This window comes from Oncorhynchus mykiss, chromosome 17 (assembly GCF_057628025.1).
Source record: "Oncorhynchus mykiss isolate SJ-2025 chromosome 17, ASM5762802v1, whole genome shotgun sequence".
Lineage (NCBI taxonomy): Eukaryota > Metazoa > Chordata > Actinopteri > Salmoniformes > Salmonidae > Oncorhynchus > Oncorhynchus mykiss.
The window spans coordinates 57,431,673-57,559,869 of NC_143038.1; the positions used below are offsets into that span (position 1 = coordinate 57,431,673).

Sequence of the window (128,197 nt, forward strand, 5' to 3'; positions counted from 1 at the left end):
AGATTCTAGCCTTTCGATACAGGTAAGACACTTGTATTTTCATGAATGTTTAATATGACTATTTATGTAGCGACCACCGTATGTTGTGGAATTTCAGCCCACTAGCGGGTTCCGTGCGCAGAGGGGTTAACAAACAGCTCACTGACCATTTAGAATCCCACCGTATCTTCTTTGCTGTGCAATCCGGTTTCCGAGCTGGTCATGGGTGCACCTCAGCCACTCTCAAGGTCCTAAACGATATCATAACCACTATTGATAAAAGACAGTACTGTGCAGCCATATTCATCGACCTGGCCAAGTCTTTCGACTTTGTCAATCCCCGTATTATTATCGGCAGACTCAACAGCCTTGGTTTCTCAAATGACTGCCTCGCCTGGTTGACTAACGACTTCTCAGATAGAGTTCAGTGTGTCAAATCGGAGGGCCTGTTGTCCAGATCTCTGGCAGTCTCTATGGGGGTACCACAGGGTTCAATTCTCGGGCAGACTCTTTTCTCTGTATATATCAACGATGTTGCTCTTGCTGCACAGCCCATCTGTAAATAGCCCATCCAACTAACAACCTCATCCCCGTATTGTTTTTATTTACTTTTCTGCTCTTCTGCACACCAGTATTTCTACTTGCACATCATCATCTGCACATCTATCACTCCAGTGTTAATTTGCTAAATTGTAATTACTCCGCTACTATTGCCTATTTGTTGCCTTACCTCCTTAGTCCATTTGAACACACTGTATATAATTTTTCTATTGTGTTATTGACCGTACTTTTGTTTATCCCATGTGTAACTCTGTGTTGTTGTTTTTTGTCGCACTGCTTTGCTTTATCTTGGCCAGATTGCTGTTGTAAATGATAACTTGTTCTCAACTGACGTAACTGGTTAAATAAAGGTGAAATAAAAATACATTTAAAAAACATGTTTGTATCGGTTACCTGTACAGCACATTGTATTGTGCATGTTTTTTTCCATTACATTTTACAGATTGTGTGTGAAATGTGCAATCATGCTAACCAACAACTAACCAATACATAATGTACAGATTACAAAACATTTAGATTTTGTCATTTTCATAAATGCAATCATAACAAACACAGAAAAACAAGACAGCACCAGTGTGGCACATATCTAGAAATCCATCATCTGTGAAATTACGGTTTCAGAGACATCTGCACCATCTCAATGAGACAAGTAGGGAAAACTGTCTCTGAATAAATCACTTCTCCGCTGATGCAGAAACAGCAAAGGGGCCTATGTTTAGGCTTCCTGTTTATGTGTGTGATGCACTGTGCCTTCACCTAAAAATTATATTTTAGCACCCCTTTAGGTATAAAAAAATTATACAAAAAATGTATTTGATGAAACATTGAGTTTGGCCTTACTGCTATTAGCCCATAGAAACACATTGAACAGATTCATACATGGAAATATATATAGTAAAAAAAAATCTAAAGGAAGTTTGTTTTGAAGTGTCTGTCCTATATCTGAGAGATATAAGAAAGATCCAGAAATGATTTAGTTCAGCATGGAATCATTCATCATTCCCTGCTCTGGCAGAGGGGAGCTTAAGTCTGCAAGTCACAATGGGGTTACAGAGAGAAAAGCCTGCAATAAGCAAAAGCCGTGGCTTGCATTCTGCTCCACTGTGGGAAATATAGAATCTGATCAAATCAAATCAAATAGCTGTTCTCTCCCATTTTTAAACACTACTGAATCTAAAGCCCAGCTGTATCAACTAGCCTGTTATTAATTACCATGTTATTGCCTCAGTGACAGAGTACCACCAATCACTCCTCTCACTTTGATGGTATCACAGATATAGTGAATCCCCTGATAGAAACACACGTTATTTTGAATGTGAGAACGAAGCTATGGGGGGTGAGACTGAGATGAGTGTAACAGTGAAATATCAATGAAATATCCTAATAGTCTGATGCAGGGACATCTCCTGGGCTGTGAATTCTTTATTTAATCACCTCTCAGAGGCTTCTATAACTCCACTGAGCCAGAACCGCTCCAGGCATGACACATTTCAACACAAGGGGTGGAGGAGGAGGAGGGTTCACTAATTCAGAAAGCAGGACTGAGTGTACAGTATATGTTTAAGTATAAAGTATCAAAGGGTCTATCACAATGCTTTGCTAAAGATTAATTTCCAAGTATTTATTTTCATAATATTTCAACATAATGTATACTCAGCAATCACCTTAACTTGTGGAATTTGAAATAGGGCAGTTGGTTTCACTGCTATGAATGCAAAGTGTAACAAGCAGAATCTATAAGATCCATGATGCATACAGCTGCACAACCAATCGGAACAAAGGACCATCCAATGTGAAGTCACATCCACACTTTTTAATTCGGGGCAGATGCTGTGGGCATCTGTGTCGACAAAATACTGTTTACCAGACTGATAAAGAGTGCAACCCACAAAGAGTATCAGACGTTTTCTGACATTTAGTCACCTATTTAAATGTTCGGTATTTTATCAAATGTTTTGACAATAACATGCCACCCGCGAGTCAACCATGAAGCTTTAAATAGCATAAACCAAGCTATCAAATAGGTTACAGAATTATAGTTTCTAAGTGTGTTCTATATTTTTCATTGTTTGGCATGTTTTTAGTCAATTGGCTTGTTAATGGAAAACAGTGAAACTGGAGCTTTCTTTTTTCTGCAGGTAGGAAGGCTCCACTAGGATGTTGAGTGATGGTGTCTTACAGGTAGATCTTTGATTCAGATGTCTCTGGGTATTGTGGTAGGGGAGAAAACAAGAAAACTGCACGACTAGTTTAACGCTGAGGTGGATGGCGTTGCAGAGCTGGCAAATCCATTATTAGCTGGGTGGTTTCATGCAGAAGAAGTTTACGTTTCTTGTTCATAGAGTATAGGCCCTGCCTGACAGTTGTGAGTAATTTGTTGTTTTATTCATGTACTGCCATGACACTGAGCCTTTGTGTGGTGTTTTATAACACTACTTTATTGTTCATTTTTTTCATTTAACCTTTTTTAAACTAGGCAAGTCAGGTAAGAACAAATTCTTATTTACAATGATGCCCTAATTGGGAATAGTGGGTGAACTGCCTTGTTCAGGGGCAGAACGATAGATAAAAAAAATAATAATAATAATAATGTTTTTACCTTGTCAGCTCAGCGATTCGATCCAGCAACACTTTGGTTACTGGACCAATGCTCTAACCACTAGGCTACCTGCCGCCCCAGACCATTTGAGTAACTGTCTTGTTATAAAACACAACACAAAGGATTGAAATAGGAAGCAAATTTTACCCAATGTTATGGGGTAAAATGGATTGATTTGTAAACTCCATGAACCAAGAAACATTTATATATTTGTAACAGAGGTTGAATAATCATGATGTTCGGCAGAACCATCAGTACAACATCCCACTTGGCAAATATGTAATTTCAAGGTCTAGTTTTGATTTACATTTGGTTGAGTTGTCAACAAATGTGAATTCAACATGAAATCATCAAAAATGTTTACTATGTCATTGGATTTGGGTTAAAAAAATTGTTAAAAAAATACATTTTCGTTACGTTTATTACTTTTTTCAAATCCATTAAGTTTTCCACATTGATTCAAATTCATCACATTAAATTGTTCTGTTGAAATGATGTGGAAACAACGTTGATTCAACCAATTTTTGCCCAGTGGGATGATCCTTTTAATCTCTGAATAGTAATCTCAAAGAATAAATTGGTCAACTCCTTAGGTTATTATTCCTTAGCAAACTCCATCTCTGTTCGGTCTTAGCTGTTAATCTCTCATCATTTTGTTTTAGTATGAAAACATTTAATATTAGCCTTGGTAACAAACTTCTGTCTACATGTTTTTTCTCCAAGTGAAGTAATTGATGCATGATATGCTAATGCAGACGTGCACTCTGTGGGTACAGTGTACGCAGTCGCATCTGGCATAACAAATAGATGCAGATAAGCAGAGAGCTTTGATGATTAATGCCAAGCAGTGTTGTTGTTGATGTTGTTGATGTAAACTTCTTCTTCCTGCTCAGTAGAGCAGGCAGGAAGCGGACACCAGAATGTAAATATAATTTCATATCTGTGGGGGAACAAGCTAAGCAAGGGGCTGGAGACCTGTTGTTGTATTCTAATCAGTCTCTGTGGCTGTTCTGTTCTGAATAATCTTATCAGTTATTCATCTGTACATTCAATTATTTAAAAAACCTTGATTGAGTTCTGATTGATATCAAAAGCGGGAAACATCTTTGCACAATAGTACACTATATAAGTAATATCTTGTTTAAAACGGAAATCACATATTATTTCCTAAACCTAAACTTGCACTACAGGAACTAGCTACTGTGGTTGAAGTTGTGACACCAGAGGCAGTATGTGCAGACATGCCTATACTAAAGCCAGTTAACCACATAGGACTGGGCAAGACACGTGTGAACAAGTGAGAGAAAGACAAGGAAATGCCAATGTTATTGGTCAGCAGTGTACTGTAAATGATTGAAGACTTTACTGTATCAATGTACACATCTATTTCATAGTAAAATGCACCTCTTTTCTAGTTCCATCTTTTCTCTTTTTTAGTGGATGGTGGCATTTAAATGAGTGTGAAAGGATGATGTGACATCAAAAGTGATATTGTTTTGTCTTTGTTGTCACCCCCCCCCCCCCATTCCCAAAGTGCTATTGCTAATGAGCATCGGCCTGTGAAAAACGAAGCCATCATAACATAGCATAGCAGCGACTACAGCCAGGATGAATAGGGAGCCTGACAGTTTACAGTGAGAGGCTGGAGAGAGAGAGATAAATGGAATGAAACATAACTGCAGTATGCTGAATAATTTAGTGCGCAGTCCCCAGTAAAGATCTGACTACTCCCTCGTTTAAAAAGATTAACAGAGTCGACAAATCACTCTGCTGTCAATCTTTTTCAACTTTTCTGTGAACTAAAACTGTGAACAATTCTTCTTTCATATCTCCCACTGCAGTTACTATTTAGGTGGGTCCCCCTCTCCTCATCCCTCTGCTTTCTTTTTCAATTTTTTTTAAAAGAGCGAGATGCATTTGTTATCCTTGGGAATGAGTGCATGTGGTTTAATGAATGTTATCTCTGTGAACTGTCCTTATCTCTCTCATTCAAATTCTGCCAGAGCAGCAAGTGTTTAAACAGATTTAGTTAAAGAGCATAATTTGTACTGGCCTCAGAACTACAAAATGATAAAACATAGTGCTCATGATCATGTAATACAGAAAGGCGAGTCCTACTTTGTCAGCGTTGAGTTCATTAGGACAAAGCTCAGTCACCTCCTCTGTGGTAAAGATACTAAACTCAAACAGTGCTACTATTTGTTCATCGTTGACCAAAATCTAACATGTAACAAAGATAGCATCCAAACACTTATTTTATTAATCCAGACACAACAAAGAGGGAATAGGAATGACACTGACAATACATGGCCATCCCTATGTGTGTTTGTTAATCCTGTACACTTGCAGTATGCACCCCACCACTCTATTTTGGTTTTCATGTAGACCTTTCCCAAACCCCCCTGTTGCCTTAATGATGAGCAACATCCCCTATCTACATACAGTAACACATTGGTCTGCTTCAACCATTTCCCTAGATATGATCCTCCAACTCTGCGATGCATTATTACCCTGACGGGGCTTATGCCGGTTTTTCATGTCACCCCTGTAATTATAATACCTACTCTACTGTATATAGGAACCTTGTTAATCTAACTGCACTGTCCAATTTACAGTAGCTATTACAGTGAAAGAATACCATGCTATTGTTTGCGGAGAGCGCACAATTGTGAACTTGAAAATGTATCAATAAACCAATTAGGCACATTTGGGCGGATTTGATACCACATTTTGAACATACATGCAATGGTGCATTGAATCAGTCTAAAACTTTGCACATACACTGCTGCCATCTAGTGACAAATCTGAATTGCACCTAACCTGGAAGAATACATTATAGCCTTTCTCTTGCATTTCAAGATGATGGAACAAAACAAATAAAAAATTAAAATACAATTATTTGTATTATCTTTTACCAGATCTACTGTAATATGTTATATTCTCCTACATTAATTTCACATTTCCACAAACTTCCAAGTGTTTCCTTTCAAATGGTATCAAGAACATGCATATCCTTGCTTCAGGTCCTGAGCTACAGGCAGTTATATTTGGGTATGCCATTTTGGGCGAAAATTGAAAAACAAAAGGGTCAGATCCTTATTAATCTCCCATTGGCCACACAAACATCCAAGGCCAAATCTGAAAGTTTCCCTCATAACAATATTCATGATACGGCTGTTGTTTATGATTCATTCCCCCCATCTTTTCCCATTCTCTGCAGAGATGTGAGACGTGGGGCTGCTGTGCTGAATTCTGTGTGCTGAGGCTGGCTAATTGCGGAGCAGTGGACCTGAGGAGGTGAGGGATATACAGCAAGCCCTCTCATTTCACCTCCTCAGCGTGTGTCCATGTATGCTCTCCCACAGGATAGAGGAATGCGTGCAGAATGATTTGCTTGGAAGCCTTGTTTTTATCCCTGCTTATCAGCAGCAGTAGAAACACGCCCTGTACAATCGTAAAGGAAAAGGGGGATACCTAGTCAGTTGTGCATTTAACCCAACCCCTTAAGTCTGTACACTTGTGGTAGGATCTTCATTTCACCAGTTTCTCACAGCAGGAAAATCATCAGGAAATGTGTATTAATGTATGGATTATAAATGTACATTTTTGCAGAGGTTGATACATTTTTTCGTTAGGGCAAATCAAATCTGACATTTTTAAGTGGAAATTACAACATTTAGAAGCCTTTTTAAACTTCCTGCATCAAACCGTCAGTTCAAGCTCTGTACTAAATGTAATGTCCAATTGAAAATAACTTTAGAACACAATAAGTAAAAATGACACCCAATTTAAAGGGACAACAACAGGGTAATCAAATTAAGATCCTACACCTGTAGCTCAAATGTTCCATTATCTGAAATGCTTTGTTAATGTTCAGAGTAAATATTTATATTAATGCCTTTAGCAAATTAATGGCATACCTGTTTCTATTCACATAGTATATTTGTTATTATTTTACAGAAAAGTAGCACTGTTGAAACAGTTAATAACAAAATACTCATTCCAAAATGTCCTAAATTGCTGTAATATTTAAAAATCTGTTCCATATGATAGAATATTATGACACAGCAATTGGTGATATTATTGCTTAGGATAAGTTAACTCAGTTGTCAGCTTGAGATTATTCCTCTCATACAATTTCTCAATCAACAAAATATCTGCGTCACAGCTTATGCACCATGGGCACATTGTTTACAGAGTAATTCTTACTCTCTTTGGATTAGCCAAACCCAAGTGATATTTTTGAGTGATTGAATAGCTGCTTCTGATTGAAGGAGACATCCTCCCAGTAAAAACACTACTGCATGCTGCTATACAGAAACACCACATTGGCTGGAAATTAAAACTAATGAGCAATTAGCCCACCAATGAACTTGTGCTAACATCTGTTTTTTCCTAGCTCTCCTCTCTTCCTGAATCCTGATGTTTTTCATTTAATCAGTCTGAATAAGTACAAGTCAACATTTATTTGGAGTTCATTAATATTTCAGGTTTTCTCTTTCCTTCATAAAGAGCCTGATGGCAATTAGATAAGACGTCTTTCCCTGATGTTGTATGACTGGGTTTTGTAAATCAACCGTAACTCATACTGCATATAGGTAACTCTGAGAGTTATAGATTACGGTGAAATAAAGACTGAAATCCACAGATCACAGTATACAGTCTGAGTCATCTATAATATCAATAATTCATAGATATTTAACAAATAACCAACGGAGCATGTTTCTGAGCCACATCCAAATGCAGATGTACTTTGAAGCCTCTTGGCCAAGCCATCAATGTAGTGAGAACATATTCCCAGTTGACAGGCCTGGTTATAGAAAGGTTGCATAAATTACATAATCAGTTGGACATATAATATGTTGTAATATCCCGCTATGGAGTTTGTCTACTTGTAAATACTTAAGTATGTGTACACAAGGCATGCGTTGTGTAAGCAGCAAATGGATATTCCTCCATAAACAAAGCATTACCGTTCTCATTGGCTCAATTTGTTTGTGTTTTCATGTGGAGTTTATTTGCATGCTGCCTCTTTAACACGACTCTGCCTTTTGCAATATTAAAGCCCTCAAACGTCTAACCCTGAGAAAGAATCATGGTGCACTCTAGTTGAACCTCTGTTTCCCATTCCCTCTCATTAAATCCCCAATATCACCCAGTTCTATAAAAGCCTTCAATGTAGAGCAGGCGTCACAGGGCTGACTGTGGAGAACAGGGTTCTTTCTCTGTAATCACAAAGTGACATCAAGCAATACAATCCATTATGCACCTTCTCTTTAAGCCACTCCAGATCTACTGTGTTACATAAAAACAACAAGCAAGACACAAGACAGTCCTTTGATACAATAGCAATAGAATCAGAGAGTGTTAAATATTGAGTTGTTTGGTTGGATATTTCCTGCAGTCTCAAGCCCCTTTTATAGCTGCCTCTAACATGCGTTCTTTGTTCTGATCTTGTACTTGTCCTTGTCCTGATTTTGTCTGTTGACACTTATAAGATCTGATCACAATCAAATCACAATGTGTCTTTTAAATGTCTACAACTGTCTAAAAAAATGTGGGCACAATCAGAATATGGACACATTGTCACAATCGTGTGTATAGGTGGCAGGGACGTCAGGCACAGGATAATTAAATTGGTAAAATGGAGTAATTTAATAAATCAAAACATAAATACAAAACCATAAATACAAATGAAACAAATTGGGTACGAGGACCCGTCGCGCACCAAATACAAAACAACACGAATTTAACATAAAACAATCTCTGACAAAGACATGATGGGAAACAAAGGGTAAAATACACAACAGGTAATGAATGGGATTGAAACCAGGTGTGTTGGAAGACAAGACAAAACCAATGGAAAATGAGAAATTGATCAATGATGGCTAGAAGACAGGTGACGTCTACCACCGAGCACCACCCGAAGAAGGAGAGGCATCGACTTCGGCAGAAGTCGTGACACACATGATAGCACCAGGTATAAACATGGATAAATAGGACCAATAGGATCCACTGTCTTCTGGACCATTTTGGAGTGTGGTGGTAATGATGTCTAGGCTGTGTATCAGCACCCAATTTCCCTTGTTACAATAAATATGCATTTGTACAAGTTTTAACACTAACTTGATGGCAGACCGATGAAGCATTTATGCCTGGCTGAGATGTGTAACCTTATAAAACATTATTGGGAACAGAATAATGGTATGATGTGATGTGCACCAGAGACCGAGTAATCAGCCCCACCTGAGGTGTTGAAGGCCATGATGTATTATAAGAAGAACACACCATGCAGTGGCAAATCTGACATTAAACCTAGTCATTCAATAACGATCAGTGTGATCTCTCTGACTCTCACTCACTGGACGGGATACTCAGTAACAAAACAAGCACACAGTCTTCATGCAAAGTTGTGTCTTTGAGTAATGTTAAGGCACTCCTACTGAATGACAACCTAATTTTGACTCATCATTACCCTTTTGATCTTTCCATTACCCTTCTGTTATTTTAAGGCATTTGTTCACTGGCCCATGTAAATATGTGCCATCCCTTTGAGCTAACAGCCATGAACACAGACAGCAATGAATGTGAGGAGGCACCAGATGCAGAAAAAAAAATTGTATTGGTTACATGCTTCATAGACAACATGTATTGACTAACCGCGAATGGCTTACTTATGGGTCCTTTTTCAACAATGCAGAGTTAAATATAAGATAAAAATGTGATTAAAAGATATAAATAGTGACACAAGGAATAGGAGTGAACACCAACTTAACACGTCACTGACAATTTAACAGGTCACTGACAGTTTAACAGGTCACTGACAGTTTAACAGGTCACTGACAGTTTAACAGGTCACTGACAGTTTAACAGGTCACTGACAATTTAACAGGTCACTGACTAAATAAAGGAACCACTAATTAAGCAATTAACATCCCATCATGCTTAGGATCATGTATAAAAAGACAGGCCATGATTTTGGCCATTATTTTGACTACCATGGCTATTCCCCCATAGGATGACAGTGCCCCCATCCACAGGGCATGAGTGTTCACTGAATGGTTTGATGAGCATGAAAACAATGTTAACCATATGCCGTTGCTATCTCAATCACCTGATCTAAACCCAATTGAACACTTATGGGAGATACTGGAGCGGCTCCTGAGACAGCGTTTTCCACCACCATCAACAAAACACCAAATTATTTAATTTCTCGTGGAAGAACGGTATCCCTCCAATAGAGTTCCAGACACTTGTAGAATCTATGCCAGGGTACACTGAAGCTGTTCTGGCTCGTGGTGACCCAACTCCCTATTAAGACACTTTATGTTGGTGTTTCCTTTATTTTGGGCAGTTACCTGCATCTGCAATATTAACTGAGTCATTATGTAAATTAGCTAATTGCTTTCATCAGTTACAAAACACTTATCATGTTATGCCACACACAGATGCAGATATATTGATCTTCCTTTCTCATTGTTTAGCCTGGCATATTCTGTTTGTTTGCAAATATCTACCTAAATTTGTGTTAAATAAATAAATAATTGATTCAGAGGCACTCTGAAAGCTTGATTGAATTGTAAATCTTTAACTCCAGTTAATTTATTAATGAATGACACTGCCTCGTACCCATTCACATCAAATGATCAGCAGCGACCTTTCACTGTGTATTTATTACTGTTGCAGTCGTTGTCTGCTCTAAACAATCACATTACTGAAAATGAATTCAGTTGTATAATTTTGGTGTTAAAAGTTTGTAATTGCACACCTAATTGTAACAGTAGTTTATGTCATGCAATCACCATAACAAGCCTATAATCATGAAATTACATTAACAATACACACTTGGGTTTAGCGCCGCGGCCAGCGCATTAGTAATGTCTGGTCAATGCACAACAGAGTTAAACTCTCTAGGGTCAAAGGTTCACATTTCACACTTTATTTAATTAATTATGTTATATCTCAGTTTTGGGAAAACCAACAGGAATTAGAGGGGAGCAGAAAGTGGGGGATCCCATTGGGAACTAGATTAAAGCATCTCGGTTGATGTAGTGTTACCTGTATTGCTCTGTAAGATTCGTGTAGAATAATTTACTTCAACCTCCATCTCCTTGTCCACGGTACAGAACATTTCTGAACGCAGCACTGTACCATTGACAGACATAATCTTGATCTTTAGACCAATGTTGCCCTCTAGTGTTAGAAATATGAACAAGCAAAGGTTAATTTGGTATTTAGGCCTAGATTCAATAGAGCCCCACACCGTAGGTGTCATAACACTGCTTAGTTACAAGCCCTTAACCAACAATGCAGCTCAAGAAGTAGAGTTTAAAAAATATTAACTAAATAAACTTAAGTTTAAAAAATATATTAATTTTAAAAAGTAACAGTAAAATAACAATAATGAGGCTATATACAGGGGTACAGGTTAGTTGAGGTGATTTGTACATGTAGGTACAGTAGTGGTAAAGTGACAATGCATAGATAATAAACACAGAGTAGCAGCAGTGTAAAAACAAAAGGGGGGGGGGGGTCAATGTAAAAAGTCCAGGTGGCCATTTGATTAATTGTTCACCAGTCTTTTGGCTTGGGGCTAGAAGCTGTTATAAGGAGCCTTTTTGTCCTAGACTTGGCACTCCGGTACCGCTTGCTGTGCGGTAGCAAAGAGAACAGTCTATAAATAGGGTGACTGGAGTCTTTGACAATTTTGTGGGCCTTCCTTTGACACCGCCTAGAATATAGGTCCTGGATGGCAGGAGGCTTGGCCCCAGTGATGTACTGGGCTGTATGCATTACCCTCTGTAGCAACTTTCTGTCAGATGCCGAGCAGTTGTCATACCAGGCAGTGATGCAACTGGTCAGGATGCTCTTGATGGTGCAGTTGTATAACTTTTTGAGGATCTGGGGACCCATTCCAAATCTTTTCAGTCTCCTGGGGGGGAAAAGGTGTTGTTGTGCCATCTTCATAACTGTCTTGGTGTGTTTAGACCATGATAGTTTGTTGGTGATGTGGACACCAAGGAACTTGAAACTCTCCACTACAGCTCCGTCGATAATAATGGGGGCCTGTTCGGCCTGCCTTTTCATGTAGTCCACGATCAGCTCCTTTGTCTTTCTCACATTGAGGGAGAGGTTTTTGTCCTGGCACCACACTTCGTGGGTGAACAGGGAGTACAGGACTAAGCACGCACCCCTGAGGGGCCCCAGTGTTGAGGATCAGTGTGGCATATATGTTGTTGCCTACCCTTACCATCTGGGGATGGCCCATCGGGAAGTCCAAGATCCAGTTGCAGAGGGAGGTGTTTAGTCCGAGGGTCGTTAGCTTAGTGATGAGCTTTGTGGGCACTATGTTGATGAACTCTGAGGTGTAGTCAATGAACAGCATTCTCACATAGGTGTTCCTTTTGTCCAGGTGAGAGCAGTGTGGAGTGTGATTGAGTTTGCCTCATCTGTGGACCTGTTGGGGCGATATGCGAATTAGAGTGGGACTAGGTTTTCCGGGATGATGGTGTTGATGTGAGCCATGACCAGCCTTTCAAAGCACTTCATGGCTACCGACATGAGTGCTACGAGGCAGTAATCATTTAGGCAGGTTACCTTCGCTTTCTTGGTTACAGGGACTATGGTAGTCTGCTTGAAACATGTAGGTATTCGGTCAGGGAGAGGTTGAAAATGTAATTGAAGACACTTGCCAGTTGGTCCGTGCATGCTTTGCGTACATGTCATGGTAAACTGTCTGGCCCCCCGGATTTGTGAATGTTGACCTGTTTAAAGGTTTTGCTCACACCAGCCAAAGAGAGCGTCATCACACGCTAGAACAGCTGGTGCTCTCAGTGTTCCTTGCCGCGATGCGAGCACAAGACACATTTAGCTCGTCTGGTAGGCTCGCATCACTGGGCAGCTCGCGGCTAGGTTTCCCTTTGTGGTCGACAGAATTGTCAATTGAAAGAAATTTAGCAACCCAGATTGCACCATTTTCTTGTTTTTTTAATTAACGGATAGCATGCGGAACACTCCAACACTTAGACATAATTTACAAATGAAGCTTTTGTGTTTAGTGAGTCCGCTATATCAGAGGCAGTAGGGATGTTCTCTTGATAGGTGTGTGAATTGGACCCTTGTCCTGTCCTGTAAACATTCTAAATGTAACGAGTACTTTCGAGTGTCATGGAAAATGTATGGAGTAAAAAGTACATTATTTTCTTTAGGAATGTAGTGAAGTATAGAGAAAATATGTCAAAAATGTAAATAGTAAAGTGCAGATACACAAAAAAAGACTTAAGTAGTACTTTAAAGAATTTTTACATAAGTACTTTACACCACTGCTAACATTAGATAGTTAATCCAGATATTCTTACCTTCGCCTAGATTTGGAAGTCTCATCCAGATCATCATGTCAATTGTAGTACTTTATGAAGCCACATTAGCAGCTAATTTGCATTTGATTTTGGGGGTGTGTGTAAGGGGTGCGTAACTGGTGTCAGGGAAGTCAGACGCAGGAAAGCAGAACTAGGTAATAGCCAGAACAGTTTAATACCAAAACCAACGGCATCAAGAAAATAACAAACATGGGTACAAAACCCAGCGCGCACCAGTCAAGATGTGCACAAGCACTTACAACAAACAATACCACACAAGACATGGGGGGAACAGAGGGTTAAATACACAACATGCTAAACATGTTAAAAGTCACCTTGCCCTAGAGAGATTTACACGGTTATCAAAACGTCATGCCATAGTAAGCCTACACCAAACTCAACCCTTTTTTTAGGTGTTTCTAAAATCTCCTATGAATAGTGGAAAAATTACTGGAAACATTTACTTGTTTGACCACTAGGTTTTATGGGTATTATGACTCATATGGGGGTACTCTATCAGCTCCAATGTTAAGGCAGCCTCATACATAGGTTCGGTTTGCTCCTAGCTAAACTCGGATAGGCGAAGTGACCATCTGTGCTCTCATACTTCCTAAAGCAGCCTTTCTTAAAGTATAGGTTGCAACGGACCTGTTAATGGTGGGTTGTGAAGTGTAAATGCATAATAAACTAATTCATTACTGGAATTGATTTGGACAAGTGCAACTGCGCTCACTGTTTAGCAGCGGTATCTCAGCTCAGTTTGGCAGCAGCGAGAGTGGGAGAAAGGTGCCTGTGTTAGTGATGGGTCGGTCACAAACGAGTCGGCTCTAAGAGCCATGTCTTGCCCACACAATCAACCTGATTGTAAGAGATGCTCTGAAGGTGATGAAGCCCACCGTGGACAAAGTGAAAGCAGCTGTGGAATATTTCCACAGGAGCACAGAAGGTGCCGCAAAACTAGTCTACACAACGCCAGATGGGGATGGCTGAGCTGAGGCCTAAACAAGACTCCACTACAAGGTGGAATTCAGCATTTTATATGTTGAAGTGGTTTCTTGAGTCAAAGGATGCCATCATGTCTACCCTGGCCATTGTCAATGCCCCTGTTGATGCTCTGACCCAAGAGGAATGGGAGGTGGTGGAGGAGGTGTGCAGAGTCCAGATCAGTGGAGAGAGGTACAGTAAGCAGTTATTACTACATCATTATTTAATCCAGTATTATATATGTATATGAGCAGTATATTAGAATGTAGTGTCAGTAGACAAAACATGAAACTGGACTAATAAGTTACTGTTCTCTCTTTTCAGCTATGTTACAGCCTCAAAAATGATACTCCTGTGTAAGGGTCTGCAGCGAATCACAGCCAGCTGCCAGAGAGAAGCAAATGTAACCACAGGACATGTGACAGAGTTGATGGACACCCTATGCTCCCTCTGCTGGACGTGCCAGGTCTCGACGGGCTCTTCAGCCAGGACTAATTTATCTGAACACAGAAAGTCCTCCTAAGATCTGCATATCCTCTGAGCTGTTGGAAGAACAAGGACTCTGTCTACCCACGGCTTACTAAAGTCATGACAGGGAGACTCTGAATAGTGGCCAAATCTGTTCCCTCTGAGAGGGTCTTCTCGAAAACGGGACAAATAATTACTGAGAGACGAAACCGCATCAGCCCCTCGAAAGTGAGGCAGCTTGCATTTCTGAATGCAAATCTCTCATAAAAGCAAAATATGGTCAGCATTTCTGTATGCTGCTGGTTATAACATGACAATAAAGAAGAGAGAGAAAAGAGGGACCAGTTTAATGTTTTAAGTGGGATGCTGCAGTTTTGCATATTATTTATTTTTATTTGATATGGTGCAATATTCTATTATGCTGTTCAGATTATATTCGTTTTGAGTGTGTTAGATTTATATGCACTTTGTTTATATACATTAAAAAGTTATACTTTAAATGCAAATGTTTAATAGCATTATTTTTCATAACAAACCCATGCATTTTTAAATACATTGTGGTTAAGGTAGAGTATGATTTCATTTAATAATTTAATTGGAATTGTTTTAACACCAATCATAGTCAAACTATCGCAAACTGTTTGACTTTAAAAGACACAAAACACATATATTTTAAAGAGTCGTTTGAGAGCCAAAAGAGCCGTCTCTTTTTGGTGAGCTGAGCACCTGGGGGTAGCCTGTCAGAAAGTCCAGGACCCAAATGCACAGGGTGGGGTTGAGACTCAGAGCCTCCAGCTTGATGATGAGCTTGGAGGGAACTATGGTGTTGAATGCTGAGCTGTAGTCAATGAACAGAATTCTTATATAGGTTTTCCTTTTGTCCAGATGGGATAGGGCAGTGTGATGCCGATTGTGTCTGTGGACCCGTTGGGGCGGTATGCCTAGGGTGGGTCTAGGGTGGCCGGTGAGGTGGAGGTGATATGATCCTTGACTCGTCTCTCAAAGCACTTCATGATGACAGAAGTGAGTGCTATGGGGAAGTAGTCATTTAGTTCAGTTATCTATGCCTTCTTGGGTACAGGAACAATGGTAGCCATCTTGAAGCATGTGGGGACAACAGACCGGGATAGGGTGCGATTGAATATGTCCATAAACACACCAGCCAGATGGTCTGTGCGTGCTCTTAAGGACACGGCTAGGGATGCCATCTCGGCCAGCAGCAAGTCAGCCACGGAGAAGGAGAGGGGGGGGACGTGGCCTGCTAACCAGGACCGCAACGGTGGGTGGCACTTTATTATCCTCAAAGCAGGCAATGATGGTGTTTAGTTTGTCTGGAAGCGTGGTGTCCGTGGAAGCGTGACGATGGTATCCCGGTGGAGGTCTCTCTTCCCTTTTTGTTATTTAAATAAACACCCTTGAAACCGAGCTAATCCAACTCTGTCCATGTCTGATCTGTGTAAACGTCTTGACCATACCCCCTGATCTGCAACACTAACTAAGATGTTGGGTGCAGTATACTGTGTCTCAAGTGAAAAAATGTGCATGTAAACTGGTCATCTCTCCTTGAATACCAACAAACACTTCATGTTCCCACTCCCACTGGGAGTAGTACTGATGACCAATCACTAATGAAGGGGTGTAGACTTTGGCTGCCGAACTTCGACTTGCCTGAAGAAAAAATTGTGTGCACGAACAGCCAGGGGGAAAAAAATAAGAAGATCAAAACTAACCAAAACATTGCAGAATGTTGTCATATGTGCAAACTGTTTAGACTGGGAAGCATACAGTAAGCTTTAACCGGTGATAGCCGATACCCTCATACTGTAGCTAATGTTTTGGCGGTGTCAGAGGTGTAACTGCGTTGGAGCTGTCAAATCGGTGAGCAGCTACCCTTGATCATTGCCACAAAACCACACCCATCCCAGTCGCGGAAGTTCAGAACGAGAAAGTAGAAATAATTATTCTCAAATTGAAATCAAATGAAATCATTTGTATTTCTATGATTTATGACTCATTCTGATCTCCGTTAGCTGTTGAAGCAGCAGTGATTCTTCCTGCGGTCCACACAAAACAGAACAAGACAAAGTACAGAACACTAATGGACAAGAACAGTAACACAAATTTTACACTATGACTACATAACAATAGGACTAAGCAACCTAATCGAGGTGTAGATTACATCTCACATTCCAGCCAATGGCAATGGCCAATTTAGGTATAATGCCAGGACTCATTTGACAGCTCTATCACAGTTCCACCTCCAACACCACCAAAACAACTGTGGATGTCGGCTAAAGGCCCTTAAAGCCTGCTGCCACTAGAGGCCCTGTGATCATCTCATGAATCTGCACTAGTTGGAGCAGAAACTATGGCCATTTGTTTTGAGGAAAGGGATCTTATCAGCATACTTAATGTGTTGTGGCAGTTATTTGTGTTCAAATGTAGTTGGTATAGTTGGTCAGAGATGCAAGAGAGTCAATATAGAAATAATCAGTCAGTTTTCACATCTCAGCTTCCTCCCACTATTCCTCTCCAGCACATTTTCCACTGCAGAGAGCTGGGGATGGACACGTTACCAAGTGAATCAGCCTAAGCTGAGAGTGCAAATCAGCTGATGATAACAGACTGGAAATAAGCTGCAGGCCACAGGTGACATCATAGAGGAATGTCTGAGACGTTCAGTGGGCCCACCTGTGTCTGTCTCTCTCTCTCTCTCTCCCTCGTTAGTTTCCTATCCTCATGATGTGGTCTATACCTAGAGTTCCAAAACTATGGGGATGAAATGTACAGATGGTGATAAGTCTATTCATACAAAACTTAAAGATTTGTTTTATGATTTACATGCAATGTAAGCTATTGCTTAATAGCAAATGATTGCAGGTCTGTGGGGCATAAGTTTTCCTCTTGTATGGAAAACATTTCCTCCATCATAATGCCCATATTTTAAACATTTGTGCATTCGTCAAGAAATCATATACTACAAGCGGTGAGCTTCTTTAGAGAAAAGAAACAGTTTGACGATGTAGTACATTTTATTTCATATTTAACCTTTATTTAACTAGGCAAGTCAGTTAAGAACAAATTCTTATTTACAATGACGGCCTTCCCTGGGCAAACCCGGACGACGCTGGGCCAATTGTGTGCCACCCTATATGACTCCCAATCACGGCCTGATGTGATACAGCCTGGAATCGAACCAGTACCTTAGACCACTATACCTGAGTAAATAATTGATTTATCTGTGTCATAGAAAACAATGCAATTAAAAAATATAATGCAGAATAGGATATCCGTAAAAGCTACATATTGACTGGGAAAAAATTAACAAACTACATGGTCAAAAGAATGTGGACACCTGTTCGTCAAACATCTCATTCCAAAATCATGGGCATTAATATGGAGTTGGTCTCCCCGTTGCTGCTATAACAGCCTTCAATCTTCTAGGAAGGCTTTCCACTAGATGTTGAAACATTGCTGCGGGGACTTGCTTCCATTCAGCCACAAGATAATTAGTGAGGTCGGGCACTGATGTTGGGCAATTAGGCCTGGCTCACAGTCGGTGTTCCAATTCATCCCAAAGGTCAGGGCTCTGTGCAAGCCAGTCAAGTTCTTCCACACCGATCTCGACAAACCATTTCTGTATGGACCTTGCTTTGTGCATGGGGGCATTGTCATACTGAAATAGGAAAGGGCCTTCCACAAACTGTTGTTACAAAATTGGAAGCACAGAATTGTCTAGAATATCATTGTATGCTGAAGCATTAAGATTTCACTTCACTGGAACTAAGGGGCCTAGCCCAAACCATAAAAAACAGCCCCAGACAATTATTCCACCAAACTTTACAGTTGTTATTATGCATTGGGTTGCGTTCTCCTAGCATCCTCCAAACCCAGATTCTTCCATCGGACTGCCAGATGGTGAAGCGCGATTAATCACTCCAGAGAATGTGTTTCCACTGCTCCTGAGTCCAATAGCGGAAAGCTTTACACCACTCCAGCCGATGCTTGGCGTTGCGCATGGTGATCTTAGGCATGTGTGCAGCTGCTCGGACATGGAAACCCATTTCATGAAGCTTCCAACAAACAGTTATTGTGCTGCAATCAAGGACAGGCGATTTTTACCCTCTACAGTGGTTCCTCCGTTAAAAGTTGCGTCACACTGCAGCACTCCTTGCAGGCTGCTGCAGCATTCTGTGGCACGTTATCAAATTGTAAGCCATTTGTTGTGTTAATGCAAGTTAGTGCTAGTTTGACCACCAGAAGGCATCTTTGAGAAGCATTTGATAGTCTTCCATATTGGCATTACCAGAGAATTTAAAACCTTTTTTGTAAAAGCATAGTATATGGGATTGATTTTAAGAAATTTGTCTTAATTAATCTGATTAATATTATGGTGTTTATATTCGGAGAAAAACGAAAAACGAAACTGTACAACGTGACGTCGGCAGTACAGTACTGGGCTATTTTGCTAAAGAAACCCTGTGTGGTGTGGGAAGAGCACGCGGGAGACCGGGGTTCAATTCCCCAACAGGGAGGAAGGGGTAGGCTGTCCTTGTAAATAAGAATTTGTTCTTAACTGATTCCACATGTGTTATTTCATAGTTGTGGTGTCTTCACTATTATTCTACAATGTAATGAGTGCTCTAACTCCCCCTTGCGGTGGTCTGGAGCAGTGAAGCCGTGACGCAGGGTACCTCTAAGTCCCGCGGTACAAACTTTTAAAGGAGGAACCACTGCATGCGTTTCAACACTGCAGTCCCTTTTTGTGAGCCTGTGTGGCTTACCACTCCACGGCTGAACCGTTGTTGCTACTAGATGTTTCCACTTCACTATAACAGCACTTACAGTTGACCAGGGCAGCTCTAGCAAGGCAGAAATTTGACAAACTGACTTGTTGGAAAGGTGGCATCCTATTACGGTGCCATGTTCAAGGCACTGAGCTCTTCAGTAAGACCATTCTACTGCCAGTGTTTGTCTATGGAGAATGCATGGGTGTGTGCTCGTTTTTATACACCTGTCAGCAACAGGTATTGCTGAAATAGTTGAATCCACTTATTTGAAGGGATGTCCACATACTTTGTATATATAGTGCAGAAGCACAACCTAAAATATGTAAAGGTGACCTTCTTGGGAAAGCATACACAATTTGTTCCACCTGCAGAGAATCAGAGTAACATCTCTGGCTGTAGTGTAGATAAGAACAAAGACCACTTTAGTTCAGAGTGAGTCCCAACAATCCAAGCAGCTATATTGACTTCCTCCGTGTGTGAAGGCTGCTCATCCCCAGAAAAAGGGCATCGCTGCTGGGGAAGGACTGGGTTGAGGTGCCCCTGGAGCTGCAGGAGGCTCCATCCACCCTGTAGGAGATGGAGTTGTAGAAGACAGGGTTGCTGTGGCAGCCTGAGTGCTCACAGTGGGCCGGAGAGGGGCTGTCACAGGCAACCAACCTGAAGCACATACAGGAGCAGAGGGCGCTGATGCGGGACTCAGGATGCTTAGCAGAGTCCCTGACCCCAGGGGTCTCTCTACGCTCCTCAGATGGAGAGGAGATGAGATTGGTACGACTGGTGCCTCCCTCCATGGGCAGGGAGAGGTTACAGCGGCTACTGTTCCCATCCTCAGCTCCAAACCGTTCTATCCCATCAGCTCTGTCCCACACTGATGCTTCCACATCTGCCTCCACCTCCCCACCCCCTGTCGTCTTAAGCGCTGCTGGCTTTTGCTCCTCCCACTCCACCTCCAGGCTCCTGGTTGCCTCCTCTGTGCTGTAGGTGAGGAAGCGTAGCACCACCAGGTTCAGGAAAGCCCCGATCACTGCCAGCCCCACCAGGATGTACATGAAGCTAAAGGCCACATAGGGAGTCCTCCTCTGGAGGGCCTCCTTCTTCTGCAGGGCCACAAAGTCCCCAAAGCCGATGGTGGTGAGCGTGATGAAACAGTAGTAGTAGGCATTGAAGAAAGTCCAGCCCTCAAAGTGGGAGAAGGCTGCTGCCCCGACACAGAGGGTGCTCATGCAGGACAGGAGGCCCACCAGCACCATGTTCCCCATGGACACATCAGTCTTCCGTAAGCCCATGCATCGCTTGAGCCTGCAGAGGAGGTAGCGGACGAACGTGTTGATCCTTTCCCCCATGCTCTGGAACATGACCAGTGTCAGAGGGATACCCAGAACTGCATAGAACATGCAGAATACCTTTCCAGCATCAGTGCTTGGAGCAGCGTGACCATAACCTGCAGAACAGAATCATATCAAAGTTATAGACACATCATATGTGTACATTAACACACACACAGTACATTTTTTTAAATAACCCAAAGAACAGTAGTCTCCTTAACACAATTCCCATAACTGCATTATCATTACTGCCGGTTTCACTAATAATTTCAACAAGAATTCAGCTTCAGCACCATGGTAAGCGCCATAAGAGTAGAGGACATGTTCAAACAGATTTGTTGTATGGATGATTTCACTTGCAGAGCAAAGAAACCACATAAACAAAGAGTCCAAGACTTGCTTGGGACATATTTCTAAAGGGCATAGCAAAATTAGTCACCTATCGTTGTGAGGACGGTGATAGCAAAGTAAAAGGATCCCGCGAATTTCCACTGTCTCCCCGCGCGATGGGGCTCCGACTGAAGAACCACTCTCTCGATCTCCCGGTAGTCGTCATCGGTAAACCTGTACTTCTTCTTCAGCTCATTGCGTTTCTGTTCCAGGATCTTCTTCCTCGAGTTCTCGGTCTCTGATTCGAGGGCGTCGAACACCGCGGCTCCCACAAGCAGGTAGGATAGCATACACAGGATGAGAGAAAGGGTCCGAATGTTCTGCGCCTTCATCCTCACTCCGAGAGAACTCGAGTGGGCACTGAGAGGTGGGAGGGTGTGTGTTAAGGAAGAGAGACAGCAGGTGTTCGCGCAAGTTATGTCATGCAAGCCTTGACCAACACAGCCTTGCTAATTATATGAAGAACGATCCTACACCTGTTTTGCTGCTTGTTGTCCCTCTGTTATTATCTTAGGCTACTTGAAGAAAAGTGCTAGGCCCTTCAGGTGATTAAACAGACACCGTTTTTTTTTTTGCATAATTTTCCCCTATTTGAACAAAGCGCGCACATTCACCCCATTCACATAACAGTTATGGGGCCTGGCCTACATAGTTGATTGATATAACTCATCAGTGTCCTATGCCTATATAGTATTACGGTGTAGGTAATTGTACCTGTCGTATATTTTACACTGGCACTGCACGCACATTCCATAGGCTTTGGGGTATGTGTTCTCATTACAGTATGCGTTCCGGTGTGCAGGCATAGCTTATAGTCTGAATGGCCATTATTTACTGGTGTTCATCCGAGTCTTTAATGATGATACTCTATCACACATTGGAACTAAAGCATATTGCGGTCAAATTACCGTTTATGGATAGGACCAGACTAGGAGAATTTCCTGACCTGGCCATGGCTAGCCAAACTGTTTTTTCATGGTACACACTGGGTTAAACCTCAGCTCTAATGATGGCCGGTAGTTTAGACAGTTTTTACAACGAATGGCCAAGAAGGACACACTTGGACTTTTTTGTCTGTAGCCTTTTTGATCCTCTAGCCATTGCTCTCATCCATCTTTAACCGATCCAACTTCTTATGTCAGCCCGATGTAGATCATTTCAAATAAACATTTATTTTAATCTAAATGGGTGAAATAAACTGGTGGCCTTGATCAAAAGTCATACCCCACTGTGTGCAGCGAGCTGGACCTGTCCATGGTGCTGAACACTGGTTTGTAATCAGTGAGAGATGGTCAATTGTACGGCTTCAGTTGGTGAAAGAGACTATTGTTCTTTTGGTTTTTTGGAGAGAGAGGGGTGCACTGTAGAAACAGCTGGCCTCTTCAAAATCGACTCTTGATTACTTTGCTTTGCGAAGCGTACATGTGTGAAGTATTCACAAAACGCTTGGGTAATGTATTACTCTGACTGATGAAGCATGGGCTGGTAGTGGAGTTGACCTTTATAAAGCACACTTTGTCCCAGAGGGATCAATAGAGCCTTCATCATTAACTAAATCAGAGAGAGAGAGAAAATAAAGGTAGCCAACCACGTGAGTATTTTATTACACCCAAAGCATCAAGTCTTAAATGTCATGATTGCGCTCAAATACTCAAAGACTAGGACATGAGGTACATTTACATGGGTCTGATTAGACACAGAGACCAGTGATACAAATGTCAATTGGTCATTTTGTAACAAGTTTAGTATTATTGTATTGATTTTGTGCATACCATGTTACATTTCCATATTAAATTATATTAATATAAACATCATTAATAATAAAGTTAATGAATCATTGCTAAAGGCTGTATCATGTGTGTGTGTGTGTGTGTGTGTGTGTGTGTGTGTGTGTGTGTGTGTGTGTGTGTGTGTGTGTGTGTGTGTGTGTGTGTGTGTGTGTGTGTGTGAGAGAGAGAGAGAGAGAGAGAGAGAGAGAAAGCAAGAGCAAAGAGGGAGAGATACAGACAGAGACAGAGGGAGGGGAGAGTCCCTCTAAATGCTGAAGGTTTATTACCTCTTCTCCACCGAGAGCATGATCATCTGTTATTACAATCTACGTGTATTGTTTGTCTCCTTTCAAGCCTATTCGGGGCTATTATGTCCTATATGAAGTACAGTAAATACCATATTGTGCTTTACTCAGTGCCAACAAAATCCATTACCACCCAGATGGTAAGATTGCAGAGAGTGAGAGTGGCTGTTTTCTCTACTGAAAAAATAGAATAAGAACAATCATTACTATTTAAATGGATTATATCCCTGAAAGATAAGTTAATAGGCAATGTCCAAAGTCCTTTCCAGTCAATATGCATGGTTGTTAGGGCAGAGCAGTTATACAACAGAAGCTTTAAAGTCAGACACAAATAATGCAATCAAACAAAGGTTTTTGAAGTTTCACAAGAATAATATGCATTGAGAAATATATTGGTTTGTGATTCTCTATAAAAACAGAAAAAGGATCTTTGAGCATTAGTCCCCAACCCTCCTAATAGCTTTGTGGCTGATGATGCCGAAGGAGTATTTATAGTGTTTATCTGATTTGCTAAGCTCCTATCCCGCTCTGGTTCGGCTTGACTCAGCCTCTAAGCTAACTCTCACAGGAAGACATTAAGACCAGGATATCAAGCACCAGGCCAGTCATCTGCCTATGTTCCATCCTTCGATGGAAGATGAGCCATGATATAACCAATAACATGATGCTGTCTTTACACTGATAACAGAGACTACTAAATGTCAGCATAGAAAATGATTAAGATAGAAGTCACTGCACAGTAGCAGAACTGATGCGTTGTTAGTTGAGTGTACCGAGACTTTCATGTTCACATAATACAACTTTTATGATGAATTATTAAGAGTAAAGTGGGATGCATAAGATGTAGGGGTTTGGATGATGGTAAAAAAGTACCCACTGATCCAGATCACTGTGAATGGTGGATTTCAGCTGTCTACTTGTGCTTATGTCGGCAGGGTAGCCTAGGGCGGCAGGGTAGCCTAGGGCGGCAGGGTAGCCTAGGGCGGCAGGGTAGCCTAGGGCGGCAGGGTAGCCTAGGGCGGCAGGGTAGCCTAGGGCGGCAGGGGCGTTGGACTAGTAACCGGAAGGTTGCAAGTTCAAACCCCCAAGCTGACAAGGTACAAAACTGTAGTTCTGCCCCTGGACAGGCAGTTAACCCACTCTTCCTAGGCCATCATTGAAAATAAGAATTTGTTCTTAACTGACTTGCCTAGTTAAATAAAGGTAAAATGTTTTCCCCAGAGGGATACACTGACTTGAACTTTACAGCTAATGTGAGTAGTGCTTTGAGGCTTATTAACCAAAAGGGCAGAATGACAGACCTTTCAAACCTTTCAGCATCTTTAGGGAGGCCTGACGGACCTTTCAATCCTCCTTTCCAGTCCATGTGGCGTCAATATGCATGGTTGTTAGGGCAGAGCAGTTATAGGGAGGCCTGGTGGAACTTTCAATCCTCTGGGACAGCACCTTTTGGGAGCCCTGACGGACCTTTCAATCCTCTGGCACAGCACCTGATGACTGTGACAAGGTATGACTGTGACCAAGTATTCAACAACAAAAAAATCACACCACAAAATCATTTATCTGGTCTAAATTATGAATAGACATGAAACAAGCAGTGAATATGGAATGTAGGTTATATTTTAAATGCTATTAATTTATATTATAGTTTTTAATATGCCCCATTTCTTTCCTTGGGGACTGCAGATGGAATTTAGATAGAATTCTAAATAAAATAAATGTATTAACAAGTGCCCTATAAAGTCAGCCCTTGAACTCCACAACTCCCTACCAGTGCAACTGCAAGCTGCCTGTGCAGATGCCCTGAGTCATGGCTGCTAATTGTTACTTATCATTGGAGTGCACTTCCTATGATTCTATGGGAGGAAGGGTGGGGAAGGCTATGGCTGAAATTAGAAAAGTGTTTTGTAAGATATTTGGCAATAGCAAGGAACATAAGAATAAGAACACTTATTGCCACACAATCATTCAATTCTATCATTCAAATAAAGCATACATTTCCTGTAAACATGCAACTTATTGAATTTAAATCTCACTCTAAATTGTGTTCTTTTGATTTTGGCAACAAATCAGCATTCCCTCCTCTTTAATCTGGTCTCTTGTAAATGTACATTTCCTCCACAAATAGCCTCACCAAAGGACTGTCTGTGTGTGGCCTATAATGAACCATGGATGGAGCTGGAGCCAGAGGGAGTCTTTCTGTACCCAGGCCTACCTGCTCTCTGCCAGCCAACCAGCCAGCCAGCCACCAGAGGGAGTTTTAGGCTCTGATGTTGCCTGGAGAAGATGTACTGTAGGTGACGTTAACCTGGTTCAGGTCTGCAGCTGGTTGCCCTGGAAACCAGGGTAAAGGTCTTAATATATCAGATGAGACTTATGTAAAGATGAAAGGGGTCTGGCTATTAAAAAAAAATATATATGTATATACTGAAATACTTTTAACTGTACTACAGTATTTGTAGGCCTACTGATAATTTAGGTTAACTCTTGTATCATGTACGTCTCTGTTTAATGTCTATGCAAACTATGTCAACAGAATGACGTAGGGGAAACAACACCCGAATGTGTTATCATTACATACTTATAGTGGGAGAAGGCAGCTGGATGTGTACCCCGGTGGAAGTGTGGACTCACTCAAATCATTTTAAATATACTACCATAATGACATATTTTCACTTTTCTGTTGAAAAGTAACTTAGATGGCCTATAGATGGAGCTGATGTTCAACACAGAGCAATAATCATATACAGTACCAGTCAAACGTTTGGACACACCTACTCATTACAGGGGTTTTCTTTATTTTTACTATTTTCTACATTGCAGAATAATAGTGAGACATCAAAACTATGATATAACACATATGGAATCATGTAGTAACAAAAAAAAGTGTTAAACAAATCAAAACATATTTTAAATTTGACATTCTTCAAAGTAGCCACCTGTCACGACTTCCTCTCCTTGTTCGGGCAGTGCTCGGTGGTCGGTGTAGCAGGTCTACTAGCCATCACTGATCCATTTTTATTTTTCTGTTTGTTTTGTCTTTGGTTTGTTCACACCTGGTTTTCATTTGATTTCATTTCTATGTGTATATTTACCCCTGTCTCCTGCTTAGGTTTGTGTGGGATTATTTTCATGTTGCTCGTTGAGGTTTTCCTCAGTTTATTTCACTTGTGTACAGTGTTGTAGGATAAGTAAGGGCCGTTGTTTTTCTCCTTCTGTTAGTGACTGTGTGTTCCATTTGTCTTGGGCGTTTATTGGTATTGTACCTGAACCACTTTTGAACTTGCCTATTAAAGACGCTAAATTAACATCTCTGCTCTACTGCGCTTGACTACCTTAACTACCTCAAGTACAAAGTCGCAACTCCACCCTTTGCCTTGATGACAGCTTTGCACACTCTTGGCATTCTCTCAATCAGCTTCATGAGGTAGTCACCTGGAATTCATTTTAATTAACTGGAGTGCCTTGTTAAAAGTTAATTTGTGGAATTTATTTCCTTCGTAATGCGTTTGAGCCTATCAGTTGTGTTCTGACACGGTAGGTGTGGTATACAGAAGATAGTTCTATTTGGTAAAAGACAAAGTCCATATATGGCAAGAACAGCTCAAATAAGCAAAGAGATGACAGTCCATCATTACTATAAGACATGAAGGTCAGTCAATCCGAACAATTTCAAGAACTTTGAAAGTTTCTTCAAGTGCAGTTGCAAAAACCATCAAGCGCTATGATGAAACTGGCTCTTATGAGGACTGCGACAGGAAAGGAAGACCAGAGCTACCTCTGCTGTAGAGGATAAGTTCATTAGAGTTAAATGCTTCACGGAGTTCAAGTACACAGACACATCTCAACATCAACTGTTCAGAGGAGACTGCATGAATCAGGACTTCATTGTTGAATTGCTGCAAAGAAACCACTACTAACGGAAACCAATAAGACTTGTTTGGGCCAAGAAACACGAGCAATGGACATTAGACCGGTGTATTAGACCGGTCTGATGAGTCCAAATTTGAGATTTTTGGTTCCAAACGCCATGTCTTTTTGAGACACAGAGTAGGTGAACAGATCTCTGCATGTGTGGTCCCACTGTGAAGCATAAAGGAGGATGTGCGATGGTGTGGGGTGTGGTGTATTTATAATTCAAGGCATACTTAACCAGTATGGCTACCACAGCATTCTGCAGTGATATGCCATCCCATCTGGTTTGCGCTTAGTGGGACTATCATTTGTTTTTCTTCAACAGGACAATGACCCAAAACACACCTCCAAACACAAGAAGGAGAGTGATGGAGTGCTTCATCAGATTACCTGGCCTCCACAATCACCCAACCTCAACCCAATTGACATGGTTTGGGATGAGTTGGACCTCAGAGTGAAGGAACAGCAGCCAACAAGTGCTCAGCATGTGTGGGAACTCCTTCAAGACAGTTGGAAAAGCATTCCAGGTGAAGCTGTTTGAGAGAATGCCAAGAGTGTGCAAAGTTGTCATCAAGGCAAAGGGTGTGTCACGTTCGTCGTAAGGATCGGACCAAGGCGCAGCGTGGTATGCGTACATTCTAATTTATTAAAAGAATGAACACTGAACAAACTAACAAAACGTGCCACTAATATGAATAGTGCAGACAGGCAACTAAACATAGAACAAGAACCCACAAACACCAAAGGGAAATGGCTACCTAAATATGATCCCCAATCTGAGACAACGATTAACAGCTGCCTCTGATTGGGAACCATATCAGGCCACCATAAGCATACAAATACCTAGACCTACAAAACCCTAGACGTACAAAACCCCTAGACAATACAAAAACTAGCGTATCCACCTTAGTCACACCCTGACCTAACCAAAAAATAAAGAAAACAAAGAAATCAAAGGTCAGGGCGTGACAGGGTGGCTACTTTGAAGAATCTCAAATATAAAATATCTTTTGATTTGTTTACTACTTTTATGGTTACTACATGATGCCATATGTGTTATTTCAAAGTTTGGATGTCATCAGTCAGGATGTGGCCCAGAAGTTAATTGACAGCATGCCAGTGCGGATTGTCAGTGCGGATTGCAGAGGTCTTGAAAAAGAAGGGTCAACACTTCAAATATCGATTATTTTCATCAACTTCATGTAATTGTCAATAAAAGCCTTTGACACTTATGAAATGCTTGTAATTATACTAAAGTATTCCATAGTAACATCTGACAAAAATATTTAAAGACACTGAAGCAGCAAACGTTGTGGAAATTAATATTTGTGTCATTCTCAAATCTTTTGTCCACGACTGTACACACAAGTAAACATGGATTTTGTGTTGTAGATACAGTATGTGGTAGTGGAGTAGGGGCCTGAGGGCACACACTTAATGTGTTGTTAAGTCTGTTGTGAATGTATTGTTATGTTTTAAAAATGGTATAACTGCCTTAATTTTGTTCCTGAGTCCAGTGGAGGCAAGCTTTACAGCACTCCAGCCGACGCTTAGCATTACTCATGGTGATCTTATAATTTAGCCCAAACAACTGCCGCTTTCCCTACTGTATTTATTTTATTTATTTTGCTCCTTTTTTACCCCATTATTTTAAATTCTACTTTGCACATTCTTCCACTGCAAATCTACCATTCCAGTGTTTTACTTGCTATATTGTATTTAATTTGCCACCATGGCCTTTTTTTTTGCATTTACCTCTCTTATCTCACCTCATTTGCTCACATCGTATATAGACTTGTTTATACTGTATGATTGACTATATGTTTGTTGTACTCCATGTGTAACTCTGTGTCATTGTATGTGTCGAACTGCTTTGCTTTATCTTGGCCAGGTGGCAATTGTAAATGAGAACTTGTTCTCAACTTGCCTACCTGGTTAAATAAAGGTGAAATAAATAATATAAATAAAAAATGTGTTTTGGTTGTGTTAGGGGATTATGTTTTTCCCATTAGGAACTGAATGTTCATTTTGGAATGTTCATCCCTTTCATTGTAAGTAAAAATAGATGTTTCTTAATAGGTCTACATTAAAGGGTTGCTAAACTTCCTGATTTACCCTCGGTTTCAATTCTCCTCATTAGGAAACGTGACTGAGAACGTGATTTGGTGTGGGTGCCTCTTGTGTGTGTGTTCAAACGTGGGAAGCATTTGTCCTTTCATTCTGCCAAAACATTACACAGTTACAGTCACTCAACCTTCTAGATAACTTGAAACAGTCTAACCAGGTATTGAATTGATGAGTAATTGGGTGCTGCCACCTGTGGGCATGTGGGCAGATTGAAATAAACCAAACCAAAGATGGTCTATTATATGGACAAGATAGATGTGACCGCTCTAACAATGGAAATGCATGTCCTCAAAGATGGAAGGTGGGTGGTAGGAGGTGAGATCAGGTTGGACCCTTCTAGCCAATGAGAGGGAGGATACCCGTGTGAACAACAGGCCATAGAGATAGAGGACTCATCTTTGTATCTGTGCGTTACAGTGTCTGTGACAGCATTGGCAGTGCCATTGAGGCTATTTCCATTTTAAAGTAGAACACTTTCTTCTTCTTCATTGGATGATTGGGCCCAACTCATAGGAATCTCCGCCCAGTTGACAACTATAAATGCTTGAAGCCAGATTTGGCGTCAATTCTATTTAAATTCCAGTCAATTCAAAAAGTGAATCCAATTCAAATCTAAATTGTTCCTAATTAAATAAGCATTGAGGATCATTTGAATTTGAATTGTAGTGTACTTCCTAAATTGACTGGAATTTAAATGGAATTGAACCCAACCCTGGTGGAAGCGGTCAATGGCAATGTTCATGCTAAAACTGGTTAGCATGATGAGTCCTCTATCTATCTCTATGACAACAGGTACAACTCCGATATAAAGTAGGGTTTTTTTCAGTCTTTTTTTCCAAAAAATGTTTAGTCCCCAGGGTTTAGACTTTTAAAGTTTAGTGCCAAAAGTAGAAGAGAACTAGCACACTGTACTCTCTGAGAACTGGATTTGCCTAACCCTGCTCTACTGTAGACACACGTGTGGATTTTAAATAACAAGATGTGTAATCAATGTGGTGAAAATGACATGATGGATATTGGTAATATAAATCGGTTTAGACACACAATTTAGAATTCAGTCAATATCTATTCCTCTATCTTGTTCCAAGTGGTGTCTTTTATCCCACAGGGGGGGAGGGGTGTGTGTTTGGGACAGATGGGGTATGGGTGCCCATCTGCTCCCTCAAACCCCCCTTCTTTAGAGAGCAATGCCCAGCTCTGGCAGTAAAACCCAAACGGTTCTTCATCCAGGCCTGCCAAGAGACCAGCTACCAGGTAGAGACAGTAATTAACTCCTCAGTACAGAGGGAGGTGCAGGGAGAGGGGCGTTACGAAGCAGGCGGTGGCACCATTGAGTCCATCCTCTCGGAAGCTGATTTCCTGGTCGGTACGGCAACAGTGGACGATTGCAGGTCATTCAGGCACAATCGTGAAGGTACTACACAGCTGCACACAGCTGTGTACCTGTGTGCAGATGTATATTTTGTTTTTCTATGCAGTGAGAATGACATCCAGTCAGTGTTGTCACTTGTGAATGGTGAGGTCAGAAAAAAGTATTTGACAGCCGCAAACAGTCTGAGTTTGATTCCACCCTCTGAAAAACATTCTAAACAGTCATTCTAAGGGAACCTGCTGAGAAAATGTAATTGGATGCATTTGTTTCAAAGTTGTTGTTTTTGTGGGTGGCGACCACTCATTCAGGGCAGGTTTTTGAGCCCCACCTGTTTTTAGCCCCACATTTTTGGGGGGGCTTGACTGTTTTGCATGTTATTTTGGCATTAATACATGTCACATATCAGTTTGAAAACAATGTAAAAAATATATATATATCATTGAGTTAATAAAGCTGCATACAAACATGGTCTATGTTTTGTTTTCTTGAGTAAAGCAGCTCCAAAACGCAGGTGTTTCAGTCTAGCTCAGTGCTTTCTGTGGTGGTGGGGGAAGCCATCAGAAAATACTGAGCTTTGCGCCGTGATTGGCTCAGTGTTCTGTCACTACGTCACCGCCAAGTCTAAGGGTAGAGCTAGAAAATGCCATAGAGTTACATTAGAAGCGCCCATCCAAGAAGGCTCAAGGTCTTTGGCGATAGATAAAATGACATCAAATCACGTTATATCTACAGTAGCTTTGATTGGACTGATCATACTTTCAAAATCTTAGCTAGCAGTCATCATCATGAATCAAGTCGACAATCTACTGGCAAATCCTTTTTAATCCTTGTCATATGAAGAGAAATTATAGATAAAATGTATCGGTGCTCATAGGCCATTGGACATAAACATTACACAACAAGTTGGAAATTGCAAATTCAACTATGAGTGGTTTGAAAGGAATCAGTGGCTAACTGCAAGCATTGCAAAGCAATCATTAGCCTGCTATTCATTGGCTGTGTGGTCCCAAGTCTAAATTAAGGGTCTCTTTTCCTAGTTTAAAATTAAACATTGTTTAAAATTAAACACAATTCAACATTGGCCATGCTGTCAATGAAGCATGATTTGTGCTGCATTCAAAACAACTGTTAACACTGAACTGCAAAATCTGACTTTAGTGAGTTCAAGACAACTGGGAACTCAGGAAAAACGAGCTACGACTGGGAACATAAGTTTTGAACTTTCATTCAACTCGGAATTGTAAATCCGGAACTCGGGCCTCTTTCTAGAGCTACGACCTGACGATCACTGCCGTCTAGATGATTCAACCTTTTTTTTAAGAGAGTTTCCAGTTGTCTTGAAAGCACCATAAATCCAGAGAATTCCAGACTTCTATTTATTTATTTTTATTTTCACCTTTATTTAACCAGGTAGGCTAGTTGAGAACAAGTTCTCATTTGCAACTGCCACCTGGCCAAGATAATTCATAGCAATTTGACACATACAACAACACAGAGTTACACATGGAATAAACAAAACATACAGTCAATAATACAGTAGAAAAAAAGAAAATAAAAAGTCTATATACAGTGAGTGCAAATGAGGTAAGATAAGGGAGTTAAGGCAATAAATAGGCCATGGTGGCGAAGTAATTACAATATAGCAATTAAACACTGGAATGGTAGATGTGCAGAAGATGAATGTGCAAGTAGAGATACTGGGGTGCAAAGGAGCAAGATAAATAAATTAATACAGTAAGGGGATGAGATAGATAGATGGGCTGTTTACAGTTGGGCTATGTACAGGTGCAGTCATCTGTGTGCTGCTCTGACAGCTGGTGCTAAAAACTAGTGAGGGATATATGAGTCTCCAGCTTCAGTGATTTTTGTAGTTCGTTCCAGTCATTGGCAGCAGAGAACTGTAAGGAAAGGCAACCAAAGGAGGAATTGGCTTTGGGGGTGACCAGTGAGATATACCTGCTGGAGCGCGTGCTACGAGTGGGTGCTGCTATGGTGACCAGTGAGCTGAGATGATGCGGGGCTTTACCTAGCAGAGACTTGTAGATGACCTGTAGCCAGTGAGTTTGGTGACGAGTATGAAGCGAGGGCCAACCAATGAAAGTGTACAGGTCGCAGTGGTGAGTAGTGTATGGGGCTTTGGTGACAAAACGGATGGCACTGTGATAGACTGCATCCAATTTGTTGAGTAGAGTGTTGGAGGCTATTTTATAGATGACATCGCCGAAGTCGAGGATTTACGAGGGTATGTTTGGCAGCAGGATGCTTTGTTGCGATATAGGAAGTCAATTCTAGATTTAAATTTGGATTGGAGATGCTTAATCTGAGTCTGGAAGGAGAGTTTACAGTCTAACCAGACACCTAGGTATTTGTAGTTGTCCATGTATTCTAAGTCAGAGCCGTCCAGAGTAGTGATGCTGGACAGCGGGCAGGTGCGGGCAGTGATCGATTGAATAGCATGCATTTAGTTTTACTTGCATTTAAGAGCAGTTGGAGGCCATGAAAGGAGTGTTGTATGGCATTGAAGCTCGTCTGGAGGTTAGTTAACACAGTGATGACAAAGTTTGATAACAGAATTTGCCCACGAAGGACTGCTGCGCCACCTTCCTGTTCAAGTGAGCAAAGCACAACAAGGTGAGTCCAAAAATTTCTATCTTATATGCTACTGCATAAATGATGTAATATGCCAGGAAGATATGTAGAAATCAGCTTAGAAAGTAATACTAAGTGTATGTTGTGTAGTAAGCTGTTAATAGCCCATGTGCCTCACCCTATTAATTTGGTATATTTTCACCTCTTAATTTCGCCTACTGTTCTGATTTGGTGGTGCACATGTAGCCTACAGTATAACCTGTTTTTGATAAATGTAATCATTGAATATTTTTTAGAGCTTTCATTGTCTGCTTATATGCCCCCTTTATTTATCCTACAGTTCTGACTTGGTGTACAGGGAGAACACTGTAAGAACGGCCCATGTTCTGAATTCTGTCGCTGTACATTTGAAAAGTGCTGAACAAAAAGTTATATTGAAAACATCCGTCCTAGCTCGCTCATTGATGTCATAATCGAAATTACGGATTGCCTCTTATCCGCTTGTCGTCCACTTATGCCATAGTTGTACATCTCAAATGTCAGTAGAAACCTCAAGTCAGCCATATCAGCTATGTTTTTTTTAAAGGCAGTAAATGAGGCTGAATGAACTGTTTCGCTGCCAGACAGCTTTGTGTAGGCCCTAACAGTTTGTGGGCACTGTTTGTCTCCGTTATAGTGCAATTAATGTATTGTTTAATGTTGTGTTGTGGATTTGCACATGAATTTACTTTTTGCCCTACCAAGATTTACATGCCAAAATCGCCACTGGGGTGGTCCAATCTCTGATGGTATGTATCCACATTTTACAGAATTAATTCTTTTTCAGTATTTTCATTGCAATCAATGTTATTTTGGCATAGAGCTTCATGTAATCTCCAGTTCATATTGGTTTAAGAAATTAGCTAACCGTGTGTGAGTGAATTTGTTGACAGACTCAAATTCTAATTGATTGTCATTTTATATTTTTTAAATGACACACAGTAGAGAGCAAGAGATCATAGGCCCATAGCAGGTGCATAAAGTCACTCTATCCTACAGTTATTGACCTATTGCCAACCATAAAAGCCCACAAAAAAGCCTAATCATAGGATTAATGAGGAAAAAAACTAAACAGTCCCCAATAAATTATTATTTCGATTATGGTCACTTCAGCCTACTGTCTCCAATGCCTGCTAAATAACTCAGTGTGCTGGATATGACGTGTTTTAAAAACTAGTGGCACACATGATGTAAAATGTAAAAAACGAAACTGAAAGTGTACAGATATTCTCCGAATGCAAGATATCGTGGTGGCATGCTCAACTCGTCTTGATTTCATTCATCTTAACGATTGTTAACATTTGTAACGTTTTTAATAGCTTTTTAAATAGCATATTATCTTATTACGCCATGGTGTGCGCCTGGTTAGGGCTATGCCCATAGAATATAATCCATTCTATGTCTATGGCTATTCAAACAGGGAGAACGCTGCCAGCGATAGTCAAATTGTTTGCTGAGCTGAGACGAAAATGTAGGATGTGTCCCAGGATTGAACGGTTTTGGTTATGGCTAAACGGATTCTATTGCTATACTCTGCTTAAACGCGCCTTCTGGCGTTTAATTATACTCCCCATACATGCTTGGAGATTGATCATCCCAAATTGTCCTCCTGATCATCCAGAACTCATTCAGGACACCAACGAGTACTACTGCGAGTACGACTCAACATGGGAGGATCCAACAAGTGAAGAAACAAGTCGTAAGAGAACCAACAATGTAAGTATTCAGGCCCCTTGGCCCTCACGATACGATACGTTGGTGCATGTGGTCTCAGCTGAAGAGTTTGTAAAATTTCAGAGAATGATGATGATACAGTAGGCCTAGGTTCCACCATAAAATACAGCTAATATTAAATAAATGTAATATTCCAAAGAAACATTTACATATGAAATATTTGTTAAATGTAAATAACCATAATGACATGATGAGTATGCGAATTAGGCTGTAGATTGGAATTTAGGATCATTGGTTTTCTGTGATGTTGAAGATCTGTGTGTGTTTATTGAATTAGGCCAATATGAAATGCTTGATCCAAGGCTCCACCTCTTGTACCCTCTCATAGCCCCAAGTATGTAGAGCATTGTTATACATATGTATCATTATGTTTCAATACTGTCATTTTGCTCCACTTCACATTGTTTGAAGGGGCTAGCAGCAGTTGCTACATTCACATTTGTACTTATAAATTAATGATATATACCCATTGATTCTTGAAGAATATAATTTATAAATGATTTGTGAGCTTAGTTAAACTGTCGTACCCAACCAGAACCTCAAAATATAAGCTTGTTTTACTCCAATGTTTGTAAACAAAGTAAATGTAAACACACATGGTTAAAACTGGAATGTTGATATAATGGATGGTCAGCTCATCCATAGCTCTGTCTTTGAATTTGAAAGTGGTTACATTTCTCCCTCCCCATCCCTCAGCTCTTTACCGAAACAGGGTGGGGAGAGCGCTTTGCTGTTGTTTCTACTGCTGATTGCCCCATTAAGAATGTTCCTTTTTTGTATTTACTCAGTACACCATTCGGTCAACAAGGCAACGAGTAAGTATGTTCTCATTTCTTATATACTACTATGTTTAAAAACAGGTTTATTGAGGGACATTCATCAATATTTAACTATTATTAGATGCCATTTAGTAAACGTTGCATTTGTACGGCATCATTGGATGTCACATGTTGAGGAGTTGTATTGAGTTGGTAGGCAGGAATACTGATTATATCCTATATTTCATACCTTCATATAAATGTAGGGCATTATTTGATATGGCTCATAAAGTCTGGTAGAGTAAGATTATGTCAGTGGTAGAATGGTATCCAGCCTATGAAGCTAGTGAAACAGTTCCCTTCCAGTTCCCTTCCAAACAGTTCCCTTTACATATTGAGCTAAGACTCGTGGGCCTATCAGTATTGTTCAGGTCAGGTATTTCCAGTATCTGCCATTTTCTCAAATCATGGAGTGAGTTCAGAAAATGTGTTTTCAGTCAAACAGGTTTAACAATTTCAGAAATGCAGCAAGGGATATGCAAAGTCCTCATTCTCTTCACAAAATCTCTGATATGAATCCTGTACTGTTGAAATTCAGGCATCTAACGAAGAAATGTCCCTATTCTGAATTTGCATTGCATCATCTTTTCAGGATGATAGGCGTATGCCTAATTTACAGTTCTACCTTGGACAGAGGGCCTCCTCCCCTGATGGTAATCTACAGTGTCAGACCCCTTGACTTTTTCCACATTTTGTTAGGTTACAGTCATATTATAAAATGGGTTAAATAAATATAAATCCTCTGAAATATATACACAGTACCCCATAATGACAAAGCGAAAACAGAAATACCTTATTTACAGTGCCTTGCGAAAGTATTCGGCCCCCTTGAACTTTGCGACCTTTTGCCACATTTCAGGCTTCAAACATAAAGATATAAAACTGTATTTTTTTGTGATGAATCAACAACAAGTGGGACACAATCATGAAGTGGAACGACATTTATTGGATATTTCAAACTTTTTTAACAAATCAAAAACTGAAAAATTGGGCGTGCAAAATTATTCAGCCCCCTTTACTTTCAGTGCAGCAAACTCTCTCCAGAAGTTCAGTGAGGATCTCTGAATGATCCAATGTTGACCTAAATGACTAATGATGATAAATACAATCCACCTGTGTGTAATCAAGTCTCCGTATAAATGCACCTGCACTGTGATAGTCTCAGAGGTCCGTTAAAAGCGCAGAGAGCATCATGAAGAACAAGGAACACACCAGGCAGGTCCGAGATACTGTTGTGAAGAAGTTTAAAGCCGGATTTGGATACAAAAAGATTTCCCAAGCTTTAAACATCCCAAGGAGCACTGTGCAAGCGATAATATTGAAATGGAAGGAGTATCAGACCACTGCAAATCTACCAAGACCTGGCCGTCCCTCTAAACTTTCAGCTCATACAAGGAGAAGACTGATCAGAGATGCAGCCAAGAGGCCCATGATCACTCTGGATGAACTGCAGAGATCTACAGCTGAGGTGGGAGACTCTGTCCATAGGACAACAATCAGTCGTATATTGCACAAATCTGGCCTTTATGGAAGAGTGGCAAGAAGAAAGACATTTCTTAAAGATATCCATAAAAAGTGTTGTTTAAAGTTTGCCACAAGCCACCTGGGAGACACACCAAACATGTGGAAGAAGATGCTCTGGTCAGATGAAACCAAAATTGAACTTTTTGGCAACAATGCAAAACGTTAAGTTTGGCGTAAAAGCAACACAGCTCATCACCCTGAACACACCATCCCCACTGTCAAACATGGTGGTGGCAGCATCATGGTTTGGGCCTGCTTTTCTTCAGCAGGGACAGGGAAGATGGTTAAAATTGATGGGAAGATGGATGGAGCCAAATACAGGACCATTCTGGAAGAAAACCTGATGGAGTCTGCAAAAGACCTGAGACTGGGACGGAGATTTGTCTTCCAACAAGACAATGATCCAAAACATAAAGCAAAATCTACAATGGAATGGTTCAAAAATAAACATATCCAGGTGTTAGAATGGCCAAGTCAAAGTCCAGACCTGAATCCAATCGAGAATCTGTGGAAAGAACTGAAAACTGCTTTTCACAAATGCTCTCCATCCAACCTCACTGAGCTCGAGCTGTTTTGCAAGGAGGAATGGGAAAACATTTCAGTCTCTCGATGTGCAAAACTGATAGAGACATACCCCAAGCGACTTAAAGCTGTAATCGCAGCAAAAGGTGGCGCTACAAAGTATTAACTTAAGGGGGCTGAATAATTTTGCACGCCCAATTTTTCAGTTTTTGATTTGTTAAAAAAGTTTGAAATATCCCACTTGTTGTTGATTCTTCACAAAAAAATACAGTTTTATATCTTTATGTTTGAAGCCTGAAATGTGGCAAAAGGTCGCAAAGTTCAAGGGGGCCGAATACTTTCGCAAGGCACTGTACATAAGTATTCAGACCCTTTGCTATGAGACTCGAAATTGAGCTCAGGTGCATCCTGTTTCCATTGATCATCATTGAGATGTTTCTACGACTTGATTGGAGTCCACCTGTGGTAAATTCAAATGATTGGACATGATTTGGAAAGGCATATACCTGTCTGTCTATCTAAGGCCCCACAGTTGACAGTGCATGTCTAAGCAAAAACCAAGCCATGAGGTTGAAGGAATTGACCGTATAGCTTCGAGACAGGAATGTGTCGAGGTACAGATCTGTGGAAGGGTACCAAAAAAATGTCTGCAGCATTGAAGGTCCCCAAGAACACAGTGCCTTCCATCATTTTTAAATGGAAGAAGTTTGGAACCACCAAGACTCTTCCTAGAGCGGGCCGCCCGGCCAAACTGAGCAATCAAGGGCCTTGGTCAGCGAGGTGAACTTTAACAGAGCTTTAGAGTTCCTCTGTGGAGATGGGAGAACCTTCCAGAAGGACAACCATCTCTGCAGCACTCCACCAATCAGGCATTAATGGTAGAGTGGCCAGACAGAAACCACTACTGAGTAAAAGGCACATGACAGCCTGCTTGGAGTTTGCCAAAAAGGCGCCGAAAGAGTCTCATACCATGAGAAACAAGATTCTTTGGTCTGATGAAACCAAGATTGAACTCTTTGGCCTGAATGCCAAGCGTCACTTCTGGAGGAAACCTGACACCATCCCTACGGGGAATCATGGTGGTGGCAGCATCATGCTGTGGGGATGTTTTTCGGCGGCAGGGACTGGGAGACTAGTCAGTCTTTGAGGGAAAGATGAACGGAGCAAAGTACAGAGATGAAAACCTGCTCGAGAGCGCTCTGGACCTCAGACTGGGGTGAAGGTTTACCTTCCAACAGGACAACGACCCTAAGCACACAGCCAAGACAATGCAGGAGTGGCTTCGGGACAAGTCTCTGAATGTCGTTGAGTGGCTAGCCAGAGTCCGGACTTGAACCCAAACAAACATCTCTGGAGAGATCTGAAAATAGCTGTACGGCTAACGATCCCCATCCAGCCTGACAGAGCTTGAGAGTATCTGTAGAGAAGAATGGGAGAAACTCCTCAAATACAGTTGTGCCAAGCTTGTAGCGTAATACCCAAGAAGACTCTTGGCTGTAACCGCTGCCAAAGGTGCTTCAACAAAGTACTGAGTAAAGGGACTGAATGCTTATGTAAATGTAATATTTACGTTTTTTTAATTGTATAAATTAGCATACATTTATAAAATCCTGTTTTCGCTTTGGTAATTATTAGTATTGTGTGTAGATTGAGGGGGAAAAACAATTGAATCAATTCTAGAATAAGTCTGTAAAAAAGTCAAGGGGTCTGAATACTTTCTGGATGCACTGTATACTAATTTATTGAATGCAGTGTAGATTTGATAAGACTCCAATTCATGGGCATTTGTAACTGCAACCTTTTCTCTGATAAGGAATCTACATTGAGGACTTTCACAATAACTGGTATGGGAAATATTCAAAACTGGAAAGAGTTCACTCATACATACAATGGTCAGTTTCCTTAACATTTATATGGGCTTTTAATTATTTTTTAATAATTGTTATAATTCAATTAATTTCTTTAAAATATAGATATTTTTTAAACAAACATTTGATTTAGGTTGTTCCCTCTTCAAGAACGAGGAATGAATTATCAAGCCAAAGAACTCACCAAGAAGGAAATTGAGGTACTTTGTTGCATAGGCAAAAAATATAGTAGTTTCTTTGAGGAAAGAAAGTGTTCTCTACATTTACATAAGTCTTATCTATTGACATTCATAGAAATGAATGAAAATATATTGTGTCCATTATTGTCCTGACTGACAATACGCTTCCTTCTCAGGCTTTCCTTCAAGATGAAACTGCGAAGAAGAGGCTGGTCAAGTCGTACAAGCTCATGCTGGACTTCTACGGCATCCAGCTGTCAAATGACACAACAGGGGAAGTACGACGTGCTAATAACTGGCGTGACAGATTTGACAACCTGGACAGGTTAGCAAGTTCTATATTTGGTCATTTAACTGTTATTATTTTCTAATCATTGTAGCAGTCTAAGGCACTGCATCTCAGTGCAAGAGGCGTAACTACAGTCCCAGGTTTTAATCCAGGCTGAATCACATCCGGCCGTGATTTGGAGTAGGGCCATAGGGCGGCGCACAATTGGCCCAGCGTCGTCCGCGTTTGGCCGGGGTAGGCCGTCATTGTAAATAAGAATTTGTTCTTAACTGACTTGCCTAGTTAAATGAAGGTTAAAAAAAATGAATACCTTTTTTTTTTAAATACTACAATTTCAGTTTTAAAATGAACCTTCTGTGAATAACAGTGCTGAGGTTAACAATACCCTTGTATTTGTGTTGGCCTTGTGTTTTTGTGCATTGTAGACATACACACAACAACCTGCGCATCACCCGCATCCTGAAGTGCCTGGGCACTCTGGGGTTCCCCCACTACCAGGCCCCACTCGTCCGCTTCTTCCTGGAGGAAACTCTTGTCAAAGGCAACCTGTACAATGTGAAGGAGAGCGTGCTCAACTACTTCATTTCCGCTGTCATTGTTCAGCAAAAACGCAAGGAATTAGTTGAGTATGCCTATAAGCTCTATGAGGTCAAACATCAGTTTGTCGTGCCCTAAGAAGATCAAGTGTAAATTTAGGGAAGGGACATTCCCACATAATAAGAACCCAATTGATCTGTAACCAGATCCAAAACAGAATGGCATATACTCAGATGACAGTGATGACAACACTACCAGTCATTAGTCTGTCTCACTATGTTAACAAGTGTAAGCCAACGGATAGAAGTGTAATGGGAAATTATGTTAGTGACTTAGTGCGATTGGGGACGCCAAACAATGTGTGGTTGACACGGGTATCCATACCTCATGATAGCTTGCGTGGTCTAGCGACTAGTTACACTTAGAGAAACAAAGGTACCAGTCAGGCCTCAATGACTACTAGTGGAAGGAATCAAAACACCAGTGCTGATTCATCCTCTGAGAGTCTACCAATTATGCAAAATGATACTGCTCAGTCCAGTTATGGGGTTTTTGGTAACGGGAGCTCTTTAACTATCCACCTACTCTAGCGCCCCACTACTGATTCTCTGAAAATAATAGCTGCAGCTATTAAGCAATCTGAATGTGGACCTAGTGGTGTAGTTTCAGAGACAATTACCGATGATCGGAGAAAGCGAGCTAGACATAAGCAAACAGAGCATAACCTTAAACTTAGAAGAGTTTCAGAGGAAAAGACTAATAAAGATGATGATGATAGAAACAATAAGGGAGCTGCAGAAAAGCAAGAAGAGAGTGAATCAAGCAGAGAGGTTTCAGAGGACAATATTAGTACGTCCAGTGAAAGTTAATTGAGTAAGAAACCTGAAGAGAAACTGCCATGCCCAGCAAAGGAAAACTTACTCCAGGGAAAGATTGAGTGTTTGAGATAATGTGAAGATTGATTCGAGTAATCACCCATGCCCTGCACTAATGAAGGGAGAAATAACAAGTATGACATGAACCGGCGGGGGAGTGTGAGCCCGGCGAACCGGCTGGGGCGTGGGAGCCCGACGAGCTGACTTAGGCACCCCCGATTCCATCAGCGGCGGCCCCCGGACCCAACGTCACCACCAACCGGAAAGCCAGCACTCCCCGATGCTTCATATGATGGCTTCAGGATTCTGTAGGACGGACGCTGGAGAAGAGAAGCAGGTACGGGGAGTAGAACATTCAATATGGAACAGACATCAAACAGGACAGAGACAAAAGACAAACCAACATGAATCCTGAAGCAGGGAACAAAGCTTGGGAACATACAGATATAGGGGAGGTAATGACCCAGGTGATTGAGTCCAGGTGAGTCCAATAATTGCTGATGCGTGTGACGGGGAAGGCAGGTGTGCGTACTGATGGTGGCAGGAGTGAGTAATGCTGGGGAGCCTGGCGCTTTTAAGCAGGAGAAGGCATGACAAGAGAATAAATGTTAATTGACTTATTTTTTTTATGTTTCAATGACAATTGTCAACTGCAATTAGCAATACTATAGATACTAGGGTTGGTGTCAATTCCATTTTAATTCCAGTCAACTCGAGAAGTACACTGAAATTCCAATTATTTTCAACGCTTATAAATGAGGAAAATTTGGAATTGGAATTTGGTTTACTTCTGAATAATATTAACTGGAATTAAAATGGAATTGACCCCAACCTGATAGAGACAACCAATCAGTGCTTTACTGCTGAACATACAATCACATACTGTTTCCAATGACTTCATACTATAGCAATCAATGTGTTTAAAATTCTCACAATATCCATTCCAGATATATGGTTTATTATCCCTCTACTTTTTTAAAATTGTGATTAAAAAGATACCAGCGGGTATCAATTTGTATGTACACAAATTCATTCATATTTATGTACCAAGGAAGGTGAAGGAGTTAATCAGTTACTTCCATGTGATGCTTAGACAGAAGAAAAGTATACGTAATATATAAATAACATGGTATCATAAACTCAGTTGAATTTAAATTACCTCAAAATCAGTTTTTTCAAATGTGACAAAAAATCATAAAATATGAAAATGACTACAAAGATGTTCAGAACTTTCAACTACAAGAGCATTGTACTTTCAAATCCTTAATTCCCAATAACATCTATTTGCATACAGTTATGATGCTGAAAGTGAAAGTCACAGTGTGATTAATTTACTACAGTGAAAAGTTGTCCACAAAAGAAAACAGTAGCTAGGTTTCCATCCAATTGGCGACAAATTTTCGTGTGAATATTCTCAAATCTGCATAAAAACAATATGCCCATTTTCCCACCAGATATGTGTTTCCGTCAAATTGACTTGTTGCAGATAAAAGGTTGTGCGTGATGACGTACTGCGCATAAAAAATACATTTTGTGTTTAAATTCCCATGCACCAAATACATTTTGTGTTTAAATTCCCATGCACCAAATACATTTTGTGTTTAAATTCCCATGCACCAAATACATTTTGTGTTTAAATTCCCATGCACCAAATACATTTTGTGTTTAAATTCCCATGCACCAAATACATTTTGTGTTTAAATTCCCATGCACCAAATACATTTTGTGTTTAAATTCCCATGCACCAAATACATTTTGTGTTTAAATTCCCATGCACCAAATACATTTTGTGTTTAAATTCCCATGCACCAAATACATTTTTTTAATGTAAATGAGTTTCCCTCACAATTTCAACTCTACTGATGTTTGATTTATATAGTCTGGTATTGGCACGTGCGCTCTAGCCAACAGTGCTATCTGCGCCTTCTTGACTAGAGTGCACGTATAGCCTACATGATGAGATTATTATTATGGACAAAGGAGCGAGATTATTTGTCAGGTGGCAGCCAAACATCGATTATCATGTCACCAGAATAAGATCCTTGATATTTTGGAAAGGAGGATCAAGCTGTAGGATCTTGCAATTTCACCACCCTGTGAAGTTCATCATAATTGATATCAATATTTGCAGACATAAAAGCATTTCCATCGACATTTCTCGCGTATTTCATTTTACAGACACAAAAAGATCCAACCTTGTGTAGTGTATTTGTTTTGTGGACATTTGAAAAGTTTACACAAAAGTTTACACAAAAATCTTTATTTTTCCATCAGGCGTTTCCATCAGACGTGTTTTATCCGACATTACTTGCATAAAAAGGTTGGACCTGGTTATTGCAATGTATTTTTGTCAGTTTCCACTTATTTTTTGTAAATTCTTTGCTCTTGCTCCTGTCCCAGCGGTCTCTGTGTTTGTCCCCAGTCTTGTGCTGGGACTGAGACAGGGAGAGAGTCAGTAATATTTATTCTATTAGGCTCCCTCTCCCTAGCTTGGCTGACACAAAGACTTTGATTTAGGTGCTAGCCAGACTACTCTCTCCCTGCCTCTGCTCCTGGTTTTGTCCCTTTCCTCTGTCGCTGTCATAGTCTCTCCAGTCAGTGACCATTGTCCCATTGGCTGCATTAGAGATACTAAGCAACCTAAATCATATCCACGCATTATTACAAAGATACATTTTAGAACTTTCAATGAGCAGCATTTCCTGTATGATCTGGGTTGTATGATTGGAAGGCTGTGTCCTCTATCTCTGATTTTTTATTTATTTTACCTTTATTTAACTAGGCAAGTCAGTTAAGAACTAATTCTTATTTTCAATGACAGTTGGTTAACTGCCTGTTCAGGGGCAGAACGACAGATTTGTACCTTGTCAGCTCGGGGGTTTGAACTTGCAACCTTCCGGTAACTAGTCCACCGCTCTAACCACTAGGCTACCCTGCCGCCCCAGGGTAAAGGACAGCTCTAACTCATGGTTCATGCATGAATTAGCTGAAAGATTTCATGAACGAAACTTAGCTTGGGCTAAGGCTAGATTGACTGATTCTACCTCTGACTGGCAGTCCTTTAGGCATTTCAGAAATAGATGTCTTACTCTGGTTAGAAAAGCAAAGTCAACTTACTTCTTGAATTTTGTATCTGAGAATGTTGGAAATCCATCTATATTCTGGAAAGTGGTCAAATCTTTGAAACAAAACTCCACCCCCCCATTTCCCCAGTGGGTTATGACAGCCTCTGGTCCCTTTCCTTCCAGTTCTCTGCTGCCAATGACTGGAACGTATTGCAAAAATCACTGAAGCTGGAGTCGTATATCTCCCTCTCTAACTTTAAGCATCAGCTGTCATAGCAGCTTACTGATCACTGTACCTGTACACAGCCAATCAGTAAATAGCACACCCAACTACCTCATCCCCATATTGTTACTTATCCTCTTGCTCTTTTGCACCCCAGTATCTCCACTTGCACATCATCATCTGCACATCTATCACTCCAGTATTAATGCTAAATTGTAATTATTTCACCTCCATGGCCTATTTATTGCCTTACCTCCCTACTCTTATACATTTGCACACACTGTACAAGATTTTTCTATTGTGTTAATGACTGTATGTTTGTTTATGTGTAACCGTGTTGTTGTTTTTGTCACACTGCTTTGCTTTATCTTGGCCAGGTCGCAGTTGTAAATGAGAACTTGTTCTCAACTGGTCTACCTGGTTAAATAAAGGTGAAAAAAAAGAGTGTCACTTCACTGCCTTTGGTTCCTTCCCCAGGCCTTATTGTTTCTGTTCTAGTGTCATGTTTGTGCGTTGTTCTTCTTGTTTTGTATTATGTCACATTTATTTATTAAAACACTCACTCCCTGAACTTGCTCCCCGACTCTTAGGGCACACGTTACACTGCTATACCTAAGATCTAAAAGGTGGCACATGTCCTCCCCCTTCACAAAGGTGGGGATCCTCCTGACCTAGATAACTACTGCCCAATTTCTAAACTATCTTGCCTTGTAGAAATATTAAAATCACTGGCAAACTTTTGTACTTCAGATTATATTCTTAACTAGTGCGCACCAGTCTGGTTTTAGGCCTGGACTGAGCAACGTTTCAGCAGCTACACTTGTCTTCAATTATGTGTTAAATTGCTTAGATCATAGGAATCACTGTGCTGTCATATTTATAGACCTATCCAGGAAGCAATTGTACATTAAACTTTCCTGCCAGCTCTTGATTATGGTTACATTTATTTATCAATCTCTACTCTAAAACCTTTGGATGCAGTGTACCATAGTGCACTTCACTTTATCATGTGACAGGTTTATTACTGCATCTTTTATCAGAAGGTTGGCTGGACCTTTCTAAATTCACTACATTTCTTCCTTTTTGTTTACAAAGCTTTGCTGCACAAGCTTCCAAAACATCTGACTTCTCTGTTAAAGTTATTGAGAATTTTCCAGACCATGTGTGTCAAATATTTATTTCAGAAGAAGCCAGAAAAACATTAGACAGGCACCTGTCGTGTTGTGATACAGCTTGGATTCAAACCAGAGTGTATCACAACATGCCGTGATTGGGAGTGCCATAGGGCGCCGCACAATTGGCCCAGCGTTGTCCGGGTTTGGCCAGTGGAGGCCGTCATTGTGAATAAGAATTTGTTCTTAACTGACTTGCCTAGTTAAATACAGGTTACATTTTTTATTAGAATCTAAAGACACTACAGCCAAATGAGATGGGAGACCACGACCAGTCCTTCACATTATTATTTTTGATCTTTCCGGTGTCTTTCTGAATTCATAAAGTAGAATCTGAGTTGGCCATTGGTCAACGGTCAATGCGCAAGACTGCTCTCTACACATGAAAACAAAACTGAAACTATAAAAGTGCAAATGAGCCATCGTGAGGCAGTGTGCCCACAAAAGCCTGGGACTTGGCTGGGGTACAGGGTCATATTCATTAGGCACCAAACAGAATGAAAATGGACTGAAACTGCAAGGGACTACCTAGTTTTCCATTGCAAAAGGGAATTTCCGATCCTTCTCGCTTTTCCTCCTCAGAAGAGGAGGACGAGATCCCTTACATTGCTACGTGGCTGCTCCTCACAACAAGCCTCAGGACAATTGTCCTGAGGTGGTTCACACTGACATTATTGATTTGAGTTGCATGTAAATTAAAGAAGTGATCAAAAGATACTACCCATTACTGACAAAGAGAAATGTAGTCAAAGTAGGTTTAATTGGACAAGTTAAATCAGAACATGTTTCAATTGTCAACTGTAATTAACAATACTATAGATACAACCGTTCATACTGTTCAATGGCTTCAGGCTATAGCAATCAAGGTTTTTCCTCAATTCTCACATTATCCATTCCAGATATATGGCCTATAATTTCTCTACTTAGAAAAACTTGATTAAAAACATACAAGTGTATACACAAATACATTCATATCTACATTACAAGGAAGGAAATTAATCAGTTACTTTAATGTGATTATTGTACCGTGTGAAGGTACTTTGACAGAAGAAATGTACACATAATATATAAATTACATGGTATCATAAAGTCAGTTGAATTTAAATGACCTCAAAATGAGTTTCTTCCAATGTGACAAATTCATAAAATATGATGTGGCTAAAGGAATAAGAAAAAAGTAGATTAAAAAATGGTTAGACCTCTACAAGAGCATTTTACCATAAGATCCTTTGTCATTGTCATGTCCTGACCTTAGTTCCTTTTTTATGTCTCTATTTTAGTTTGTTCAGGGCGTGAGGTGGGGTGGGCATTCTATGTTTTGTTCTGTGTGTTAGATTTCTATGTGTTTGGCCTGGTATGGTTCCCAATCAGAGGCAGTTGTCAATTGTTGTCTCTGATTGAGAACCATACTTAGGCAGCCTATTTTCCCACTATGGGTTGTGGGTAGTTTTTTTCTGTGTCTGTGTTTCACCATAAAGAACTGTTTCGATTTTCATTGTTTCACTTTGGTTATTTTGTATTTCAGTGTTCAGTTATATTTCAATAAAATGGACACTTACCACGCTGCGTTTTGGTCTGGTCTTTCATACTCCTCCTCAGATGAAGAAGATCGTTACAGTCACGTTGAAAAACATTCCCAATAACATCTATTTACATTTACAGTTGAAAGTCACAGGGTGATTGAGTTTACTACAGAGAAAAGTGGTCCACAAAAGTAAGACATTATGATATGTTTTAATCACTTTCCACCTCTGCAGGTTTATCATTCGCTACACTCGCATTAACATCTGTCAACCATGTGTATGTGACAAATAAATTTGATTTGATTCTCTGGGACATCAGATTTGTTTATTTATTTTTTCTCTTCTATCTTTTCATTGCTCTTACTCCTGTCCCGGCGGTCTCTGTCTTTGTCCCTCTCTCTGCTCCAGGACCTGTCCCTTCTCCTGTCTCTGTCAGGATCCCCCTGCCTACTACAGTATTTGTAGGCCTTCTGATAATTTAGGACTAAGGTTAACTCTTGTATCATGTTCACATCTGTTTAATGCTGTCTCTGCAGTCCATGTCAACAGAATGACATAGAGGAAACAACACCATAATGTGTTATCATTACATACTTATAGTGTGAGAAGGCAGCTGGATCTGTACCCCTGTAAAAGTGTGCACTAGCTCAAATTATTTTGAATATACTGCTATAATGACATCTTTTCAGTTTTATGTTGCAAAGTAGGTTAGGCCTATAGATGGAGCTGATGTTCAACACAGAGCAATAATCATGTAGGTGGTAGGCCTACAATTTTCCTGAAAATGTTAGGCCTATAATTTAAGTGAGGGGGAAAATAGAACAAAACCAGATCAAGTAAGGTAAAATAGTTACAACTGTTAGGTATGTGTCACTTTACAAATAGCTAGGCTTACATGACTCCAGTGAGTCATTTGACCAAACCAATATCAACAAAAAGGTGTAATGGGTTTGCACTCAAAAAGATGTTGCATTAAGCTTACTTCATTATTGTATTTTTCTTAACTATTTTCATTGTATCAAGGATAGCGTACCAAACCCATATCACTCAACAGTAAACTGGTTTGGCTGGTACCAAACCCATATCACTCAGCTGTAAACTGGATTGGCTGGTGTTTATGACTTCTTGCAAATGCTGGTGGAGGCACATGATGTAGTGAAACAAAAGTGAAACTGTACAGACATTCTCCGAATCCGAATGCAAGATATCGTGGTGGCTCTCGTGGATTAATCAATTATAAACCAATCTTTGTTAAACTTTAGAACATTTTCAATAGGCTACAGAGTACATTATTTTGTTATTAGGGCAAGGGCGCAGCAGAGTTAGTGGGCATCCAATGATAATAGGAAGATAGCTGGCCCGAGCAGTAAGTAGTAAAATGGTTTACTAAATTGAGACGACAACTTTTTAGGATGCGTCGCAGAATTGAACGGCTGTGTCCATTTTTCCTGGTTCCAGTTCTCTCCTACTTACCCTGGAGATCGATCGTGGAAAATTATTTTGCAAGGTTTTTGGAACGCACAGGGAGATGTATCTTGCCAAATTATCCTGACTGTCCAGAATCCCTTTCCGGTGAAGGAGTGGGGAGTCCAGAATCCCTTTCCGGTGAAGGAGTGGGGAGTCCAGAATCCCTTCTAAGTGAAGGAGTGAGGAGTCCAGAATACCTTCCCAGTGAAGGAGTGGGGAGTCCAGAATCCCTTTTTAGTGAAGAAGTGGAGAGTCCAGAATCCCTTCCCAGTGAAGGAGTGGGGAGTCCAGAATCCCTTTTTAGTGAAGAAGTGGAGAGTCCAGAATCCATTCCCAGTGAAGGAGTGGGGAGTCCAGAATCCCTTCCCAGTGAAGGAGTGGGGAGTCCAGAATCCCTTTTTAGTGAAGAAGTGGAGAGTCCAGAATCCCTTCCCAGTGAAGGAGTGGGGAGTCCAGAATCCCTTCCCAGTGAAGGAGTGGGGAGTCCAGAATCCCTTTTTAGTGAAGAAGTGGAGAGTCCAGAATCCCTTCCCAGTGAAGGAGTGGGGAGTCCAGAATCCCTTCCCAGTGGAGGAGTGGGGAGTCCAGAATCCCTTTTTAGTGAAGAAGTGGAGAGTCCAGAATCCCTTCCCAGTGAAGGAGTGGGGAGTCCAGAATCCCTTCCCAGTGGAGGAGTGGGGAGTCCAGAATCCCTTTTTAGTGAAGAAGTGGAGAGTCCAGAATCCCTTTTTAGTGAAAAAATTGAGATTCCAGAATCCTTTCCCAGTGAAGGAGTGGGGAGTCCAGAATCCCTTTTTAGTGAAGAAGTGGAGAATCCAGAATCCCTTCCCAGTAGAGCAGTGGAGAGGCCAGAAACCCTTCTCAGTGGAGAAGTCAAGCTTCGGGTTCTCAGGTCAACTAGGTCATATGATGTTGAAGACACGGATGAGTACTACTGCGAGTACGACTCGACATGGGAGGATCCTCCAAACAAAGAAACCAGTGGTCAAAAGTCCCAACATGTACGTACACAGGCCCCTGGGCCCTGATCACATTTTTTGTGTGGACTCTCAGCAGATGAGTTTTAGAATACTGTAGCCCAGGGGTATTCAACTCTTCTCCTATGAGGTCCGGAACCTGCTGGATTTCTGTTCTACCTGATAATTAACTGCAGCCACCTGGTGTCCCAGGTCTAAGTCAGTCCCTGATTCAAAGGGAACATTGGAAAAATGCAGTGGAACTGGCTTTGAGGTCCAGAGTTGAGGGCTGTAGCCTATCATTAAAAGTATCTTATTGGCACCATAAAATACAGATGAAATATTTAATTTTCCAAAGCAAAATTTACCAATGTAGGCCTAGAATAATGGTAACAGAATATTAATAACTGATCCTTTAGAATTTTCAGACAAAAATCATTTAAAATGCTTGGCTCAATGCCTTATACATGTGCTCTGTCATATGCCCAAATCTTCAGATCATTTTAAGACCTCAGCAGATTATGATTCACTACTGTTGTTCACTGCTGTTCTTTGTACCTCCTTCTCACTGTTGTATTTCCTCAGGAGTGGGTACACCAGTACACCAGTTGGTCGCAACAAGTAAGTGTTATGTTCTGATACATTGAGAATCAGGGTTTTGGGACAACATTTATAATATATTTTAATATACGATATATAATATATTATATTTATTTAACCATTATTGCATTTGTATGACATTGCATCTTATATTGAGTAGCCTAAAGCTATTGCTCACCAATCAAAGCTCCGCCAAGGGGTTAGGAATACTGATGTATTATGTTTGTCTATGTGAAGATCTCTATCTTTAACTTCTAGATACATAAAATGGATATGACTGATAAAGTCTGCTATAGGCCTATGTCAGTAGCCAAGTAGAATGATTGCCGGCCTATCCAGCTAGTGAAATTTTCCTTCCAAGTTTTTGTTTCACTGTACATACTGCATGAGCTCAAACATGTGTTGTTGTCAGGTGTTTCCATAACTGCCATTTTATGAACTCATGAAGTGAATGTGTTTTTAGTCACACAGGTTTAACAGATTCAAAAGTGCAGCAAAGGATATGCAAAAGTACAGGCATGATTATCCAGTAAGTCATTATTCTCTTCACACAATCTTACATAATTTATGCTATTTCATATAAATCCACCTGATAATGATGGTGTGCTGCAGGCTGCATTATCAATCCTAATGCAGTTATATTGCTGTTAATCATACACTCTTAGAAAAAAAGGTGCTGAGTGGAATCACATAGGATTCTTCGGTTTGTCCCCATAGGTAGTGGTGTAGTGCAATTCTTTTAGGTGAGGGAGCACATGATTCATGTTATAAACCAGCTAATTATTAGAATCAGGTGTGCTAGATTAGGGTTAGAATGACCAAGTAGTGAACATAAAACATTACTACGTAGAATTGTAGGACATTTATTTTTAAAAGGTCATAAAATCAAGCTTTTGGTGTGGTGTATTCATACATCTCAATAAACTATAACCTAAATGCATTATTACCTCTAACTTGGCCCAATTCACATTTCCAATTTCCCACCCTAGCATACCAAGCTACAATGGGCCCAGCGTCTCAATAGCCAATAGAGGCTAAATATCCCAAGGAGGGCTAAAGCAACTTCCAGAGTGGGTCAGGCTCCTTGGGCTTTGCGGTGGCCACTCTGGTTGGTGTGTCCTTGGCAGAACAGTGTCGCTGTAACCAAGTGGTCACATATCGTTCTGTGTTCCACTGTGCAAAGGGGGTCCGTGGAGTTTTCTGAACTTCGAGGCTGACACAGCATGAATTTAGATTGTTTTTTTCTACGTTCTGATTGGCCAAAGTGGTCAAGCGTCCGACAGGCCTCCGCAGTCCACACACGTAGCCTGTAGTTCTCCATCATTCTCGCCACTGCCAGAGAGAAGACGGGGAATATGCCACCATTTACCTACATCAAAGCTACTAAATAGTTATACCAAGAAACCTTTTATCATCTGAAGGTTATTCCTAGAGCCTTCAATGAATGGTTCCTCCAGCCGTATTAGGCTTTACAATTAAACTATTTATGACAATCAATACAGTATCACAAGGCCTTTCTTTGAGGGCCTAGTTATACCCTAACACAAGTGGTGTTAGGAAACTCCTGGTTTACCGACCACGTCAGGCTGCAAGTCACATCAGGCTGTCTTGCAAAGTGATATGTAATTCCTATTTGAATCCAGCCAGAGTGAGTATATCTAACAATTTTCACTTTTAATCACCCAAAACATGCTTTCAGAATGATTGCCAGGGTAGGGATGATTGATAGGTGAGACTACTTAAATAATCTAAACTGGAACAACCATCTCAGTAACGGGTGCAATACAGAAAGTATTCAAACCCCTTCACTTTTTACACCCTCAATTTTAAATGGATTAAAATTAGATTTTTTGGTCACTGGCCTACACACAATACCCCATAATGTCAAAGTGGAATTATGTAAAATAATATATATAATTAAAATGAAAAGCTGAGTCAATAGGTTTTCAAACCCTTTCATATGGCAAGTCTAAATAAGTTCAAGAGCAAAAATCTGTCACATAATAAGTTGTATGGACTGTTTGTGCAATAATAGTGTTCAACACGATTTTCATTGACTACCGCATCTCTACCCCACACATGCAATTATCTGTAAGATCCCTCAGTCGAGCAGTGAATTTCAAAATTAGATTCAACCACAAAGACCAGGGAGGTTTTCCAACACCTCACAAAGAAGGGCACCTATTGGTAGATGGGGTAAAATAAAATAAAAAGCAGACATTGAATATCCCTTTGATCATGGTGAAGTTATTAATAGTGCTTTGGATGGTGTATCAATACACCCAGTCACTACAAAGATACAGGTGTCCTCCCTAACTCAGTTGGCGGAGAGGAAGGAAACCGCTCAGGGATTTCACCATGAGGTCAATGGTGACTTTTAAAACAGTTACGGAGTTTAATAGCTGTGATAGGAGAAAACTGAGGATGGATCAACAACGTTTTAGTTACTCCACAATACTAACCTAATTGACAGAAGCCTTCTTGCCTTCCAAGTAACCATCAAAGAACCCTTTCTTCCAAAAACGGTTCTTAGGATGTTAAAGTTTCTAGGTAGAACACAATACCTTACAAAGAACCCTGGTCTTCCTAAAAGGGTTCTTTAGATGAATCAGTTCTTGGTGGAACCCTATCGCTCCGCAAATAACTATTTTTTAACCCGTTTTTCTTAGAGTGTAGTCAGTAGCTGGTACAGTCTTTAGCACTTGGTTCTTGTTTCCACAGGAGCATAGATCAAACTTGTACTTCGGCTGGCAACAACAAGTAAATAAGTTCTCATTCTTTTTTGTGTAATACATGGAAAAACTGAATGATTTAAGTAATCATTTCACTATCTAATCCCTCTATAATTCTTGTAGTGTTTTGATACAACTCTCTGAGAAATATCCCCATTTCTGAATTTGCATTGCTCTTTCCCCCTCAGGAAGATATGCCTAATTTAAAGTTCTACCGTGAACAAATACCCTCCTCCCCTGATGGTAATGTATTTACTGTTTCTTTGAGTGCAGTTTAGATTTGACAATACTTTTTTACTGTAACCTTTGCTCTGATTAGGTGTCTTCATTGAGGACTTTCACAAGAAATGGAACAGGCAATATTTAAAACTGGAAAGAGTTCACTCATACATCCAATGGTTAGTTTCCTTTACATTTACATAGGCTTTCAATTATTTTTATTTAGAATATGAATTGTTATAATACAATTCTTTAAAATGTGTGTGTGTGTGTGTGTGTGTGTGTGTGTGTGTGTGTGTGTGTACTGTATATGTATATATTTTTTAAACAAACATTTAATTTAGGTTGTTCCCTCTTCAAGAACCAGGAATGAATAATCAAGCCAAGGAACTCACCAAAAAGGAAATTGAGGTACTTCTAGTAGTTTCTTTGAGCAAGGAAATGTTCTCTACATACTGCATTTACATAGAGGCAACTACGAAAATAAAGGAAATACAAGAGTAAATGGGGGATACAAAGTATATTGAAAGCAGGTGCTTTCACAAAGGTGTCGTTCCTGGGTTAATTAAGCAATTAACATCCCATCACGATTAGGGTCATGTATAAAAATGCCCAGTTGCCCATCTCGGTATAACCAGGACCGCTCGCGTAGCCCTGCCTCTCTTTCTTTATCGATACGTTGTCCGCGTAGAGAGGTCTTTTGTCTTGTCACTCTCAACGGTCTAGCTCTAGCTGGGATGTGTGAACCCCACGTTTATCCTCTAGAAACTAATGAATCCTTGAGTTGTTATTAAGCCTTCTTCCTACCAGTCTCTATATGATTTCCCTCAGGTTGAGCATTTCCCCTCATCACGTATCTAGTTTAAAGTGTGAGGACCTTTAGTCAACTTAGTCTCACTACTCTGCCCGTCGGCTATGTATCGCTTGGATAATAAAACTTAGATAGATCGATAATACAATTAATGAATCACTACTGGACTCACCTTCCTCCTTGTCTTGTAATGGTAACTCACTTTGTCATAGAGTATTAGTCTCCGTTTCCAGTGTCCCGGTAGAGGGGAGTGTCAGAGTTGTTATCTCCCGTGCCGTTAACTGTCTTGGGAGGGCGTTTTACTCGAGACAAAATAAGACTACCGTTTATTTTTGGAAACACTCTGTTTTTTGTCTTTTACAATCAAACACACTTCAAAATACACAATTTGTTACTTGGTTACACACAGCGTTAATAAAAAACATGCAAATGCCTGAATGCTCTATAAAGCCTGGTACAATGATAACACTTATCTCTATATTTATGCTTATAATAGCTCTTTAATTACCTTTGAGAGATGACGGGGAGACCCACGGTATCAGGAGCAGAGTTTGTCGGTCAGAGTTCTTTTAAGAATTTAGGTAGGTAGCGACTCCCCTCTACTGGCTGAGAGGTTGAATTGGAGTCGGTGCTTTACTAAATTTAGAGATTCAAGTTTGGACTGGATGAGAGAACCCGCTGGTGATTCCCTGCCCCACCGGAATATCGAATAGTCTGTGCCACGCAACAAGGGCGAGGTACTGAGCTCAATCGAGAGGATAAGTTTCTGAGACTTCCTCTGGATGTAATTTGCATCAGTATACACGCACCAAGGCCGCAGGCGACAGAACAGCTGTTCAATAGTTAAACGGTATATCGGAGAGACACTTATCAGATCCAACAAGTTAGAATCTTTAAGTAATTTGAGTCAGGTAGAGGTAAAGTGACTAGGCAACAGGATAGATAATAAACAGTAGCAACAGCATATGTGATTAGTATGGAAGTGTATGTGTGGCGACAGTATGCCTGTGTGTACAGTTGAAGTCGGAAGTTTACATACACCTTAGCCAAATACATTTAAACTCAGTTTATCAGAATTCCTGACATTTAATCCTAGTAAAAAATTCCCTGTCTTAGGTCAGTTAGGATCACCACTTTATTTTAAGAATGTGAAATGTCAAAACAATAGTAGAGAGAATGATTTATTTCAGCTTTTATTTCTTTCATCTCATTCCCAATGGGTCAGAAGTTTACATACACTCAATTAGTATTTGGTAGCATTGCCTTTAAATTGTTTAACTTGGGGCAAACATTTCGGGTAGCCTTCCACAAGCTTCCCACAATAAGTTGGGTGAATTTTGGCCCATTCCTCCTGACAGAGCTGGGGTAACTGAGTCAGGTTTGTAGGCCTCCTTGCTCGCACACACTTTTTCAGTTCTGCCCACAAGTGTTCTATAGGATTGAGGTCAGGGCTTTGTGATGGCCACTCCAATACCTTGACTTTGTTGCCCTTAAGCCATTTTGCTACTTTGGAAGTATGCTTGGGGTCATGGTCCATATGGAAGACCCATTTGAGAGCAAGCTTTAACTTCCTGACTGATGTCTTGAGATGTTGCTTCAATATGACCACATAATTTTCCTTTCTCATGAGCCATCTATTTTGTGAAGTGCACCAGTCCAGCAAAGCACCCCCACAACATGATGCTACCACCCCCGTGCTTCACGGTTGGGATGGTGTTCTTCGGTTTGCAAGCCACCCCCTTTTTCCTCCAAACATAACGATGGTCATTATGGCCAAACAGTTCTATTTTTGTTTCATCAGACCAGAGGACATTTCTTCAAAAAGTACGATCTTTGTCCCTATGTGCAGTTGCAAACCGTAGTCTGGCTTTTATATGGCGGTTTTGGAGCAGTGGCTTCTTCCTTGCTGAGCGGCCTTTCAGGTTATGTCGATATCGGACTGGTTTAACTGTGGATATAGATACTTTTGTACCTGTTTCCTTCAGCATCTTCACAAGGTCTTTTGCTGTTGTTCTGGGATTGATTTGCATTTATCGCACCAAAGTATGCTCATCTCTAGGAGACAGAAAGCGTCTCCTTCCTGAGCGGTTTGACGGCTGCGTGGTCCTATGGTGTTTATACTTGCGTACTATTGTTTGTACAGATGAACGTGGTACCTTCTGGTGTTTGGAAATTGCTCCCAAGGATGAGCCAGATTTGTGGACGTATGCAAAATAAATTTGAGGTCTTGGCTGATTTCTTTTGATTTTCCTATGATGTCAAGCAAAGAGGCACATAGTTTGAAGGTAAGCCTTGAAATATATCCAAAGGTGCACCTCCAATTGGCTAAAATGATGTCAATTAGCCTATCAGAAGCTTCTAAAGCCATGACATAATTTTCTGGAATTTTCCAAGCTGTTTAAAGGCACAGTCAACTTAGTGAATGTAAACTTCTGGAATGTTGATACAGTGAGTTAGTTATAAGTTAAATAATCTGTCTGTAAACAATTGTTGGAAAAATTACTTGTGACATGCACAAAGTAGATGTCCTAACCGACTTGTCAAAACTATAGTTTGTCAGCAAGAAATTTGTGGAGTTGTTGAAAAACAAGTTTTAATGACTCCAACCTAAGTGTATGTAAACTTCTGACTTCAACTGTACATGTTAAATGTGAGTGAGTGTGTGTATGTGTTGGAGTGTCGGTGTAAGTATGTGTGAGTGCAAAAAGGAGTCAATGCCGATAGTCCAGAAGCTATGTGGTTAACTATTTAGCAGTCTTATGGCTTGGGTGCAGAATCTGTTCAGGATCCTGTTGGTTCCAGACTTGGTAAATCGGTACTCCTTGCCATGCGGTAGCAGAGAGAACAGTCTATGAATTGGGTGGCTGGAGTCTTTGACAATTTTTAGGGCCTTCCTCTGACACCGCCTGGTATAGAGGTCCGAGATGGTAGGGAGCTCGGCCCCAGTGATGTTCTTGGCCGTATGCATTACACTCTGTAGCGCCTTGTGGTTGGATGTGTAGCAGTTGCCATACCAAGTGTTGATGTAGCCAGTCAAGATTCTCTCAATGTAGAACTTTTTGATGATCTAAGGGCCCATGCCAAATCTTTTATGTCTTGGGGTGTTTGGACCATGATAGTTCATTGGTGATGTGGACACCAAGGAACTTGAAACTCTCAACCTGCTCCACTACAGCCCCGCCTGTTCGGCCCACCTTTTCCTGTAGTCCATGATCAGCTCCTTTGTCTTTCTCACAATGAGGAAGAGGTTGTTTTCCTGGCACCACACTGCCAGTTCTCTGACCTTCTCCCTATAGGCTGTCTCATCGTTGTCGGTGATCATTGTCAGCAAACTTAATGATGGTGTTGGAGTCGTGTTTGGCCACACAGTCGTGGGTGAACAGGGAGTACAGGAGGGGACTAAGTACACACCCCTGAGGGTCCCCAGAGTTGAGGATCAGCATGGCAGACGTGTTGTTGCCTACCCTTACCACCTGGGGCGGCCATCAAGGAACCAGATGCATACCGCGCAAACAGATCCACAGATGAAAAAATCTCAATCGCACTCCACACTGCCCTTTCCCACCTGGACAAAAGGAACACCTATATGAGAATGCTGTTCATTGACTACAGCTCAGTGTTCAATTGACATTCACAAATACAGTGCCTTGAAAAAGTATTCACCCCCCTTGTTGTTTTTCCTATTTTGTTGCATTACAACATGTAATTTAAATGGAATTTTATTTGGATTTCATGTAATGGACACACACAAAATAGTCCAAATTGGTGAAGTGAAATAAAAAAATACTTGTTCCAAAACAATTAAAAAAATAACAAAAGGAAAAGTGGTGAGTGCATATGTATTCACCCTCTTTGCTATGAAGCCCCTAAATCAGATCTGGTGCAACCAATTTCCTTCAGAAGTCACATAACTAAATAAATAAAGTCCACCTGTGTGCAATCTAAGTTTCACATGATCTGTCACATGATTTCAGTATACATACACCTGTTCTGAAAGGCCCTAGAGTCTGCAACACCACTAAGCAAGGGGCATCACCAAGCAAGCGGCACCATGAAGACCAAGGACCTCTCCAAACAGGTCAGGGACAAAGTTGTGGAGAAGTACAGATCAGGGTTGGGTTCTAAAAAAATATCAGAAACTTTGAACATCCCACGTAGCACAATGAAATGGAAAGAATATGGAACAACAACAAACCTGCCAAGAGAGGGCCGCCCACCAAAACTCACGGACCAGACAAGGAGGGCATTAATCTGAGAGGCAACAAAGAGACCAAAGATAACCCTGAAGGAGCTGCAAAGCTCCACAGCGGAGATTGGAGTATCCGTACCACTTGAAGCCATACACTTCACAGAGCTGTGCTTTACGGAAGAGTGGCCAGAAAAAAAGCCATTGCTTAAAGAAAAAAATAAGCAAACATGTTTGGTGTTCGCCAAAAGGCATGTGGGAGACTCCCCAAACATATGGAAGAAGGTACTCTGGTCAGATGAGACTAAAATGTAGCTTTTTGGCCATCAAGGAAAACGCTATGTCTGGCACAAACCCAACACCTCTTATCAATCCAAGAACACCATCCCCACAGTGAAGTATGGTGGTGGCAGCATAATGCTGTGGAGATGTTTTTCATCAGCAGGGACTGGGAAACTGGTCAGAATTGAGGGAATAATGTTTGGCGCTAAATACAGGGAAATTCTTGAGGGAAACCTGTTTCAGTCTTCCAGAGATTTGAGACTGGAACAGAGGTTCACCTTCCAGCAGGACAATGACCCTAAGCATACTGCTAAAGCAACACTCGAGAGGTTTAAGGGAAACATTTACATGTCTTGGAATGGCCTAGTCAAAGCCCAGACCGCAATCCAATTGGCAATCTGTGGTATGACTTAAATATTGCTGTACACCAGCAAGGAACCCATCCAACTTGAAGGAGCTGGAGCAGTTTTGCCATGAAGAATTGGCAATAATCCCAGTAGCTAGATGTGCCAAGCTTATAGAGACATACCCAAGAGACTTGCAGCTGTAATTGCTGAAAAAGGTGTCTCTACAAAGTATTGACTTTGGGGGGGTAAATAGTTATGCACGCTCAAGTTTTCTGTTTTTTTTTGTCTTATTTTTTGTTTGTTTCACAATAAAAAGTATTTTGCATCTTCAAAGTGATAGGTATGTTATATAAATCAAGTGATACAAACCCCCCCAAAAAATATATTTTAATTCCAGGTTGTAAGGCAACAAAATAGTAAAAATGCCATGGTCGTTGAATACTTTATGTGAGAATGCTGTTCATTTACAACAGCTCAGCGTTCAATGTGAATGTTGACCTGTTTAAAGGTCTTGCTCACATCGGCTACCGAGAGCGTTATCACACAGTCATCCAGAACAGCTGGTGTCTCGTGCATGCTTCAGTGTTGCTTGCCTCGAAGCAACCATAAAAGGAATTTAGCTCGTCTGGTAGGCTCGCGTCACAGGGCAGCTCGCATCTGGGTTTCCCTTTGTCATCCGTAATAGTTTTCAAGCCCTTCCACATCCGACGAGCGTCAGAGCCAGTGTAGTAGGATTCAATCATATTCTTCTATTGTCGCTTTGCTTGTTTGATGGTTTGTCTGAGGACATAGCAGGATTTCTTATAAGCATCTGGATTAGTGTACCGCTCCTTGAAAGAGGCAGCTCTAGCCTTTAGCTTGATGCGGATGTTGGCTGTAATCCATGGCTTCTGGTTGGGATATGTACGTACAGTCACTGTGGGGAAGACATCGTCAATGCGCTTATTGATAAAGCCGATGACTTCATTGGAGCCATTCAATGAATCCCGGCACATATTCCAGTCGGTGCTAGCAAAACAGTCCTGTAGCGTAGCATCCGAGTCATCTGACCACTTCCGTATTGAGCGAGTCACTGGTACTTCCTGCTTATGTTTTTGCTTGTAAGCAGGAATTGGGAGGATAGAATTATGGCCATATTTGCCAAATGGAGGGAGGGGGATAGCTTTGTATGCATCTCTGTGTGTGGAGTAAAGGTGGTCTTGAGTTTTTTTCCCTCTGGTCGCACATGCTGGTAAAAATGTTGTAAAACTGATTTAAGTTTGCCTGCATTAAAGTCACAGCCTGCAAAGCCTGCATTTATTTGCAAATTATGGTGGAAAATAAGTATTTGGTCACCTACAAACAAGCAAGATTTCTGGCTCTCATTTCTGGCTCTCCTGTAACTTCTTCTTTAAGAGGCTCCTCTGTCCTCCACTCGTTACCTGTATTAATGGCACCTGTTTGAACTTGTTATCAGTATAAAAGACACCTGTCCACAACCTCAAACAGTCACACTCCAAACTTCACTATGGCCAAGACCAAAGAGCTGTCAAAGGACACCAGAAACAAAATTGTAGACCTGCACCAGGCTGGGAAGACTGAATCTGCAATAGGTAAGCAGCTTGGTTTGAAGAAATCAACTGTGGGAGCAATTATTAGGAAATGGAAGACATACAAGACCACTGATAATCTCCCTCGATCTGGGGCTCCACGCAAGATCTCACCCCATGGGGTCAAAATGATCACAAGAATGGTGAGCAAAAGTCCCAGAACCACATGGGGGGACCTAGTGAATGACCTGCAGAGAGCTGGGACCATAGTAACAAAGCCTACCATCAGCAAGGGCATTGAAGATGAAACGTGGCTGGGTCTTTCAGCATGACAATGATCCCAAACACACCATCCGGGCAACGAAGAGGTGGCTTCGTAAGAAGCATTTCAAGGTCCTGGAGTGGCCTAGCCAGTCTCCAGATCTCAACCCCATAGAAAATCTTTGGAGGGAGTTGAAAGTCTGTGTTGCCCAGCAACAGCCCAAAAACATCACTGCTCTGGAGGAGATCTGCATGGAGGAATGGGCCAAAATACCAGCAACAGTGTGTGAAAACCTTGTGAAGACTTACAGAAAACGTTTGACCTCTGTCATTGCCAACAAAGGGTATATAACAAAGTATTGAGATAAACTTTTGTTATTGACTAAATACTTATTTTCCACCATCATTTGCAAATAAATTCATTAAAAATCCTACAATGTGATTTTCTGGATTTTTTTTCTCATTTTGTCTGTCATAGTTGAAGTGTACCTATGATGAAAATGACAGGCCTCTCTCATCTTTCTAAGTGGGAGAACTTTCACAATTGGTGGCTGACTAAATACTTTTTTTGCAGCACTGTATATTATCCTTGTCCTCATTCAGCCATAACTCTAAGAAACATAGAATATTACCATTTTCCAGGTCCTGTTGATAGAATAGTCTCGAATGGAGCTTGTCCAGTTTGTTCTCTAGTGACTGTACGTTCACCAATAGAACAGAGAGTACAGGTGGTTTATTAGCTCGTCGATATACTCGTCGACTTCTTCTTTCGAGTTCCGGAGATTAGGGCATAGTCCGGTGGAAGCAGAACATCCAGAGCTGCCGACTCGTTGAATTAGAAATGTTCATCCAAATTGAGGTTAGTGATCGCTGTTCTGATGTCCATAAGCTGTTTTCTGTCATAGGAAATTATGGCAGAGACACTATGTACCAAAAAAACTATGTTGGTATTTGCTTTATTTTGTCAGTTACCTGTATGTCATCTATTGACTGGTGGGCATAGAAATGAATGAAAATATAATTTGTTCATAATTGTTCTGAATGACAATCTACTTCTTCCTCAGGCTTTCCTTCAAGATGAAACTGCGAAGAAGAGGCTGGTCAAGTCGTACAAGCTCATGCTGGACTTCTACGGCATCCAGCTGTCAAATGACACAACAGGGGAAGTACGACGTGCTAATAACTGGCGTGACAGATTTGACAACCTGGACAGGTTAGCAATTTCTTCATTGGGTCATTTAACTGTTATTTTATAGTGATTGCGATACATAATAGCTACAATTTCTGTTTTCAAATGAACCTTCTGAGAATAACAGTATCCTTGTATTTTTGTTGTTCTTGTGTTTTTGTGCATTGTAGACATACACACAACAACCTGCGCATCACCCGCATCCTGAAGTGCCTGGGCACTCTGGGGTTCCCCCACTACCAGGCCCCACTCGTCCGCTTCTTCCTGGAGGAAACTCTTGTCAAAGGCAACCTGTACAATGTGAAGGAGAGCGTGCTCAACTACTTCATCTTTGCTGTCATTGATAAGCAACAACGCAGGGAATTAGTTAAGTATGCCTACAAGCACTATGAGCCCAAACATGAGTTTGTGTGGTGCCCTAAGAAGATCCAGATGATTTTCTCAAATGGAGAAGAATTCTCAGATAGTAGGCAAACAATGGCAGGCCATTACCAGCATGGTAACTACTTAGATGACAGAGATGTCAGTGACAACCTGTCCATTCCTCGCAATGCTATTGTTAGCACAGCTGAATCCATTCAGCACCCTGTTCCAAGATTGGTTTCCCCCAAAAAATATGATTTGGCCCCTGAGCGTGCATCAATTAGGCATTATGAAGATGTTCCAAAGTATGTAGCTACTCACTCTACAGGGCACTCACATACTGCCCAAGGTAATGTAAAGACTCGGTCCCTCACCAAAGATGTTTTAAATAATCAGGGAAATGAGAAAATAGAGAGTGCACCCACTAAAGATTCAGAAGGCAAGAACAATTCAGTGAAAGAGCCACTTAACAAAGAGGTTTCACAGAGTCAGTTAAAGATCGAATGCTCAGCAATTGAGCAATCTACTCAAGACCCATCCCAGAGCCCGGATAAGACCACTGAGGGTCCAGCCATAGACCCATGTCCTAAAGACCCATCCCAGAGCCCGGATAAGACCACTGAGGGTCCAGCCATAGACCCATGTCCTAAAGACCCATCCCAGAGCCAGGTTCAGACCACTGAGGGTCCAACCATAGAGCTATCTCCTCATAAGGTACCCCAGAGCAAGGTTAATATAGCCAGAACCAGAGATGCCCCAAAGAGCTGCCGCGCCAAAAAGCCTAGAATTGGGGAAATTACCAAAACAGTTTCGGAGAGCACCAGTAAAACACCAAATGAGAATCCTCCTTCTACCAGAGAAAAGCAATAGCATCTGTACATTAAACAGGTGTTAAATGTAACAGTGGTGATATAAGATGAGTGTATTCACCCAAATAGGTAGATTGTGAAGCAATCAGAAACCAGAGGGCATAAAAGCAAATGGGAAGGGGAAGATTTTGATATTTTAATAAAGTATAATGAAATAATAATTGACTGTTATGTATACTTAGTATCAGTGATGTTTAGTACTTAAGTAAACAAACTTTAAAGTAATACTTAAGTCGTTTTTTGGAGTATGTGTACTTTATTTTACAATTTATATTTTTACTCCACTACATTCCTAAAGAGAATAATGTACTTTTTACTCCATATATTTTCTATGACACCCAAAAGGACTCGTTACATTTGGAATGCTTAGCCAGACAGGAAAATGGTCCAATTCACGCACTTATCAAGAGAACATCCCTGGTCATCCCTCCTGCCTCTGACTCACTAAACACACATGCTTCGTTTGTGAATTATGTCTGAGTGTTGGAGTGTGCACCTGGCTATCCGTAAATAAAAACTGAAAAAAAAATGTAATGGTTCCGTCTGGTTTGCTTAATATAAGGAATTTGAAAGTATTTGTTATATATTTTTGCAATTACATTTACTTCTGATACTTGAGTATATTTAAAACCAAATACTTTAAGAATTTTACTCAAGTAGTATTTTACTGATTTGACTTTCACTTTTACTTGAGTCATTTTCTATTAAATTATCTTTACCTTTACTCAAGTATGACAATTGGGTACTATATAAACCACTGTTTAGTGTAGGAATAAATAGCATAACCATTTAACAGTTTATAAAAAACGACAGCTAATTTGTTATATAGATATATATTTTATTACGGTAACTATCTTGGTAGAATTGTGTGATCTGGGCCCGGTTTCCCAAAAGCATTTTAAGGCTGAGGCCATAGACCCATGTCCTAAAGACCCATCCCAGGGTAGGACCATCGTTAAATCTCAGAGCTGTTTCCCAAAACCATTGTTATTAATTAATGTTGCACTTAAAAACGGTTGTAATCTAACGTCTGCCTCAGACCACCCGTAGAACAGCTAACGTTAAGTGCGTCGCTAGATGCTTTTTTGCCCTCCCGCGTCAATTTATACAGATATCTCTATAAGTTGACTACAAATACAACGTTGTCAATGTTTTTGCAATTAACACACAAGCAACGTATAAAAAGAGCGCTGCCTTTCTTTCGATTCTATCAGTATCGACACATGCTCCAAAGACCACTAGCGAACGTTCTTTCTGCAAACGTTCTTACTGCATGGGGTTTTGGGAAACGTGTGATGCATCTTTGTCCGTTGTAGGCAAGATACATCATTAAAACACTTGTAAACCTAAATTAAATCGCTATCGGGAAACCAGGCCCTACCCGATGACATGAAAAGTTAAAACATTTTAAAAACTGGTTTTCAAACACTATGACATTAGCGGTGACGTAGGAAGCAAGAAAATACCCTCCCATGGGCTGGAAACTCTATGCAGGTTTTTCAAATCACTTTTTAACTTTTAATCCTACCCTGTGTCAGAAGCCTTTTTTAATGACTTTTTTTTAACCACATACCATAGAAATGCACTGTTTTCAGATATGTAGACGCTGGAGATAAGATTGAAAAGTGTCAGAATTGCCCTTTAAGAGATATCACATATATTCTGTTTAAAATAGGCTGCAGGTGCCTTAAAAAGTATGTGCCTGCCATTTTAGAATTGTGAATGATGTATAAATTGAGCCCATATGTTCGAAATCTCTCTTTTCAGCCTCTGAGGTGAGGTGTAAGTCAGACATCTTCCTGTTCTCAATATTCTGGAAGAATTATACTGGAATCCTCTAAAAATATTTAGGAAAATGTAATAGGCATAATGTACATTCTGTACATTCTCTGTTCACTAAGTCAATCATTGGCCAATCTACATTGCTTTTGGTTACATGCCCCCAGATCACACGTGCATCCAAATGTTGGATTGGATTGGACTCAATTTGGTGTGAGTAGCAGGTAGCAAGCCAAGGCTCAGGGCAATTGTCCTGAAGTGGATGTACCGGACATTGATTTACATGCAACTCAAATCAATAAAATAATCTGTTAGACAATACCCATTAATGACAAAGAGATATGTAGTCAAAGTAGGTTTAATTGGCCAAGTTTAAACAAAATCAGGACATTTCAAATGTTAACTGTAATTTGCAATACTATAGATACAACCCTTCAGTGCTTGACTGATGAACATATAAGCACATACTGTCATATATGTTAGACTATAGCAATCAATGTGTTTCCTCAATTCTCACATTATCCATTCCAGATATATGGCTTATAATTTCTCTACTTAGAAAAATGTGATTAAAAACATACCAGTATATACACAAATACATTCATATCTACATTACAAGGAAGGGAGTTACTTTCATGTGATTATTGTACCCTGTGAAGGTACTTTGACAGGAGAAAGGTAGATGGGATCATACTTAAGACCACACAATTAGTTCCTTTAAATGTGTTAAAATGTATAAAATGGCCAAAGGAATACAAAATGTGTAGACCTTTCAACTACAAGAGCATTCACAATAATGTCTATTTACATGTACAGTTATGATGCTGAAAGTGAAAGTCACACTGTGATTGAGTTACTACAGAGAAAAGTGGTCCACAGAAGTAAGACATTATGATGTGTTTTTATCACTTTCCACCTCTGCAGGTTTATCATTCTCCTTTGGGACATAAGATTTGTTTGATTCTTTTTTGTCTTTGCTCTTGCTCCTGTCCCGGCGGTCTCGGTCTTTGTCCTTTTCTCGGTCCCGTGCTCTGTCTCTGTCGTTTTCTCTCCTGTCAGGCTCTCTCTCCCTGCCTCTGTCCCGGTCTCTGCTCCTGGTCCCGTCTCTTTTCCTTTCTCTGTCTCTCTCTCGGTCTCTGTTCCTGGCTCTCTCTCGGTCGTAGTCTCTCCTGTCAGGCTCTCTCCCCCTAACTCTGTCCCTTTCTCGGTCACGATCTCTCTCCTTGTCCTTCCTCTTGTCTCCCTCTGGAGCCCTGTGCCCGTCTCCCTCTGGAGCCCTGTGCCCGTCTCCCTCTGGAGCCCTGTGCCCGTCTCCCTCTGGAGCCCTGTGCCCGTCTCCCTCTGGAGCCCTGTGCCCGTCTCCCTCTGGAGCCCTGTGCCGCTCTCCCTCTGGAGCCCTGTGCCGCTCTCCCTCTGGAGCCCTGTGCCGCTCTCCCTCTGGAGCCCTGTGCCGCTCTCCCTCTGGAGCCCTGTGCCGCTCTCCCTCTGCAGCCCTGTGCCGCTCTCCCTCTGCAGCCCTGTGCCGCTCTCCCTCTGCAACCCTGTGCCGCTCTCCCTCTGCAGCCCTGTGCCGCTCTCCTTCTGGAACCCTGTGCCGCTCTCCCTCTGGAACCCTGTGCCGCTCTCCCGCCCTCCCTCTGCTGCGGTCTCTCTCCCGGCTACGTTCCCTCTCTCCTCGGTCTCTCTCCCTGCCTCTGTCCCTCTCCCGGCTCCAGCGCTTGCCCTGGCTCCTGTCCCATGGCCTGGCCCCATGGGGCCCCTCACGGTCCCTCTCCCTCCTGCGGTCCTCAGACAGATCCTTCTGCCTTTCCGACAGCCCAGAGGAAACAGGGATTGGCTCCCGGTCTTTGTGGCCACCCTCAAACCGACTGGCACTGTCTCCACCGCGGGGCTCTGAGCCCTCTCTGGTGGAGCTGCTCTTTCTCATGTCAGGCGAGTGTCGTCGCCAGTGGTCATCCCTGTGGGACTCTGGGCTGTGGCCCCTCATGCGGTTTGGTAGAGGTATGGGGCCCTCTGGAGGGGTTGGGAGCAGTGGCCCACTGTGGCGGGTTGGTCTTAAGTCTACTGGATTGTCAAGGCGAAACCGGTCAGGTCCTCCGAAATGCTGAGGTGGGCCCCCCTGGTGGTCTTGTCTCTGGTCATCATAAGATCCCCTGTGTGGTGGTGGGGAGGGTGCTCTAGATCCCCGAAACTGGTTAGGTGGATGGAAATGTTGTTCACCCACATCTCCACTGGGAGGCGCGCCTCTCCGCCCCTCATACTGGTAGTGTGGAGGTCCTCTGTAAGAGGGGCCTGGTGGGGGAGCCTGGTTGTCTTTGTACATGTGTGGAGGGGTCTGACCCTGGTGATGGTCCATGCTCTGCTGGTAGGAACCAACACTGGCATTGTTGTACTGGTCTACAGGGCCTCTTGGTGGGTCGATCATTGGTGCTTGGGACCCATGATCACCAAAATGAGAAAGCGGAGGACCTCTGGGTCCGGGGAAGTGCGATGGAGGGGGTCCTCTGTTGTCAAAGTGGCCTGGGGGAGGACCTGTGAAGGGAGGAGGGGGGCCTCTGGGTCCAGGGAAGTTGAATGGAGGAGGGGGTCCAGTGAACCTTGCTGGAGCTAAACCATTTTGCCCATCATAAGTAGGAGGTGGGGGAAGGCCATGGCCCTCCATGAACTGGCCTGGAGGTGGGCCTTGTTGCCCCATGTGCCGTGGAGCCAGGGAACCCATGGGTGCATTGAACATCTGGGGAGGTGGAGCTCTCTGGCCCATCGGTTGGAATGGAGGGGGTCCTCTGGGTTGCATCATGGTCTGGAGTGGAGGTCCAAGGGGTGCCTCATACTGCTGCTGAGAGCCACCCCACTGGTTCTGATAGGGAGGGTAAGCAGTAGGAGTTGGCCCATACTGAGAGTACTGAGACTGGTCACTCTCCACTTGCATGGGTGAAGGAACCGGTATGGGTAGAGGTCTCTGCATAGGAAGAGAGCCTGACAAGGAAGGAATACTCTGCATGGGTGGTGGCCCAAGCATTGGAGGTGGACCCTGCATCGGTGGGGGTCCAAGGTGGGGTGGGAAGGTGGCTGTTGGAGGAACGTCAGGAGGAGCTCCATAGTCCATGTAGGCTGATGTTTCCATGTGTAACATGTGGGAGGATTGGGTGTCCATCAGGGTGGAGCTATCCTGGGTGACATTCTGAGACAGTACATGAATTGTAGGTGAAGCTGAGGAGCTGTTTGCGGACATCTTGAAGTAGCCAGAGGACGTAGACTCTTGACTGTTCTGCTCAGAATTAGAAATCTCCCCTGTCTTTAAAATGCTGGCTGCATTTGGCCAAATACTGTATTTGTCAAAGTCACTCTTGGTTGGGTCAACTTCCTCCGATTCCACAGTTCGTTTCTCCACGTAATTGACCTCCATATCAGGTTCTACACTCTCACCTAACAGGGGAATGGACTCCCCTGTTGTGTCTGATCCCAGGAAGGGAAGAGATTCTGTTATAACCTCTTCTTGGGACAGTGGTGTTTCTGGTTCTTGGACATCAGTCTGTGGTGGTTGCGTGGTGGCTGTGACAGGAGCAGGAAGAGGTGTCTCTTCTTTTTCTATCGAGTCTGAGGTTAGCCTCCTGGGGTCTCTGCTCGGCCTGGGGTCCCTGCTCTGCCTTGGGTCCCTTCTCTGGTTAATCAAAGGAGCGGCAGTAGAGGATTTCATCAACTCATCAACCTTTTTTCCCAGCTGCAGGAGCTGACTGTTGGCCAGTAGGGATGGCTGAGAGATCAAGCTGTCAATGACTGAGAACGAGGCAGCTGATGTCCCTGTGGTTGACCCTGGTTGGTAGATGGATTCCTCCTGCTCCTCAAGCTGACGTTTCTGCTCCTCAATCTGTTTGTTGAGATCCTCCAGCATTTTCTGCTGTTCGGTCAGACCTCCAGGTGCGGCCCTGGCTTGACCAGGGACATCAGTCCTGACCTCCTCAAAGATGGTGTCATCCTCTGGGTCATAAGCCACATCGTCCAGATCCGTAGCCTCTGGCTGCTTGATGACCTCAGGTTCTTTAACTAACTTCTGGGGTGCTCCATAGCCCATACCTGGGTCATACTCTTCCTCTGGGTCATATGGTCGGTCATCCTCATCCTCCTCCACCTGCTTCTCCTTAGAAATCTGTCCAAACTGCTGAACGATGGGATCAAGCAGAGTAGCGGGGCCAGCTGAGACGTCAACAGCACCATGCTCAGAAGGGGACATGGAGGCCTCAGAGTCATTCATCTTGTTCCCAAACAAAGTCTTCAGGATGGTCTGAAGGGGGGTGGCATTGGTAGCAGAGGATGCAGCAGAGCTGGAGGAAGGTGACTCTCTGCCTGTAGCAGGGGCTTTGACAGAAGACAGGAAGGACAGCACTGATGAGGCTGCCATGGAGGTGGATGAGGTCTCTGAGGAGCTGAGAGGGGGAGGTGTACCTGGGGGGGATGTGTTGAAGGGAAGATCTTGGGTGTACCGCAAGGCTTTCTCTGCTTTCACTTCAGCCTTGATGGCTGAGGTTGGTTTTGGAAGGCCTGTGTCATCTAGGTCTCTGATTTGGGTCACGGAACGCTTCTCTTCAGTCTCAAAGGAGGCTACAGCACGCTTCTTCTCCTTCTGGCAGATCACCAAGCCGAGGAGGAGGTTAGGGCGCGCTGGCTCAAGACCTACAAGACAGAAAGGTAAAATAATGAAAATGGAATAAAAAACATTCTAGAACATATGTATCCACTCACATACTTGTATACTGCATATCTCAACTCAAATCAAGAAACATTTCCAGAGACACAGATGTGTTTGAAGTGAAACGATAGCTTATTTCAAACACCCCCTAATATGACAGCAACATAGGATTTCAAAAACAGATCACAAAAAAGTGTTGATTTAAAGTCAAGCTGTGGTCTTCACTTTCCATTTTGAATTGTTCAAACAATCAATAACATGAGCAAACAATGCCACCTGTATAATCAGGTAAAAGTATAACCATTAAATGTAATATGAATGTGTCAAAAGAATACAAAAAAAGAATTGTAGGACAGACAACCTTTATAAAAGTAGTAAGAATCATCACAATGCTGAGCAGTCAAACTTCCCATCATACTTTGAGAAATGTGACTGTCTGTGCACTGCATTAAACTGCATGTTCCTGTTTGATCAAACAACCTCATCACCCTTCAAAGTTACACAAACACTGACATTCACACGTTTCAAAAAGCTTTTCTTCTTCCTAGATTGTCATTAGTATGCATTCTCATGAAGTCACTTGTAAATAAGTGGACATTTACACATATTCTTTACGATGCCATATAAAAAAGACAAAATATTTGTTGTACAGTGCATTGCACTCAGCTTACGTTTTTAATGACACATATCAACCCAACCTCTGCTGACAAACTAAATGGATGTGTGTTTCTTGATTCTTAAATTCAGTCTGACAAGTGGTTGAAAGCCATAGATTATTCTTGTCCTTAATCTTCTTGAAAACAGCAACATAAGTGGGCCAATCTCTGTCCAAGGCTCACTGAGATGGACCTCTCTCAGGATAACTTACCATGGCTCCCCAGGCATTCAGTTTGTGGTATGGGATGGGCTAGGTGCAGGTCAGGTGCTCCCGCTTCAGTTATGACATGTAAGTACTGGAGATCCACTAATGCAGTACACCAAGTTGCAGTGTAGAACACTTTAAATGTAACATACTGTGGCAGATGTCATTTTCAGAAACAACATCATTACCCAAACATTTTTCCCTGGAGTATCTACAGTGCAGAATAAAAGGTGAGCCTTAAAAACAACAGGCTGAGACTGACATCTAAGGTGGCACCAACCTGTGATGCACAACATCCTTTATTTAAGACAGACATGTGATACAAGATAATATACACAAAGTACAGAGAGCGCACAGAAAAAGTACAGAGGGATGTTCGTGGAGGAAGGCAACAACAAAAGTGCATGATTGCCCCCTACAGTGTATCATAAATCAACTTCATGAAACAAGCTCTCATTTCACATAGAAGAAAACTAACTAACTAAACCCTGAAGATACTTACCACTCAGAAATAAACTATAGACTGACATCTTTACTAACTTAATTATGTTCAGGTATATTGACACATCATATTGGAACCAGTGTGTGGGTTATCAGAGGCCTCTGTGTCTCCCTGCAGATGCTTACCTGGCCCATCGAAGGGTAACAGTTTGGAGGGCAGAGGGTCCTTGGAGCTCAGGGGGATGAGGTATAGGTCTTTGATGCGGCGGTTGTTGTTGGCGACCACTCCAAAGCGCTTCCTGCTACTGAAATAAGAGAAGAGAGAGACATAGGCCACCTCCTCCTCCTCTGTGGCTGGATGGAACCGGATCAGACACAGCTCCTGGGGACAGGGCAAACCCAAAGAGAGAGGTATGACCTTAGGGTCCTCAACCAGGAAGTAGGTTGTTTATAAATATCTCATGGTGAACAGCTTTACCTTGGACAGTGACGTTTTTAGTTTCCCCACATAGTCCCACACGGTGCTGGGGGAGATTCGGCCTCCGATGTGGATGGTGTCAGGTAGATCCTGTACAGGATTAACAATGTCACCTTTGTGTTGAACTCTGAGGACATTATTACCACACCTACTCACAACCAGATGAAACAAGTAATACATGTATTCTGGTCAAAATTGAGTTCAAGTTTCACTATGATTAAAATATAACAGCTGTCATGTTGTCAGTCTCTGAGTTATTAGTTCTACGATGTGTTTTTTCTTAGCTCACGTAAAAAAAACTACCATTGACCTTTTTTTCAAACAAATTAATAACCAACCTCTTTCAGGTGCTCAAAGGTTCCTGAGACCAGGTATGCTTTAGTGACAAACTTAGCCACGGTGTGCATGTTGACGAATCCTTTCCACATCATCTCCTGACTATGGAGGAAGATGGCGGTCTCACCCTCTGGGGGAGGCTCTGACGAGGCAGCTTTTTGCATGACAGGCCTGGGGATGGAGGGTGGAGGAGCCGGGGGCATGGGGAGGGGCCCCTTGGGCACCACCTCCATCACTACAACCGGAGCGGGCTCTGCTGGGATAGGTCTTGAATAGGTATCTGTTGAGATTGGTGCCACCATGGAGGTGTCTGGAGCTGAGTGGGTGACCGTCACTCCAGAGCTGTGTCTTGCCATGCGGGGATCTCTGCGGGTGATGCTGACAGAGGAGACGGCTGGTACAGTGACAGGGGCTGGGGTCTGGGGTGGAGGCAACATGATGCTTGCGTCCTCATGGTAGGGCAGGGGCTCAGGGACTGGTGTCTCACTGCCGGGATAATTGACCGGGGCACCTTCACATGAGGAGGACCTGGGCAAGCGTCTCACCTCTTGCCTCACCTCGGGCTTCTTGGAGAGTTTGGCCTTCTTGGCTGCTGGTTCATCGTCTGCAGACTTCTGGCCTGGAAGAGAGGAGACAGAGGCTGCTTAAACCTTCAAATCCACTAAGTGAAGCATGGAGTAATAGGAATTAAGATATTTCCTCAGATCTTTGAGGGACATATGCCACCGTTTCTTACATACCATCAAAACACTTCACCCTCTCATTCTTTTCATTCATTATTACCTGTACAGATTTTGCAGTTGAGGTCAAAGAGATGGGCCCTGTGCTCAGCCGTGGTGTCCCGCATCATGCTGAAGATATCTGGCAGGGCACTGCCACTCTTCACCCCAGCCTGAACTGAGCCAGAGAAGGGAGTGGAGCCAGCTTCCTCTTGTTCCTGAACACATTGGAAAAGGAGACCAGAGAGACAGTCAAATCTACAAAATGACCTACAATGGATTCTCAAAATAGCACATAAACCATAGCCAAATCTGATGAGGGCCTGAATACCAAAATTATTCTCAACAACTATTTGTTGCATGGCAATAAAGTTCTGATACATGAATCATTAGATCAACTGTAAAACAATAGCTACATTTATGCACAGTGGGTGTGATTTGAGTGATGCAAGGGTGTGGGGCAGATGGCAATGAGCTTCAGTAGGACAAAGGGACAGTTTAAAGAAGGATAGGACAGGTTGGCAAGATAATTCAACTGTAAAACCACAATATATTACCCAAATGTTGGCCACCCAGCATAGCATGTTTTCAGTCTTATGCTGGGAAAATAAAGATGAAAGACAAAACCACCACTTACTGCAGCAGATGCCATGCGAGGAGATGGGGAGGTGCCAGAGATACATACATCTCCATCAGACATTGGAGGAGCATCCTCCATGTCCACATCAGGGTGGCCAGCATCCTGCCTATGGCTCGATTTGGACTGCCCTGTCTGGGATCTAGCGCTGGGAGCCTATGGGATACAACATAGGTCACCAACTTAGTGTCTGTAGCGCATATATGGGAATATAAGGATAATGATATGGTCTCTTTAGTAGTGATATTTAGCTGCACAAACAATGAAATTCCAAGTATTGCTCTGTTCATAGAATTATTGGTTTCCATTATCATGTTCTCTTACCTCAGTAGTGTCAGGCTTCCTCCACTCTGAGATCTCTTTGGAGAGCAGCTCATCTGCACTCAGCCTCACCAACCTGAAGGGGCTGACCTCTCCCCAGACCACCCTGTAGAAAAGGCCCTGAGACAAGCACAACACATTGTCATTCACATAATTCTAGGTCTGGTAGGCTGCGCATCTGGGTTGGAGTGAGCATAACTTCCAATATTCAGCAGATTAATTTAAATCCAATTCATGACTCACGATCAATTCATGTTATAAGTGAATTTACCCACATACCAACAACGCATTACTATAATATAGAAAGACAGTTTGTCATTAAAATGTACATGGCTTTCCAACATTCAGCATAGTTGGTTTAGCATACACAACTTATCACTTGACTAGTCTCTTCTGCAGACACAAAAGAGACTAGTCAGTGTTTCTGTGGACTGACCTTGTTTTTGGGGTCCTTCAGGTTGAACATGAGGCCCCTGTACTTGTTCTTGTACTTGCTGTCCGTGCACAAGCAGAGGTTGAACATCTCTTTCTCAATGTTGACAGCCAGTTTTCCCACCTCGTTCTCAGACATATTCAAATCATCACTGTCACTCACCCTGGTGGGACAATGAGATACAACTCACATTTAGAGCTAAAAAATAAATAAATAAATAAAGATTTCAGGCAAATCCATTTCCCATTGGCCTAAAACAGTCGTATTCTTTTAGAAATATAAACATTCAGATGAATGACCTTAGGTAGCATGAAGTTCACAAAACAATACAAACTATTCTCTCCAATAAACTTATGGGGTACACACCTCTTGTATAGGATGTCTGTGAGCGAGCGGCGGATGTTCTGTCTCATCTGGTTGTTTGGCGGAGCCGTCGGGCACATCATGGAAGGTGCTAAAGTGGCTGGCTCAGGGCGTCGGGAGGAGGGGGCTGGTGAAGACGGGATTCTGGACGGACTACGGCCTAAGGAGTCTCTCTGCTGGGGCTGGGCCTGCTTCTTAGGGATGGTAAAGCTGGACTTGCCGACCCTCAGGGCCCCTGTGACGTGATGGCGTGGGGCGTCTAGAGAGCCAGGGGCAGAAGGGGTCAGGACAGCAGGTGGTGGTGGTGGTTTCTTGGATTTGGTTGTTTTGCTAGGAGTGGGATATGGTTGTTTCTTTGGTGCCTTAGCACTGCTGACTGGAGTTGCTGGTTTATTGCGTCTGGTGTATATCTTTAATACTTTGGGGCCAGGAGACTTCTTTCCTCCTTTGAGCGGTGCTGTGGAAGCAGGAGACTTCTTCTCAGGAGGGGTTGGTTCCTTCTCACTCTGGTCCTCTTCACTCTCCTTTTCAGGAGCTGCGGAGGATAAAACAACTTATTTTAAACTTAAGTAGAAACAGTATGTGAACCATCATAAACATAATGTCAAATAAATAGAATTCAGAATTTAGGACATGTATGAATATTCAATGTGATCTTGGGGTGGTGTAAGATATCCCCACTTAGATTCACTTAATGACCGACTGTCAGACAGCATCTGACCAGAATGCATACAAAAAACACAAAACATTGGTGATTTGAAGACAGGACCTCCTCTCTTTGTTAGAAACAAAATAAACCTGGTTAAATACATCTTTCCACACACTGAAAAAGTCAACAATGTGCACACATACAACAATGGGTTGAATAAATATAAACAGAAAGTTAGAAATTAGAAATCTCCATTATTCTCCGGCAAAAATGTATCGCCATCATGTTGGCGTTGCAATTTCAATCCTCTTAACATCAGTTGAAATGGTGATAATCCTTTTCATGAAGAATGTCGGCAAGACTCAACACTTCAGTCTTATCAGAAAGGATGAGCTGACTAAATCCTCACAGGCCTGACTGTGTACTAAGCAACAGTGCTCTCTGATATGAATGGTGCCTGCATAACCAACATTTTACATCCGTTCCTGAGCTACAACACTGGACCCCAATCAACAACCCATTAGATAAGAACAGATACTAGATGTGTCCAAAGACACCCTGTGTAGAAAGTCACTGGGTACAGAGATTTCTCCACAAAACTAAAATTATATTGGTTTCTCCCTCCTTTATTTGGTCTTTGAAGATCCCACCAGTTGACCCACTCTATCAAGTGGCCCGAAAAAGAAAAAAACAATGTTTCCCAAAAGTTCAACTGAACTTGGAACTTACCATGTCAAGGAAAATAATGCCTGAACATTATATATCTTCATCCTAACCACCTACAATTGGATATGTTCACCACTGAAAGTAGAGCTGTGAAGCTAGCAAACAAAACAGTGTAGTGATATCCTAACACCATCTACCTTCAGGGGTACACACATTTAATGAGAATTCAATAAAGACTAAATATGTATTGTCAAGGAATATTACCAACCTCAACAATTCAATAAAAAACTATTTAAGATCAATGCAACATCTTCAACAGACATGGGTTGTGCATACTAGCTCAAATTACATTTGTATGACCATCTATATTCGTTTTTAGCTTTGTTAAAGCACATTAAGCTTTTCTGCCATGTCTGTGTTGCTCATTACCAAAGTATGAGAATTTGGGATGTACATGCAAAACGGCTATACCCGAGTGCCATCAATAGAAAATGTTACTGCCATCACCAGCTACACAATTGCCCTGTGATACAAAGAGAGGCAATTTCAAGTTGACTGATTTGTACCAAAAAATATAGATCTTGTTGTCAAACAATCAAAATGTCATAATCAGAACTTGTATGTCTGCAAAATAAGATATTACAGATCAGAAGATATAGACATGCGAGCAGGTTGAGTGAATCACATATGACATCCCTGTAGGTCGAGAGTAACAGACAGCTGGTATTATGGTGGATAAGATGATTCCTAAGAGCATGAACTGCCAAATACCTTGCGACTGCCCTCACACTCCAAAAATCCACAACCTGTAATATCTGCCTTCTTAAGTAACCTGGATAAAGCTAGGAACCAAAGCTGAGTTCCTCATAGTGAAAAATATACTCAATTGTCCCTAAATATATCTTTCATATATTTTCATATCAGTAAATCAGAAGTGTGGTATAACTTTTAGGTGACAACAGTCTGCCTCCCTACTCTTTATGTATAGTTTATGACGACTGTGGTCTTCCACTCTTCTTGTGCGGTCATTCTACTACTTCTGTGCTTCTGTGTCTTCAGCTGGTCTTGTCTCAGTAGAAGAAGCTATAGATTTCCTGTCCCAGCTGTTCCCCAGTCTGTCCGCTTCAGACTTGCACTTCCTCCTGGCATGGTGTAGATCTGTGGCACATGCTGTCAGAGCAACTGGCCAGGACATCCCCAGTAATCCAAGACCTCTCCCATAATCAATCAAGGCATCCAAAATCTGTCTTAACACCTTTTATTTTATTGCCAGTGTCGCAGAGGGAGTTTGGATGCATGACATTCAATATGAATAATAATGCAAACTATTTTAAAACCCAGCACATTATTTACAAAACTAATAGTGAATACTTCCTTGGCTGCGCTGAAGAAACGTATGGCTTAATTAAATCAGCAGTGAGCTGTATTTCTGTATAGTCCACTGTATAAATCCAGGGATAAAAAAAATCACAGACCTACCTGCTGGAGAGAAGAAGGAGGGACTGCCTTCAGATGAACAGCAAGAGGAGCACATGGAGATACTCATACGCACCACATGGGTGCCAACACACAAACAGCATACAGTAACCTAGGATTTATATGAATCTAGGATTGAAGTAATCCCCAACCATTGTTTTGTTCATGGTTACTGATTTTCTTTTTAACAATAGAGTTTTCAAAATAAATCTGAAAATACTTACCTTTGTATCCATTCATTGCAATGTGTACTTACCCACTCTGCATACCTGACTAAGTAACCATGCCCTGGCAACATACACAGAATACATTCGGGGCCCCATTGTCATTACAATTTTCCCCACAGATATGGGTCATCCAGCTAAGCCATTACGTCACCATGATAACAACCACATTTATAAATGGGCAAACAACGTGGTTTTTCAAAGAACCCGTAATAGATCAATGCATATCATACATTCAACTGGCTCACTTGACAACCCCTATAGTGTGAGAAGATAAACAGTTAAGAGTGGATTATTAAGACCTTCAAAGAGATACATACACGTTTTGTTTAACACTGTTGGTGGTGCTATGGGTGTAGTCTTTTCTGGCGTTACTGCATTGTAATTATGGTCGCTGGACCAGGACGACATGGCGGGTGGCGGTGGATGCTCTTCGTGTGACTCTTCATCACCATCCTCATCGGCCTCACCGTCAGACTCTTCCTCCTCTGTAGACTTTTTGCTGGTCTTCCTCCCAGTGGTGGAATTCTTCTGGATGGACAGACAGACATTCACTCAAATCAGTAACGTGCACAGGAAGGGTTTCATAGCAAAATATTGAAAGTTATGGTGTTATGTATGTAATTGATGACAGCTTTGCACACTATTGGCATTCTCTCAACCAGCTTCATAAGGTAGTCACCTGGAATGCATTTCAGTTAACAGGTGTGCCTTGTAAAAATTGAATTTGTAAAATTTCTTTCCTTCTTAATGTGTTTCAGCCAATCAGTTGTGTGTGAAAAGGTTGGGTTGGTATTCAGAAGACAACCAAGTCCATATTATGGCAAGAACAGCTCAAATAAGCAAAGACAAACGACAGTCCATCATTACTTTAAGACATGAAGGCCTTAGTCGCAAAAACCATCAAGCGCTATGATGAAACTGGCACTTATGAGGACCGCCACAGGAAGACCTAGAGTTATCTCTGCTGCAGATGATGAAGTTAAAGCTACCATCCTCAGAAATTGCAGCCCCAAAAAATGTTTCACAATTAACAGAAACATGTCAACCGATTAGGATTTTTCAACGCCGATACCGATTATTGGAGGACCAAAAAGAGCCGATACCGATTAATCGGCCAATTTTTAAAAATGTATTTGTTATAATGACAATTACAACAATACTGAATGAACACTTATTTTAACTTAATATAATACATCAATAAAATCAATTTAGCCTCAAATAAAAAATGAAACATGTTCAATTTGGTTTAAATAATGCAAAAACAAAGTGTTGGAGAAGAAAGTAAAAGTGCAATATGTGCCATGCAAGAAAGCTAACGTTTGAGTTCCTTGCTCAGACTATTTCTCTCTATACCATTTGTATTTCATTAACCTTTGACTATTGATGTTCTTATAGGCACTTTAGTATTGCCAGTGCAACAGTATAGCTTCCGTCCCTCTCCTCGCTCCTACCTGGGCTCGAACCAGGAACACAACGACAACAGCCACCCTCGAAGCAGCGTTACCCATCGCTACACAAAAGCCGCGGGGAACAACCACTCCAAGCCAAGGGGAACAACCACTCCAAGTCTCAGAGCGAGTGACATTTGAAACGCTATTAGCGCGCACCCCGCTAACTAGCTAGCCATTTCACATCGGTTACACAAACCTAATCTCGGGAGTTGATAGGCTTGAAGTCATAAACAGCTGCTGGCAAACGCACAAAAGTGCTGTTTGAATGAATGCTTACGAGCCTGCTGCTGCCTACCATCACTCAGTCAGACTGCTCTATCAAATCATAGACTTAGTTATAACATGATAACACACAGAAATACGAGCCTTAGGTCATTAATATGGTCGAATCCGGAAACTATCATCTCGAAAACAAGATGTTTATTCTTTCAGTGAAATACGAAACCGTTCCATATTTTATCTAACGGGTGGCATCCATAAGTCTAAATATCCCTGTTACATTGCACATCCTTCAATGTTATGCCATAATTACGTAAAATTCTGGCAAATTAGGGGGCCCAAACTGTTGCATATACACGGACTCTGCGTGCAATGAACGCAAGAGAAGTGACACAATTTCACCTGGTTAATATTGCCTGCTAACCTGGATTTCTTTTAGCTAAATATGCATGTTTAAAAATATATACTTCTGCGTATTGATTTTAAGAAAGGCATTGATGTTTATGGTTAGGTACACATTGGAGCAACGATACGCACCGCATCGATTATATGCAACGCAAGACATGCTAGATAAACTAGTAATATCATCAACCATGTGTAGTTAACTAGTGATTATGATTGATTGATTGATTGTTTTTTCTAAGATAAGTTTAATGCTAGCTAGCAACTTACCTTGGCTTACTGCATTCGCGTAACAGGCAGGCTCCTCGTGGAGTGCAATGGTTAGAGCGTTGGACTAGTTAACTGTAAGGTTGCAAGATTGAATCCCCCGAGCTGGTAAAAATCTGTCGTTCTGCCCCTGAACGATGCAGTTAACCCACCGTTCCTAGGCCGTCATTGAAAATAAGAATGTGTTCTTAACTGACTTGCCTAGTTAACTAAAGATTAAATAATAAAAAATAAAAAAAGACCAAATCAGTGTCCAAAAATACCGATTTCCGATTGTTGTGAAAACTTGAAATCGGCCTTAATTAATCGGCCATTCCGACTAATCGGCCGACCTCTAATGTCAACATCAACTGTTCAGAGGAGACTGCATGAATAAGGTCTTCGTGGTCAAATTGCTGCAAATAAATCACTACTAAAGGACACCAATAAGAAGAAGAGATGTGCTTGGGCTAAAAAAACACAAGCAATAGACATTAATTAGACTGATGAGTCCAAAGTTTAGATTTTTGGTTCCAACTGTAGTGTCTTTGTGAGACGCAGAGTAGGTGAACCGATGATCTCCGCATGTGTGATGGTGCTTTGCTGGTGACACTGTCTGATTTATTTAGAATTCAAGGCACACTTAACCAGCATGGCTACCACAGCATTCTGCAGCGATATGCCATCCCATCTGGTTTGGGCTTAGTGGGACTATCATTCATTTTTCAACAGGACAATGACCCAAAACACACCTCCAGTCTGTGTAAGGGCTATTTGACCAAGAAGGAGAGTGATGGAATGCTGCATCAGATGACCTGGCCTCCACAATCACCCAACCTCAACCCAATTGACATGGTTTGGGATGAGTTGGACTGCAGAATGAAGGAAAAACAGCCAACAAGTGCCCAGCATATGTGGGAACTCTTTCAAGACTGTTGGAAAAGCATATCAGGTGAATGATATGCTCATGAAGCTGGTTGAAGCTGGTTGAGAAAATGCCAAGCGTGTGCAAAGCTGTCAAGGCAAAGGGTGGCTATTTGAAGAATCTCAAATATAAAATACGCTTGTTTGGTTACTACATGATACCATATGTGTTATTTCACAGTTTTGATGTCTTATTTATTATTCTACAATGTAGAAAACAGTAAAAATAAAGAAAAACCCTTGAATGAATAGGTGTCCAAACTTTTGACTGGTACTGTATATACAATTGTAAACTGCTGCCAATTCATTATGTTGGGGAAAAAATAACAATTTAGTAAATCATATGACAGTTGTCTGTATTTTAAATAGATGAAATAGCTATTGAATAACAATCAAATGACGGCAAATGTATTTATCCTGTCTCTCCTCCACAAGATGTTCCTCAGACCAGAATTGTGTTCTGTAGTTCCTACTGATTTTAAAATTTTTTTTACCTTTATTTAACTAGGCAAGTCAGTTAAGAACAAATTCTTATTTTCAATGACGGCCTAGGAACAGTGGGTTAACTGCCTGTTCAGGGGCAGAGCGACAGATTTGTACCTTGTCAACTCGGGGGTTTGAACTTGCAACCTTCCGGTTACTAGTCCAACACTAACCACTAGGCTACCCTGCCGCCCCTCATGTAATCAATCACCAACCTTCCCAACAATGTTTGCTACCAATGACTCAGAAAAAATAACAATCTAGCAAGTAACCAATAAACATTATTTCAGGTCACTGTAATTACTCAGATATTTCGGAAAAAAATCTAACCAGTTGTATAACCCGTTGGTAATGAGATATTCCCATCAATTTCACACTCAAAATTGGTGAAGCTTTTTGGCCTGATTTAGAGAAAGTATTTCAAAACATTGGAATGTATGACGCCTATGCTTAATTTGGGCTCCACACAATATATTACTAACCAGTTTCAGTAGGTAAAAATGTAAACATCTTCGGTATCTTATGAACCCCATGTTTACCTTGGGCGTTGCCCTGGTACCAGGTGTTTTCTTCTGTCCCTTGGCCTTGTCTTGGTCTTTCTGCTTAGGTTCATCTTTCTGCTTGGGCTCGGAGATGGACTTGGCTGCCATGGCTGCGGCGGCGTGTCTCAGGATACACTCACTGCCGCAGTAGACAGAGTCCTTCAGGGCGTTCTTCTCACAGCCTGGCCCGATACATTTGGGCAGATTAGACTCCTCTGCCGCCTGTTGAAAGTCAAACAGGTCACACAGGTGCACAGTGCAACACGGTTGTTCCAAATACAGGCTGTCCTGATACAACTGAAAACGAAAACCTACTTTCACTACAAACAAATCTCAGATTTTGATATGTTGCCATTGTTTACACATTGAGTGCTTTTATATTCAATTATTAGTAATAAAATAGAAACCTTCAATCAAGTATTCACACCCATCCCTAATATGGAGCTCTCAGATGTCTTTCAGAAAGCTATTATTGGCATGACAAACTTGAACAGTTTTTTGTTGGGTTCATCCACTGGAGCTATGAGAAAAGTACTAGAAAACCTACTGCCTGAAAAATCTTGATCTTCTTTTTTCCACTGGGGTTTGTTGTTTTCTCTATTCTCCCTTTAATACCCAAGTCATCGCCACCCTTCTCATCTGCACCAGCTGTAGGTGAGGAAGCTGCCACAGAGGGGCTCTGCTCGGCCTTGCGGGCTCCAGGGACAGCTGCTTTGAGTTTGCCATTGGGCTTGGCTGTCTGGCTCTTCTTGGTGGTGCAGTTGGGGCAGACGTAGTCCTCCCCGTTCCTCTCCATCAGACGTCCACGAGCCTCAGTGATGCCCACACAGTCTCCATGGAACCACTCCTCACAGCGGTCGCAGCAGATCATGAACCTGGGCGCACACAGAGCACTTAGCAGAGCATAGAGAGACTACTATACAAACAGCAGCAATGGGAGGGTTACATATTGTGATATTATTTTTGACAATTTATATCACATTGTTTTGATAATGTCGCTATATTTTTGCACTAGTTGGCTGTACCTGCACCAAAATTCCAGTATTTTACCTTCACAGCTTGTTCTCCATCTTTTAAAAAGGGAGACAATTTGTTTTGAGCACTTTTATTTTCTTGACTGATCAAAATTTGTTTCTCATGGCTTTCTCTCTGGTCCAGCGACCATGTGGTGAGCAATATGAAACATTGAATCGCAGTAAAATAACAGTATCGAATCGCAATACATATAGAATCGTGAGAATCGCAATAGATATCCTTTTGGCTGCAAAGTATCGTGATAATAGTTTACAAGTCAAGGACATCACTCAGGTTAACTAATCACTAACTAACTATTCATCCCACTTGTAAGTACTAGAGGCATCAGATTTCCAATTGAAATGCAAAATGACATCCAAATGTTTACCTTTTGTTGTGTTTCTGTCGACAGATGCAGTACAATGCATTAGGGTCATATCCTTCAGCGTCGCCCGAGTCACTGGATGATGAGGATGACGGGTATTCATCATCATCCTCATTATCTTCCTCTTTGCGGGTTTTTGCCCCTCTGGACTTGGTGTCTCTCTTGTTTGGGTTGGTGCCCCTACTTGCCGCCTTGGCAGGACTGCTGGACCTGGAGGCATGCCTCCCACTGGTCTCCACGGGCTTTCCCTCGCTCTCCTCTTTTTCATTTTCCTCCTTCTCGTCCTCCTTCTCTTCTTTTTCTGACACTTCTTTCTTGACAGAGTCCTGCTCTAGCTGCGGCTGCACTATATCCTCCTCCTCTTTCTTTTCAGGGATGATTGTCTTCTTGTCCTCCTCCTTCTCCTCCTGGGGCTGAGGCTGGGGCTCTTTGGGTGCATCTCCACTACCCTTCTCTTCATTGTCAGAGCTTCCATCGTCACTGACCGAGCCACCTCTGCAGCTGTCACGGCCTTTAGGCTTCCGAGTTGTCCTCTTCCTGCCCGTCTTCCTCACTGGTGAATCTGGTTTACCCTCCACAGACTTGGCCTCTGTGTTGCCGTCAAAGCTGGCCTCAGAGGCAGTCTCCGCATCTGTATGGGTCTGGGAGGGAGGGTCCCCACCCTCTACGCTGCCAGGTGCACTTCTCCTCCCCACTGTACGCGCTCTCTTGGTGGTGAGCAGGAACTCCTCCAACTTGTCAGTGCGTTTGGCCTGCCTCCCGCTGCGGCGCACAGGCCCTACTTGGCCATCCTGGCTCTCAGCAGTCGTGTCTCCTGGCATTTCTCTCTTGGCTATGGTGGTCCGGCGGAATCCCCAGGTCTTCTTGAACTCGCTTGTGGTCTTAGCAGATTGCTCCGTCTCCTCTAGCTTTTCCTCAGTAGCATTGTCACCGTGCTCTTGGTCTTCTTTATCTACTCTGTCCTTCTGGACCTTATCGTCCTCTCGGATAGCTGTTGATGTTATTAACACATTAATGGCCACAAATAATGTGTTTACATGAAGTAGCAGATTTTGCCAATCAAAAGACTGATTTACTAAGCTAATTAGGTCTTGAAAGCATATATAGGAATAGTGAAATCCATTGTGATTCTAGTACTCCTGACCCTAAACACTAATCAACACCTTACAACGAGTAATTACAGAGAATCCAGCAGTGCAGTGCCCATTATTAAAGTTAGACAAACAAGATGCCCCCCTCATTGACAAGGGAAAGGAAGCTAGTCCAAGGTACCTTGAGAGCTGCTATCCATAGGGTCCTGGCTCTGCTCTGGCTCGAGAGCTAGATAGAGCTCAGGGCTCACATTCTCCTCCATAGATGATGGAGTCACTCACTACTTTCAAACAGAACGTCTACAGTTAAGAGAAGAGCACAAGAGACGAGCTTGAGATAGCTACTCTGCAACTCCATTTAACTGAAGAGTGTGGTTATTTTGGGGAGGGTGGGTGGAGCAGCACTTTGTCAATGTTCAACTACTTTCTTCATATCGACAGACAACCCTTTTCCCAAAATTATCCGAATTTCTTTTTGTCAGCCATTGCTGTCGTCTTTTCATGCAGATTGCCTGGATACAGCCCTTAGCCGTGGTAAATTTGCCCTATATCACAAACGTGCTTTATTGCTATTAGAAACTGGTTATCAATGTAATTAGAGCAGTAAAAATAAATGTTTTGTCATACCCATGGTATATGTTCTGTTACAAACTGGGTGGATCGAGCCCAGAATGCTGATTGGCTGACAGCCGTGGTATATCAGACCGTATACCAAAGGTATGACAAAACATTTATTTTTACAGCTCTAATTACATTGGTAACCAGTTTATAATAAAAATAAGGCACCTTGGGGGTTTGTGATATATGGCCAATATACCACGGCTAAGGGCTGTGTCCAGGCAATCCGCGTTGCGTCGTGCCTAACAGCCCTTAGCCGTGGTATATATTGGCCATATACCACACCTCCTCAGGCATTATTGCTTAAATATACCACAGCTGTCAGCAAATCAGCATTCAGGGCTCGAACCACCCAGTTCATAAAAACTATATAGAACACCACTACTGGGACAAGCCTAGTCTGTTGAAATTGTACATTTACACGATTCCTATGGTTTACAAAAGAAATGGAACCACAAATCAAACAAATGAGTGCATGGCATCCGTTCTTTGACAGAATAAAACACGAGCCTACCTGCTGCTCTGTAGTGGTAGGGCACTGATAAAGTGCTTCTCTGATGAGAAAAATGCTCCTTTTCCACTCACAGCAGGTTCTGATCAGTACTCATCACAGGTCTGGTACTGGGATCTTGGACCTGTAGATAAGTCAGAAAACATCCGTTAAGCATTTGAGGGTATGGAAATTGCAACAGTATACAGCCTTGAAAAGCATAATGCATCACAACAGGTTGGCACCCATCCAACTCCTATCTTTTTTTCAATGTGTGGGACGCTTTCAGGGACTTCAGGTCATACAACGTCACGGATTCCAAATTCAAGACACTGCTGAAACAGAGGTTGTTCTCTGACATGAGACCCACTTCCTTTAGTGTCATGATAACACACATTAGCAACAATAATTCACTTCATCTAGACCTATTGAAATAAAAGGTTGCAACATAATAGAATAGTAACTACTGCAAAAAAGGTTCAGTGTGTAGGGTACAGACATAGTCAACTTGTTATAAAATATTTTTCGTAATCAAGACACACCGGTAGATAATCATTCAGCCCCACCTAATTTAATTCAGATTAACAAAAAATGTGTCCCAATCACAACTGATGCCTAAACAAACCTAAATCCCACTTTGTAGTTATCATTATCAAATAATTCTTATCAAAACACAACAAACAGGCTGACATGTTATAAACAATGCTCCCTCCTAAACAGTTGGAACTGAAAATAGATAACTAAACCTGGACAGGTAGCATTTAGATGATCATTTATTTTTAAACCATCCCTCTCTGTTGCATGATAAACAATAGCCCTGAGCAAAAGTGCCAAACCACAGATTACTCAATAAAAGATTCCTAATAGTACAAGTAATTTAAGTTAAAATATTTTAACTATTTGATCAACAAAGACATTTTAAGAAAAGGGAATATATTCTCCACAATCAAAGCACCTTGCTAAATTTGCAAAATAAGGTTCAGATCAGTCTGGCCTGAACATTCCACTGACAATACCATAAGCATGAGGACCTCCAAATCATTTCCACCTCAAACATGTCTGAGAAACAGGTGTAGAACAAATAGAACCAACCATGTTGAAATTGTATATTTAAACATTCAAAGCATGGACACTATCCTACAACAATGACGTGAGTGACTCAAATGAATAATCAATACAGCATGAACGATGAGACAGCCTATAGGGAAGTCAGAGACCTGGCAGTATGGTGCCTGGACAACAGTCTGTCCCTCAACGTGGGCAAGGCAAAGGGTCTTATCGTGGACTACAGGAAACGGAGGGCCAAACACACTTCCATGCACGTTGACGGGGCTGTGGTGGAGCGGGTCAAGAGTGTCAAGTTCCTCGATGTCCACATCACTAAGGACCTATCATGGTCCAAACACAGCAACATAGTCGTGAAGAGGACATGATAGGGATGGCGATATGGCCTAAAAAAAATCTGATCTGGATTATTTTTTTATATATATATTTTTTTTAATTTAAGGATGATTTACAATATACAGTGCATTCAGAATGTATTCAGACCTCTTGACTTCTTCCACATTTTGATACGTTACAGCCTTATTCTAAAATTGATTAAATTGTTGTTTTTCCTCATCAATCTACACATAATTACCATAATGACATAGCACAAACAGGTTTTTTGATTTATTTTGCAAATATATAAAACTGAAATATCACATTTACACAAGTATTCAGACCCTTTACTCAGTACTTTGTTGAAGCACCTTTGGCAGCGATTACAGCCTCAAGTCTTCTTTGGTATGATGCTACAAGCTTGGCACTAGAGGTCGGCCAATATCAAATTTTCATAACAATCGGTAATCTGCATTTTTGGATGCCGATTATGGCCGATTACATTGCATTCCACGAGGAAACGGCATGGCAGGCTGACCACCTGTTACGCGAGTGCAGCAAGGAGCCAAGGTAAGTTGCTAGCTCGCATTAAACTTATCTTATACAAAACAATAAATCTTCACATAATCACTAGTTAACTACACATGGTTGATGATATTACTAGGTTAACTAGCATGTCCTGCATTGTATATAATCAATGTGGTGCCTGTTAATTTATCATTGAATCACAGCCTACTTCGCCAAACGGGGGATGATTTAACAAATGCAAATTCGCAAAAAAAAGCACAATCGTTGCACGAATGTACCTAACCATAAACATCAATGTCTTTCTTAAAATCAATACACAGAAGTGTATTTTTTTCAAACCTGCATATTTAGTTAAAATAAATTGTTAGCAGGAAATATTAACTAGGGAAATTGTGTCACTTCTCTTGCGTTCATTGCACGCAGAGTCAGGGTATATGCAACAGTTTGGGCCGCCTGGCTCGTTGCAAACATATTTTCCATAATTATGACATAACATTGAAGGTTGTGCAATGTAACAGCAATATTTAGACTTAGGGTTGCCACCCGTTTGATAAAATCTGGAACGGTTCCGTATTTCACTGAAAGAATAAACGTTTTGTTTTCGAAATTATATTTCCAGATTTGACCATATTAATGACCTAAGGCTCATATTTCTGTGTTTATTATATTATAATTAAGTCTATCATTTGATAGAGCAGTCTGACTGAGCAGTGGTACGCGGCAGCAGGCTCGTAAGTATTCATTCAAACGTTACAGCGTTTGCCAGCAGTACTTAGCAATACTTGATTCACAGCGCTGTTTATGACTTCAAGCCTATCAACTCTTAAGATTAGGCTGGCAATACTAAAGTGCCTATTAGAACATCCAACAGTCAAAGTTATATGAAATACTAATGGCATAGAGAGAAATAGTCAATGCATCATAATTCCTATAATAACTACAACCTAAAACTTCTTAACTGGAAATACTGAAGAACTAGGAATATTGAACCACCAGCTTTCATATGTTCTCATGTTCTGAGCAAGGAAATTAAACGTTAGCTTTTTTTAAATGGCACATATTGCACTTTCTTCCCCAACACTGTGTTTTTGCATTATTTAAAGCAAATTGAGAATGTTTCATTATTTAGAGACTAAATAGATTTTATGTATTATATTAAGTTAAAATAAAAGTGTCCATTCAGTATTGTTGTAATTGTCATTATTACAATAATACATAAAAATCGTCCGATTAATCGGTATCGGCTTTTTTTGGTCCTCCAATAAATTGGTATCGGCGTTGAAAAATCGGAATCGGTCGACCTCTACTTGGCACACCTGTATTTGGGGAGTTTCTTCCATTTTTCTCTGCAAATCCCCTCAAACTCTGTCAGGTTGGATGGGGAGTGTCGTTGCACAGCTATTTTCAGGTGACTCCAGAGATGTTTGATAGGGTTCAAGTCCAGGCTCCGGCTGGCCACTCAAGGACATTCATAGACTTGTCCCAAAGCCACTCCTGCGTTGTCTTGGCTGTGTGTTTAGGGTAGTTGTCCAGTTGGAAGGTGAACCTTCAACCCAGTCTGAGGTCCTGAGCGCTCTGGAGTAGGTTTTCATCAAGGATCTCTCAGTACTTTGCTCTGTTCATCTTTCCCTTGATCCTAACTAATCTTCCAGTCCCTGCCGCTGAAAAACAGCCCCACAGCATGATGCTGCCAACATCATGCTTCACCGTAGGGATGGTGCCAACATCATGCTTCACCGTAGGGATTCAGGCCAAAGAGTTCAATCTTGGTTTCATCAGACCAGAGAATCTTGTTTCTCATGGTCTGTCCTTTGTTTTGGCAAACTCCAAGTGGGCTGTCATGTGCCTTTTATCGAGGAGTGGCTTCTGCCTGGCCACTGACATAAAGGCCTGATTGGTGGAGTGCTGCAGAGATGGTTGTCCTTCTGGAAGGTTCTCCTATCTCCACAGAGGAACTCTGGAGCTAGTGACCATGAGGTTCTTGGTCACCTCCCTGACCAAGGCCCTTTTCCCCTGATTGCACAGTTTGGCCAAGTAGCCAGCTCTATTTAGAGTTTTCGTGGTTCCAAACTCCTTCCATTTAAGAATGATGGAGGCCACTGTGTTCTTGGGGACCTTCAATGCAGCAGAAACTTTTTGGTTTGTGCCTCGGCACAATCCTGTCTCGGAGCTCTACGTACAATTCCTTCTTGCTCTGACATGCACTGTCAACTGTGGGACCTTATATAGACAGGTGTGTGCAATATCAAAACATGTCCAATCAATTGAATTTTACAACAGGTGGACTCCAATCAAGTTGTAGAAACATCTCAATGATGATCAATCGAAACAGGATGCACCAGAACTCAATTTCAAGTCTCATAGCAAAGGATCTGAATACTTATCTAAATAAAGGTACATGTTTCTTATTTATTTTCAAAACATTTCTTAAAATACCTTTTCGCTCTTTTCATTATTGCATAGTTGACAATTGAATCCATTTTGATAATGGATAATTTAATCTATTTTAGAATAAGGTTGTAATGTAATAAAATGTGGAAAACGTCAAGGGGTCTGAATACTTTCAGAATGCACTGTATATCTCCACCCAAAAAATACATTCTCTAAGTAAGCTTTGTTGCACAATTAAAAAGGTCAATACACTGCTAAATATAAACCTACCACCATGACACACTACTAATTTAATCAAAATAGTTTAACCTGCTTTTTGCAATAAATCACTGATCTGGCTTTCAAGTCTGTCTATGAAAATGCCCTTTTTGTTATACATTTTGCCAGAATCATGCACATCCTCTAATACTGAACAACTTCTAGTAGCAGGCATTATAGAAAATTAACACAGGTCTCAGACAAATCCATCAAGCACAAGCCCGCATGCTAGTGAGTAGCCAAGATAACTTTCTATTTCAAGTCTAGCCTACTTGGATCTATTTGCTTGCCAACAAAGTGGTACAGTTGAACTGTGATTAATAGACCCTCTAGAATGTTCACTTTATTTAGATATTGAAATCAAGTTGCCTACCTGGATATGATGCTTATTTCTCAGAATGAAAATTAGTTACCAATCCCTTATATAAACGCGTATTTTAATGCTCATTGCACAATTAGAAAACACAGACTAGACTGCTGACGTTTACAATGCTGCTAGCGGTATGTGGTAAAGCGACAAACTGAGCATTAATTTCCCACAATCATGTTCATTGATACTCTCGTTTTAGTAGGGTCTGCTCTACTCTACATTTTGGGAGTCGAGACATAAAAAGGGTATCGTTAGAAAGGTTAAGTTGTCGTCCGCTACAGTAAAAAAAATAATGTATCTAAGCGTTTCAGTGTCCATATGACCGATTCTGTAGGACCAAATTTCAAATAGCGAGTTTAAATTGCTTGTTGTCAGAAAATAAATTACATTTCGTCTTTCGAGTAGGCTGGGGGAGGGGCTTGGTGTCTGAGTGGGAAGTTGCGAAGGAGACGGAACACTCATAAAAACTTGAGAATACGACAAAACCTAGTCTAGATTCTAGCGATACAGGCAGTTGGAACATCGCGCTATAACATAAATTAGAATTAATAATTTGATATATCGCCCAGCCCTAGGGCACGACAATGGCTCTTCCCCCTCAGGAGGTTTAAAAGTTTCAGCATAGGCCCCTCTGATCCTCAAAAAGTTGTACAGCTGCACTATTGAGAGCATCTTGACTGGCTGCATCACTGCTTGGTATGGCAACTGCTCGTCATCTGACCGTAAGGTGCTAAAGAGGGCAGTCGTACGGCCCAGTACATCGCTGTGGTCGAACTCACTGTCATCCAGGACCTCTATACCAAGTGTTGTCAGAGGAAGGCCCACAAAATTGTCAAAGTCCCCAGCCACCCAAGTCATACTGTTCTGTCTGCTACTGCACGGCAACCGGTACCGAACAGGCGAACCCTCGGGGACCAAAAGGCTCCTGAACAGCTTCTAACCTCAAGCCACTAAATAGTTAAACCAAATAGCCATCCGGACTAACTATTTTTTTACTCTAAATCCAGACACTCACACATTTGTCACAGTTACACCCTGTTGCCTAATCACTTTTACCTGTATGTACATATCTACCTCATTTTCCTCGTACCTCAGCACATCGACTCGGTACTGGTACCCCATGTCTATAGCCAAGTTATCGTTACTCATTGTGTATTTATTCCTCATGTTACTATTTATTATTACTACTATTGTATTCTGCATTGTTGGGAAGGGCCGTAAGTAAGCATTTCACTGTTAACAAAGCATGTGACAACTACAATTTGATAATACCTCAATGAGAAAGGTCATTGGTGATGGGGGATATACATATGCAGCAAGAAAAGAGAGACAAGACCATTTCTGCAGTTTTTGGGGTGTACCTGGGATTCAAGTCAGTCATATTCATCTCTGAATTGGTGCATTATTTGACAGAACATCTGCATCATAATAATACAACTTAACTGGGTTGTAAAAACATATTCAACTGTCACTAAATAAACACTTCAGACCAACAACTTGACATCAAAATGACATTGGCACAGCTCTGGGAATGGCTTTGGCTGAATAGAAGTTGCCTAATACACAAAGTTGTAAAATGTGCACCCCATTGTATGTTTCAATGACTGACAAACACACATGCAGTGAAATATTGACATTTACTTTCACATGTTAAGATTCAATATCCCATTTACATTGGTCTGATTATTCTCAAATGCATTTCTCATCCCCGATTTACTGTTGGGGAGGGTACACCACTGAATGAATATAAATGGTTATTGTATGCCAAAATACCATATTGATGGTATTAATGGGCAAATGCAACACAAAGTAACCACATTTCTACAACTCACCAATAGATGAAGCACTTGCCAAAAGATACAGACCCTACCGTTACACTCGGGGTCAAAAAAACGTACCTGAATGCAGGGATGGGATATGTCACTGTACTCCAAATGTTACCTTAATCCACACTTCTCCATCGAGAACATTGAAATACTGCTAGATGTCTGGGAAAACTGCCCTTTTCGGTGTACAATTGCATTTATTCTATTGCCATTTATCCTGTTATCAATAAAATGTACATGTTAACAGTATATTCTGATTACAATTATTATATTTTAATTAAATGCAATATATTTGCTTCCAAAATGTATGTAGGTATATATAGCGGTCTTCATAAAACATTCTGATTGAATGGCTTGTCCTGCACTTTGTAAAAACCCAGTGCATATTGGAAAGATATATTGGTTCCTTGCTAAACATAGCAATGTGAATGCAAAGGGACTCGGCCCACACAATAGGTGACGTGAACTGGCAAGAGTTGAGTCCTCATTCAAAGGCATAATGGTAGGCCAATTGACATTTATTCCCCTCCTTTAAAACATAGTAATTAAGTAAATAGCCTCACCCACAAAATGCAAAATAATTTGAAATGTCTGTATTTGAATTTACAGCAATTCAACGGAAGAAAAAAATACTAGCAAGAGAACCACGATGCTGGGATGAGAGGGGTGCACCACGGATTGTTCCCCGATCATGGTCACGACACACGTGAGAAAACCACTCCCAGAGACCCAACCCAATTGGCATATTGGGGGAAGGGGTGGTCACTGCAACAGTGTTAGCGAGTTACAATGTTATTCTAAACTAAATCGTGGGGAAGTGACAGTGATCGCATACTAATGATACTTTGCTAGCTAGATAGCTCTCAGTCCAGGCCTAACAGAACACTGCGAACCATCTAGCTAGATATTGACAACCGTTGTAGAAACGCATCACATGCTCGATTTTGTCTTTTGGATCATACAAATTATAATCCCGACAGTGCCTGGCAAAGAAGTATCTGAATGACACGGAAGAAACAATCATTGCCACGAACCGCTTATCGTGGTACCGTTAACGTAGCAGTAGATCGCAAATGCAAGGCGTCTGTGTTCACTGAGAAATCCGACACGGTCAGCTAGATAACAATGATATTTATGTTGGGTGGCTAAATATTATAAGCCATAACTAGCCAAGTACTTGATGTTTTGCAAATGTACTAGAAAAAAGCACTGAAGTAGAGAAGCTCGAGAAGGATCACACACCCAACACTTTAATGTAGTAAACTATGTAGCGATCCCCATGCAGTGACCTCAACATGAATTCATGCCACCAGACAACATGCGTTAATGCACACATAGATAGGGACTCGTTTAAAGACAAATAATGTTAGTTTACGAACATACAATTAGCGTGATGTATTACCCGCAAATCGCGGAACATTAGCTAGGCCACCACCACGCTTCGACTGGCTAGCTTGCTGCTTACAACTAGCAAGATACTTTCGAATATAAACAGCATTCAACCGTATCTAGTAATTGACAAAGAATGCCACACAAGTATAGTTTGGGTATATAATACGTTGCAATTCGACCCACTTGTAAACATTGACGATATTTTACGTTCTTGCACAGTCTCCGTTTAGTCCTCCATTTTCATTTCGTGTTGGTTGGCTGGCAATGCAGAATGGCGCTGACTGATTGTCAGCTAGAGGAGAGCTATTTTGCTCAGTTGTTACTACAGCGCTAATTCAGGCCAGGGGTGGAAAGCCAGATTCTGATGCCAAAACAAACCCCCAGGGAAACCAGGGCATTGTCATTCAATCTACAATAGAATAATATAGATTATACGATCACTGTGTTGGTCAATTGCACACAAGGTCCAACCGAAATATTGCTTCCGATTTTAAACCGGGGAGCTGTTAAACTCCAGGGCACAACGCCAGGCAATGGCATCTAGGATTTGATGCCATTGCAGCTCACTTCGTCAGATTTTTCTAGGCGCACTTGTGCTCCAAATCAAAATTCGAGGTCACACAGTACAACAATGAAGCCATGTTGCTACCTATCTGACGGGAAGTGAGCTGCAAACGAAACACATACTTTGCCCGCTTTGAGGACAATACAGTGACATTTGGCCTGCTACCAAGGACTGTGGGCTCTCCTCCGTGACCAACGTGAGTGAGACATTTAAACACGTTAACCCTCGCAAGGCTGCCGGTCGAGACGCATCCCTAGTGCGTCCTCAGGGCATGCGCAGACCAGCTGGCTGGTGTGTTTACAGACATATTCAATCTCTCCCTATCCCAGTCTGCTGTCCCCACATGCTTCAAGATGGCCACCATTGTTCCTGTACCCAAGAATGCAAAGGTAACTGAACTTAATGACTATCGCCCGTAGCACTCACCTGTCATCATAAAGTACTTTGAGAGACTAGTCAAGGATCATATCACCTCCATCTTACCTGTCACCCTAGACCCACTTTAATGCAATCGCCATCACACTGCCCTAACCTATCTGGACAAGAGGAATACCTATGTAAGAATGCTGTTCATTGACTGTAGCTCAGCATTCAACACCATAGAACCCTCCAAGTTTATCATTAAGGAGGCTGAAGAAATGTTTCTTGTCACCCAAAACCCGCACAAACCTTTACAGATGCACAATTGAGAGCATCCAGTCGGGCTGTATCACCGCCTGGTACGGCAACTGCACCGCCCACAACCACAGGGCTCTCCAGAGGGTGGTGCGGTCTGCACAACGCATCACCAGGGGCGTAGTACCTGCCCTCCAGGACACCTACAGCACGCAATGTCACAGGTAAGCCAAAAGATCGTCAAGAACAACAACCACCCGAGCCACTGCCTATTCACCCCGCTACCATCCAGAAGGTGAGGTTAGTACAGATGCATCAAAGCTGGGACCGAGAGACTGAAAAACAGCTTCTTTCTCAAGGCCATCAGACTGCTAAACAGCCATCACTAACACAGAGGCTGCTACCTACATAGACTTGAAATCATTGGCCACTTTAATAAATGGATCATTAGTCACTTTAATAATGCCATTTTGTTTACATATCTTGCATTACTCATCTCATACACATATACTGTATTTTTTACCATCTATTGCATCTTGCCTATGCTGCTCTGTCATTGCCCATCCATATATTTATATATTATTATTCCATTCCTTTACTTAGATTTGTGTGTGTTAGATATTACATGTTAGTTATTGCTGCACTGTCGGAACTAGAAGCACAAGCATTTTGCTACACTCGCATTAACATCTGCTAACCATGTGTACGTGATCAACAACATTTTATTTTACATCTTTCACTCCAACTGCCATAATAATGGTCAAACAGTTTCAGAACATACTTTATTTATTTACAGAATGTAAACAAACAAGACATTAAATACAACAGAGTTGATTTAGTCACTTCTCTATACAGGGAGGAATGATTCTATTACAGTAGATTGTAGTAGGAAAATAGTTTGAAAATCAAATGACATTTCCTGCTCTCAGATGAGTGAATAAGGTGTAGAGCGCTCAAACCTGACATACTTGTTCGCTGTAGTTTATCATTTTCAACCAATTATGTGGCAGACACATTGAAAAATGTAATAGCCTTAAATGTAGTGGTGTATTCTGTTACCTCAAACTAGGCCTGTGTTTGCCATAAATATGGTTTATTTCTCAGTGACAACATGCGTATAACACAGAAATATGAATTCAGGACAAATGGCAGCATTATGATGAACATGAGACCCAAGGGAGGAAAGAAAAACATTCCGAAATGGAAAAGCCTATCTTTAAACCATATCTTAATTCAACAGGCAGTATATTGAACATTATCTCTGCAATAAACTGTAGGCAACATTCTGGTATAAATAAATTAACATACACAATTGTAGAAAAAAAAAAAAAGACATTTGTGTTAACACTCATCTGAAGCCATGTTCCATTCTTGTCTGTTCATATTGAGTTTAGGCATCTGGGTGATCATTGACCAAACTGTCCAGTACCAAAACTTATCATGCACTCCCAATAAATGTTTATTAATATTACAGATAATAATAGATAAACTTTCTATGCATCTTACTCACACACCTACTCCTCAAATTTGGCCATAAAGCTGCTTCTCTGTGAGCTTGCAAAGGGAGTGTAATGTACTGCCTGTTGCTGACAGTGATTGCGAGAACAGGTGGTGCCCTCTAGTGGTTACTTGTCCCACAGGACATTGGACATTCATCTCCTGGAAATACAGTAAGTATACTTGAGATGGATAAGGATGATTGTAGATTTTTGGGAAAGATAAAATTCCGGTCATTAACAAAAAAAGAGCCTTTGGATTACTCCAGAGCAGCAGCTTGAAAATATAAAGTGTCGATAGTTTTATGTTAGAGGTTCAAGTGCAATAACTCAATGGTTGGGGCAAGGGCTCAGTGTTAGGAAAGGCTGACAGTGACATTGTCCTTGCCTTTCTCCACGTTAGAGTCTTTGTCTGTGGGGGCGGATGTCGTTCCTCTGGGAGAGGTTTGACCACTTGACTGTCCTGAGGCTTTGTTTGGGCCGTCTGCCGTGGACCCTGACTCAGGCTCTTGCTGTGAGGCTGTCGCTACAAAAGGAGAACAGAAGTAACTATACAATTGTAAGACACTTGATACCTGTAGTCAGTCAGATGGATTCAATATTCTTTAACTAATATCAATTCAGCTTTGAATATGGCTGGTGCGTGTGCGTTACCTGATTGTGTGCAGGACTTCATGTGTTCTGGCCAGTGGGCTTGCTGGCAGGGATAGTCACAGTAGCTGGTGTTCCAGCAGCAGTAGAATATGGCCTCCTTCTTGCAGTTGGCACACCACTGCTTCTTCTTGGTCTCGTCTACTGCCTGTTGTTTCTCCACGTCCATCTGCTTCTTCACCTCCGCCATCAGTCGCTCTCTCTCCTGCTCCAGACTTTGCCTCATCTCCGCCATGGTTAACTCTGCACATGCACACATACAGACAATAACATAACCTTTTCTGTAGAATGTGATTACTTCACCTTCGTCAATGACATTCATTGTTATACTGACAGACAGTCCTTGACCCAGTTTAAGCTAGAGTAATGCAAAGGTCCTTACCTAGATTGTGCTTCATTTCTGACAGCTCCTGTTGATGAAGCCACTGCAGTTTTTCTATTTCAATTCTCAATCGTCTAATCTGTGTGGGAGAGACAAGGACATACACTCAGACTCCCCAGAGTCATACAGCTAACTATCATAGGCATGGTGGTATTCAGTCCCTCTGAGGGCAACCAGCAGATACCTACCTCTGCTAATGTGTTCCCTGAAGTGTTTTTGGAAAGGTCTGTATACAGCTCAGTCACAGTCCCTTTGATTGTATCCATTATCTGAGGGATAAAGGAGACCTGAAGCAAAAACTTTTCGGAAGTAAGCTTTATGCAATCTCTTTGAATGCAGACCCATCACACTCTTGAATACCCAAGAGGCTAATGACTATTCATACCTTAAATAAAAGACAGATAACAAAAAATAAAAAAATAATAAATATATAAATCTATATATATAATCTGCCATATGTAAAATTGTCCCCCAAAAGTGTGTATGCTTCAATAAGCCTTGCTCCAAGCCCCAAACCATAATACTGATAGTGTACAGCCTTCAGCTTGCTTACTCTGGCCATCGATCCAAGCCTCGCATACTTACTTTATTAGTGTACTTCGCAATGTCAGCTGCTACGTCTGCTGATGCGGTGGGGATCTGGAAGTCCACTGCCATGGAGGATGTGGTGGAGGGGCCACTACCAAATCCAGGGGCTACTATCATGGCCACAGAGGGTGGGGTACTGGTCACCAGGGTAACAGACGACGTGGACGTACTGAGTGGAGGGTCTTTCTGCTGGACAGCTAGAGTAAACAAGAACCAAGACTAAAATCAGTGACATGGTTTAGACCCTTTCTTCTTTAATGTTGCCGCCCCTATCATCACCAAGCATATCTCTGACCATTTTAACCTGTCTCTCCTCTCTGGGGAGGTTCCCGTTGCTTGGAAGGCAGCCATAGGGAGATCAAGCTGATCCTAACTGTTATAGGCCCATTTCTATTTTGCCCTGTTTATCAAAAACTTGTCAATCAACTGACTGGCTTTCTTGATGTCTACAGTATTCTCCTGGTATGCAATCTGGTTTCTGCTCAGGTTATGGATGTGTCACTGCAACCTTAAAGGTCCTCAATGATGTCACTGTTGCCCTTGATTCCGATGTTGTGCTGCTATTTCTATTGACTTGCCCAAAGCTTTTGATACGGTAGACCATTCCATTCTTGTGGGTCTGGTTTGCTAACTACCTCTCTCAAAGAGTGCAGTGTATAAAGTCAGAAAATCTGCTGTCTCAGGCATAGCCTGTCACCAAGGGAGTACCCCAAGGATCAACCCTAGGCCCTACGCTCTTCTCAATTTACATCAACAACATAGCTCAGGCAGTAAGAAGCTCTCTCATCCATTTATATGCAGATGATAGTCTTATACTCAGCTGGCCCCTCCCCAGAATTAGTGTTAAACACTCTACAACAAAGCTTAGTGTCCAACAACTTTCTCTGCCTTTAATAACCTTGTTCTGAATACCTCCAAAACGAAGGTCATGTGATTTGGTAAGAAGAATGCCCCTTTCCCCATAGGTGTGATTACTACCTCTAAGGGTTTAGAGCTTGAGGTAGTCACCTCATACAAGTACTTGGGAGTATGGCTAGATGGTACACTGTCCTTCTCTCAGCACATATCAAAGCTACAGGCCAAAGTTAAATCTTGACTTGGTTTCCTCTATCGTAATGGTTCCTCTTTCACCCCAACAGCCAAACTAACCCTGATTCAGATGACCATGCTACATTACGGAGACGTAATTTATAGATCGGCAGCGAAGGGTGCTCTCGAGCGGCTAGATGTTCTTTACCATTTGGCCATCAGATTTGCCACCAATGCTCCTTATAGGACACATCACTTCACCCTATACTCCTCTGTAAACTGGTCATCTCTGTATACCCGTCGCAAGACCCACTGGTTGATGCTTATTTATAAAATCCTCTTAGGCCTCACTCCCCCCATCTGAGATATCTACTGCAGACCTCATCCTCCACATACAACACCCATTCTGCCAGTCACATTCTGTTAAAAGGTCCCGAAAGCACACACATTCCTAGGTTGCTTGTCTTTTCAGTTTTCTGCAGCTAGAGACTGGAACGAGCGTCAACAAACACTCAAACTGGACAGTTATCTCTCAATCTCTTCATTCAAAGACCCAATCATGGACACTCTTACTGACAGTTGTGGCTGCTTTGCGTGATGTATTGTTGTCTCTATCTTCTTGCCCTTTGTGCTGTTGTCTGTTCCCAATAATGTTTGTACCATGTTGTGCTGCTGCCATGTTCTGTTGCTACCATGTTGTTGTAATTTTCTGTTGCTACCATGTTGTGTTGTCATGTGTTGCTGCCATGCTATGGTGTTGTAAAAAATAAAACATCACAGCAATGTTTTTTAGGCCTGCAGTTGAACCTCAAATAGTTTTTTTGCTGTGTCCATTTTCTCTGTAGTGTGCTAATTTAATTTTCAACTAATACTGTGGTGTACCTTTGACAGATTGCCTGGTCTGGTACCGCGTGCTTTGGGAAGGTTGCTGTGGCAATGATGAAGATGTTGCAGATGCTGGCGTTTGTGGCATTGTCTGTGGCTGGCCTGGTGATGCTGCCTGCAGCTGAGGCGTATCTGGCTGCTGATTCTGTTGCTGCCGCTGCACCTTCTGCATGTGCCACTTCTGAGAGGAAGTCTGGAACTTGTTGGTGGGGTTCCACACCACCGCCCGCTGCACCACCGGGACAGTCTCCCTGGGCAGCAGAGGGCGCTGTTTCTTCACTGCTGTGGTGGCAGAGGAGGATGTGATGGGGGCCATCGGTAGTGTGGCATTGGGGAGTGTGGTGGGGGCGATGGTGGTGGAAGAAGCAGTAGTGAAGGACACCATGTTTAGAGGAATGGCTAGTGGAGAATGTGATGAATCTTTCATACTGGGGGTTAAGAAATGGGCTGTGTTGTTTTGAGATGGAGTAAGTGAACTTGACAGGGCTTTACCTACAATGGAAAGAAAATATTAATAACAGCATCTGTTTTGGTTAAACTTTTTTCTCGCTTTCATATTTTATCAACTAGTGATAGAGAACAGGAGGACTCTCACCCTCTGTCTTATTGGCTGGTGGATTTTTGGTGGTGCGTGAATCTTTCCTACTCTTCTTCCTGTCTCTGCCCCCCTGGTCCTCCCCCAGGTCAATCACCAGCTCCCTCTCAGAGTCGGAGTCATCCACCACAGAGGGCTGCCTAGCCTCCTGCTTCACCTGGGGCTTCTCTCTGGATGCCGGGGACACTGGGGCTGCTTTTGCTTCCTCTGGGGGCTCTTTGTCCGAGTGTACACCCTGATTCTCTTTAGATGAGGATTCAGAGAGGGTAGATGATGCCCCCGCATCCCCCATGGTTACCATGGCAGTTGCTGGCCCTTTTGTTTTGACCTCATTTATGCTGGGGGGTAGGGGGTCTTTGGATCCCCTCTTGGAAGGGTCCTTCTCGCCCTTGTCATTGGCCTTTGTGTGTTTGCCTGCCTTAGGTTTCTGTTCCTCGTCACTGGCGTCACTGTCACTCGAATCTGATTTATCAGAGTCCTCTGAGTCGCTGTGTTCTACTCCCTTATACACATCCTCAGAGATCTCATCTATACCTGTACACAGCAGAGGGGAAATTGGGGTAAATGTATAACGTGGTTGTTTTCATACAAATTGACTAACTGAAAACAAAGTAGTTGACTGGTGCCGCTATCTTCATAAGTGGTGCTTTACTAGCGGTGTGGCGAGTTCACTCACCCAGCTGGGCCTTGCAGCTCTCAATGGTTTTGTCCAGGTTGAGCTGGAAGCGGCTCCTGATCTGTCTCTTGGGCGAGGTGAGGACTGGTGGGGCCCCCTGCTGTTGCTGCTGTACAGTCTCACTCAACTCCTGTAGGTCCATCTCGGCTTTGCTACGGTCTGACAGGCCAGCACACAATATCACAAACAATGTTATTGAATGGTTGAAATCCACTCCAATCACTAGACCAAGTAGGAATGCCTCTACATATGGTTAAGGTTTATGGATATGGTTTTGCTGTCATGAAGCCTTTCCCAGGTGTGCTAAATAGGTGAGCTTTGAAGATGATTGTGGTGTGACTGAGGGCAGGTGTGTGGCAGCTCACCCAGGTTGAGGTTAAGGATGCTCCCTGTGAGAGTTGCTTTCTCCTGCTTGGGAACTAGAGCAGGACCCTGGGAGTGGAACGGTTTAGGGCTGTCATTGGCACCAGAGGCAGGACCAGGTCGAGTGGAAGCAGGTGATGCTGTGGAGAGTGCACAGATACAGTGAGGGGGAAAAAGTATTAGATCCCCTGCTGATTTCGTACGTTTGCCCACTGACAAATAAATGATAATGGTAGGTTTATTTGAACAGTGAGAGACAGAACAACCAAAAAAATCCAGAAAAACACATATCAAAAATGTTATAAATTGATTTGCATTTTAATGAGGGAAATGAGAATTTGACCCCTCTGCAAAACATGACTTAGTACTTGGTGGAAAAACCCTTGTTGGCAATCAGAGGTCAGATGTTTCTTGTAGTTGGCCACCAGGTTTTCACACATCTCAGGAGGGATTTTGTCCCACTCCTCTTTGCAGATCTTCTCCAAGTCATTAAGTCTTACTTCTTTGCATATTACTTCGTTTCAGTTCCAACAGTATCCAGGAGTCAGTGGACATCCGCTTATGTGCATCGATGTCTCCTGACCCCTCCTGTCTCAGCCTCCAGTATTTATGCTGCAGTAGTTTATGTGTCGGGGGGCTAGGGTCAGTTTGTTATATCTGGAGTACTTCTCCTGTCCTATCTGGTGTCCTGTGTGAATTTAAGTGTGTTCTCTCTAATTCTCTCTTTCTTTCTCTCGGAGGACCTGAGCCCTAGGATCATGCCTCAGGACTACCTGACATGATGACTCCTTGCTGTCCCCAGTCCACCTGGCCGTGCTGCTGCTCCAGTTTCAACTGTTCTGCCTTATTATTATTGGACCATGCTGGTCATTTATGAACATTTGAACATCTTGGCCATGTTCTGTTATAATCTCCACCCGGCACAGCCAGAAGAGGACTGGCCACCCCACATAGCCTGGTTCCTCTCTCTAGGTTTCTTCCTAGGTTTTGGCCTTTCTAATGAGTTTTTCCTAGCCACCGTGCTTCTACACCTGCATTGCTTGCTGTTTGGGGTTTTAGGCTGGGTTTCTGTACAGCACTTTGAGATATCAGCTGATGAACGAAGGGCTATATAAATACATTTGATTTGATTTTGATTTGTTACAGGATATTTCATATTCCTCTAGGACTCCAGACTATCAGAGAGGCAGTGCGCAGTACCTACCTGTGCAGTCCATGGACTCCTCCCCAGCACTGTAGTGGCTGACTAGGGCTCTAACCGGGCCCTTGTCTGGTGTATCCTGCTCTCCATCAGAGCCTGTGTGAGCAGAGGAGTTGGTGCTCATGGGCGAGCGGGGCATATCTGTCAGGGAGATCCTCCGGCCTGTACTCCCGCCAACTCCACCCATGCCCCCGCCCCCATCAGACAGCATGCTCCTGGCCAAGGGCATCTTGGGAGATGCCGTCATGTCAAAGTTGAACTTGATCTTCTCCTGCTTCTCGGGTCGGACCGAGCCGGACGAGGGGTTGGCAGGATCCAGCAGCATTTGGTACTGGTTATCAGGGGTGTAGGGTGTCCGGAAGGGGGCATAGTTGAACACTCCAAACTTCTTCCTCATGTTCTCCACGTAGACCTCCATCTCCTGCATGGCACTGTTGAAGATGCTCTTAGTCTTCTTCACAGAAAAGGGAATCTCCCTGGACATGAGGTAGCAGTTGTTTAAGGGGACCCACGCCCTGGAAGGTGAAGAATAATAATACAATGCAACAGCTGAATAGACACAGAGGATAGAGACGGAGAGCTGTGAAATACCAAATGTACTGATGAGTATAAGTGACATAGTTAAGTACCAAAAGTACCTGTCGTGCTGCCCGAAAAAACGAGCATCCACCTGCCCGTCTTTGTCCCGCAGTGCTTTGGCAGGCCAGAATGGAAACCCCTTCAGCTTGGCCCACACGAGAGGGTGAGGATTACTCTGAGCAAAGTAAACAGGTAGACTAGTTATCATACTGAGACCATTATACAGACCACATTCAGTATACACAAGGTACTACAATTCAAATGTATGACTTGTTTAGCACAAGCTTTGAACTCACGCATGGCTCACAGAACCAGTTGTCTCTCTTTTGGCAAGCTGACAGATAGCATTCCGGACAGACCTCAATCTCATTCATCTGAAAGAGAAGAATCATTGTACGTGTAAGAATAATCTCTTCTGAAGGCCTGAAAGAATCTTTGACCACATACCCATACTTACCTCATGTTCACAGATTTTCACTATGACTTTAGCTGTGGCAGTGAGCTTATGATTGCCTAAAATAAGAAGGTCACAGTGAGTAATCATTACAAACCAGTTATTGATAACCAGTAAAAATCCATTGCAATCAAAACAGGGACACAGACCTCCATTATAAATTATGCAGTTGTGTAAAATCCATTTCACATCTGCCAAGAAAGCTTCAGTGCAGCCATACATTTTCTTTTTTGTATTCTGGAAAAATAAAACAGAAAAGGTCAGTGATCAACCACTGGTGAGGTTTGGGATTGTAGTTCTAACCTCAAAGAAAGAAGAGTACATTTTCTAACCTTCTCCAATGTACCGAGATCCATGGCGTGAAATATATACTCTGCGTAGTCTGGATGCTGTTCCAGAGATACTGGCTTCTGGAAGGGTTCAGTCTGGAGAAGAGACAAAAAAGACGTGCACAGTGAATTAACCTTCATATTCAAATTCCAAATAGGCCACACTTAGACCAAATCCTAACTTGAGACACACTCATAGCTAAAACTTTAATGTAAATATATAATTGCAATTAATTTAGGATTTAAGATTTCAATTGCATCTCAATTTAGGATTAAGCCTTCATTGCATGACCTCCACCACCACAACCCCTACAAACACTCTACCACCCCAGGACAGACAACAGCAACTAAAAACAGACACAAAAACACTCCAAACAGGAGGAAAATAACGGGGGAAATATGATTAGGTCTTTTTTTGTGTGTTTGATTACCCAATTAAAAGCCTTTCTCTGCGTGGCGCCTGCATGGGGGGAGTGAGATGACGAGCGTGGTTGGTCCTGAAAAAGAGTAAGAGGGGCAACTGTATCCTCACCACAACACCGCTTTCCAAAATGGACCCTTGGTTCAATGGTACCTTTGCTCTTTATGTCATTGTAGAGGAGAGGACTGGCTAAAAACAGGCTTGGGTGGTTTAGTGTTGTTAGAACACACTTACTTATGGCTTACCATTTTGTAACCAGAACACCAAAGGATACTTCAGACTTTGAGTATAGTGAATAAGTTCACAGTGTATTGGGGAAGAGGCAATGGACCTCACTGATGGAACACAAAATCAGGAGAAATCATTGAGCAGTCTTAAAATCAGACCATATAAACAAGCACACAACCATTCTATTGTGTGTGTGTGAGAGAGTTCTGTTCACTCACATTGGAATTACACTGAGTGTACAAAACATTAGGAACACATTCCTAATATTGAGTTGCATGCCTCTTTGCCCTCAGAACAGCCTCAATTCATCGGGGCATGGACTACAAGGTGTCAAAGTGTCCAACAGGGATGCTGGCCCATGTTCACTTCAATGCTTCCCACAGTTGTGTCAAGTTGGCTGGATGTCCTTTGGGTGGTGGACAATTTTTTATAAACACGGGAATGTGTTGAGCGTGAAAAACCCAGGAGAGATGCAGTTCATGTCACACTCAAACTGGTGTGCCTGGCACCAACTACAATACCCTGTTCAAAAGCACTTCAATCTTTTGTCTTGGCAATTCACCCTCAATGGCACACATACAAAATCCATGTGTCAGTTGTCTCAAGGCTTAAAAATCCTTCTTTAACCTGTCTCCTCCCCTTCATTTAAGCTGAAGTGGATATTATTTAACAGGTGACATCAATAAGGGATCATAACCTTCACCTGGATTTACCTGCTCAGTCTGCAATTGAAAGTTTTGTACACTCAGTGTACACTCAGTGTATATGAATTTTACTAATGCTGATCTCTCTATTCTTCAACAGTTCAATATCTACTGTCAAAACAATTAGTCAATAACAACAGTTAGAAAAGGTAGAAATAAGAATAAGAATGTTACTGATCAGTCAGTTGGAGGAGGGAGGTCAGTGCACTTACACCTGGCTGTTTCATCTTCTGGAGTGAAAACTTTAGCAGGTAAGATAGCTGGTCTATTGTTAGCATCGTCATTGCTTTACTCTGAGTCTCTATGCACTCTGCAACTGTTATTTTCTGAAAGAAAAGAAATAATCTTTTGTTAGCACGATTTTAGCTTCAAATGTATATTCCCATTTCAAAGGATATTCCCAGTATCAAGCCTCATTTTACTACCTTGACCACATCTTATACCAACATGGTCAGAATTTCTTGTAACTCCAAGATTTTTCTCAACTCTGTAAATTCCATAAAATAGGGATGTCTGTCATCATGGTCCAGCCTCAAGCCCCAGCCTCCCATGCATTTTAAGGTTCTAAAGTTGTCTTCCTGGTAGACAACTGGTTTTCGGTCCCACCCACAAGCGAGTACCTCACATTCAGGGCAGAACCAGTCACCCTCGGGCTCTGCGGGTAGTTTTAGGCACTTGGCGTGGTACACCCTCGGGCAGAGCTCACAGCAGAGCACCTGGCCCTCGCGGTGGCACAGCCAGCAGTAGAAGTCATTCCTGCCGTCCTGCGGCACAACATCAACAGGGTCTGTGGTGAGTGCTGGCTGCTTCACATAGTAAAAAGGACCATGTCTTAGTTCTGACTGAAATGCAGGCAAGAGAAAGAGAACGTTTGGGGTTTCAAAAATCAGGTGTGAGATTACATGAGCAGCATTAGACATGAAAAAAAAACAATTACAAATATGTTTTTCAAAAAAGACAATCTACATAGTAAATGCCCAAAACAGACTGCTTAGAACCCTGTATTGCGACATAAGGCATTAAAACATTGATTAATTGACCGTTCCTGGTATCAGACTGGAAGAGAATCATTACTGTAGATTATATTACAAATCCCCTTTCAAAGGTCAAGACAGTGAAAAGGATAAGTTTGAGAAACTAGCCTTTAGTATCGCTTACTGATTGGATCTGATAAGCAGTCTGTGTTTTGGTCCACACCTGTTACTTTTTTTGCATTGAGACAAGCTTTGATCCATGGCTTTTAAGCCCAGGTTGCTATTGTAATTTACCATTTATAAAGATAAGTGCTAATCATTAATAGTCTCAGTGTGAGTGAGCAACAGCCGAAGCATCACCAATCACTTGATTTCAGTAGGCAGAATTTGTAAAACAAGCATGCAAACACATTAATGAAACAATTATTTAGATAAATCTTATGGCCTAATACTAATGTAATATAGGCTTACTGTAACACTATAAGAAAAGATCAACCTCATGGTGTCACAAACATAGAATAGTCCCATGGCATACCAAAAGACAACCGGAACAGAAAATGTTATACACAGGTTTTTTAGTAGGATATATTTCAGTGTAACAGAAACCCAGCAGCCTCTGAAAGCACAACAGTGTGAGCACAGAGGAGAGTGCAGGGGGAGGTCGCACCTGGTCTTTACTGCTGCAGACCGCTCCTGGTTTCTTCTTCTTTTTGACCGGACTGGGGGAGGTTTCAGCCGGGGAGTGACCATTAGACGAGTGAGGGGGGCTGGGCACCTTGCGTTTCTGGGCCGCCCGCTCCACTGACCCAGGGTCTGAAACTGCAGGGAGGGGGTCAAATGTCAGGCAAGCCAACATGACAGATGTATTATTTCCCAGAAGAAAGTGCATGTTCTGGCCATAGAATAGTAGATGTTCATTGTTTTCATACAGTACAGAAGATAAAAACCGGTTACCATAGTGATAAGACATGACAGCGATATGAACAGAAGCAGCACATTAGCCTCCATCTTGTACCGTGTGTGATTCAGCTCTGTACCAGACACATACATACAGTAGCCTACACTCAACATGGGAGCAATAAAATAAAGCCTTTCACCACCCCCACATACTGCCTGTAGGCATAGGCATAAATAGGTGAAAGTACAGCTCAGCTTTCAGTGTTTCTCACCTTTGGATCGTGTAGATATCTCCATCCCCTCTACTGCATCTGACTCAGTCTTCACCTCCTCCTCAGCCAAACTGGCAGAGAAAAGAGATGCACTATTAAAGCCCTATTATGACAATACCTACGGAAAGACTCCCAACATAAATCAATTCAAATCAATGCCTTTTTACAGTTTGACTCGCACAATGTTTACACCAGACATTGCTTCATCTACAGTATGTTCAGTATGCACGTGGTTTCGCAACACCATCTACTAAGTAACAATCATAAATCACACTGTATAAAAGCATCTGCTGAAATACTTGTGTGTAAATGTGAAACCAAAGTCTCACAAATCTGATTTGTGTGGATCTAGTATCATTTTCAGAGGAAAGACAATCCTGTCTGGCTGTAAAGGTCTGCTTCAACACTGACCCACTCTCTCGGTCTCACTACAATGGAGTTATTCTTAGAGTGAGAGTCCATTTGGCCCGGAGGTAAACTCTGTCTAAACCAATCCTGACTGGACACAGACACACACTGTTCGCTTTGGTGCAGAGGTATCATAAATCTACGGGCTATGGCCAGCAAGAGTCCCTCTCTTATTGGGAGAAGGACAATGTCTAGTAAAGCAGTGTTCTAATGTTCAGAGTTCCAGAGTGTGAAACTGACAGAATGTGATTAGGTTGAAGGTCAACAATCATCTGTCAGTGCCTCAGAACAATGTCCCAGGGATTAGATGTGCTTTTCTGGAGCCATGCATTTCATAACATGGGGTTGAATCCTATCTACACATGAACTCAAACCCATAAATCATGCATTGATGGACAAATTACACACAGAGACACATCTACTGGAATTGACTGGGCATGGATGTTATGCAACTAACTATTATTAACTAACGGCCAAATGCGTTCTAGTTTCAAACTCAACATGGGGTCGTTCCATATGATTTCAATTACTTTCTGATTGCACCTCTTTTGATTTGAACAAAACCTTCCATACATGTTTGCCCATGGTAGAAAGAGACTTTTTGAACCTGAACACAAACATTCAGGAGCGAGAGGGGCTCAAAGAAGACCCATTTTGCATACCCCATTCTACCATGAGACATCCGTGTCTTCCCTAAAAAAGATAAACGTTTGAGTTTGATATAATTTGAAAGTTTACAAACAGGGTTGTGAAACTATTTTATGATTGAAAATGTTTTTTTTAATGTTTTAAATAAAAACTCATTTTCAGCTTTAGCATCAATTACCCAAAAACAAACGTATGTGGACACCCCTTCTAATTATTGGATTTGGCTATTTCAGCCACACCCATTGCTGACACATGTATAAAATCGAGCACGCCGCCATGCAATCTCCATAGACAAACATTGTCAGTAGAATGGCCCGTACAGAAGTGACTTTCAACATTGCACCGTCATAGGATGCCCGTCTTTCCAACAAGTCAGTTTGTCAAATTTCTGCCTTGCTAGAGCTGCCCCAGTCAACTATAAGTGCTATTACTGTGAAGTGGAAACGTCTAGGAGCAACAACAACTCAGCCGCAAAGTGGTTTTTTTTTTTTATTTTTTTTTTATTTCACCTTTATTTAACCAGGTAGGCTAGTTGAGAACAAGTTCTCATTTGCAACTGCGACCTGGCTAAGATAAGGCATAGCAGTGTGAACAGACAACACAGAGTTACACATGGAGTAAACAATTAACAAGTCAATAACACAGTAGAAAAAAGGGGAGTCTATATATACATTGTGTGCAAAAGGCATGAGAAGGTAGGCAAATAATTACAATTATGCAGATTAACACTGGAGTGATAAATGATCAGAAGGTTATGTACAGGTAGAGATATTGGTGTGCAAAAGAGCAGAAAAATAAATAAATAAAAACAGTATGGGGATGAGGTAGGTGAAAATGGGTGGGCTATTTACCAATAGACTATGTACAGCTGCAGCGATCGGTTAGCTGCTCAGATAGCAGATGTTTGAAGTTGGTGAGGGAGATAAAAGTCTCCAACTTCAGCGATTTTTGCAATTCGTTCCAATCACAGGCAGCAGAGAACTGGAACGAAAGGCGGCCAAATGAGGTGTTGGCTTTAGGGATGATCAGTGAGATACACCTGCTGGAGCGCGTGCTACGGATGGGTGTTGCCATCGTAACCAGTGAACTGAGATAAGGCGGAGCTTTACCTAGCATGGACTTGTAGATGACCTGGAGCCAGTGGGTCTGGCGACGAATATGTAGCGAGGGCCAGCCGACTAGAGCATACAAGTCGCAGTGGTGGGTGGTATAAGGTGCTTTAGTGACAAAACGGATGGCACTGTGATAAACTGCATCCAGTTTGCTGAGTAGAGTGTTGGAAGCAATTTTGTAGATGACATCGCCGAAGTCGAGGATCGGTAGGATAGTCAGTTTTACTAGGGTAAGTTTGGCGGCGTGAGTGAAGGAGGCTTTGTTGCGGAATAGAAAGCCGACTCTTGATTTGATTTTCGATTGGAGATGTTTGATATGGGTCTGGAAGGAGAGTTTAGAGTCTAGCCAGACACCTAGGTACTTATAGATGTCCACATATTCAAGGTCGGAACCATCCAGGGTGGTGATGCTGGTCAGGCGTGCGGGTGCAGGCAGCGAACGGTTGAAAAGCATGCATTTGGTTTTACTAGCGTTTAAGAGCAGTTGGAGGCCACGGAAGGAGTGCTGTATGGCATTGAAGCTCGTTTGGAGGTTAGATAGCACAGTGTCCAAGGACGGGCCGGAAGTATATAGAATGGTGTCGTCTGCGTAGAGGTGGATCAGGGAATCGCCCGCAGCATGAGAAACATCATTGATATATACAGAGAAAAGAGTCGGCCCGAGAATTGAACCCTGTGGCACCCCCATAGAGACTGCCAGAGGACCGGACAGCATGCCCTCCGATTTGACACACTGAACTCTGTCTGCAAAGTAATTGGTGAACCAGGCAAGGCAGTCATCCGAAAAACCGAGGCTACTGAGTCTGCCGATAAGAATACGGTGATTGACAGAGTCGAAAGCCTTGGCAAGGTCTATGAAGACGGCTGCACAGTACTGTCTTTTATCGATGGCGGTTATGATATCGTTTAGTACCTTGAGCGTGGCTGAGGTACACCCGTGACCGGCTCGGAAACCAGATTGCACAGCGGAGAAGGTACGGTGGGATTCAAGATGGTCAGTGATCTGTGGTAGGCCACACATGCTCAAAGAACGGGACCGCAGAGGGCTGAAGCGCGTAAAAATCGATGCCAAGCGTCGGCTGGAGTGGTGTAAAGCTCGCCTCCATTGGACTGGAGCAGTGGAAATACATTCTCTGGAGTGATGAATCATGCTTCACCATCTGGCAATCCGACGGACAAATCTGGGTTTGGCAGATGCCAGGAGAACGCTACCTGCCCGAATGCATAGTGCCAACTTTAAAGTTTGCTGGAGGAGGAATAATGGTCTGGGGCTGTTTTTCATGGTTCGGGCCAGGCCCCTTAGTTCCAGTGAAAGGAAATCTTAACACTAGAGCATACAATGACATTATTGACGATTCTGTGCCTCCAACGTCTTGGCAACAGTTTGGGGAAGGACCTTTCCTGTTTCAGCATGACAATTCCCGTGCACAAAGCGAGGTCAATACAGAAAAGGTTTGTCGAGATCGGTGTGGAAGAACTTGACTGACCTGCACAGACCATCTAAACCCCATCAAACACCTTTGGGATGAATTGGAACACTGACTGCGAGCCAGGCCTAATCGCCCAACATCAGTGCCCAACCTCACTAATACCCTTGGCTAAATAGAAGCAAGTCCCCACAGCAACGTTCCAACATCTAATGGAAAGCCTTCCCAGAAGAGTGGAGGCTGTTATTACAGCAAAGGGGGACCAACTCCATATTAATGGCCATGATTTTGGAATGAGATGTTTGTCCACATACTTTTGGTCATGTTGTGTATGTTGTAGCTTAGACCCTATTTTACATCATCTGAGGTGTTTGTGTTGTAGAGATAATAGAATAGACATTTCCATTCAAGTTGACATTCGACAATGGGTGGACCAGAGGCTATCTTTCTGGTAGTGATTGGAAGTTAAAGTTGAAATTAAATGTAAAATGTCAATGGCGTACCAGCTAGATTGCAGGGGTCTGAAGGGATAGATTTCTATGGTTGAAATGACACTCACCCTGCATTAAAGAAAATGCTATGTCTCAACCAATGGTGGGCAGAACAAACACTTCAGATAATGTAAAATAGGGTTTAAAAATGTGAGTTTATGCCTTTTTAGATAAATGTTAAAGCTTAAAAAAATAACAATTGATTAAACACTTTTTTCAAGAAATCATAGAATAGTTTGACAAACCTGTTGGTAATCTAAAAATGATATCAAACTCAACCGTTCGCATCAGTCATGAATCCTGAGCCCACAACCATTGGGCCCCAATACCTACTGAGACAGGTCAAGGCTGAACTGAGGCCAGGGGCAATGGAGAACCATCAGCTCTAAAACTGCATGGTGAATACAATGCCATAGTCGTTTCCCTCTAAAATGGGACTACCCCAGTCTCATGCGTTTTATATCCCTCAAGTCAAGAGAGAAGCAACTTAAACATTACTGTTTCATTGTCTTGAACAAACACAGCCCCAGCCCTATGAACACATCATTTAAATGCACACTTCCTTGAATTTAAAAAAGGTAATTTCTTGTGGGAAAGCCACTGCTTCATAAGAAAACGGTCAAACAGGTTTTACGCAGTATCAGCTCAACATGAACATCCTTGTTTCTTCAGACACCAATGTGTCGATACCTTTGTTTCAGACACACACACAAATTACGCCACGGCACAAGCTACTGTCTCACAGCTCAGATGGGTTCAATTTCACCAGCTTTTTATTTAGCTCTTGGAGAGAGCAGCATAATTAGAATGCGAAAGTGTGGGATACAAAGACAGCAGCTCCCTGTTAGAGAAGCAAATGTAGTCCCTTTTCCACCATTTCTTTATCACCCCTCTCTGTCTCTCTCTTCTCCATCTCGGGGGCAGAAAATTACAGAGACAGAGCACTGGCTTTACTGGCCTCCACCTCTGATAAAGGCTTTCAGCACAGACAGAGAGTCTGCCTCAGCAACATCCCCTTCTCATCCGGTCAGATACGCAGAGCAAGAGACAGTGAAAACACACTAAACCAATGCCTCCAACACCCTTCTTGTAGTTAAAACATTTCCTATAATACATTATTTTCATTAATATAGTGATATAATCCCTCCCACGCCCTCTCTGACAGAACACCCATGCTTCAATGTAGGAAATTGACAGCATACCTTTTTTTTCTCTTTACGCACAGAATACAGATTCTTCAGCCTTTTTTAATTGTTATTCTTTCTTATTTGTATTTTTTTTTAGGCCGGTGGGGGATGAGGCAAAGATTGGTGCAGAATTTCCCAGAAGGGCCTTGCTCTCCCTGCTGCTCTCTCTGCGATTGTCAATCTTTAACCTCAGCTGTGGACTGCCGATTGGTTTGAGCGCCACACGGAGGTGCCTGATTGGGCGCCTGGCTCAGAGTGCCACACAGACTCTCTTCTCCCCTATCTCCTCAGACACAGTGCTGCAATGCAGAGAGGATTTCTCCTCACTATCACAAAACCCCTGGAACCAAGTCCCTCACTCCCTCAAAGCCCATATAGTCCTCACTGGTTGTGTGCATTTTCTAAAACATCGGGGATGCAGTTACACAGGCAAAAAGGGAGCGTATCAGATTCCCTCCAATCTCACTCCACAGCTATGAGGCAGTGTGTGTGGCGTCCATTTTGAAGACATTCCCTTATTGCCTGCCTGCTGAGAACACTGCACACACAGCTCCAGTCGAGACGAGCTGCTGTAGAGATCACACACAGCTTACCAGTAGACCGGCTCACAGGAATGCAGGAAGGGCCTTACACTGAGCACAAAGACAGGGCTGAAAATGTCATAGGCCTCAAAATCAAAATGGTCGGCTATGGTTAAGACTAGAGAACATGCTGCCAACAACACCCTTTTCTTCCCACACTTTCCTACTGGCTTTTCTTCTGGACCTTTACAATGTGTCTATACTTGTAAACAACAGTGGTATTGCTATTACTTATTTTATTCTGCCAGTGCCACTTTGAACCATAATTTATATTTGTAGTTAAATAAATACTAATGCTGCCATTCAAAAGATGATGATATGGAGAACAAATCGGAATGACATGAAGGTCGTTAGAAAAGGTCAGACAACACAGGTGTGGTGAATAAAAGCAAGTGACAGCATGAATTGGTTTTCTTGTTTGGACCATTATTACAAAGCACAGTTGGTCGTAGCTCTAGAAAACCCTTCTCTCCGTAGGGTTTTCAGCTGTTAGCTTCGCCCACTGCTGGCCATGTGAACTATAATTCTGACGCCGTATTAGAAACATCAATAATCATCGCTTGCTAAGCGGTTTTCGAAACATATGGCCCTTATCTTTCATATCAGTGATAAAGAATCTTTCAAATAAAAAAGATACACTTACTGTAACGTTATCAGATTTTCACAGATCCATACACTGTGTGCCTCCAGTTGACTAACTACACTTCCTCTCCAGTTATGCTGACACACAGGTGCACAGTAGATAGCTATTTAGCACAGGTGGTCACCTTTGTTTTCTGTCGGTCTTCCTTAAAAAGCCCTGTAACATGGCGAAATGGCCGTGTGGGAATACTAATAAAAGGTGTGTATTAATTTAACCTTTTGTGTTTAGAAAAGTATTTCTCGCTGATATGAAAACTATTATGTTTCCAAAACAACTGTTAAACCTGACCTTGCTGTAAAAGTTAACAAGTCCGCCAAGAAGAAGATACATTGATCAATGGGCGCTAAAGGTACTTAGCGTCTATCAATGGGTTAAGTCGGTGGCAGCACCTCAAATCCTCACACCAGACAGGAATGAAGAGATTATGGGCATTACCAAAGACCATTCACAAAAAGGCACTGGATGAAAAGGTTTGCTCTCCATTCAATTCATTAAGAAGAACCATTGTACGGTGTGTTTTGACTCCATGAATTAGAGGCAATTGGCGTTACATGCCAGAAATTCAGGAATAATATGATAGTTTGCATGGTTGTTGACAAAACATCTGCCGACATACAGCATTGGTCTATGTGTGTGAATTATATGAGTTCCACTACAGAATTAAATATTCTTATATCCTTCTTGGGATAATGATATTTTTCTGTCCAAGGCTGTCTGAAACAGCCCTGCTTCCCTTCGTCAGGCTTCACATGATATCACCCAGAGTGCCTAGAGCCAAGGCACAGAAAGGGGAAGCTCTCTGAAATGGCTGCCACTCACAGCAAAGAGAAAGCAGTGAACTGAAAGACCATTAGGCAGATTTTCTCACCAGATACTAAACCTTTGAGGAATATAATCTAACATTCAGAGAGATTTTAGTTAGTTGTTCAATATACAAATCCTGTTCAATAATTAAACATGCTAAAACCTGTAGATATAAACAGTAATCTGGAAAAAGACTGTACAGCCATGAGAATATGCCTATGCTCTTGTAAAGATAAAGATTGCTTTCCTGCTTAAAAGGGCATATGATTAAAAGCAGTGCCCTGCTCTAATACCACTAAGGCCTAAATCATTCTTGCTGTGCTGTCATTGCTGAGCTGTCTCTTTACCATCTGTTAAATCCACTGGGATCCCATCTTGAATGTTGCAGCTCTCACCTCCCCACACCTTCCATTTTGACTGTACAGGCCTGTGACAGTCATAAACCCTTACAACCTGACAGCCAAGCCAAACAGATCAATCCTGTTCCTTATTCCAACAGGAATATATTCCTCTTGCCATGCTATATTCTGTAAAAAGGTAGTAAAACAGGCTGACCCATATGTGATCAGAGACATAACCAGCAGAGGCAGCCTGCTGTGCTGTACTCTGCTCTCCTGCCAGGCTCCACTACTGTGCTGTGGGGACTCTTCCCCCTCTCTCCCTGAGACAAACCTATATTCCCAAGGCACAGAACATACACAGTAGCTGGTAGCTTATTAAAGTGAAATAATGAAAAGCAAGCTTACCTCTGTGGATGCATGGCTAAAAAACTCTGTGTTTTATGTCAATGCTTATTAAAACATGGAGGACAGCCCTCTGTCCTCACCCTGCTCAGAGCACAGCCACGGCTCTCCAGGCTGGCCGATCGGCTGCTAGGATAGATACCAAGCTGTGAGTGGCCTGCTCTCACTGGCAGGATGTAAGGCTGCAGCTGATTGGCTGGGGCATTTCCTGACTGCTAATCTTTTGTTCTGCACAGGCAGGCAGGCAGGAGAAGCGTTGTGGACAGAGGGAGAAACAAGGCCCAAATCACAAAATAAACCATTTCACAGCACAGAACATCCAATATAACCACATGGTGCTGCAATCCATGCTTGACCCGTCTATATCACAAGGACATTTGGTTGTATTTCACAAAATCCAGCAACAGGGGCATGAATACTGGACAGGCCCAAGGCCACGTTTCAGAAAAGGCCTGTTTCATAGATCCCACCCTTAAGCTAAAATCCTCCGCAGTGAAAAAGTGTTGCACAAATACATGAGAGCAAACAAACAGTGAGACAGTCAGTGAGGTCGATCTGCAAAGTTTCCCCCTCTTGTAACTGAGATGAACTTGTCCAAAAGCCAACTGAACATCAACACATTACATAACAGTGCAAACAGAGAAAAAAAATGTAGATGACTTACTATTTTGAAGACAGAAGTTAACACCAAGTTCTTATGCGCCATCTAATTCTAAAGTGGTCACATAAACATATACTTTTTATGAACAGATAAATTATGATTTTATCTAATAAAATAAATACAGAATTGCAGGAACTTTTTATGTGATGCTATGAGTATTTACCAATTATGTTTCTTTGGCAAGTCTGACTAATCAGGTTTTCAAACCTGTCCAGTAGGCCAATACTCCAATGTTATTACCCCACTAACACAATACTATAATTGTGATTTGTCTGCTTTCCTAAGGGACATTTTCTTTAAAGAAACAGACTAAACTGTGGCCTATTTTTATTCTTTACCTTTATTTAACTAGGCAAGTCACTTAAGAACAAATTCTTATTTACAATGTCGGCCTACTCCGGCCAAACCCAGACGACGCTGGGCCAATTGTAAACTGCCCTATGGACCTCCCAATCACAGCCAGATGTGATACAGCTGGGATTCAAACCAGGGACTGTAGTGATGCCTCTTGCACTGAGATGCAATGCCTTAGACCGCTGTGCCACTCGGGAGCCTATAGTAGAAAGGAGAAATCAAATTAAATTACATTTTTAAATGTAGGGTATTCCTCTGCAGTTTGACAATGTACAGTAGTGCCTAGGTCCCTGTGCCGATAACATTTCATTTTTGTATCACATCTGGCTGTGATATATATATATATATATATACAGTGCCTTGCGAAAGTATTCGGCCCCCTTGAACTTTGCGACCTTTTGCCACATTTCAGGCTTCAAACATAAAGATATAAAACTGTATTTTTTTGTGAAGAATCAACAACAAGTGGGACACAATCATGAAGTGGAACGACATTTATTGGATATTTCAAACTTTTTTAACAAATCAAAAACTGAAAAATTGGGCGTGCAAAATTATTCAGCCCCCTTAAGTTAATACTTTGTAGCGCCACCTTTTGCTGCGATTACAGCTGTAAGTCGCTTGTGGTATGTCTCTATCTGTTTTGCACATCGAGAGACTGAAATTTTTTCCTATTCCTCCTTGCAAAACAGCTCGAGCTCAGTGAGGTTGGATGGAGAGCATTTGTGAACAGCAGTTTTCAGTTCTTTCCACAGATTCTCGATTGGATTCAGGTCTGGACTTTGACTTGGCCATTCTAACACCTGGATATGTTTATTTTTGAACCATTCCATTGTAGATTTTGCTTTATGTTTTGGATCATTGTCTTGTTGGAAGACAAATCTCCGTCCCAGTCTCAGGTCTTTTGCAGACTCCATCAGGTTTTCTTCCAGAATGGTCCTGTATTTGGCTCCATCCATCTTCCCATCAATTTTAACCATCTTCCCTGTCCCTGCTGAAGAAAAGCAGGCCCAAACCATGATGCTGCCACCACCATGTTTGACAGTGGGGATGGTGTGTTCAGCTGTGTTGCTTTTACGCCAAACATAACGTTTTGCATTGTGGCCAAAAAGTTCAATTTTGGTTTCATCTGACCAGAGCACCTTCTTCCACATGTTTGGTGTGTCTCCCAGGTGGCTTGTGGCAAACTTTAAACGACACTTTTTATGGATATCTTTAAGAAATGGCTTTCTTCTTGCCACTCTTCCATAAAGGCCAGATTTGTGCAATATACGACTGATTGTTGTCCTATGGACTGAGTCTCCCACCTCAGCTGTAGATCTCTGCAGTTCATCCAGAGTGATCATGGGCCTCTTGGCTGCATCTCTGATCAGTCTTCTCCTTGTATGAGCTGAAAGTTTAGAGGGACGGCCAGGTCTTGGTAGATTTTCAGTGGTCTGATACTCCTTCCATTTCAATATTATCGCTTGCACAGTGCTCCTTGGGATGTTTAAAGCTTGGGAAATCTTTTTGTATCCAAATCCGGCTTTAAACTTCTTCACAACAGTATCTCGGACCTGCCTGGTGTGTTCCTTGTTCTTCATGATGCTCTCTGCGCTTTTAACGGACCTCTGAGACTATCACAGTGCAGGTGCATTTATACGGAGACTTGATTACACACAGGTGGATTGTATTTATCATCATTAGTCATTTAGGTCAACATTGGATCATTCAGAGATCCTCACTGAACTTCTGGAGAGAGTTTGCTGCACTGAAAGTAAAGGGGCTGAATAATTTTGCACGCCCAATTTTTCAGTTTTTGATTTGTTAAAAAAGTTTGAAATATCCAATAAATGTCGTTCCACTTCATGATTGTGTCCCACTTGTTGTTGATTCTTCACAAAATAATACAGTTTTATATCTTTATGTTTGAAGCCTGAAATGTGTCAAAAGGTCGCAAAGTTCAAGGGGGCCGAATACTTTCGCAAGGCACTGTATATATATATATATATATATAATATATATATTAATAGATGTAGCCAAGAGCTGTAGTTCTGCCGAACCTGAAAGAGAACAGTGACCTCTTGTGGAGCCAAATGTGAAAAGGCATTGCATGATGTCACCCCTCCCTGACCTCTTAGCGAGTTGCAATAGAAAAATGCATTTCCATTAAAAGTCCTACTTCTTTGAAACGACAAAGGCTATTAACAATTTAGTCGGCTGTATATATATTATAAGTCAAAAGTTTGGACACACCTACTACTTCAAGGGTTTTTTCTTAATTTGTACTATTTTCTATGTTGTAGAATAATAGTGAAGACATCAAAACTATTAAATAACATATATGGAATCATGTAGTAACCAAACAAAAGTGTTCAACAAACCAAAATATATTTCATATGAGATTATTCAAGTCTTGGCATTTTCTCAACCAGCTTCATGAGGTAGTCACCTGGAATACATTTCAATTAACAGGTGTGTCTTGTTCATAGCAAAATAGTGTAATTTCTTTCCTTCTTAACATATTTCAGCCAATCAGTTGTGTTGTGACAAGGTAGGGGTGGAATACAGAAGAAAGCCTTATTTGGTAAAAGACCAAGTCCATATTAAGGCAAGAACAGCTCAAATTAACAAAGAGAAACCACAATCCATCATTACTTAGACAGGAAGGTCAGTCAATGTGGAAAATTTCAAGAACTTTTCAGGTTTCTTCAAGTGCAGTCGCAAAAACCATCAAGAACTATGATGAAACTGGCTCTAATGAGGAAAGGAAGACCCAGCGTTACCTCTGCTGCAGAGGATAATTTCATTAGAGTTAACTGCACCTCAGATTGCATCCCAAATAAATGATTCACAGAGTTCAAGTAACAGACACATCTCAACATCAACTGTTCAGAGGAGACTGCGTGAATCAGGCCTTCACGGTCGAATTGCTGCAAAGAAACCACAACTTTTTTATTTAACCTTTATTTAACTAGGCAAGCCAACTAAGAACAAATAATTATTTACTGCAGTGATGCGCCATCCCATCTGGTTTGTGCTTAGTGGGACTATCATTTGTTTTTCAACAGGACAAAGACCCAACACACCTACAGGCTGTGTAAGGGCTATTTGACCAAGAGGAGAGGGATGGAGTGCTGCATCAGATGACCTGGCCTCCACAATCACCCGACCTCAACCCAATTGAGATGGTTTGGGATGAGTTGGACCGCAGAGTGAAAGAAAAATAGCCAACAAGTGCTCAGCATATGTGGGTACTCCTTCAAGGCTGTTGGAAAAGCATTCTAGGTGAAGCTGGTTGAGAGAATGAAGAGTGTGCACAGCTGTCATCAAGGCAAAGGGTGGCTACTTTGAAGAATATAAAATATAATTTTATTTGTTTAACACATTTTTGGTTACTACCTGATCCTATATGTCTCATTTCATAGTTTTGATGTCTTCACTATTATTCTACAATGTAGAAAATAGTAAAAAATAAAGAAAAACCCTTGAATGAGTAGGTGTGTCCAATCTTTTGACTGGGACTGTATATAAACTCAGTAAAAAGAAATGTCCCTCGTAAAAATCCAAATAACTTCACAGATCTTCATCGTAAAGGGTTTAAACACTGTTTCCCATGCTTCAATTAACCATAAACAATTAATGAACATGCACCTGTGGAACGGTCGTTAAGACACTAACAGCTTGCAGACGGTAGACAATAAGATCACGGTTATGAAAACTTAGGACACTAAAGAGGCCTTTCTACTGACTCTAAAAAACACCAAAAGAAAGATGCCAAGGGTCCCTGCTCATCTGCGTGAACGTGCCTTAGGCATGCTGCAAGGAGGCATGAGGACTGCAGATGTGGCCAGGGCAATAGATTTTAATGTCCGTACTGTGAGATGCCTAAGACAGCGCTACACGGACAGCTGATCATGCTCACAGTGGCAGACCATGTGTAACAACACCTGCACAGGATCAGTACATCCGAAAATCACACCTGCAAGACAGGTACAGGATGGCAACAACAACTGCCCGAGTTACACCAGACATCACGGGCAACAACGTCACCTATGGGCACAAACCCACCGTTGCTGGACCAGACAGGACTGGCAAAAAGTGCTCTTCACTGATGAGTCGCGGTTTTGTCTAACCATGGGTGATGGTCGGATTCGCGTTTATCGTCAAAGGAATGACCGTTACACAGAGGCCTGTACTCTGGAGCGGGATCGATTTGGAGGTGGAGGGTCCGTCATGGTCTGGGGCGGTGTGTCACAGTATCATCAGACTGAGCTTGTTGTCATTGCAGGCAATTTCAACTCTGCGTTACAGGGAAGACATCCTCCTCCCTCATGTGGTATCCTTCTTGCAGGCTCATCATGACATGACCCTCCAGCATGACAATGCTACCAGCCATACTGCTCGTTCTGTGCGTGATTTCCTGCAAGACAGGAATGTTGTGTTCTGCCATGGCCAGCGAAGAGCCCTGATCTCAATCCCATTGAGCAAGTCTGAAAATATCTGGGAACTTGCAGGTGCCTTGGTGGAAGAGTCGGGTAACATCTCACAGCAAGAACTGGCAAATCTGGTGCAGTCCATGAGGAGGAGATGCACTGCAGTACTTAATGCAGCTGGTGGCCACACCAGATACTGACTTACTTTTGACCCCTCCCCCTTGTTCAGGGACACATTATTCAATTTCTGTTAGTCACATGTCTATGGAACTTGTTCAGTTTATGTCTCTGTTGTTGAATCTTATGTTCATACAAATATTTACACGTGTTAAGTTTGCTGAAAATAAACGCAGTTGACAGTGAGAGGACGTTTCTTTTTTTGCTGAATATATATATATATACACACACGTGGATGTCTAGCCACATTAGGCCATGCTAATTAGTTCAACTGGTAACGTTAGCAGTAGGCTAATTGCCAGGTGCAAAATAATTAACTGAAATCTTACTTGGCTAGTTATGAGAAAAATACTCACCAAAAGTCTCACTTGAAATTAGACTGGGCTATGCCTACTATTCGACCAACATTTGAATTGGATTTGAACTAGCCTAGGCAACCGATAGTTCATGGGTGCTAGATCTGCACTATGCTATGGGCTGTCTGAGCTAGATTTCATATGCACACTAATAATTCGATATTAAACTGTTGATGGCTGTAGGCCGAGTATGGAAATGGTTATGTAAACACCGTGATCTGCTTATCTTAATCGGCCTTAAGTCAAAATCGAAGTAAGCATAGGTTGCTTAGAAAACCAGGTGTTTTAATCGATCTTTCGAATTATTAGGACATGTAAACAGTTTAATGGTGTATTTGATCTGCGCATGTGCTCGCCCCCGTAGCGCAAGCCTTCCTCTTTAACGAGAGACGACTCGTCTTCATGCACATTTTTTCATTGATAAATACTGAACCAAACATGTTAGTTCGATATAAAATTGCGCGACTAAAATCTCCTCGGCAAAAACGTAAAAATCAATGAAATATTTATTTAGTTATCATAGATTAATTCAGTCTGTTTTGGGGACGTGTATACTGGCTAAGGCGTCTTAAAATGGACAAGCAGCACTATTGCCGTTTTTTTCTCGTTTTTCAAGCTAATGTATTTTCATGCGAGCACTCTCGCCCGGTTCGCCAGCCGAAGTGAAGCATGCTGAAGCCTTTAACCCTACAACTCAGTTACTGATGCCAATATCACGTTGAACATGATGAAATGACTAATTGAATATTTAAAAGTCTGTATTAAATATGTATCAAATTATTTTTTGTCAAGTACAGTTTACATTAGGTATAATAGGTGCAGTAAAATGCTTATATGCTATGTCAAGTATGACTTTCAAATATAAAGTGTCTAAAGGCAGTTGAACAAATAGTAGGGTGAATTCGGTTTGTGGGCCACTTTTTGCATTTCCAGCTTCTGTAACCTCTTTCGAAATCTATGCAACATATTAGCGCAACACAAGATACATTTCTGAAATCCTTAACATGTTTCCTAATCACAAAAAACAACATGTTGATATATTCACAGATGACACATTTGTGTACACTGAGTCAAACCCATGTTTTCAGTTCACATTTGGTAGACTGGGACAGCAGGTTAGAGAAACTGGGACACCATTATTATACACTACTGGTCAAAAGTTTAAGAACACCAACTCATTCAAGGTTTTTTCTTTATTTTTACTATTTTCCACATTGTAGAATAACAAATGACAGTCCCACTAAGCCTAAACCAGATGAGATGGTGTATCGCTGCAGAATGCTGTGGTAACCATGCTGGTTAAGTGTGCCTGGAATTCTAAATAAATCACAGACAGTGTCACCAGTAAAGCATCCCCAAACCATAACACCTCCTCCCTCCTCCATTCTTTACAGTGGGAAATACACGTGCGGAGATCATCCGTTCACCCACACCGCGTCTCACAAAGACATGGTGATTGGAACCAAAAATCTCCTATTTGGACTCCAGACCAAAGAACAGATTTCCACCGGTCTAATGTTCCTTGCTCGTGTTTCTTGGCCCAAGCAAGTCTCTTCTTATTATTGTGGTGTCCTTTAGTAGTGGTTTCTTTGCAGCAAATTGACCAGGAAGGCCTGATTCACACAGTCTCCTCTGAACAGTTGATGTTGAGATGTGTCTGTTACTTGAACTCTGTGAAGCATTTATTTGGAATGCAATTTCTGAGGCTGGTAACTGTAATGAACTTATCCTCTGCAGCAAAGGTAACTCTGGGTCTTCCATTCCTGTGGCGGTCCTCATGAGAGCCAGTTTCATCGTAGCGTTTGATGGTTTTTGCGACTGCACTTGAAGAAACTTTAAACGTTTTTGAAATTTTTCATAGTGACTGACCTCATGTCATAAAGTAATGATGGACTGTTGTTTCTCTTTGCTTATTTGAGCTGTTCTTGACATAATATGGACTTGGTCTTTTACCAAATAGGGCTATCTTCTGTATACCTTGTCACAACACAACTGATTGGCTCAAACGCATTAAGAAGGAAAGAAATTCCACAAATTAACTTGGTAATTGTATTCCAGATGACTACCTCATGAAGCTGGTTGAGAGAATGCCAAGAGTGTGCAAAGGGTGGCAATTTGAAGAATCTCAAATGTAAAATATATTTTGATTTGTTGAACACATATTTCTGGTTACTACATGATTCCATATGTGTTATTTCATAGTTTTGATGTTTTCACTATTATTCTACAATGTAGAAAATGGTCAAATTAAAGAAAAACCCTTGAAGGAGTAAGTGTTCTAAAACATTTGACCGGTAGTGTAGTTCTAATTGTACCCTAATGACAATTACATTTTGTGTGAATAGAAAACAGTGAGGATTTCAGACATGTATAATGTGTTGGCTAATATTTTGGATAGATGCCAGAAGAAGTTACAGAAGACAGCAATGAAAAAAGTGTCCCACTTCTGAATTCACTCAAATATCAGTATTAATAACAGTACTACAAAACATTTTTTTTTACAGGATATAGTACTTCAAGAACCAGAGCCTTGCCTAACCAACGTACAGGATCTCTTACCTCCATTGGAAAAGTCTATAACACTGTCCCAATGTATCTACTCCATGTTGTCCTACTTTAGCTACTGTAGCTATGGTTGGGAAAGCAGGACAACTAAAAAAAATGACAAAATTATCAAATGTAAATATAAAATTGGCAACTTTTTCATGTATTTTGAGTAACCAGTACATAGTATGCACATTTACATCACTGTCACGGTGAGGTCACGGTGTGATGTGGGGTGGGCATTCTATTATGTGTTTGGCCAAGTGTGGTTCCCAATCAAAGGCAGCTGTCTATCGTTGTCTGATTGGGAATCATACTTAGGTAGCCTTTTTCCCCACCTATGTTGTGGGATCTTGTTTTTGTACAGCTCTTGTAGCCTACGGAACGGTACGGTCGTTTTGGTTTCACTTTGTTATTTTGTTGCTGGTTCTCATTTAATAAATATGATGACCACAAATTATTCTGCGCCTTGGTCTCCTTCAAACAACGCACGTTACAATCACAATGTGGCACTGTGCATTATTTATGACATGGCTTTATAACCTTAACATTAAAACAGAAAAAAAGCTATGTCACTGATCTTACCATGTACTTTGCGGGGTGAGCAACCTGTTGGAATATTGCTCTGCCCACCTCTATGATGTCATACCAATGAAGTGATGTGATTTTCATTATGTGGTTTCTCTGCAAGGGCTTAGTGACAATAGTTTAGATTTTCTCTTGTCAGACCAATAAATAAATGCATCATGATTAAGCTGTCAGTAAGCTGACAGCAGCATTGAGTGGGTTGTGGGTTCATTTCCCACAGGGGACCAGTATGTAGAACTACAGAGTTGTATGCAATCACTTCTGTAAGTCGCTCTAGATAAGAGTACCTGCTAAAATGTAAATGTCAAGTGTGTGTGTGTGTGTGTGATGCAGCCTTGACATTACTTTTCTTCAATAGGTACAGTGCCTTCAGAAAGTATTCACAACCCTTGACTTTTGCCACATTTTGTTGTGTTACAGCCTGCATTTAAAATGTATTGAATTGAGATTGTGTGTCACTGATCTACACACAATACCCCATAATGTCGAAGTGGAATTATGTTTTGATAAATTTTTACAAACAAATAAAAAATGTAAAACTGAAATGTCTTGAGTCAATAAGTATTCAACACTTTTGTTATGGCAAGCCTAAATAAGTTGAGGAATAAAAAAGTGCTTAACAAGTCACATAAGTTGCATGGACTCACTCTGTGTGCAATAATAGTGTTTAACATGATTTTTAAATGTCTACTCCAGCAGTGAATTTCAAGCAAAGATTCAATCACAAAGACCAGGGACGTTTGCCAAAGGTTCGCAAAGATGGGAACCTATTGGTAGATTGGTAAAAAAAAAGCAGCCATTGAATATCCCTTTGAGCATGGAATTGGTTTTTAATTACATTTTGGATGGTGTATCAATACACCCAGGCACTACAAAAATACAGGCGCCCTTCCTAACTCAGCTGCCGTTGAGGAAGGGACATACTCAGGGTGATTTTAAAACAGTTACAGAGTTTAATGGCTGTGATAGGCGATAACTAAGAATGGATCAACAAGATTGTAGTTACTCCGCAATACTAACATAAATGACAGAGTGAAAATAAGGATGCTTGTACAGAATAAAAATATTCCAAAACATGCATCCGGTTTGCAATAAGGCACTAAAGTAATACTGCCAAAAATGTGTCAATGAAATTAACTTTTTGTCCTGAATACAAAGCGTTATGTTTGGGGAAAATCCAATAAAACACACCACTGAGGACAGATCTTCACAAACATTTTGCTACACCCGCAATAACATCTGCTAAATATGTGTATGTGACCAATAAAATTTGATTTGAATTATTTTCAAGCATGGTGGTGGCTGCATCATGTTATGAGTATGCTTGTCATCAGGGAGAACTGGGACGAAAGTAACTATTTTTTCCCCCTAATTACTCAGAGATCGATAGAGCTAGAGACACCATATTTTATGACAAATATCTTATACATGTCCTCTACTAGTCATTTTATTTCTAGTGTAAATGAGTTTAAATTAAATAGAAGTGATCTACCGCAACGTTAATTTTGCACCTGCCTATGGGGTGGGCGTAACACAGCCTTGGGACGGAAGTAACAGCTGGTGAGAAGTGCACAATATCTGTCCTGCTGTTTTCAACTCTCTCTCTTTACCGCACCTACTGTCTCGACCTCTGAATGCTTGGCTATGAAAACCCAAATGACATTTACTCTTGAGGTACTGACCTGTTGCACCCTCTACAACCACTGTGATTATTATTTGACCCTGCTGGATGTTTGAACATCTTGAATATCAATCTGGCCTTAAATGACCATGTACTCTTATAATCTCCACCCGGCACAGCCAGAAGAGGACTGGCCACCCTTCAGAGCCAAGTTCCTCTCTAGGTTTTTTCCTAGGTTCCTGCCTTTCTAGGAAATTTTTCCTAGCCACCGTGCTTCTACATCTGCATTGCTTGCTGTTTAAGGCTGGGTTTCTGTACAGCACTTTGTGACATCTGCTTTATAAATAAATTTGACAATGTTATCCTTGTCATGCGCGCTCCTTGTGTCTTGATATAACAAATGTTTTTATTCTCTTCACAAATGGCAAACTCATCATGCTCATCACATTTCCATGGATTGACATAAGGTAATTGACGACCAGAATCATAAAGATATATATTTTTAACCACTAACCTGTTGATAAAAGTTTGTGAGAAGCTGATCCAAGGCATAATTCTAATGATGTCATATATAATTTTCAAACACTCAGTCACTTGTTGATACTTTTCTAACGTTATAAAAGCACTATGACCTAGAGAAGACAATGCTTAAAAGTTCATCATTTTACATTTTGTTACTTTCATCCCACCAATCTCTCCTGTAACTTATCCTACGCTAACACCCAAGACTAGTTAGCATGATACTTGAAACTTGTGCTGTCATTTAGTCACTAGATGGGTTAAGAAAATTACATATGTTTGGAACCTTCAACAACTAAACGCAACCAAAGATTATCGATATACAGACAAGATACTTGTCTCTCCGCCCTGACAATGGGAGTCGTTGTCAACAAAGTGGCACTGCGGGCGATCTAGCTCCTGCCTATCCTTTCTTTGGATTGGTGGATATATCTCATGATTTGAATACTTTTTTGGATATTCGATGAGGGTTGTTGACAGCAACCGCCTGTATTCAATTGAGAGATGCTATGCTACTAGCCTCAAGCCATGAATATACATAACCATCTCAAGACAACTCCGATATAACGTTTTTTTTTGTTGTTGCAGGATGTCAGTATACTCTCGTAACAACCTAAGCATTAAGAAACTTCTATTCAATCAAATAAACCTCATGTAGCAAATAAGCCATACATTTTTTTATTGACCAAAATCGACACTCTCATTGACATCCATACAAAAACTCTTTGCTTGGTGGGTCAAGAGGTGTAGAGGTAAAGAGAGAGTTGGGCCTCTCTCTTTACCTCTTCCTCTCTAATGCAACATTACAACCGAAAAACACCCTGTTTTGTTTGACATACATCACTCAAAAACACTTTTTGTTGATAATAACTTTGCGAAACATGGTCAGACTGGTCTGTTTTCTGCAGGGAGGTCATCCTCCACATTACGAACATGGTGACTTCACTATGTCATTCTAGCTTTTGTGTTTTCTGAAAAAATCACCGTGTTACTTTTGCCTCTTGTTACTTTCGTCCCAGCGCTCCCCATATTTTGACTGGGGAACAGGAGTGGAGAAATATTATTTATTTCTTGTCCCAGCTCTCCCTATATTTTGACTGGGGAACAGGAGTGGAGAAATATTATTTATTTCTTTAGCATCTTGAGAGAATACAAATGCACAGTTAGATACCATCTGTAGGGGTATATTAATCAGCATCATAGGCTATAATCTGAGAGTA

At 41.7% G+C, this 128,197-nt stretch overlaps 5 protein-coding genes across 16 annotated transcripts; 2 read left to right on the plus strand and 3 right to left on the minus strand.

The window, feature by feature from the left end:
* Window positions 1-19,857: 19,857 nt before the first annotated feature.
* On the minus strand, window positions 19,858-21,786 carry LOC110495191 (potassium channel subfamily K member 15-like). The gene is made up of 2 exons (XM_021570509.3): window positions 21,504-21,786; window positions 19,858-21,180 (listed from the first exon to the last, which is right to left on the minus strand). Exons 1-2 carry the CDS (start codon window positions 21,784-21,786, stop codon window positions 20,195-20,197), a joined length of 1,269 nt encoding a protein of 422 aa, XP_021426184.3. The 3' UTR covers window positions 19,858-20,194.
* A 12,962-nt stretch (window positions 21,787-34,748) lies between these two features.
* LOC110494542 (opioid growth factor receptor) lies at window positions 34,749-43,718 on the plus strand. 4 transcript variants are annotated; one of them, XM_090206012.1, is made up of 7 exons: window positions 34,749-35,286; window positions 36,093-36,119; window positions 36,715-36,775; window positions 39,982-40,012; window positions 40,170-40,236; window positions 40,392-40,540; window positions 40,930-42,918. In XM_090206012.1, exons 1-7 carry the CDS (start codon window positions 34,969-34,971, stop codon window positions 41,177-41,179), a joined length of 903 nt encoding a protein of 300 aa, XP_090062138.1. In that variant the 5' UTR covers window positions 34,749-34,968; the 3' UTR covers window positions 41,180-42,918. The 4 variants fall into 4 exon arrangements, with proteins under 4 accessions (XP_090062138.1, XP_021425356.3, XP_090062139.1 ...); XM_021569681.3 differs by having other exon boundaries at window positions 34,756-35,286; window positions 39,982-40,060; window positions 40,930-43,718; XM_090206013.1 differs by having other exon boundaries at window positions 34,777-35,286; window positions 36,001-36,119; window positions 39,982-40,060.
* Window positions 43,719-47,125: 3,407 nt separating this feature from the next.
* On the plus strand, window positions 47,126-63,935 carry LOC110494543 (uncharacterized). Its single transcript, XM_036950606.2, has 9 exons — window positions 47,126-50,367; window positions 50,908-50,943; window positions 51,386-51,451; window positions 53,644-53,682; window positions 53,843-53,897; window positions 53,974-54,052; window positions 54,218-54,284; window positions 62,354-62,502; window positions 62,649-63,935. The coding sequence occupies exons 1-9, from the start codon at window positions 49,312-49,314 to the stop codon at window positions 63,709-63,711; spliced, it is 2,610 nt and encodes an 869-aa protein (XP_036806501.2). The 5' UTR covers window positions 47,126-49,311; the 3' UTR covers window positions 63,712-63,935.
* Window positions 63,936-65,831: 1,896 nt separating this feature from the next.
* LOC110494545 (death-inducer obliterator 1) lies at window positions 65,832-94,099 on the minus strand. Of its 6 annotated transcripts, none has more exons than XM_036950611.2 (16): window positions 93,978-94,099; window positions 85,674-85,794; window positions 84,723-84,841; window positions 83,454-84,441; window positions 82,599-82,926; window positions 82,049-82,273; window positions 78,102-78,309; window positions 74,770-75,301; window positions 74,407-74,566; window positions 73,974-74,090; window positions 73,650-73,805; window positions 73,077-73,230; window positions 72,296-72,912; window positions 71,958-72,047; window positions 71,666-71,861; window positions 65,832-70,160 (listed from the first exon to the last, which is right to left on the minus strand). In XM_036950611.2, the coding sequence occupies exons 3-16, from the start codon at window positions 84,802-84,804 to the stop codon at window positions 66,379-66,381; spliced, it is 7,635 nt and encodes a 2,544-aa protein (XP_036806506.2). In that variant the 5' UTR covers window positions 84,805-84,841; window positions 85,674-85,794; window positions 93,978-94,099; the 3' UTR covers window positions 65,832-66,378. The 6 variants fall into 6 exon arrangements, with proteins under 6 accessions (XP_036806506.2, XP_036806505.2, XP_021425360.3 ...); XM_036950610.2 differs by having other exon boundaries at window positions 78,102-78,312; XM_021569685.3 differs by having other exon boundaries at window positions 78,102-78,312; window positions 93,805-94,060.
* Window positions 94,100-95,742: 1,643 nt separating this feature from the next.
* LOC110494546 (MYND-type zinc finger-containing chromatin reader ZMYND8) lies at window positions 95,743-115,908 on the minus strand. Of its 4 annotated transcripts, none has more exons than XM_090206017.1 (21): window positions 115,746-115,908; window positions 107,699-107,769; window positions 107,197-107,348; window positions 106,176-106,397; window positions 105,768-105,881; window positions 104,634-104,699; window positions 104,206-104,298; window positions 104,023-104,110; window positions 103,877-103,932; window positions 103,716-103,793; window positions 103,479-103,594; window positions 102,844-103,355; window positions 101,642-101,779; window positions 101,277-101,435; window positions 100,601-101,134; window positions 100,003-100,497; window positions 98,089-98,288; window positions 97,692-97,772; window positions 97,504-97,582; window positions 97,125-97,364; window positions 95,743-96,996 (listed from the first exon to the last, which is right to left on the minus strand). In XM_090206017.1, the coding sequence occupies exons 1-21, from the start codon at window positions 115,757-115,759 to the stop codon at window positions 96,827-96,829; spliced, it is 3,678 nt and encodes a 1,225-aa protein (XP_090062143.1). In that variant the 5' UTR covers window positions 115,760-115,908; the 3' UTR covers window positions 95,743-96,826. The 4 variants fall into 4 exon arrangements, with proteins under 4 accessions (XP_090062143.1, XP_021425362.3, XP_090062144.1 ...); XM_021569687.3 differs by lacking the exon at window positions 115,746-115,908 and adding an exon at window positions 112,987-113,149; XM_090206018.1 differs by lacking the exon at window positions 104,634-104,699 and having other exon boundaries at window positions 115,746-115,896.
* Between the last annotated feature and the right edge of the window lie 12,289 nt (window positions 115,909-128,197).

What these genes read in the sequence shown, in the direction of transcription:
- LOC110494545 (XM_036950610.2), bottom strand. Translation starts at nt 84,804, where the DNA reads ATGGAGGAGAATGTGAGCCCTGAGCTCTATCTAGCTCTCGAGCCAGAG. An exon ending in TATGGATAGCAGCTCTCAAG is followed by an intron (nt 84,442 to 84,722) that starts GTACCTTGGACT and finishes TAACATCAACAG; the next exon opens with CTATCCGAGAGGACGATAAG. An exon ending in AACAGTGTTAAACAAAACGT is followed by an intron (nt 75,302 to 78,101) that starts GTATGTATCTCT and finishes TATCCTCCGCAG; the next exon opens with CTCCTGAAAAGGAGAGTGAA.
- LOC110494546 (XM_090206017.1), bottom strand. An exon ending in TGAAAATCTGTGAACATGAG is followed by an intron (nt 103,794 to 103,876) that starts GTAAGTATGGGT and finishes CTTCTCTTTCAG; the next exon opens with ATGAATGAGATTGAGGTCTG. An exon ending in TTTTTCGGGCAGCACGACAG is followed by an intron (nt 103,356 to 103,478) that starts GTACTTTTGGTA and finishes TTCACCTTCCAG; the next exon opens with GGCGTGGGTCCCCTTAAACA.
- LOC110494543 (XM_036950606.2), top strand. Translation starts at nt 49,312, where the DNA reads ATGCGTCGCAGAATTGAACGGCTGTGTCCATTTTTCCTGGTTCCAGTT. An exon ending in AGTACAGGCATGATTATCCA is followed by an intron (nt 51,452 to 53,643) that starts GTAAGTCATTAT and finishes TTGTTTCCACAG; the next exon opens with GAGCATAGATCAAACTTGTA. An exon ending in ACTTCGGCTGGCAACAACAA is followed by an intron (nt 53,683 to 53,842) that starts GTAAATAAGTTC and finishes TTTCCCCCTCAG; the next exon opens with GAAGATATGCCTAATTTAAA.
- LOC110495191 (XM_021570509.3), bottom strand. Translation starts at nt 21,786, where the DNA reads ATGAAGGCGCAGAACATTCGGACCCTTTCTCTCATCCTGTGTATGCTA. An exon ending in CACCGTCCTCACAACGATAG is followed by an intron (nt 21,181 to 21,503) that starts GTGACTAATTTT and finishes TCTGTTCTGCAG; the next exon opens with GTTATGGTCACGCTGCTCCA.
- LOC110494542 (XM_021569681.3), top strand. Translation starts at nt 34,969, where the DNA reads ATGTCTATGGCTATTCAAACAGGGAGAACGCTGCCAGCGATAGTCAAA. An exon ending in TTCGGTCAACAAGGCAACGA is followed by an intron (nt 36,120 to 36,714) that starts GTAAGTATGTTC and finishes TCATCTTTTCAG; the next exon opens with GATGATAGGCGTATGCCTAA. An exon ending in AGATTTGACAACCTGGACAG is followed by an intron (nt 40,541 to 40,929) that starts GTTAGCAAGTTC and finishes TGTGCATTGTAG; the next exon opens with ACATACACACAACAACCTGC.